The following is a 135,982-nucleotide window of genomic DNA, read 5'->3' on the forward strand; positions in this document are numbered from 1 at the left end:
GGAAGTTGAGATCTCTGTATCATAATAATATGTAGTGTAAAATGGGAGATACCGACCCTTTGGAGCCTGGAGCTGACAGTAGGAGCTGATGTGTGATTTACTACTAACTCCTGGCTAGCAATGACTCTGTTGGACAGGTGAACAGAGTTTACAGCAAGCAGAGACACATCCCAGCTAGCGCATAACGTTCAGAGAACTATGTGTTTCTTAACGCTTGGCGAGAGCATAGATGTCTTATGGTTATTTTGCATGCAACCTTCCCACAACGTTCTGGGAATAGTGCAGGATAGCTGCTTGGCTTTGGAACATTCTCAGCACATTTAAGGAACTTTAAGGAACTTCTTTAACAGAACGATTCCTAAAAGTTCAAACATGGTTACATTTAATTTCCATTTTGGTAATGTTGTAGATACGTTCTCCAACTGATTTGACATTGGCAATGTTCTTAAATAGTTCAGAGAACATTAAGAAGCAACGTTTTTCCGTGGGAATTTCAGTACTTCAGCATAACGTTTCCTAAAGGTTTTCTCATGGTTCTGTTTAAAGTCAAGTTTTCAAATTGTTTTCAGAGAACGTTCAAAAAACGTTCAGTTTTACCGGTCAAGAAACGTATGGCTTCGTTCCCACAACCAATGTGAAACCAATAGTGCTGAGCGATTAACCAAAATATTGGTTCTTCCTGCTCCTACTTATGCTCCTACTTATGTTTCCGATTTGGTCCTGCCGTACATACTTACACATACGCTACGGTCACAAGACGCAGGCCTCATAATTGTCCCTAGAATATAACCCAAAGTGGGTTGGGTTATATCCTGCCTGTTTGGCCCTGTCCGGGGCTATCATCGGATGGGGCCACAGTGTCTCCTGACCCCTCCTGTCTCAGCCTCCAGTATTTATGCTGCAGTAGTTTATGTGTCGGGGGGCTAGGGTCAGTCTGTTAAATCTGGAGTATTTCTCCTGTCTTATCCGGTGTCCTGTGTGAATTTAAGTATGCTCTCTCTAATTCTCTCTTTCTCTCTTTCTTTCTTTCTCTCTCTCGGAGGACCTGAGCCCTAGGACCATGCCTCAGGACTACCTGGCATGATGACTCCTTGTTGTCCCCAGTCCACCTGGCCGTGCTGCTGCTCCAGTTTCAACTGTTCTGCCTCCGGCTATGGAACCCTGAACTGTTCACTGTGATTAATATAATTTGACCATGCTGGTAATTTATGAACACTTGAACATCTTGGCCATGTTCTGTTATAATCTCCACCCGGCACAGCCAGAAGAGGACTGGCCCCCCCTCATAGCCTGGTTCCTCTCTAGGTTTCTTCCTAGGTTTTGGCCTTTCTAGGGAGTTTTTCCTAGCCACCGTGCTTCTACACCTGCATTGCTTGCCATTTGGGGTTTTAGGCTGGGTTTCTGTACAGCACTTTGATATATCAGCTGATGTAAGAAGGGCTATATAAATACATTTGATTTGATTTGATTTATTTAACCCACTGTTCCTAGGCCGTCATTGAAAATAAGAATTTGTTCTTAACTGACTTGCCTGGTTAAATAAAGGTAAAATAAAAAAAACATGCACATGCACACACACAACATTTACTTTGTCCCTCAAGACTTGCCTTCCCTCTGTCCTTAATGGCCCCACAGAAGCACAGACATCATTCTTTATGAAAGAGCTTCAGAAATTAAACAGGAGCTCTGTAATATAGCTTTATTGTACCCCTAACCTGAAACAATAGGTTTCCATGACGATCCTAAATGGATACGTACTGTATGTTCAGTTTGGAGGAGCAGAGGGTCATTCAGCCTGTCAGTCACAGCATCAGTGTGTGAATCATGACAGTCTAATGTCTTCTTAGAGGTTAGGAATGAAGAGAGTGGGACTTCTCTGGGTGGACACAGTTGAGAGAGAGGAAGGAAGGAAAGGAGTAATGAGGGCCTGAGGTATAGTGGGATGGACGGACATTGGAGTGGAGGGATGAGGGGCTGAGGTATAGTGGGATGGACGGACAGTGGGGTGGAGGGATGAGGGGCTGAGGTATAGTGGGATGGACGGACAGTGGAGTGGAGGGATGAGGGGCTGAGGTATAGTGGGATGGACGGACAGTGGGGTGGAGGGATGAGGGGCTGAGGTATAGTGGGATGGATGGGCAGTGGGGTGGAGGGATGAGAGGCTGAGGTATAGTGGGATGGACGGACAGTGGGGTGGAGGGATGGATGGAGGCAGCGCTAGCAGGGAGGACGGAAGACCGGTGGGAGAGATGAGGCAGTGGAAGGATGGAGGGATGGATAGATGGGTGGAGAGCTGGCAGGGGAGGAGGAACAAGGGGGTGGAGAGATAGAGGAATGGATGGAGGGTCCTGTCTCTCAAGGCCTCCACGCCTCACTGCCAGCAGTGTAAATCAGCAGGCGGCTCACGGTTGCAATGAGGTAGAAAATAAAACAATAACATAAAAGTGTCAGAGTGAAATAGAGGCTAAGAGAAGTCATTTATGATGAGTTTAAATTCTCCTTCCTCTGCAGTAGATCCACTGACCGGCTCGGATTGTCTACTGCACACGTCGTTGATCATCCCAGCGCCTCCACCAAGTCACAAATGACTCACATTACCCCACCTGCTGCTCATGTAACGCGTATGTAATGAGTATCCTAGATTCATGTCATTATCATTCATGGAATGTTTATTGTCCCAGAGCATGTTTTATACACAGGCTAGATGTGTATCCATATTTACCTGATATGGCGTGGTGAACCAGGTTCTCAGTACTGTTTATGAAACAGGAGGTTGAACTCACTCTAATAGAAGAACCAATGGTAAACAGGAGTTAAAAATGAGTATACCTGGGTTTATAGTATTTGTTCTTTCTGCACTTGATTGAGCTTGCCTGGCGCAATGGAACCAGTGGAAGACTCCCAAAGGTGCAAACCCTACCCATCTGGCACTCCAGGTAGGCTCAATCAAATGCTGTGGAAGAAAACAAATACTATTTGAACCCAGCTCTGCTCCCAAATCCCCAGTCTTCCATTCACTTGACCTGGGTTCAAGCTCTGACAAACAGAAAATAAATACACAGGGGATAATGGGGAAGAATAGGAGACACCTGGTGGGGGGCGGAGACAAGCACAAGACAGGTGAAACAGATCAGGGTGTGACACCTGGTGGGGGGCGGAGACAAGCACAAGACAGGTGAAACAGATCAGGGTGTGACACCTGGTGGGGGGCGGAGACAAGCACAAGACAGGTGAAACAGATCAGGGTGTGACACCTGGTGGGGGCGGAGACAAGCACAAGACAGGTGAAACAGATCAGGGTGTGACACCTGGTGGGGGCGGAGACAAGCACAAGACAGGTGAAACAGATCAGGGTGTGACACCTGGTGGGGGGCGGAGACAAGCACAAGACAGGTGAAACAGATCAGGGTGTGACACCTGGTGGGGGCGGAGACAAGCACAATACAGGTGAAACAGATCAGGGTGTGACACCTGGTGGGGGGCGGAGACAAGCACAAGACAGGTGAAACAGATCAGGGTGTGACACCTGGTGGGGGGCGGAGACAAGCACAAGACAGGTGAAACAGATCAGGGTGTGACACCTGGTGGGGGGCGGAGACAAGCACAAGACAGGTGAAACAGATCAGGGTGTGACACCTGGTGGGGGGCGGAGACAAGCACAATACAGGTGAAACAGATCAGGGTGTGACACCTGGTGGGGGGCGGAGACAAGCACAATACAGGTGAAACAGATCAGGGTGTGACACCTGGTGGGGGGCGGAGACAAGCACAAGACAGGTGAAACAGATCAGGGTGTGACAGCCTCTCTATGGGTCTGTCTGTCTGTCTGTCTGTCTGTCTGTCTGTCTGTCTGTCTGTCTGTCTGTCTGTCTGTCTGTCTGTCTGTCTGTCTGTCTGTCTGTCTGTCTGTCTGTCTGTCTGTCTGTCTGTCTGTCTGTCTGTCTGTCTGTCTATCTGCTGACCTTGTCTTGTGTGAGTCAGCTGTCTGCGTGTTGATCCTGTACTCTCCTGTACTGCTAACCCTCTAAATCAACACAAGGTTATCTTGACAACCAGGGTTTATACTGCTGAAACCACCCACAGGCTGCGTGCCAAATGGCACCCTATTCTCTATATAGTGCTCTGCTGTTGTGGTACAAAACGTAGTGTACTATGTAGGGCCAGAGGCCAGGGGCCTGTTGTCCAGTCGCAGTGTGACAGAGTTAAGCTCAGCCTTTCCACCGGTAATCTAAGCCTCATTCCTGCACTTCCTGTGATCCAGAGTCAGGGGCCCTGCGGCCGTCTCACAGCCAAGTTGTTATATCTTGACCAGGGCTGTCTCTGGACCTGTGACAATGAGCTAGACCCTTCACAGGTGGTGTTGGTGTCACAGCCCCAAGGCACGTCTTTGTGGGGGTAAACATTTAAGAGAGAGAGAGAGAGAGAGAGAGAGAGAGAGAGAGAGAGAGGTGGTCTTTGCAAGGGATTTACAAGTTGGCAGCTGTTAGGTTTAAGATGTGTGTGTGTGTGTGTGTGTGTGTGTGTGTGTGTGTGTGTGTGTGTGTGTGTGTGTGTGTGTGTGTGTGTGTGTGTGTGTGTGTGTGTGTGTGTGTGTGTGCGTTAGTGTGTGTGTGTGTGTGGTTCTAGTTTGAGTCAGCATCCCTCACGTCTCTCCTCCCCTGGTATACTGCCCAGCAGGGGGTCACCTCCCCTGGCATACTGCCCAGCAGGGGGCCACCTCCCCTGGTATACTGCCCAGCAGGGGGTCACCTCCCCTGGTATACTGCCCAGCAGGGGGTCACCTCCCCTGGTATACTCCCCAGCAGGGGGTCACCTCCCCTGGAATACTGCCCAGCAGGGGGTCACCTCTGGCTAAGTGGATGACTGACTGACTGGATCACTGGCTAACTGACTGACTGACTAACTGGATCACTGACTGACTGGATCACTGGCTAACTGGATCACTGACTGACTGGATCACTGGCTAACTGGATGACTGACTGACTGGATCACTGGCTGACTGGCTGGCTTACTAACTGACTGGCTGACTGGCTGGCTTACTAAGTGACTGGCTGACTGACTGCATCACTGGCTGGCTTACTAAGTGACTGGCTGACTGACTGCATCACTGGCTGACTGGCTGGCTTACTAAGTGACTGGAAAACTGACTGGATGACCGAGAGTAAACAGGCCTGGGGGGGAAGAGAGAGAGAGAGAGAGAGAGAGAGAGAGAGAGAGAGAGAGAGAGAGAGAGAGAGAGAGAGAGAGACCAGATCTTGTGGTTGTAAATAATGTGTGAGTGGACGTTGGGACGGCGCGGGGCAGAGCAGGGCCACAATGTGGGAGAGATGTTTATAGCAGGTGGACAAACACCTGTCACTTTGATGAGACTGATTTATCCTGGGAGACATGTCAGCACATAGCTCTCTCTCCCCCGGCCGACAGACAGACAGACAGACAGACAGACAGACAGACAGACAGACAGACAGACAGACAGACAGACAGACAGACAGACAGACAGACAGACAGACAGACAGACAGACAGACAGACAGACAGACAGACAGACAGACAGACAGACAGACAGACAGACAGACAGACAGACAGACAGGACAGGCTACTACTCTACAAGGCCCATCCAGCACATGACAACCCGTCTGTCACAGCCGATACAGTAAGGGAGAAAATCAGGAAAACCCAGTCGGAACATTCTCAGCAACAGGAGAACATATGCAGGAAATCCAGAATACTCAGACCAAGATTTTGGGAAAACCTGGCAATTTGGGAAAATTCATGGATTTTTTCAACCCTAGTTATGGATGAGACCATGGGTTTCTTCAGGCCAGAGGGGTGAGTGGAGATGGGATCAGGCCAGAGGGGTGAGTAAATATCAGGCCAGAGGGGTGAGTGGAGATGGGATCAGGGCACAGGGGTGAGTGGAGATGGGATCAGGGCAGAGGGGTGAGTGGAGATGGGATCAGGGCAGAGGGGTGAGTGGAGATGGGATCAGGCCAGAGGGGTGAGTGGAGATGTGATCAGGCCAGAGGGGTGAGTGGAGATGGGATCAGGCCAGAGGGGTGAGAGGAGATGGGATCAGGCCAGAGGGGTGAGTGGAGATGGGATCAGGCCAGAGGGGTGAGTGGAGATGGGATCAGGCCAGAGGGGTGAGTGGAGATGGGATCAGGGCACAGGGGTGAGTGGAGATGGGATCAGGCCAGAGGGGTGAGTGGAGATGGGATCAGGCCAGAGGGGTGAGTGGAGATGGGATCAGGCCAGAGGGGTGAGTGGAGATGGGATCAGGCCAGAGGGGTGAGTGGAGATGGGATCAGGGCACAGGGGTATTTTACAGGGTGTGTGGTGGAAGACTCTAGCGTGGTTGAACCAGACTGAATGCAGTGATCATCACTGAGTCAATGCAGCATTCCGTTTGGTATGATTTCAACCAGTTCATCTCCCCATAGAGATGTACTAGAGAGCTCATCTCCTATCTTTGCATGGCCTTCTTCTGTGACATTAATTGTGCCCTCTATCCAACTCAATGCGTCGCCCCCCCTTCCCCTCCTCCCTGTGATATACGACCTCCTCCCTAGATGCTGCCTGCAGCTCCCTCCCAGTCAACAGCCAATTAGCACGGGCTCGAGTGAACGCTGATAGCACCAGGGAGCGGTGGGTGCGGCCGCGTGGAAACGAACGACCCCTCTGCTCTCTCAGCGCCAGCGAGCCTCGGAGAATAGCTGAGGATTTACTACCCTGCCACTACCAACACCACCCATCTCACACACACACACACATCCCAGCCTGGCCCTGCAGATGGTAATGTACCACTGACTCACAGCACTGTATTCACATCCATTAGGCAGAACAGGAAAGAAATCTCTCTACATCTCTATGAGTTTATGTTGACTTTCTCCAATTGACAAATAGACTGTCTTTACATGTGGTAAAGTCATCTGTGCAGAAGTGACATCAGAAAGTGGATCCGTCTATGACAACATTTCCACTGTAGCGGTGCGTGTTCATCAGATAGCTAATGTAGGCCTACTCCAAAGGTATCATAGCAACAAGGCGTCCATTTTGGGTTTCAAATCAAAACATACTGTCACTAATATGAAACTATACTGTACATTCACCAAGTCATCTTCTGACAACTCAGCAGCCAGCAGAGGTAGGCGGCGTCCCAAATGAGACCCTATTCCCTATATAATGCATTACTTCTCTGTATGGCCCCTGGTTAAAAGCAGTGCATTATATAGGCAATAGGATGTCATTTGGGATGTGCCCCATTTGTCTTCCTCCTGAGCTGCATCTGGGGAAGTTGACCTCAATTAATACAGACTTCCATTTTAGAAAATGTCCGTGTCCAGGTTTAAAGGATTCAACGTGGGTATATACGGTCGAAGCTTTAATGGAACTCTGACAGAGGGCCAGTTAGAGAGAGAGGTATATAGAAGCTTTAATGGAACTCTGACAGAGGGCCAGTTAGAGAGAGAGGTATATAGAAGCTTTAATGGAACTCTGACAGAGGGCCAGTTAGAGAGAGAGGTATATAGAAGCTTTAATGGAACTCTGACAGAGGGCCAGTTAGAGAGAGAGGTATATAGAAGCTTTAATGGAACTCTGACAGAGGGCCAGTTAGAGAGAGAGGTATATAGAAGCTTTAATGGAACTCTGACAGAGGGCCAGTTAGAGAGAGAGGTATATAGAAGCTTTAATGGAACTCTGACAGAGGGCCAGTTAGAGAGAGAGGTATATAGAAGCTTTAATGGAACGCTGACAGAGGGCCATTTCCCTCAGTAAGCCTGCCCTGCCTGGGGATAGCAGCACATAAATAACACTCTGTTATTCCCCGACAGAAAGCCTCAATGACGCCGGGCGCTGATCTATGACTGAATAATCAGAGCAGAGGAAAAGAGGAAGGACCTGGCTGCTTTATGAAGACTACAGCTCCTCTCCAACGTGGTGTAGATCAAGTCTACCCCCAACCACAAGTACATCAAGTAGAGAGAACATGAAAGGGCTTCCCAATAGGGGGATTCATTGTGGGGCAGTGGCCAGGCTCTCTGGGTGGAACCAGTGTAGGGTTGTACAATTCTGGTAACGTTCTCCAAATTCCCAGGTTTTCCAGAAATCCAAGTCGAGAAGATTCCCGGAATCAACACGGAATGAACAGGACATTTAGAATCCTTCACCCAGGATGTCTGGAAAACCTGGGGATTTGGGGAAAGTTACCCACATTTTTCAAACTGAAACCTGGCTTGGAGGCCAAGGAGGATATTGTTTGTGATACAAGGATTAACACCAGGATGCTTCCAAAATCCTCTCTGAAATGGCGTCTTGCCAAAGACAGATTAAGGAATTCTCCAATCTTTGTTTTTCTTCTCTTTTGTCTTCTCTCTCTCCCCATCATTCCTCAGTGGATGAAACTGTATGTTCGGCTGGTAAAACTTACATTTTATGGTTGCAAGTATTAATTAGTGATATTCTGGTATCATTAGTGCATTTTAGTGCTCTGAAGATTAATATCAAGGTGGCATTTATCTATGAAACATTATATCTTGCTACATTGTGATAAAAGAGCCTGTATATTCTGGGTCTATGGCTGTCCAAAGCTGAGGTGTGCGTGAAGTCCACATCCATTAACAAAATACTTTATTAGCGTCATTAAAGGGAGAGGCAATATTTAGCCTAACTTGCATTTGGCAGCCTAACCTCATATCCTAGTCTACTGCATCTTAGAGAGCTGGGGCCCTGTGTGGCAAACCTCTCAGAGTAGGAGTGCTGATCTAGGATCAGGTCCACTCTGGCCATCTAATTGTGTTCATTGTGACCTAAAAGACAAAAAATGTTCCTAAATCAGCTTTGATGTCCTAGGGGGAAAAGCCAGGGGTTCACAGATGAGGAGATAACCTGCAATACGTCTGGAAATTGTTGTTATTATGATATGCCTGAAATGTCATGACTCAATGTGTAGAACCAAGCAGAGAATATCACAGCTCCATCATACAACCCATGTAATGCTTCCTGAATGTGATGTTAGCTCAGTGCAACTGATCTGATGGCTCTGTTATGACTGCAGAATGGTCCGGTTCAAATGTTCCCTCTGATTTCCAAATGAGACATATGAAAACACCAGCTCCACAGGGCACAGCAGAGCTCATAGTCCCCTCATGGCTCCGTTCCAAATGGAACCCTATTCACTATATAGTGCACTACGCATAGGGCTCGGGTCAAAAGTAGTGCACTACAATATATAGGGGAAATGGTGCCTTTTGGGACAAGGAGCCCTGGCTCTGCTCCAATATCCATTCTAGCATACTACTTAGAAGGAAGTGAAGCGATGTACTGGACATGCGTTCTAAGTGGTGGCCTCAGAATGTGTGGAAATGGAACATTTAGCTGCATATCTCTCTTGTAACTCCCTGTCTGTTGCACAGCCATATAACCACTCCTCCCTCTTCTCCTTCCTCTCCATATTCACTGTAATATATTCGATAACTAATTATGGTAATTCATGACATCTCCAATTAGCTGTGGGCTTTATCGCCCCGCGGTGCCGTAAAGATCTGGATTTATGTTTGGCTTGAATGTCACCCAGAGGACAGGCAGTGGACTGCTGCTACATCACTCCGTTGAACAAAACACAGACATTTTACTGGTGAGGAGAGAGGGAGGGGGGAGAGAAACAGAGAAAGAGAGAGAAAGAAAGAAATAAAGAGATAAAGAATGAAATAGTGAGTGGGAGAACAGAGGGAGCGAAGAGGTGGGTAGGGGGAGAAGGGTGAGAGCGAGATAGAGGGTAAGAAGAGAAAGAGAGAGGGTAAGAAGAAAGAGAGAGAGCGAGAGGGTAAGGACAGAGAGAGAGGGTAAGAAGAGAGAGGGTAAGAAGAGAGAGATAGAGCTAGAGGGTAAGAAGAGAGAGAAATGGAGTGTAAGAAGAGAGAGAGAGAGAGAGGAGAGATAGAGGGCAAGAAGAGAGAGTGAGAGGAGAGAAAGCCACTGTAGACTATTGAGATGCAGATAGAATAATATGCCTTCCACAACGCAGACTCAGGCCCAGAGGTCAGAGCCCAGATCCTGCCTGCCAAACAGCCCCTCAGAGGGCCATTACCCCCACTGCTGACGGTGGGTCGTCCTCGCCATTTCAATCAGGCACAGAGCAGGACTGCCCATCTGCCACACAGGGCTCGTCTGCAGGGCCCCAGTCTCTCAGGTATTATAAAACCAACACAGAACTTCCATGGCCGCTTTGTCTATCTCTTCCTCCCATGTTGTTTCTCTCCTCCTAACTTTATACAGTACAGGTTCACTCAGATCTCTCATCTTTTTAATCAAGCCTTCTCACTTCAACAAGCACAGACCTTTCTACGTCCCAAATGGCAGCCTATTCCCCATATAGTGCACTGTTTTTGACCAGAGCCTTATGGGTAGTGCACTATGTAGAGTAGGGGAATAGGGTGTTATTTGAGACAGATTTTTAATGAAGTCTATTCACTTCAACAGGCACAGACATTCCCCCGTATCAGCCGCAGCGTAGCGGGGCTGTTCCTTAATGATATGGTCCAGTAGCCTAAAGCAGGCCAACTTGGCTCATCAGGAAATTCATTATCCCACTTCTTACACATCTTGAGAAAATACAGACGATTTACCAGTGTGTGAAAAGGCTAAGAGTGGGTTTACACAGGCAGTCCAATTCAGATTGTTTTGGCCAATTATTCACAAAATATCTGATCCTGTTGGTAAAAAAATACAAATGATTGTCAAAAGATCAGAATTTGTCTGCCTGTATAAACGCAGCCTAAATGAATCAGGGGAATCCTAGGACTGGTTTCTCAGAGTAAACCTAATCAAAGACGGAAACGCTATTCCATGGAACATGCTTTTAGTCCAGGGTTGTTCTTAGTTTGAGTCTGGGAAACCAGACAGTTTGTTTCTCTAAATCAATTAAATGAATGTAATGAGGTAGAATACTGTTTATCTTACAGGCAAGCTCACTTTTATAACTATATACACACAAATAACAATACAATCCACATCAAATGCATGCCAGAGTGTAGTCCATAGAGATGATATTACAGTGAGTTGTAATTCATGGTAGTCTATGTGAAGGAACACAGGTTCTGACATCAGTGGGGAAAAGCTTAACCAGTTGAGCTGTTAGAATTACTGCAGACAGGGACTCTGATGCCACCTGGTGGTTGGTTTTTCATACTGCACAGCAGAATACACAGGGTAGAAGTGCCCCCCCCCAAGCACTGACCTTGGAACAGCTTGCTATCACCCAATCCTGAGCAGGTCATAAGGGGGTAAATGGGAAACTGACCTGAGAGAAGTGTCTAGTAGAGGCAATGTGATCCAACTGTGCATGGAATGGCATGCGAACAAAACAAACGAACAACCAGGAGCAGTATCAAGTATTTATGAAATATGCCTGACCACTAATATACACATGTATTTCTCAGCCAAAGACTCCATAAGCGATTCATTCTAGACAGATCACAATACAAAGACTCCATAAGCGATTCATTCTAGACAGTTCACAATACAAAGACTCCATAAGCGATTCATTCTAGACAGTTCACAATACAAAGACTCCATAAGCGATTCATTCTAACATTCACAATACAAAGACTCCATAAGCGATTCATTCTAGACAGTTCACAATACAAAGACTCCATAAGCGATTCATTCTAGACAGTTCACAATATAAAGACTCTGTATCAAAATGGAAAATGCAGCGATAATAAATGATAAACAAAAGCAGTTCATATTTTTCATTTTGCTACAGACAGTTGGCTTTGCTGCTGAGCTCAGCGTCCCCTTCAGATACGGTCCGTTTCCATGCATCTCACATGGAAGATGATTGAATTTAGATGCCCTGAAACAGAACACAAAAACACTACACATTAGTGTTGCTGGAATAGCCCAACAATGACTTCCCCCATGACTGAGTTGCATGATCAAATACCTACTCAGGCGGGTTTAAATGACATGACTGAGTTGCATGATAAAATACCTACTCAGGCGGGTTTAAATGACATGACTGAGTTGCATGATAAAATACCTACTCAGGCGGGTTTAAATGGCGTACAACTCCATGAGGTACTCTTTAGGAACGATGCCAACAGAGCCCTTCATCTCCCCAATCCACCAACCATAGTTCTGGTACTCCTGGTAGAGGAGAGAACAGAGACAACAGAGTAAACAGAGAGAGAAAGACAACAGAGAGAATAAAGAGTAAACCGAGAGCGAGAGGAGAGAAAACAGAGAGAGAGAAAACAGAGCAAAGTAGAGAGAACAGAGAGCATATTGTATCATTGAATACACTTCATTTGTTGTAAAAAAAAATGAAAACAGAGGAGATGCATCTTGAGCTAATACACGTTCTTAAGTCTCAGGCACGGTTACACACCACGCTGGAGAACCATCACCAGTCCACACAGATATGAGCCCAGTTAGGCAGCAGAGCAGCGTGTGGCTGATGCCCCATACAGCAGCAGCCTCTCTCCCACCCACTCTCTTCTTTTTTCTCAGTTCCTAGGAGCCTGACCTCACATGAAAGTCTTCCCTGGGGCTGACAGACACTGGGGCTGGAGGGCTGAGAGTTCAAAGACTATCACTCCCATGTAGGGCCCAGAGTTTCTCCTGGTCAGGGTGACACTCCTGGCCTGCTCACATAATACAGAGACTAGTGGATGTTAGTAACATGTCCATGTTGAGGACCTCAGGTCAGGCATGATGAAGGGCAGTCTGATGATAGAGGTGTATATGCTGCCACGTTAGCGCTGGTCCACGGCAATACTAGCCACATGTAACACCCTGGACCAGAGCTATACCAGCCATATGTAACACCCGGGACCAGAGCTATACCAGCCATATGTAACACCCTGGACCAGAGATATACCAGCCATATGTAACACCCTGGACCAGAGATATACCAGCCACATGTAACACCATGGACCAGAGCTATACCAGCCATATGTAACGCCATGGACCAGAGCTATACTGGCCATATGTAACGCCATGGACCAGAGCTATACCGGTCATATGTAACGCCATGGACCAGAGCTATACTGGCCATATGTAACACCCTGGACCAGAGCCATGCCAGACATATGTGACGCCATGGACCAGAGCTATACCAGCCATATGTAACACCCTGGACCAGAGCTATACCAGCCATATGTAACACCCTGGACCAGAGATATACCGGCCATATGTAACACCCTGGACCAGAGATATACCAGCCATATGTAACACTATGGACCAGTGTTTATGCCATTATGTGAATGTCACAATCGTCTTATTAATGTGTGACATGGAATTGACATTTGGTCCCAAGCCCCTGGGGGTGATACAGGGTTCTGTGTGTGTTGTAGAGGTCAGCCACACCTCAGTGTGGTGTGGACCAGGACCAGGACCAGCCCAGTGTTGTCTGCTGCTAGGTAAGTCATGGCTGCCTGAGTGAGTGTTGGGGGCTGGAAGCTGGGCCTCAGTCACTAATACACTGGAGGTATATGGGACTTATGAGGAAGGAGGGAGCACAGACCCCACACTGTGACAACATATGAGCACAAACACAAGCACACACACACACACACACACGTTTTGTGTGCAGCAGGTTACTTTAGGTTAGTTAGCCTGACAACACCCTCTAACAGTCTGGGGGGTCTGGTAGCTGTATTAGGGGTGGGGGCCCACTGTTCACTCAGGCTATTCCTGGTCTCTGGATAGTGGGAGGGTGTGTGTGTGCAGCCCTTCCTCCTCCTCCTGATGCAGCTGGTCTGTGTGAGCGTCCAGACAGGTTTTATGGTCATTCCCTCCCAGCAGACCACAACCCCCAACACCAAGGTTCCAGGTCAGCTAAAGGCTCTTTCAGTCTGCACACTGAGCCAATGAAAGGACAACTTGATTCCTGCTTCTCTTCAATACAGGGAAAGAAGCAGGATGTGGGCTGTTGTGTTTACATGTTTGTCTACTATGCACATTGGCATTGCACAGCATCTCTGATCATTCACCCTTTCAGGTACAATTAAAAACATTGGACATAGAATGATAACAGATGAATAAAAAATAAAAATCATTAAACAGTAATAAACTGAGCTGCTCTTCCTCCCGGGGAAGGACTGCCCGTTCCATGATCTCGCCATCACGGTTGACAACTCCCTTGTGTCCTCCTCCTAGAGTGCTAAGAGCCTTGGCGTGGCCCTGGACAACACCCTGTCGTTCTCCACTAACATCAAGGCGGTGACCCGATCCTGTAGGTTCATGCTCTACAACATTCGCAGAGTACGACCCTGCCTCACACAGGAAGCGGCGCAGGTCCTAATCCAGGCACTTGTCATCTCCCGTCTGGATTATTGCAACTCGCTGTTGGCTGGGCTCCCTGCCTGTGCCATTAAACCCCTACAACTCATCCAGAACGCCGCAGCCCGTCTGGTGTTCAACCTTCCCAAGTTCTCTCACGTCACCCCGCTCCTCCGCTCTCTCCACTGGCTTCCAGTTGAAGCTCGCATCCGCTACAAGACCATGGTGCTTGCCTACGGAGCTGTGAGGGGAACGGCACCTCCGTACCTTCAGGCTCTGATCAGGCCCTACACCCAAACAAGGGCACTCCGTTCATCCACCTCTGGCCTGCTCGCCTCCCTACCTCTGAGGAAGCACAGTTCCCGCTCAGCCCAGTCAAAACTGTTCGCTGCTCTGGCACCCCAATGGTGGAACAAGCTCCCTCACGACGCCAGGACAGCGGGGTCAATCACCACCTTCCGGAGACACCTGAAACCCCACCTCTTCAAGGAATACCTGGGATAGGATAAAGTAATCCTTCTAACCCCCCCCTTAAAAGATTTAGATGCACTATTGTAAAGTGGTTGTTCCACTGGATATTATAAGGTGAATGCACCAATTTGTAAGTCGCTCTGGATAAGAGCGTCTGCTAAATGACTTAAATGTAAATGTAAAGAAAGGCGGTCAGTCATTTTCAGAAACTGAAGCTGACAGTTCTTATTTCAACCACTAGATGGCAGGCTTGATCATGAATAACAGCACTCTTGTTGAGTCTCAGTAGAAAATCTGTATATTTCTTCCAGCCCTTCAGACTGAACACGAGGAGCTTCCCCATTGACCACTACATTGTATTCTCCACACAAGAGACTGATGTGAAACACTGCAGAGTTCAATTATTTTGGCCAGTGACGCTCCGCAAATACATCCGTCATTAAATCACTAAGAAAGTCAATGGGTGATGGAGGTATAGACGATGTACAGTGGGTTACACAGCCTTCAATTACAACATATTGGAGAGATTATTTAAATGGCTGATTACACATCAACAATGTAACAATGTTTAATCCATTCATGGATTCATATTTTAGGCCAGTCCACACAGTCGCTCTTTAATTCCCCACACCTGGTACACCAACACCCCTCCTACATCTCACCAGCTGACAAGCCTGGGAAACTGGGCTCTCACCACACGACCTCGCCTGGTCTGAATGGAGTGGAGGACGTTTCCTGAGAACACACATCCCCATTAAGGCCATGCCTGGCTAGGTGAGAGGGACACCTAGCCAAGAACACTAAAAACCTTTCCATTGTGACACAACTAATCCCCATCACACAGAGGCCAGAGAGAGAGAGGCTGCATCCTTTAAGGCACCTTATTCCCTACGTAGTACACTGCTTGTCACCAAGCCCTATAGGTCAGTAGTGTCCTATGGGTCCTGGTCAAAAGTAGTGCACTATCTAGGGAATAAGGTGCCATTTGGGACACATGCAGAGAGAGGACTCAGATCCAGGCCATCCTCAGCCTGCCTTTCACCAGTTCAGGCTTCGGGCCAGCCGCTGCCAGTAAGGATATGAAATGTCTACTCCTCAGAGGGCCCAGGAATATCTGACCTATTTAGGTGGTCTGTCTGGTGCAGCCATTCATAGAGACCTGTAGAAATAGCAGAGAATCTAGTAACACTTGGCATAAGAGGGCATACCAGCTGTCTTGTAAGGAGAAGATAACTAGGTAATATAAATGTTTTAACTCTCATGTTAATGCTTATCACCTGCTTAGGATTGTTTGATCACTATTTCCTATGTCAGGGAACAGGTCAAGCCATTGTGGAAAATATTCATTATTAAATACGTGCATCATGTGAGTCTCCTCTGTATATAGCTCTTCACAACGAGCAGGACCCGCGCCGGGCAGGACCCGCGCCCGGGCAGGACCCGCGCCGGGCAGGACCCGCGCCCGGGCAGGAGCCCGCGGGCAGGACCCGCGCCGGGCAGGAGCCGCGCCGGGCAGCCTTAAGCCTGTGAAAAGGAGATCATCCTAAACCTCTAGGGACTACTGATGGTCCCTGTCTGGAGGTGAGAGTGAGGAGGGTTGGTTCCTCCAGCCCAGACCTACCTTACTGAGGATGTAGATGGAGTCTCCCCGTTTGAAGGACAGTTCATCTGGTTGATCTCCTGTACAGTCCCATATCCCCTGATAGTAGTTCTGGTAGTCTGTGGTCTTATTCACTAGATAGACAGAGAGAGATTATAGGAGAGAGATGGCTCACTCAAAATGTTCCCCAGTCTCTACAGTACATGGGTGGTTATTGTGATGTCATGGTGTGTAACCTCTATGGGCTAGGTGGGACGCAAGCGTCCCACCCGTGGTGCACTCCATCAACAGCAGGTGCATTTCAAGAGCGGCAAATTTGAATCCAAATAAATGTCAAAATTCAAATTTTTCAAACATACAACTATTTTACACCCTTTGAAAGATAAACATCTCCTTAATCTAACCACGTTTTACGATTTCAAAAAGGTTTTACGGCGAAAGCATAAATTTAGAGTATGTTAGGACAGTACATTTACAAGAGTTGTGTGTAATGTTATACCAATTCAAAGACAGGCGTCACCAAACCATAAAATCAGCTAAAATTATGCACTAACCTTTTACAATCTCCAACAGATGACACTCCTAGGACATTGTGTTAGACAATGCATGCATTTTTAGTTCTATCAAGTTCATATTTATATCCAAAAACAGCGTTTTACTGTGGCGTTGATGTTCAGGAAATCGTTTCCCTCCAATAACCGGCATTCAAGTCAGCACCACAAATTAAATAATTAAAATTAGAAAACATTGGTAAAATATTATATTGTCATTTAAAGAATTATAGATTTACATCTCTTGAACGCAATCAACTTGCCAGATTTAAAAATAACCTTACTGGGAAAATCACACTTTGCAATAATCTGAGCACTGCGCCCAGAAAAATACGCGTTGCGATACAGACTAGCCGCCATGTTGGGGAGATCTAAAATCGAAAATACTATGTAAATAATCCATTACCTTTGATTCTCTTCATCAGATGTCACTTCCAGGTATCACAGGTCCATAACGAATGTAGTTTTGTTCAAAAAAGCTCATCATTTATGTCCAAAAATCTCCGTCTTGTTAGCACATGATCTAAGCCCGCCGGACTTCACTTCATGAACGAGGGGAAAAAAATATATTTACGTTCGTTCAAACATGTCAAACGTTGTATAGCATAAATCATTAGGGCCTTTTTAACCAGAACATGAATAATATTCAAGGTGGACGAATGCATTCTCTTTTATAACGTATTGGAACGAGGGTACCCAACATGAACTCGCGCGCCAGGTGTCTAATGGGCCATCATCGTTCCATGGCTCTTGTTCGGTCAGATCTCCCTCCAGAAGACTCAAAACACTTTGTAAAGGCTGGTGACATCTAGTGGAAGCAATAGGAAGTGCCAAAATATTCCTCAGCCCCTGTGTTTTTCAATGGCATATGCTTAAAGGTAATACAACACATCAGGTATCCACTTCCTGTCAGAAAATGTCTCAGGGTTTTGCCTGCCAAATGAGTTCTGTTATACTCACAGACACCATTCAAACAGTTTTAGAAACTTTAGGGTGTTTTCTATCCATATATAATAAGTATATGCATATTCTAGTTACTGGGTAGGATTAGTAACCAGATTAAATCGGGTACATTTTTTTATCCAGCCGTGCAAATACTGCCCCCTAGCCCTAACAGAGGTGGTAGAGAGCCAACAAGAGGTCTTCCTCTGACAGAACAATAGACTAGTCATCTCTCCCTCCCTGTCGCCCTCTCTGAGGTGGTAGAGAGCTAACAAGAGGTCTTCCTCTGACAGAACAATAGACTAGTCATCTCTCCCTCCCTGTCGCCCTCTCCTCCTTTATGTTCTGTGCCCAGATATCTGACTGATTACTTTCCCCATGTTAGAGATGTACACAATCCCAGCACCAGATCAGGTGTTGCTGATGTGTGCTTATACAGGTTCAGGAGTAATGCTGGGAAAGGTACTGTGTTGTGTACTGGAGCCTCAGAGTGGAATGTGTTGCCTCTGCCCATAAAAACCAGGTCCTCTCTGGGCAGCTTTAAAAATGACATTTGACAGCCCATTTGACTGTACCTTACGATACAACTGCAATGATAGATATTGTTCTTCTGTGTTTTATTATCTTCCTGTCATACGGTGTTCAACCTGTTGGATGTTGCCCATCTGATCTCAAGAGGACCACAGTGGAAATAAGTCCCAGACTCTGTGTTTTCCTCCATGATTTTACTCATGTGCATGTATGGATTTTCAAGATTTATGTGGGCTTGTTTTATTTCTTTTTTATGATCTAATGAATAAACTAAACTTGCTCTGTTTTCTCCTATGAAATGTACAGGGGATTGAGCCTCTGTAGCTTGTATACATGGTAACAACAGTCAGAGTGGAACATTTCTTGTGTGAGTGGTCAAACGTAGCTTTCAGTTTGTTTGTACTGACGTCATGCAAAGGCATGTGGTTTTCTGAAATGCAGAACTAGTAGGATCTAACTGAAATGTGTTTATTTCAAGAACAGTGTGCAACGCCTCTGAGTTGCTTTTTCACAGGGACTTCCTCTCCATGTCATCATGACTTCCCTTTCACAGTGTATCTCAGAAGGCCTTCTCTCTAAACTGGCATCCTCTTCTTGATTCTACAGTGATCTGAACCACTCTGAAGTCTGTGTTTGGTGAGGTTAAAGGATGAGAGGCAGGGGGTGCAGGCAGGTCTCTCTCCACCTACCTGTAGCTGTAGTGGGTGGGGTGGGTTTGCTGTGTGGCGTGGGGGGTTCCACCTTGGGCTTTGGAGGTGTGGGCAAGGGAGGAGTGGACATGTCCTCCTCTGTTGGGAGAGATAAAAAGAGAGAGATAAATCCTAATGAATGACATCACATGAACATGGGGGACCTGATCCTAGATCAGCTCTTCTACTCTGAGACTATGTAAATGGCCCCAGGACAGAGAGAGGGTGAGATGTGGGTCTGAATAACATGAGGAATGTAAATGGCCCCAGGACAGAGAGAGGGTGAGATGTGGGTCTGAATAACATGAGGAATGTAAATGGCCCCAGGACAGAGAGAGGGTCAGATGTGGGTCTGAATAACATGAGGAATGTAAATGGCCCCAGGACAGAGAGAGGGTCAGATGTGGGTCTGAATAACATGAGGAATGTAAATGGCCCCAGGACAGAGAGAGGGTCAGATGTGGATCTGAATAACATGAGGAATGTAAATGGCCCCAGGACAGAGAGAGGGTCAGATGTGGATCTGAATAACATGAGGAATGTAAATGGCCCCAGGACAGAGAGAGGGTCAGATATGGATCTGAATAACATGAGGAATGTAAATGGCCCCAGGACAGAGAGAGGGTCAGAAGTGGATCTGAATAACATGAGGAATGCAAAGCCCCAGCTAGTCAGCCACACCTGTTGTTTAACACGCTTGTAACATACAAGTCACACAAGCTGCAAGAGCAAGGTTGTGTCCCAAATGACACCCTATTCCCTTTATAGTGCACTACTTTTGACAGGGTGTGTGTGTGTACATACACACACACACAAAGTTTTAAGCGAAAATTGAAAAAAAGGGGCTAATGCTTAAGAGGTTTTAAGCAGCACAAGTTTTCAGCTGTGCTAACATAATTGCAAAAGGGTTTTCTAATGATCAATTAGCCTTTTAAATGATAAACTTGGATTAGCTAACACAACGTGCCATTGGAACACAGTAAACTGTTACTATGGTGTTGTGAGAGGGATTTAGTCTGGCTGAGGACTGTTACTATGGTGTTGTGAGAGGGATTTAACCTGGCTGAGGACTGTTACTATGGTGTTGTGAGAGGGATTTAGTCTGGCTGTGAACTGTTACTATGGTGTTGTGAGAGGGATTTAGTGTGGCTGTGAACTGTTACTATGGTGTTGTGAGAGGGATTTAGCCTGGCTGAGGACTGTTACTATGTTGTTGTGAGAGGGATTTAGCCTGGCTGAGGACTGTTACTATGGTGTTGTGAGAGGGATTTAGCCTGGCTGAGGACTGTTACTATGGTGTTGTGAGAGGGATTTACCCTGGCTGAGGACTGTTACTATGGTGTTGTGAGAGGGATTTACCCTGGCTGTGGACTGTTACTATGGTGTTGTGAGAGGGATTTACCCTGGCTGAGGACTGTTACTATGGTGTTGTGAGAGGGATTTACCCTGGCTGAGGACTGTTACTATGGTGTTGTGAGAGGGATTTACCCTGGCTGAGGACTGTTACTATGGTATTGTGAGAGGGATTTACCCTGGCTGAGGACTGTTACTATGGTGTTGTGAGAGGGATTTAGCCTGGCTGAGGACTGTTACTATGGTGTTGTGAGAGGGATTTACCCTGGCTGTGGACTGTTACTATGGTGTTGTGAGAGGGATTTACCCTGGCTGAGGACTGTTACTATGGTGTTGTGAGAAGGATTTACCCTGGCTGAGGACAGTTACTATGGTATTGTGAGAGGGATTTACCCTGGCTGAGGACTGTTACTATGGTGTTGTGAGAAGGATTTACCCTGGCTGAGGACAGTTACTATGGTATTGTGAGAGGGATTTACCCTGGCTGAGGACTGTTACTATGGTGTTGTGAGAAGGATTTACCCTGGCTGAGGACAGTTACTATGGTATTGTGAGAGGGATTTACCCTGGCTGAGGACTGTTACTATGGTGTTGTGAGAAGGATTTACCCTGGCTGAGGACAGAGGGAGCAGAGAGAGGAGAAATGTACAGTCAACATCACACCACCCTGCCTGGCTGAGTCCCAAATGGCCTGCTATTCCCTTTATGAGGCACTACTTTTTCATCAGGGTCCATTGGGCTCTGGTCAAGAGTAGTGCACTAGAAAGGGAAAAGGGTACTATTTGGGCCTCCTTACCTATCTATCCCCATAATAAGGATAGTAGTAATAATATTACAGAGCCAGAGCATAGAGGATGTGTGTCAAACAGGAAGCATCCAATCAAACAGTCCTCTAGTTGAACAGGATTCTTGGTTACATTCTCTGACAGAGTACACAGTGTGTGTGTCTGTGTGTGAGAAATGGCAGACCTGGGAGTTCTTCGTAGATGTCATCGTCAATAGGCTCCGCCTCGACAGCGCCAATGTCATCGTACGTCTCTTGATCCTCCTCGTCCAACGGAATGACCCCTGACATGTCTGCAAACACACACAGCCACACACAGCCACACACACACAGCCTCAGATTAAATAAGGGAATTAGTCTATACTGGTTACTATAAAATATTCATAAAAGACTTGACATGAAAAGTACATGGGATAAAATATGAGGTCTAATGGCGAGTATTACAAACCTCTCAACACAAAATCTATCTGCTCCACCCATTCCTCTGCCTCTTTCTGAGATGACGCACAGAACTGAGAGAGCGGGGGAGAGAGAGAGGAAATCGACAGTCAGTAGTTGCACCTAAATGAATTAACATAAACAAATAGCACTGTATTTATGCATTAGCTAAACTTTCCTCAAGGAAGGAAAAAAACTAGCTAAGAAAACTGAATATGTATGTGAGAAATACTTTAACAAAACTCTAAATGTGTGTGTTTTGCATCATCATTATGATGTGGTCAGTGGCACTTTGCTTCTTGAAAGTTCAATCTTTTGAAAAATTGACTGCTGACATGCAAAACATTTTGGGACTGTATCAAGAGTGGACTAATAAAAAATAAAATAAAATATATATAGTTTGAGTGGATTTTCCCTTTAAGGCGTAAATCATAGTTCACAGACACCAGATAGTCCGGCGTCCCATTGGGACATAGCTACGAGGCTCTGAGACCACCATCTGCGGGGAACGCACAGTCCGAACACCTCCCCACAATCCCCAACCAACGAGACTCCTGTACGCCTCCTATGTTCATTTCAATGTGTTGACAGTTGGAGAAATTGCTTGAGCTGAGAATTCAAAAAGTATGAAAGCCAAAGGTCCAATATTCTAGAACACTGCTGTGTGGACGTGTACACGTTTTGGACTATGATAGAAGTTTAAAGGGACGGTATACCAGACAGATAAATCTTAGTCTTGGACTAAAAAGCTATTTCAATGAGATTCTATATATTCTCCAGGACTAGGGTGAATCTGTGTCCGGGAAACCGTCCTATAACGGTTGCAGAAATGTTACATGGACAGACTGCAATGATTAGCGTATGGTATGCCCCAAAGTGTCATCAAGAGACTAGCTCTCTCACCTGATATACTCGCTTGTCAGAGGAAGAAATTTCAAAGCAGCAATCTTTCTTGGAATCTTTTCGCAGGGTGTTATTCATCTTGACACTGTAGCCATCAATTGCAAACTCGCCCTTCTGCTGCTTGTCTGTCAGAGGAGAGAGAGAAACACAACTACTACAACAACTCATGATTACTAGAGTAACATCACTGTTTGGCTAGAAATTCTATATATTCAATTCAAATTAAAAACTATGAAAAGATCAAATATACATTCCCAAACACAAACTACAGTTGTCTGGGAAGTCATGAATGTTCAATACCTTTCTCACTGCCGTAGTAGTAGAACATCTGGTTGAATACCTTTCTCACTACCGTAGTAGTAGAATATCTGGTTGAATACCTTTCTCACTACTGTAGTAGAAGAATATCTGGTTGAATACCTTTCTCACTACTGTAGTAGTAGTAGTAGTAGTATGTGTGGTTGAATACCTTTCTCACTACTGTAGTAGTAGTATGTGTGGTTGAATACCTTTCTCACTACTGTAGTAGTAGAATGTCTGGTTGAATACCTTTCTCACTACCGTAGTAGTAGTATGTGTGGTTGAATACCTTTCTCACTACTGTAGTAGTAGTAGTAGTATGTGTGGTTGAATACCTTTCTCGCTGCCATAGTAGTAGAATGTCAGGTTGAATACCTTTCTCACTACCGTAGTAGTAGTATGTGTGGTTGAATACCTTTCTCACTACCGTAGTAGAAGAATGTCTGGTTGAATACCTTTCTCACTGCCATAGTAGTAGAATATCTGGTTGAATACCTTTCTCACTACTGTAGTAGTAGTAGTAGTAGTATGTGTGGTTGAATACCTTTCTCACTACCGTAGTAGTAGAATATCTGGTTGAATACCTTTCTCACTACTGTAGTAGAAGAATATCTGGTTGAATACCTTTCTCACTACCATAGTATTAGAATGTCTGGTTCAATACTTTTCTCACTACCGTAGTAGTAGAATATCTGGTTGAATACCTTTCTCACTACCGTAGTAGTAGAATATCTGGTTGAATACCTTTCTCACTACTGTAGAAGAAGAATATCTGGTTGAATACCTTTCTCACTACTGTAGTAGTAGTAGTAGTAGTATGTGTGGTTGAATACCTTTCTCACTACTGTAGTAGTAGTAGTATGTGTGGTTGAATACCTTTCTCACTACTGTAGTAGTAGAATGTCTGGTTGAATACCTTTCTCACTGCCATAGTAGTAGAATATCTGGTTGAATACCTTTCTCACTACTGTAGTAGTAGTAGTAGTAGTATGTGTGGTTGAATACCTTTCTCACTACTGTAGTAGTAGAATGTCTGGTTGAATACCTTTCTCACTACCGTAGTAGTAGTATGTGTGGTTGAATACCTTTCTCACTACTGTAGTAGTAGTAGTAGTATGTGTGGTTGAATACCTTTCTCGCTGCCATAGTAGTAGAATGTCAGGTTGAATACCTTTCTCACTACCGTAGTAGTAGTATGTGTGGTTGAATACCTTTCTCACTACCGTAGTAGAAGAATGTCTGGTTGAATACCTTTCTCACTGCCATAGTAGTAGAATATCTGGTTGAATACCTTTCTCACTACTGTAGTAGTAGTAGTAGTAGTAGTATGTGTGGTTGAATACCTTTCTCACTACTGTAGTAGTAGAATGTCTGGTTGAATACCTTTCTCACTACCGTAGTAGTAGTATGTGTGGTTGAATACCTTTCTCGCTGCCATAGTAGTAGAATGTCTGGTTGAATACCTTTCTCACTACTGTAGTAGTAGTAGTATGTGTGGTTGAATACCTTTCTCACTGCCGTAGTAGTAGAATATCTGGTTGAATACCTTTCTCACTACTGTAGTAGAAGAATGTCTGGTTGAATACCTTTCTCACTGCCGTAGTAGAAGAATGTCTGGTTGAATACCTTTCTCACTGCCATAGTAGTAGAATATCTGGTTGAATACCTTTCTCACTACTGTAGTAGTAGTAGTAGTAGTATGTGTGGTTGAATACCTTTCTCACTACTGTAGTAGTAGTATGTGCGGTTGAATACCTTTCTCACTACTGTAGTAGTAGTAGTATGTGTGGTTGAATACCTTTCTCACTACTGTAGTAGTAGAATGTCTGGTTGAATACCTTTCTCACTACTGTAGTAGTAGTAGTATGTGTGGTTGAATACCTTTCTCACTACTGTAGTAGTAGTATGTGTGGTTGAATACCTTTCTTGCTGCCATAGTAGTAGAATGTCTGGTTGAATACTTTTCTCACTACCGTAGTAGTAGTAGTATGTGTGGTTGAATACCTTTCTCACTGCCTAAGTAGTAGTAGTATTTGTGGTTGAATACCTTTCTCACTGCTGTAGTAGTATTTGAATACCTTTCTCACTGCTGTAGTAGTATTATGTCTGGTTGAATACCTTTCTCACTACCGTAGTATGTGTGGTTGAATACCTTTCTCACTACTGTAGTAGTAGTAGTATGTGTGGTTGAATACCTTTCTCGCTGCCGTAGTAGTAGTATGTGTGGTTGAATACCTTTCTCACTGCCTATGTAGTAGTATTTGTGGTTGAATACCTTTCTCACTGCTGTAGTAGCATTATGTCTGGTTGAGTACCTTTCTCACTGCCATAGTATTAGAATGTCTGGTTGAATACCTTTCTCACTACCGTAGTAGTAGTAGTAGTAGTAGTAGTAGTAGTATGTGTGGTTGAATACCTTTCTCACTACCGTAGTAGTAGTAGTAGTAGTAGTATGTGTGGTTGAATACCTTTCTCACTGCCGTAGTAGTAAAATGTCTGGTTGCTCAAAGCGCACCATCTCTTCTGCCACTCTGTGCCAAAGAAGCTGTGATCTGTGGAAGACAATGGGAACATCAACATAGTCGTACAATCCACAATCTGGAGGCTCATAACAGTGTTGTTTCCCCAAAAGTCCCAGAGTATGTATAGTGTATGTTACTAAAGACACCAATGTCGTATATAAACAATACATACATATATATATATATATATAAATATATGCATGTCTATGGAAGAACCCCACCCTTCCTGCGTTTCTCCAGGTGTCCGGCCTTGAAGACAGACTGGAGGTCCTGAGCCGCCACGGCTAGAGACTGCTGAGCACCTATAGGCAGAGAGACAATGATGCAAGTTTATCAGCCTTCTAGCAACCTTCTGTACGTTCTCATCATTTACATCAATGACTATGGCTAACCTGATTGGACAACTGTTACTTTGGAAAAACCGGAAATAGTACAGTTTTGCTTTGTCTTTTCTTGCTCCCGAAAACCAAGACCTACTACACAGTCCCAGATTCTAATGAACCTCAGTGAAAATTCACCCTTACAATGTTCAAAAAGAGGGTAACACACATCTTTGCTTATTTGGTTTGTCATCAACTGGGTCGATATAGAAGTGAAGCATCTCTTAGTCCAGAAGGGAACAATATTTTGCAGCCAACTAGTGCAACTTCAATGCAAATGTTCAACTCTCTGTGTCAAAGTTGCTCCGAGTGAAAGAGGGGCCATAAAACTGGCAGCTGTTTAAAGGCCAATAAAACCCAGACCCCTTACCCTTTCACAAGGTTTATCTTGATACTCTATTAACCAAAACCAAATACACAAACACTGTGTAGGTTACTGTTATTGGAGAAAGACTACTGTATACATAGGCATGCATTTTCTTGTACTGTAGTAGAAATGTAAAGTGGTAACTCTAAACCTCTTGACTGCCACTCTGCGAGGTTCCAGGCTGTGAGTAATAAACTATGCTTTCTCTGTCATGAGGGGCCAACCCACAGCTGTGCCCTTCAAATGGCTTCCAAAGTCAGTTGCCAAGTTACAACTGGAATGTCAGCGGTCTCACAATCTCCTTCACTTCAGCTTCCTCTCTCGCTCACACACAGACTTGGTGAGAGAAAGAGATTAACACAAACACTACATGACCAAAAGTATGTGGACACGTGCTCGTCGAACAACTCATTCCAAAATCACAGGCATTAATATGGAGTTGGCCCCCCTTTGGCTGCTATACCAGCCTCCACTCTTCTGGAAAGGCTTTCCACTAGATGTTGGAACATTGCTGCAAGGACTTGAGGTCGGGCACTGATGTTGAACAATTAGGCCTGGCTCGCAGTCGGTGTTCCAATTCATCCCAAAGGTGTTCGATGAGCTTGAGGTCAGGGCTCTGTGCAAGCCAGCCAAGTTCTTCCACACAGATCTCGACAAACCATTTCTGTATGGACCTCGCTTTGTGCAGGGGGGCATTGTCATGCTGAAACAGGAAAGGGTCTTCCCCAAACTGTTGCTACAAAGTTGGAAAAGCACAGAAATGTCTAGAATGTCTCAACCAGCTTCATGAGGTAGTCACCTGGAATGCATTTCAACAAGTGCTCAGCATGTGTGTGAACTCCATCAAGTTTGTTGGGAAAGCATTCCAGGTGAAGCTGGTTAAGAGAATGCCATGAGTGTGCAAAGCTGTAATCAAGGCAAAGGGTGGCTACTTTGAAGAATCTCAAATATATTTAGATTTGTTTAACACTTTTTTGGTTACTACATGATTCAATAGGTGTTATTTCATAGTTTAGATGTCTTCACTATTATTCTATAATGTAGAAAATAGTAAAATAAAGAAAAACCCTTGAATGAGTAGCTGTGTCCAAACGTTTGACTGGTACAGTATGTATGTATGTAGATTGTATCAGAGTCTGGGTCCATTCCATTTCAATTCAATTCAGTCAATTCAGGACATAAACTGAAATTCTAGCTCATTCCAATGTTTTCTTACAGAGAACCATGAATTGGAATTTTAGTTATTTGAATCCAACTCTGGTCTACACCCTCGTGCTGACTCTGGTCTACACCCTCGTGCTGACCCTGGTCTACACCCTCGTGCTGACCCTGGTCTACACCCTCGTGCTGACCCTGGTCTACACCCTCGTGCTGACCCTGGTCTACACCCAAGTGTTGACCCTGGTCTACACCCAAGTGTTGACCCTGGTCTACACCCAAGTGTTTGTGACATACCTTCACAGGTCTCATCCTCCTTATCTGTGCGTTCTGAATGCAGTGACCATCCATCATTGTTGCTGTCCTCCACTTCATCCTCTTCTGAGTCCTCTGCATCTCCTGGTTCATAACGGTAGTTGTTGATGTATTACAGTAAGACCCATGCACATCCCAAATGGACACCTATTCTCTACAAAACACTGAAACTGGACAGTTGTATCATTCAAGTTCATTCATTCATTCAGGTCTTCATTCAAAGACTCAATCATGGACACTCTTACTGACAGTTGTGGCTGCTTTGTGTGATGTATTATTGTCTCTACCTTTTTGCCCTTTGTGCTTTTGTCTGTGCCCAATAATGTTTGTACCATGTTTTGTGCTACTACCATGTTGTGTTGCTACCATGCTGTATTGTCATGTGTTGCTGCCTTGCTATGTTGTCGTCTTAGGTCTATCCTTACGTAGTGTTGTCTCTCTTGTCGTGATGCATGTTTTGTACTATATTTATATGTTATTTATTTGTAATCCCAGCCCCATCCCCGCAGGAGGCCTTTTGGTAGGCCGTCATTGTAAATAAGAATTTGTTCTCAACTGACTTGCCTAGTTAAATAATGGTAAATAATAATATATAATGGTAAATAATAATAATACAATTAAAAAATAGAGCACTACATTTGACCAGGGCACATAGGGGGGTGGTATAATTTGTGGAACGTTCCAACAGGATTCTCTTCCAAAAACTTTGTAAATAACAAAGTTGCCAACAAACAACGCATATAAAGTTGTATAGAGGCAGAATAAGATACCTGGTAGGGAGTGGGCTATTTCATTAAGTTTTTCCCTCACCAGGTTTATTCCCGAAAAATGTCTGTCCTCACTCTGGTAGCCTATGGACAAACATTAAAAATAAGCTATGTGGTGAGTTGATGCCTATTCGGCAGCTAGTTAGCTAGGTGACTTGATCATGCTACTTTACATGCATTGTTTGTTGACAACCTTGTACTTTACAACGTTTTTGGAACGGATTCCTGTTGGAACGTTCCACAAAGTATACCCACCCGGAATAGGGTGCCTTTGTTTTTAACACATTAACATCAAGCACACTGAGTAAAAACATACGTTTCTCGTTGAACTCTTGAGGGTATCTGTAAGACATAAGAAGGAAGAAGGAAACGATAGATCACCATAACACAACTGAAAAACAGCTATAGACAGAGTTATATTATTGAACTAACGAGCTGTTGCAAAACCACAAAGTATTCATAATATATAAAAGGTTCTGCTGGAGTCTATACATACCCAGATTTGACCTCTTTGATCCGCTTTATGAAGGCTTCTCTTTTCTCCTTTGCCTTCTTACTCAAATTCTCTCCTTTCAGACCATCGAAGAGGAAATCTTCAAGATCTTAAATGGGGAAGAAATGTGTAGGCATCAAAGTTTGAGGTCATGTGATCAAAATAATCAACCAGAATGATGCAGCCCATTCTCAAATATTTAATAGAGTACTCAACTATACTCTAAATATTAAAAATAATTCCCGGTTTTTAGGATACATTTCTAACTTTTACACATGAAAAAAACGGTCCGTTTTTATCCAACCTTTACACATGAAAATAGTCCTTTTTTGTTTTGGTATAATTGCTTTGGAGCGATAACCAAACACTTCGGATGCAAACGTGTGTACAATAGGTTGCTTGCCTACTCATTTCAATACTGCCAACTAATACAGGAATCATATTAGTTACAACTCAAGGGTGCACCTGTTTGTTTGTGCCAATCGTCTCTACGGTGGGAAGACCTCTACCATCCATATTGCAGTGAAACAGACACGTACTTCCTCTTTTTCAAAACACTTAAAATGTTTTTGGAAAACTTTACGTTTGATAACGATAGGATAGAAATCCATTACACTAACAAGTCGATTAATAATATATATTATAAATACCTGAAATAAGCGTCGTTAACTCCTCCGGAATTGACCGCATAGCGTTACAAAGTAAAAAATCCAGCAAGGGTAGACTGAGAAACTCAGTTAATACGGAAGCTCTGGTGGGCTAAGAGATACGGAAGTTACAGTATAAATTCACTAATCAATACAATGACCACTGGCTACAGTGCAGTGACACTATTCAAATATAGCCACGGGCCGTGTCCTTCCTTTCTTGATCCACCTGCACCGCCATCGCGTTTAACCTGCCCACGCGGTACCTGCACCCAAATAGTACTTCATAGAATGCGTTTTTCACACTAAACAAAAATATAAACGCAGAGGGACACATCCGAGGTGAGGATTTACACATTTACTCCGGTGAACACCTGTGTCAAGGCTGGGGTCCGCCCCTATATATAGACCCCATGGCCGCGACACAGACGTTCTCTTTCATTTTCTCGACGGACGTCCGTATGGTTTAAGGTACAAACTTTCTGAAGTTCGCTTGGTAAGTGTAATATCTTGCGTGGAAGTATACTCACTGGCTGTTTGCAGCCTGGGGGGGCTCTGTTGAGTACTCCACTAGCTGTGCGCGGTTGATCTATATCTTCCGCCCGTGGTTTGTCGTGCTTTTAGAGTTACACTATGACTCTGTGTGCATCCATTAATATATTGGTGGCTCTTGCTGCCACAGACTGTATTTACCTCACACATATTGCTGACTGGCTTGTTCTGTGTGTGTTGTGAATTGCTTTAATTACCCTGCAGTTTTTTTTCCTTCTTTCCCTTGTAGAATGTAAGAGTATCGTGGTGGGCTTCCACTACTTTGAGACATTGACTTTGGAGTTCCTTAATGGCGTTACTCCATATGGTGCTGTTTTGTTTTCTGCTTGGATATTAAACTGGCTAGGTAATATTACAGTTGGCGTAAAAAACAAAACAACCCATAAATCAAATCCATTACCTGGTTGCAGTTTTTTTGTCTGCCTGTTTTTCCCACATGGGTCTTCCCCGTTTTCTGCAGAGGTACTGGGTAATTTATCCCTCCCCCGTTCCTATTCCTCCAAGCGGGTCAGGACATAGCTCTCCCAGGGCATCGGACCCCTGCTCCATGGCCTTGTTGGTTTGGCTGAGCTTATGGCTTCCCTTTGTGACAGGTGTGATGGTGACATCCCCTCTGGAGATCTGCATACCTTGTGTATGCACTGCCGGGTTCGAGCCACACGGAGAGGGCAGTGGAGTGCCCTACTGGATGCCTGTTTTGTGTGGTGTTCTCAGAACACCTGTGCCTGTTGTGATTGGAGGCCATGCGCGAGTGGGTCGGCCAGGCTCGGGCTCAGGCTGGGGACGAGCTCCCTTCCTCAGGAGTGGTGCGCCAGCGAACCGTTAGTCCCTCTACTAGGCCCAGTACCCCTCCCAGGAAGTGTGGCTGGAGCCAGGCAGAGCCCATCTGCTGCCAGTCCTGGACGGGGGCAGTCAGACCGCTGCGACCACCTTGAACGGAGGGCGCATGCCCTGCGTCAGGAGGTTGATAGCTTCGATGGCAACGACAGCTGTTCCCTGTTGGCCAGTGATAGGCTGTTCCTGGGGGACGATGCTGGCACTGTTCACCACCGAGGCTGACAGGCCATCAGAAGCCGGCAGTGGGGTTTCATTGCCGCCAGCGACTCGAAAGGCTATGAGGGGCCTACTCACTTAGGTAGCCACTGCACTGGACATCAAACTGGTGGACAGTGATTACTGCATCTGTCCCAATCGCTGCTGAGTTCTGCGAGGCCTTGCAGGAGAGCTGGGCACCTGCCATGGTCCTCCCGGACCGGGAGATTATAGGGCGGAACCCGCGACTGAAGCCAGGACCCCCCCCAGAGTCTTTGATGAGGACTTGAAAACCACATATGGGTCCCTCTGCTCTCTTGGCCGCGTTGGTAATGCTGCTGCAGGCCTACCTGCAGGAAGGCACAGAGGCGCTCCTCCGGGAAGTGATGGAGGTGTCTCGCCTGCTTTCCCTGCTCCAGAGGGATGTGGCCCACTCCCAACGGACGCAGGTGGTTACATCCCGGCTCCATCTCTGGCTGGCCCAATCCCGTCTGCCAGCTGCTCTCCCCATCACCCCAGGGCTGACTTTTGGCCCAGGGGTTAATGACATTCTGGAGCAGACCGATGAGATTCGTAGGGACCGGGAGACCCTGAGACGGTTCATGCCACCTCCTCAGGCTCCAGGTTCAAGGCAGACGGACCGTCGCCACCCACCTGAACTGAACAACGGTGGGGTCCCTTTCCTGCCCCATCGCCTCGTGCTGAGGGACGACAGCGGGCAAGGGCACAGTGTGCGGTGGAGCAACAACCTGTCAACCGTCACCGCCATAGGGACGTGCCTGGGGGACCCAGGTGCTCGGGGCGCCAGAGGAGAGGCAGGTCCCCTGACACCCTTCCCCGGCCGCCTCTCCCGGTCTCAAAGGGCAAGGTGGGAGGAGTGTGTGGAGTCCCCATGGGTGTTGTCTACAATGCTTCAGGGGTACCGACTCCAATTCCAGTTGCCGGCCCCCGTCCTTCAGGGGCCTTCATGTCACCACGGTGGCCGACCCCCTCCCCCCTCCCCGAAGACGAGAACCCTTTGGCTGGAGATCTCCTCACTCCTGGACAAAGGTGCCATCCGCAGGATCGAGACATCAGAACGGCTAGGTGGGTTCTACTCCACTTATTTTGTGGTCCCAAAAAGAGACGGAGGGTTTCGACCGATTCTGAACCTTCGCAACCTTAATGGGTACTTGAAAGTACTGAGGTTCCCGCTTGTGCCAGGCTGTGTCCAGGGACCAATGGTTTGTGACGCTGGACCTGAGGAATGCGAAATCATGGTTCTTCCCTTCAGCCTCTCCTTGGCACCCCGCACTTTCACAAAGTGCATGGATGCTGTCCTGGCACCTCTCACGTTCCGAGGATTGATGATCCTCAATTACCTGGATGATTGGCTGATTTGTACCCCGACCAGGACCCAGGTCCTGTCAGAGACATGCTCCTGTAAACAACAAGAAGAGTCATCTGACGCCCACCCAGAGGGTGGCCTTCATTGGCGTGTAACTGGACTCAGTCCTCATGACAGCACACTTGCCCACCAGAAGGGTTCAGGCGACCTTGCCTCGACCACTCTCGGCAGGGGCGGGTGGTATCCGCCCTAACCTGCCAACGCCTGTTGGGATTGCTGACGTCGGCCTCGTTGTTGATTCCCCTGGGCCTGCTCCATCTCCGGCCTCTTCAACGGTGGTTCAACTCCCACCGGCTGCAACCGGAGTGCCACAGTCACCACCAGCTGCGGGTGACGGCATAGTGCCTCAGGGCATTGTTGAGGTGGAGCTGTCACTCCTTTCTCTCAGGTGGGGTGGAGATGCTGATGATGTGCCACCAGGAGCTGGTCAGCACAGACGCCTCACAGATCAGCTGGGGGTGACCAAGGGCAGGTCGGCCAGTTGCTGTTGGCTACCCCCTTAAAGTGGCAGGCACATCAATACACTAGAGCTCCGAGCTGTACTGCTGGCCCTGCAGTCTTTCCTTCCACATCTGAAAGGAAGACATATCCTGGTGAGAATGAACAACACCACAGTGGTGGCTTACATCAATGTATTGAGGTCCTACCGCCTCCATTTTATGGAACGGGACCTCCTCTGGGGTCAGGGACATCAAGCGTCTCTACTTGCACGTACCTGACATCCTGAATGTGGGCCCGCCACTTTGGGACTGGAGTCTACCCCCCCCCACATTGCCCCCTGCGGTACTCCATGTCAGAGCCACCAGGGCCTCTGGGCTTGGATGCTCTGGCTCATGATTGGCCAGGGCTGGAGTTTTAAGCATTCCCCCCTTTTCCCCTGATCCAGGCTGTGCTGGACAGGACCAGGATGGCAGAGCATCGTCTGCTTCTGGTAGCCCCATAGTAGCCCAGATGACACTGGTCCAGCCTTCTCCTATCCCTGTTGTCTGGGACACCTTGGCAACTTCCCCTGAGACCGGACCTGCTGTCTGAGGCTGGGGGTACTCTGTGGCATCTGAGGCCGCACCTCCTTCGCACCAGTGTCCATGTTGGGACTACAGGATAATGAACACCATGCAGAGCACAAGGGCACCGGCTACAACCGCGGCATACCAGTTGCGCTGGTGGTTGTTCTGCTCTTGGTGCACTGGTATTGAGGTTGTGCCCGAGTCATGCGGGGTGCAGTATGGCCTCCAATACCTGCAGTCTCGCTTGGATGAGGGCTTGGCAGCCTCTACACTGAGAGGGTATTTGGCTGCTATATCTGCCTGCCATGTGGGGTGGATGGACAGGCCAGTGGGGCACCATCCCTTGGTCTCCAGGTTTATGAAGGGGATTCGTTGCCTGCGTCCAGCTAGGACCCGCTCAATGGCGAGCTGGGCTCTGGATGTGGTCTTGGCAGCATTGGCAAAGCCGCCTTTCGAACCATTGGAATCTGCCTTCCTGAAACACCTCTCTATGAAGGTGGCTTTCTTGGTAGCGATTACTTCCATGAAGAGGGTGCGTGAGCTCCATGCTCTTTCAATAAGTTCTGAGTGCTACCGAATGGACCGCCTCAACCCTTCATTCCTCCTGAAGGTTCTGTCAGACAGGCATGACAACAGCCCTTTTATCCTGACTGCTTATGACCCCCCATCAGTGGCGGGGGAGTCTGGGCCTCCCTCTGGCATGCTGTGCCCTGTGAATGTACTGGCTGCCTATGTAGAGCGGACACAGTCAGTGAGAACAACAAACCAGCTCTTTGTCTGCTATGGTGAGAGCGTCCTTGGGGCTGGGCTATCAAAGCAGAGGCTCTCTCACTGGATTGTGGACACGATTTACGATAGCATTCCTCTTGCACCTTTGCTAGGTACTATTGGGTAAATGTGGCACCTCCCTCTGTGGTTGGTTCAGCGGTCCTGGGCATCGCCTCCCCTTCCGGGGACTGTGCCGGGTCCCCCCCCCCCCCCTTCCACATTGACGGCCCCTGCATCTCGGTCCCGTGCTGGGACATCGCCGCTGGCTGGCCAGGTCCCTCTAGTACCGACTAAATCTGGTACGGGTATACCAATATATTGGAGTGATCCAATATAGTGAAACATAATGAAGGTTACGTATGTAACCATGGTTATGTGAGCTATATGGATCACTCCAATCCTCTACGGTGCTAGAGGTGCCTCCAAAAATGATGTGGAGAAGGTGTTGGGCTGTGGGGTCTATATATGGGGGGGGAGCTGTGACACAGGCGTAAGTCTGTAAATCCTCACCTCGGTTGTATCCCTCCGCCGCGGAGTGAGACCAATATATTGGAGTGATCCATATAGCTCACATAACCATGGTTACACACGTAACCTTCATTCCCATGTTTCATGAGCTGAAATGAAAGATCCCTGAAATGTTCCATATGCACAAAAAGCTTATTTCTCTAAAATGTTGTGCACACATTTGTTTACATCCCTGTTAATTACCATTTCTCCTTTGCCAAGATAATCCATCCACCTGACGTGTGGCATATCAAGAAGCTGATTTAAACAGCATGATCATTACACATATGCACCTTGTGCTCGGGACAATAAAAGGCCACTCTAAAATGTGCAGTTTTGTTACACAACACAATGCTACAGATGTCTCAGGTTTTGAGGGAGCGTGCAATTGGAATGCTGACTGCAGGAATGTTCACTAGAGCTGTTGCCAGAGAATGTAATGTTAATTTCTCTATCATAAACCGCCTCCAATGTCGTTTGACAGGATTTGGCAGTACGTCCAACCAGCCTCACAACCGCAGACCACGTGTAACCACGCCAACCCAGGACCTCCACATCCGGCTTCTTCACCTGCGGGATCGTCTGAGACCAGCTCCCTGGACAGCTGATCAAACTGTGGGTTTGCACAACCGGAGAATTTCTGCACAAACTGTCAGAATCCGTATCAGGGAAGCTAATCTGAATGCTCGTTGTCCTCACCAGGGTCTTGACCTGACTGCAGTTCGGCGTCCTGACTTCAGTGAGCAAATGCTCACCTTCGATGGCCACTGGCACGCTGGAGAAGTGTGCTCTTCACGAATGAATCCTGGTTTCAACTGTGCCGGGCAGATGGCAAACCGCGTGTATGGCTTCGTGTGGGCGAGCGTTTTGCTGATCTTGTTGTGAACAGAATGCCCCATGGTGCCGGTGCGGTTATGGTATGGGCAGGCATAAGCCACAGACAATGAAACGCGATTGCATTTTATCAATGGCAATTTGAATGCACAGAGGTGCTGTGAAAAGATCCTGAGGCCCGTTGCCGTGCCATTCATCCGCCGCCATCACTATGTTTCAGCATGATAATGCACGGCCTCATTTCTCAAGGATCTGTACACAATTCCTGGAAGCTGTAAATGTCCCAGTTCTTCTATGGCCTGCCTACTCACCAGACATGTCACCCATTGTAAATGTTTTTGATGCTCTGGATCAACGTGTACGACAGCGGGTTCTAGATCCCGCCAATATCCAGCAACTTCGCACAGCCATTGGAGAGGAGTGGGACAACATTCCACAATCAACAGCCTGTGAGATAGCAAAAGCTCAGGTTGCCCAGGCCGGCGGAGATACAATCTTCGGCAAAATCATTCGCAAGGAGATTCCTGCAAAAATATTATTTGAAGATATGTGTGAAGGAGATGTCGCCCTGCATCAGGCAAATGGTGGTCACACCAGATACTGACTGGTTTTCTGATCCTCACCCATACTTATTATTTAAGGTATCTGTGACCAACAGATGCATATCTGTATTCCCAGTCATGTGAAATCCATAGATTATGGCCTATTGAATTTTTCAATTGACTGATTTCCTTAAATGAACTGTAACTCGGTAACATCTTTGAACCTGTTCCATGTTGCATTTTATATTTTTGTTCAGTGTAGTTTAGTTGCCTCCTCTCTGGTTTATTTACGTGACCCTGTCACGCCACGGTTTTAAGAAACAATTATGTGAATTATGGTAGGCAACCTATAATTAACGTACAGATTATTTCTCTGTTCATATCTTAAATGTAATGTGGTATTTGTAGTTAACACAGATGGCAAATGTCAGTTTTATTGAATCAGACTTGATCTCTTCCAATCAGGAGCATAGGCCCTAGAGCTGCTCTGAGTGTGTTGCTGGACAACAGATCTGTGGCGGCAGATCGTACCACACATCAATGAATCCCACATATTACAGCTTCATAGATAATATCTCCCTCCCAAATGGCACCCTATTCCTTATATAGTGCACTACTTTTTACTGGGGCCCTATGGGTCCTTTGACTGGGGCCCAAAGTAGTGCACTATATAGGGAATAGGGTGCCATTTGGGACCAAGCCCATGTAGGTGTGATAAGAATTCCTTGGATGGATGCCTGGTTGGTGCCAATGTAAACTGTTATTATGCAAGCACGGAGCCCTCTCTAAGAAAACAACTTGTACTCCTGTTGTGTGTTTAGGGAAGAGTTCTGGGCATCATCAGTCAGTGTCAGTCTGTTGGGGAAGTTTGGGGCCAGGGCAGGGTTGGGTGTCATTCAACTACCAGACACTGCACTCAAACGTGGTTACTAAACCCACATGTTTTATGAGGGATCTCAGACTCAACTGGGTGTTAATTTCTCTGTCCTGTCCAAGTCTGTGTATAGCAAAATGTACTGTCCAATCAATTCCGTGTACAGTACTGTCTGTCATCCATTGTGAGTCAGTCTGGAGTTTGTGTGTGTGTTACGTCTCAACTTGCCCTATGTGGGAGACAGTTGGGGCATGATGATGATCTCTACAATACATGTTCAGGGAAGCATAGTACTCGTGTCCTCGTCTGTCTCTAAAACAGCCTATACTCCTGTATCTCCTGTACTGTAGCCTACAAGGCAGGGGTTATTGTCACCATTCTATGAAGCTTGTTTTATACATGTTTTTAACCTTGTGTCAAACAGTGCCACCCAATTGTTGTTCTAAGCCTTTGAGCTAGCCATAGCTTTCAGACAGTTTAGAAAGTGAGACAGGCAGTGATGACTAAACCTATCCACCTGTCACCCCACCTTTTTTGGCTGCTTCTGAAATGGCACCCTATTCCATATGTAGGGAACTACTTTTGACCAGAGCCCTAGGAAACCTCCCCTTTCCTTGGCTCAGGAGGAGCCAGGAGCAGTCAGACTCAGGATGGGTATGGGAAAGTGGCTGTCTCTGTCTCTGACCTCTGATGTCACCAGGACCTCTAGGGTTGCAAAGTTCCGTAACTTTCCCAAAAGGTTTTCCAGAAATTGTGGTTTTAGGATTTCTTGCATTTTCCTTTCTGATTACGGGAACCTACCAACCATGATTTCTGGAAAACCTGGGAACTTCTGGAAAGTTCCTGGAATTTTGTGACCCTACCAGTATACTCCTGAGATGAGTATACAATTCCTCTCCTGTCTGTCCTGCCTTCCATGGTAGTGTGAAACCATGTACTCAAGCATGAAACACAGGTGGAGTGCTTACTGAATGAATATAACTAGTCCTACTGGACGTGGGCCAGTATTCAGAATGAGAGCTGACTTAGGATCAGTTTCGCCTATTTGTTTTTTAACCTTTATTTAACTAGGCAAGTCGGTTAAAAACATATACTTATTTACAATGACGGCCTAACCCGAACAATGCTGGACCAATTGTGCGCCGCCCTATGGGACTCCCAATCACGGCCGGTTGTGATACAGCCTGTAATCGAACCAGGGCCTGTAGTGACGCCTCTAGCACTGAGATTCAGTGCCTGCTGCGCCACTCGGGAGCCCAAAATAATGAATGGAGAGGAGAATCTGATTAAGTCAGCACTCCTACTCTGAAACACTGTGAATACGGGCCCTGCTAAACAATAGAACTTAGTCTCATTACTCACCATTCACAATATCCTTTTTAATGTAAGAATGTACCAATATTCAAACATCCTCCTTTCCTGTTGACCTTTACCTGAGCAGCAGATAGGATCACACTGTTGACCCCCAGCTGACCTGCCAGGGGTTCCGTCCTGTGTGGTGAGGGAGATGAGAGGTGGCCTGACCTTTGACCTCTTCGGGGAGAGAGCTGGACGGTGTCGGATCTCCTCTCCCACAATGCACTACACTCGCTGCTCACTGTGTTTTTCATCTGGTTTCAGGTCCTGAATTAGGTCAGTTAACAATGTTTTACCTTCTGACATTGGTTGATTGGCACCAGAGAAGGAATGTACGTATGTGGGTTCGCATGTGTCAACAACAGCATTTTAGTGAAAAGACAATACTTAAATTTGGATGCAAAATGGAGGACAACAAGTATATGGCAGGGCTACGCCAGCTGGCAGACAGCTTCCAGGTAACCCTACATCAGCCCTGGGTTCATAGAGTATTTGTTTTTTTTCAAACACTTTGCCAGATGGGCAAGGTTTACACTTCTGGGACTATACCATTGGTTCCATTGAGCCAGAGAAGCACTTTGAAAGAAAAACAAATTCTACTTGAACCCAGGTCCATCTACAATGTTGTTACTACAGTTATTACTGTGCAGGTACATAGGCATGAGGGCAACTTGAAGGTAAAGTGCTACTGTGAGTTGGGGAGCACACAGTCAGGTCTTGATCCAAGCTCTGTTGATTGTTCCTCAGACTGACTTTCATTGGCCCTGCAGGGGCATTGGGCTGAGGTTTCAGAGGTGTTACATTTACAGTTTGTTTCAAGTCAAAAGCAAAGCTTGAAAGTGACCAACTGCCTCCTCGGCTTACAGGGATTAACCTACTCCGGTGGTGTTTTGAAACAGCTCAGGATTGTTTTACCATTTAACTTCAAATCTCTCCTGTCACAACTCACATAATGATAGTTCACCACCTGTGTCCCCCTTCAGTGTTGTGGACAAACTAATGATGGAGTTGTGGACAGACAGGACTGGGGTACAGTAGTACATCACAGTGGAGTTGACATGAGCTAAACTATGAATAATCACATGAGATATAGGTCCCTGGTAAAAAACTGTGGTACACTAGATACACTGTAAACTCTCTGGCATTTTTACCTCAAATACTTAGTAAGTTGTACTCAAAGTCAATGACTAGTCATTATTACTTAAAATATTGATGTGGTACTGACTCAACTAAATATTTGTAAGATATGATAACAAATTAACATTTTTACCAGCATACTCTACTGCAGCTGGATTTTTTGGAATAGTTTTTTATATTTGTGTTTTTGAATGTACATTTAGTAATTTGTGTATCATAACATTTACAAAAAAAATCTAAGATAAATCATTGTTTTCTAAACTAATCCAATCATTGGATTTTTGCACCCCTTACTGAAATTGTTGTTCCAGTTTAAATGGCTTAGGTTTCCTCCCACTGTTCTTAACCCTGGCAGTTATTATGAATGTAGGTTGCAAGTGAATACACATTTCAACTGTTGGATAGCCTAATGCTGGCTAGATTCCAATAGGAGTTACACATCACTTTGCAAGCCAGTATAATGTGATTTACAGTAAGGGTTGCAAAATTCTGGTGAATTTCCCAGGTTTCCAGAAATCCTGGTTGGTAGATTACTGGAAAAATGTAGGGAATTTTACAACCCTACTTGCAGGCCTGATGTGGCCTGTAAACTATGAGTTTCAGGCCACTGTATTAGGCCTTATTATATATGTAATGGTTCAATTATAATTTTCCCCTAAGAACACACTTGGTGAATGCCCCCGAACTGAAACTGAACGAATTCTACAACGATGTCTCTGTCACTAACAAATACAGTCATGGGTGGTAACTCTACAATTCAGTCGAAAAGGCGAGGCACACTGAGACATTACTGGAGGCGTGGCTTAATGGTGGCGTTAAATTTAAGTATACCTTACTCAAAATAAATGCATTTTTATTACTCATAGGAAGGTAGTACTGCTCACTTCAGCTATTTAAGTTTTTAGGTAATCGTTTCCTCAAAATGTTTGAGTAGACAGAATTTATCCGGTTTTACAGTGTAGGGAATAAGTTGCTATTTGGGAAAGGAATAATGCCCTTTTTGGGTGAGATTCAATGGATTCATAGACTACAATTTTCGATTTTACTCTCAATAATGCATATGTAGTTTAAAATGACCTACTACAGATTGTATGGCAGAAGGCTACAGGCTATTAGGCTACATTTATAGTCCATCCCCGACCAAATGTTTTCTCTTAACAACATTTTTCTTTCACATTTGTTCAATATAATCCTACATTAAAGAACGGAATTTATCGTAAATTTTGTTTTTTTTAAACAATTGATTTGCATACTATTGTTTGAAAGAGAGCTAATAACTAGCTTCGGACAGCATGCTGGCCGTTCGATGGTGTTGTGGTAGAAAATGGCGGTGGTCTGACGGTATCCCCCTCTCCGCAGGCCCACTGAAAGAAACACGCTCTAGTCTAGCGTAGCCTAGCACACTGCCATTGTTAGTGCGGCTGATGGTGTGATACAGGGCCTAATCATTGTGAAAGAAAATACAGTCTTTTGTACCCTTAATTGGATATCCCTATCTTATATTTTATTCACTAGGCCTATACCGATTTGTAGAGGAACTATCAGGTTTAGAGCATCCTGTCCATTGACATGGTCGACTAGGTTAGGATTACAGCATGTCGTATTGTAATCAACGAATTGTGTTAAAATATTCAACCAAAATAGTCTGACAAGTGATCATAATACGTTTCCATATATTAAATATAATCATAATAAACAGTGCCATGGATTTAATTTACCCGTTCAGCACGTGCACATTATTCATAGTCTATTTAGTATAATATTATAATATGTTAATTGCAAACATATAGCCTAGTCAATTAACAGATTGGGTTTAGTTTGGAAATAATAACCACGTTGTCGACACTAATTGTTTAGTTTCAATACTGTAAAAAATAAAGATTTAAAGAGGCAAAAGCATGAATCTCTTTCAACAGCGGGTTGAATTACGTAGTGTGAAGTAGTCGGCTATACTCCTCCCCCCCCTCCTCCCCAAGATGTAAGTTTTATAGGCTATAAAATGTAATTGTAGAACGTCAACAAAGTTACAGCTTTTGGCCGAGGACTCCCGGTATCCCCAATAGGAAGATTGTTTTTATTTGCGCATGTACTACGGCAATTAATCTCTTTAATGACGTCCTCAATCATAAACTACTGTGATTTATGGACTCAGAAACAATGTAATCTATGTCTCATTCAACAGCTCTAGTCCATAGCGTATGGTCAATTCAATCATCGCTACTTTCCAGGAAAAATATTCAAGAGCAAAACAAGATGCTTTTGGAAACTATTTATTGTAACTTCATTAGAAGTAGCCTATTATTACTGGAATTATTCTAAGTCTGTTATTTTCTTGTTTTGGGGTGAAATTATCTGTGGAAATTATCGCATTGTCGATTCAGTAGTTTATATTTGTGATTTCCGTTTATGAGATAAAATCTGCTCACTATTGTCCATTTAACACCACTTTATATATTTCAGGATGAAGAGTTTTGCCTGCCATTCTGAAGGAAAGATTTCATCATAAAAAGATCACTTGTTGCAATAATATTCTTTGTAAGTATATGTCTAAATTCTAAGAATATTGAGACAATTCTTTTCAGACCCATTGCATGCTAAATTAAAACAAAATTGTTTAAATAATGGAAACAAACGTTCAAGTGAATGGAAAATAGTAAAGGACATGATGATGAATATCTCTCGTAAATAAGTAAAATTTTATTCTAAGAAAATAGGCTATTTATAACATTATTGTACCGGAAAATGATACAAAAATGAAAAGATGTATATTATTCTTTGGAGGCATAATATTGGCATCATTTTAAAAAACTATTCAATTGATGATTTTGTTGTTTTGAAACTTACCTCATTGGAGCCATGTATTAATCAATCAAGCAATTACATCAAAATAAAAACGGAAGCCAGTTATTTGTAAGAACATGGAAGACAGGAAGCTCTTCCTAACTAAGATGTTTGAGTTGTTGTTTTCTCTTTTAGAATAGTTAGTAGCTCAAGTGTTGCAGGTCGATTGTTGTGAGCGTTTCTGAGAAAAAATCGAAACCTTCAGATGATAAACCCATTGGACTATCTATAGAATCTGACAAACTTGGAGAGAAGGAATCCGATGAGAAAACGTGAAAGTCCTGCAAAGAGACGTCGAGGGCCGGGGAATGGGCATTGTCCCCGCCAGATGCGTAGTCCGGGCCTATTGTTGACACGCATATAGGAACAGTGGGTGCCGTGTTAGGAAAATTTTTCAGATTTTTGTCATCGCTTTTTAAATGCGAAGCAGTTGAGCTTTGGGAATCTCCATTGTCATTGTGTGCATTCTGAGACTGTTGTTGTGAAGTTAAGGTATTCTGTTGAAAAGAGCAGCTTTCCCTCTCTAGAAGCGCGCCGGCGGGTAGGCCTACATTGTTACCAGCCTGGTCGAAGTCCTCCTCTCTCCCGTCCTCCAGACTGGTGAATGTCCCCTCGCCGTTCTGGTTCTCCTTGCAGTGGGTTTGTCTCTTGTGCTTCATCCTGCGGTTCTGGAACCAGACTTTCACCTGTCTCTCAGTTAAATTCAGTAAAGCAGCTATCTCCACCCGCCGGGGTCTGCACAGATACTTGTTGAAGTGAAACTCCTTCTCCAACTCCAATAGCTGGGTGTTGGTGTACGCTGTCCTCAACCTCCGAGATCCTCCGCCACCACTCTCTGCAATCTCTGGCGACCCTGAAACACATTGAAACACATTTGAAATGTTCAACCAATACAAAAAAGCAATTGATGATTGAATATAAATAAATAAATGACAGTTGGTAAAAAAGCATCAAGCGGTTCTACTGCGCCGCCCAGCAAATGGTTTGTGGGAGCACAGACACCGCGCTGAGACGATTTATGAGCCCGGAGCAGAATATGATGGGTCTGCGTGGACCAGGCCGACTGGCTTGAAGATTAATGAACATGCCAGCTGCCGGTCGGTCGGCCTGCAGTAAGAGTAATCTATCACTCTTCATTACTGTCACACATTAACATTCTTCCACTGCATCACCAGTCAGCAGCACACTGACCACTGAGAATGTTCAAATAATTACACTTTTGCTAATAGATATTCTGCAAGTCATGTGGGAGAATTGCCCCCAAAATAGAATGTTGAGACCAGACAGACCTTTGCATTTTGATAGGCTAATGGGCTACCTACCCAGACTGTAATTTCATTAAAATATAATAGAGGCTAATCAATCATGTCTTACCTTGGGGAGAGAAGTGAAGCGGCGCAGTGTCGGGAGATGTGGCAGTAGTCTGGTGGTTTTTCTTGGAGGCTTTCTTCTCCTTCATCCAAGGGTACTCCGGGGGTAGGGCTGCGGCTGGCTGAGGGCTACAGACTCCATTCAGATTCTGCTTTGACCGGCTGTGGCGTGGGTGGCTGCACGGGTTGAGGCTGGGAATGGTCTGCTCAAAAGGAGGAGGAATCAGTGTCGACTGTGAAAGCGTCGAGTTCTTGATTGATGAACTTTGAAATGCATCACCGACAGGGGTAAAAGATGTCAGGCACTCAGCAAGCGACGGCTGACTATTGATAAAACCGCTCTCTCGCTCAAAATCGTAATTCATCTCCTCTCTTCTTGTCTTGGAAAAGTCACCGGTCGTAATTTTGTGGGCGAGGAGAAAATTATGAAATTTCGTGACAAGTGTTTTTTTTCCAACAATGTTGCTGATTACGGCCGTATGGGGACAGCGATGCCATTAAACTATATTGCTTTCATGGAGACAACGTTGAAATTGGAACGTATTACTTGTCACATGATTACCTCTGCCCAATGACAATTTGGGGTTTAATCAAAAGAAGCCACTGTCCTCTGTGATTGATGGAGAAAGTCGGATAGGTAACGCCTAGTTCTGGGGGTACGGCCTAGTGTGCTTTATTTACACACAGTACTGTCCCCGAATGGAGGATAGTCCATTTAACAAGAGCGTGTGTGTGTGTGTGTGTGTGTGTGTGTGTTTCTCTCCTTTTGGATCCAACACCTCATTGTCCAGGGTTTATGTCTTAATGTAACCACAAAAGACGCAGTCATTATCAAAGTGAACTCGTTAATTAGAAAGTAATTCTGAGCAAGCCTGTGGCTCTGCAGAGTGGTGCACAGAGACAGCCGAGCAGACACCCAGTCTTCTCTCTCCTTTTCATTCTGAGAGCGAGAGAGCGAGCGAGAGAGAGAAAGAGAAATATTTTTGCACAGTCTGTAAAGTTTGTATTCTAAACGTAGGTCTTGATATTTCCAAGAATATGAATCTATAAGAATCTGAATACCTTTAAAGATGAGGACTTTCTTTAATACTCACCCACGTATTACTTGTTGTTCTCATGTCAGACTTTGTAAACAAATGTATAAAATATTTAACACATTATTTATACATTTCTTGCCTTCATGGAAAGCCATTAATTGAGCACAGATATATTAGAAATAAAGTGCTATTTGCATGTGGAACTATCACGGGAAGCATGAAATCCATGTCTGCATGTTTCTGGTGACCTACTCCTATTGTATGGAGATATTACAGTGTGGCACGTGGTTGTAAACTTGCATCATATTTCTGGAGACGCAGCTGCTTCAAATCCCCGTAATCCACCATCAATCTGCCAACGATGAATTGCATCAGAAATAGAAAAATGCATGTGGATGAGACGTGTATATAGGCCTACTGACACAGGAAGAGTAGCCTCTGACGAAATATTTAGAAGAAAAATAACATTGAGAATGTAATCCACAATGAGTGACGGTTTACGCACGGATTTTACGCCTCAAATGAGACATTTATTGGTGTTTGTTCAAGTTGAATGGTCCCAGATCCGTATTTAATACCTTATTTTCATCAGTATTACTGACACCTAAGAATTGGCCTATTGCACAATATATTAACAATTGGTTATAGTAGTACTCTGGATAGATGCCTTCCTATTCACCTCCCATAGAATCATCCCGATTTGAAGTAAAACAATAAGATCTATATTCTTTATTAATAATTAAAAAAAAATGTCATATTGTTTTCCTCCCTGTGTTGAACTTTGAAAAAGTGCTAGGCCCCGGGCTGTTTATTGCTTATATCCAGACAAAGAGCCTGGAAAGCCTGCACGTTATCAATCTTGCTCGCCAAAAGGTCTGACAGCTCCTTGCCCTAAGAACACATTTAAACCATCTAACTCTGCCTTAGATCATATGTGGCCGCCAGGAAGACTGCAACAACGTGCTACTTATGGGGGGAAACTACACAACTTGGACGTTTCTTTAATAGGAATCCATTTCCGAATATGGATGTTCTACATAGAGCAGACAATGATATCGACATACACTATAGGTGGGTTATCTTATCCTGCTATATTTTCTTAAATGGAAGGAAAATCTACAACATTTTCGTTTTCAAAAGAACAACGTTAGTGGGAAATAGCAGCAAAAGAGTGGATTGACTGAGATGGCGAGAAAGAATCGAACGGATTTGCTTTTACACGGCGTCTATTGTCTGCAGAGGTGAGTGGGTGTTGGCATTCTGCAAAAACCCCATTCAATCCCACGCCGTTTCTGTCTTTGGGCTGCCATAATATATATATATATAATATATATATATGATATCATCTTGTCATAACTTCTAAAAACATTCTCTTACTGTATTTCGTGTTTCAAATAACCTACAATATAGTTGTTTTGATATTTCATTGCAATAGAGGCTATCTTGCATTGCCTTCGGCGCTGACAGGCAGATCGTGTGTTATTCTATTCCAAAATGTCCGGGACGGACAACAAAATATATGAAAACACCTTTTAGTTCTCTGCATGCCGTGAGAGAAGCCCATAGGCTACACGAAAATGTGATTTATTTGTTATGATTAAAGTTGATATTTGTACATAGGCCTAATGCAGTATCACACTGTCATCAGAGAGACACATTATGGTAATCATTTCATCAGAAAAATATCATCCAAACAGATGCTCAGTATATTGACTGTTTATTCGAGAAAAACATTTTGTATATATTTAGTTTTAGAACAAAGACGTATATCTTATGGTAGGTCTAAACCATTCAAGCTTATTTGGATATCAGATGTTTTTTCAGATACGAGGTGTAGCCACAAAATAGGTCTAGCCCGTGTTAAAAATTGTGTGAGGAATACAGAGAATCTATCGAAAAATATTATTTTTAATTATGCTATCATCATTTATTTAGTTATATCAATAATATATGAACATATACATTATTTATTATTACAGATGCACTTTTACTAAACAAAAAATAGTTTACTTTTATCCTTTTCATTTCAATTTTACGGCTAGAATTATTGTTTGTGTGTCAACTTCAACCCGAGATATAGCTGCATAAATCAATGTGACATTTTTGGTTGAATGAAGCTTAACTTCATTGTGATATGTATCTGGCAGGGTAGTGGACAGGAGCTACATTAACCGTCTGTCCCCCAGTCAAGACAAGACACCTGGGAAGCATGGCAGGAAAAAAAGTGGACTAGAAGGGAACCTTTTTTTCTCTTCGAGGACTAACGTTACTTATCGGAGGAAAGTAAACGTTCTCAGATTGTTGTCAGAATACTTTAATATTCCACATGGAAATTGTTATCAACAGCAATACCAAGTAGTAGTAGAATAGCTGCACTAGGCCTATTCATTTTGGGATCAATATAATAGTGAGAATAACCAGACATTACAAATAGTGTTTTAATTGTAATTAAGGGTTAATAATCTTACTGATATTTGACATTTTTTACTTTCTTTTGAAGTTTTCTGTTTAAAAAATCAAGCATCCTGTTGTATAGCGGATTCGGTTCAAGTCAGTGAATTGTTAGATCGAAGACAGATGACATTGATTAAAGGTCAGTTAATAGTTTGATGTTTGCATTGTCTTATTTCTATTCCTGAATTTCCTGAGCACAATAAAACCTTCTCTCACATGGATGTTATGTTTTGTCTTATGAATGAATCATAATCAGTCGAGTCGAATTATTGTTGGACCAGTATGACAATGTAATCCATACCTGCATTAAGCCCTTTGGGGGGGAATAGCTATGGGACATTATTTTCATGGAACAGGAAGTGAACACATAACATATCGAGTATTCCTGAACAGACATGTTGCAGTGGGATAGGAGGGGAGTAGTAAGACATGATGGATAAGACTGGGTATCCATTAGAAACATGTGTAGGTCTGTATATGTGGGGAGGAGGATCATTCACAATGGCGATGGCAGTGAGTGGGACTAGAGAGATGACTATCCACCTACATATGGTCTTGTTCTGTAGATAAACCTCCCCCACACAGACACAGCTCAAAGGATGATATGAGTGTGTAGTTACATATCCGGACATATGAATTCCTGGTAAGTCATACTCCCTTCCTGTAGCTATAGGGTTTATACCTTATGAATATAGCCTATAGGTCTAGGACATTATGCTGCTATGTTGGTCCCGGATATGACGGTAGAAGATGGATTCTGCGGAGAGGAGTATGTCACTGAACCAAAGATGGTGAATAAATAAAGATGTCCCACTTTGCCGTTTATCATTGAAAAAAGTTGTCATTTCAATACCGCTTAACGGAGTGGTTCTCCCATAGGAACCAGTGCATTAGCAGATGGGTCTGTTCTGCTTAGTTCATTGACTACATGAACCAGAAAGAAATAGGGAGTGGGATGTCTTGCTTCCTCTCCCCTCTCTGAACATCAAGGGCGTCCAGGAATTGGGTCAGGAGACGACAAGGCCTTGTGCTGAATGATTTAACAACGTCATTTGTTTTCAAACGTGTTTTGTAGTTATGAGGTAATATTTAGGCCTTTTTCAAATCATGTTTAAAAAACCCACCTTTTTTTTAGCTTGGCCTTTAATCAGAGATGTTATTGTTTAAAGCATCCTTTTGTGTTTTATGCTTTTTTATTCATCTATTTTATTGCTTCTGGTTTGCTTTTAAATCTTTCATGCTTTACTGTAACATGTGATGAGATTTTAAATGCATTTTAAATAAAGTTTGATTGATTTGATTAAATACTTTCTTAATCATTATTTGATATTTAATGCATAAAGGTGTAAATAATAATAGGCTTTCATTATTTTCAGGACCAGTATATTATGTAATGTTACCACTTGCCTCTCCGGCATTATTTGAAACCATTTCCAAAAGAAAAGAAACGGACAAATATCATATGACCTTTGCATTAAAGTGGTGTATATTGTATCATATGACCTTTGCATTAAAGTGGTGTATATTGTATCATATGACCATTGCATTAAAGTGGTGTATATTGTATCATATGACCTTTGCATTAAAGTGGTGTATATTGTATCATATGACCTTTGCATTAAAGTGGTGTATATTGTATCATATGACCTTTGCATTAAAGTGGTGTATATTGTATCATATGACCTTTGCATTAAAGTGGTGTATATTGTATCATATGACCTTTGCATCACAAGGGTGTATATACTATAGGCCTAACTGTGTGTTCATGGGCTCTCAATAATATCACAAAGCAAACAGAAGAAAATAACTGTTCTTCTAATCAGTCCAAATATATATTTTCTGATTTGACAGGGCACTGCTGTACATGTTTTAATCAGAGTTGTAATTTATTGTGGTAATTATATGGTTTAATAATTAAAGGAATTTGGAATTGGATTTCTTTTGCAACTTTTCATTGCAAAAGAGTCCACATAACTATGTTTATATCCTATATTTTGGGTTCCCAGGTGGTGCAGCGGTCTAAGGCACTGCAGCGGTCTAACCCTACACTACACTATACTACTTTTGACCAGAGCCCTGTTTCCCCTACCGGCCCGGTCAACAGTAGCACACTATATATATGGAATAGAGTGCCATTTGGGACGTAACCCAGGTGTTCATCATCACCATGACAGCTCTGTGAACTTCTCTAGTGAATCCTCAATAATGGCCTCTGTCATTGGAGCTGACATGGGACTTGATGTATTGGGGGCCGGGAGGGGGTCGGGAGGGGGCACCGCAAACAACATCCAAGCAGCGCTCTGTTTGAGCTAGCATGGCTCTTCAAATGGTCGCTTCCACCAAATACACGTTGAAAGTTGTCTACCCCTGACATAGTCAACTGAATGGAATCTACATTTTACATGCTGGACCTTTAGCTCTCTCTGTCTCTGTCTCTGTCTCTGTCTCTCTCTCTCTCTGTCTCTCTCTCTCTCTGTCTCTCTCTCTGTTCTCTCTCTCTCTCTCTCTCTCTCTCTCTCTCTCTCTGTCTCTGTCTCTCTCTGTCTCTCTCTGTCTCTCTCTGTCTCTCTCTCTGTCTCTCTCTCTCTCTCTGTCTCTCTCTCTGTCTCTCTCTGTCTCTGTCTCTCTGTCTCTCTGTCTCTCTCTCTCTCTCTCTCTCTCTCTCTCTCTCTCAGAGTGATTTACGCTCAGTACATAAACAACCCAATAAAACTAGGGTGCTCTGTGCTCAAGAACCATTACAACAGTAGGCTAAGACGTTAACACAACATTGAACTCACTTTGGGAAGCCTGAACAACAACATGTTGAGAGATTATTGACACCCTTGATCAAGATAAGCAAAAAATATTAAATAAATACTGAGCTACGTTGTATGCTCCAAATCTTTGTAAATGTCTATTATTTTATACTAATATAATTGCTCAGAGAAAGAGATTGTGTTTAATAAGTAATACTTTTTTTCAACAAAAAAAATAGGAGTCAAAAAATATTGGCACCCTGTTTTCAATAGTCTGGCACCCTCCCCTTGCGAGGATAATGTCACCTTTTTCTAAAATGGTTTATTAGATTGGAGAACACATTGGGAGGGAACTTATCATTCCTCTGTACAGAATCTTTTCAGATCTTTGATATCCTTCGTCTGCACTAATGGGCTGCTCTCTTCAAGTCAAACCACATGTTTTTCAATGGAGTTGAAGATAAAAGACCAAAATTATATTTAGCAAAATGCTAATTTTGTGGTCAATTAAAATATTTTGATGTGTTTTGGGGGTTATTGTCTTGCTGGAAGATCCACTTTCAGCTGCATCTAAGTTTGCAGAGGCAACCAGGTTTTTGGCTAAAATATCCTGGTACTGGGCAAATTTCATGATGTCGTTGACCTCAACAAGGACACCAGCACCAGTGGAAGCAAAATAGCCCCATAACATAAACAATACTTTTCTGGATATTTTCATGTCATCCTGCAAATAAACATCTGGAATTTTCTAAACCGCATTGGTACTTGGGCTGGTGCCATGGTCCGATGACATGAAAATATCACTTTTTGGCCATGCACACCAGTGGTGGGTTTGGCGTTGAAAGAAGGACACATATTATGTAACAGTACTGCTTCCATCCCTCTACTCGCCCCAACCTGGGCTCAAACCAGGGACCTTCTGAACACATCAACATCTGCCTCCCACGATGAAGAACCGTTTCCCACCACTCCACAAAAGCCACGGCCCTGCAGAGCAAGGGAAACAACTACTTCAAGGTCTCAGAGTGAGTGACGTCACCAATTGAAACACTATTAGTGCTCACCCCACTAACCATTTCACACCGGTTACACTTAACCTCCTCCTTTTCTGCAGCAACCAGTGATCCGGGTCACGGCATCAATGTAACAGTATTGCTTCCGTCCCTCTCCTCGCCCCAACCTGGGCTTGAACCAGGGACCCTCTGAACACATCAACAACTGTCTCCCATGAAGCATCATTAGCTATCGCTCCACAAAAACCGTGGCCCTTGCAGAGCAAGGGGAACAGCTACTTCATGGTCTCAGAGCAAGTGACGTCACCGATTGAAACGCTATTAGCGCGCTAACTGGCCTCCCTGTGGCTCAGTTGGTAGAGCATGGTGTTTGCAACGCCAGGGTTGTGGGTTCGATTCCCACGGGGGGCCAGTACGAGAAAAAAGAAATGTATGAAATGAATTGAAATGTATGCATTTACTACTGTAAGTCGCTCTGGATAAGAGCGTCTGCTAAATGACTAAAATGTAAAAAATGTAACTAGCTAGCCATTTCACACCGGTTACACATATGCAGAAAAGTACCTAATACCTACTGTAAAATATGGTGGTGGATCTTTGATGTTATGCGGCTATTTTGCTTCCTCTGGTCCTGGGGCCCTTTAAGGTCAACACATCATGAACTTACAGTAGCAGGATATTTTAGCCAAAAACCTGGTTGTCTCTGCCAGGAGGCTGAAACTCCGCAAGTGGATCTTCCAGCAAGACAATAACCCCAAGCAAAAATTCCCCCCTGAAATAAATGGTTCATTCAGTGCCATTATCGACGCAAGGAGAGGGTTGCAGAGTATATTGACAACAGGGGTGCCTATAATTTTGACCCCTATCTTACAAAAATGAAAATAAATTACTTTACTCTTTCTCTGAGAAATTGTATTAGTATAAAATAATTTAATTTCCCCATGTTTTTGAGCATACAAAATAGCTCAACATTTGTTTTTGCTAATATTTATCAAGTGTGCCAATCATTTCGGAGGTGACTGTAACTGTTCATCAGAACAGGTGAGAGGGACAAATATAGTTCTAAGCATTATTCTGATGAGATGAGAGGGGTCAAGACAAATCACCTCAGCTGTGACATTGCAACAACATGTCCAAGGGAGCTAAGCAGACAGAAGGGTTGAGGGGAAGAGAGCCCACTACAGCAGAACAACTAGGGAATAGGCTATTTGGAGACAGTGGCTAGATTCCAAACAGATAAACTCTCCCCCTCGGCCCCTCCCTTCTGTCCTTGATGACCCTCCCCCCTCAGCACCTCCACTCTGTCCTTGATGGCCCTCCCCTCTGCCCCGTCAGCCCCTCCTCTCTGTCCTTGATGACCCTCCCCCCTCAGCACCTCCCCTCTGTCCTTGATGGCCCTCCCCCCTCAGCACCTCCCCTCTGTCCTTGATGGCCCTCCCTCCCTCACAGATAAACACAGAGACTGGATTGGTGCTAGAAACAGGCAGAGGACCTGCATTATCAAACAGCTCAAGCAGAGGACCTGCATTATCAAACAGCTCAAGCAGAGGACCTGCATTATCAAACAGCTCAAGCAGAGGACCTGCATTATCAAACAGCTCCAGCAGAGGACCTGCATTATCGAACAGCTCAAGCAGAGGACATGTATTATCCAACAGCTCAAGCAGGCCAAGCCGAGGACATGCATTATCAAACAGTTCAAGTGGAGGACCTGCATTATCAAACAGCAGGTAGAGGACCTGCATTATCAAACAGCTCAAGCAGAGGACCTGCATTATCAAACAGCTCAAGCAGAGGACCTGCATTATCAAACAGCTCAAGCAGAGGACATGCATTATCAAACAGCTCAAGCAGAGGACCTGCATTATCAAACAGCTAAAACAGCAGGCCAGGCAGAGGACCTGCATTATCAAACAGCTAAAGCAGGCCAAGCAGAGGACATGCATTATCAAACAGCTCAAGTGGAGGATCTGCATTATCAAACAGCAGGTAGATGACCTGCATTATCAAACAGCTCAAGCAGAGGACCTGCATTATCAAACAGCTCAAGCAGGCCAAGCAGAGGACTTGCATTATCAAACAGCTTAAGCAGAGGACTTGCACTATCAAACAGCTCAAGCAGGCCAAGCAGAGGACTTACATTATCAAACAGCTCAAGCAGGCCAAGCAGAGGATCTACATTATCAAACAGCTCAAGCAGGCCAAGTAGAGGACTTGCATTATCAAACAGCTCAAGCAGGCCAAGCAGAGGACCTGCACTATCAAACAACTGAAGCAGGCCAAGCAGAGGATCTACATTATCAAACAGCTCAAGCAGGCCAAGCAGAGGACCTGCACTATCAAACAACTGAAGCAGGCCAAGCAGAGGATCTACATTATCAAACAGCTCAAGCAGGCCAAGCAGAGGACCTGCACTATCAAACAACTGAAGCAGGCCAAGCAGAGGATCTACATTATCAAACAGCTCAAGCAGGCCAAGCAGAGGACCTGCACTATCAAACAACTGAAGCAGGCCAAGCAGAGGACTTGCATTATCAAACAGCATAAGCAGAGGACATGCATTATCAAACAGCTCAAGCAGAGGACTTGCATTATCAAACAGCTCAAGTAGGCCAAGCAGAGGATCTACATTATCAAACAGCTCAAGCAGGCCAAGCAGAGGACCTGCACTATCAAACAACTGAAGCAGGCCAAGCAGAGGACTTGCATTATCAAACAGCATAAGGAGAGGACATGCATTATCAAACAGCTCAAGCAGAGGACTTGCATTATCAAACAGCTCAAGTAGGCCAAGCAGAGGACCTGCATTATCAAACAGCTCAAGCAGGCCAAGCAGAGGACTTACATTATATCAAACAGCTCAAGCAGGCCAAGCAGAGGACCTGCATTATCAAACAGCTCAAGCAGGCCAAGTAGAGGACTTGCATTATCAAACAGCTCAAGTAGGCCAAGCAGAGGACCTGCATTATCAAACAGCTCAAGCAGGCCAAGCAGAGGACTTACATTATCAAACAGCTCAAGCAGAGGACCTGCATTATCAAACAGCTCAAGCAGGCCAAGCAGAGGACTTACATTATCAAACAGCTCAAGCAGGCCAAGAAGAGGACTTGCATTAGCAAACAGCTCAAGCAGAGGACGTGCATTATCAAACAGATCAAGCAGAGGACCTGCATTATCAAACAGATCAAGCAGAGGACCTGCATTATCAAACAGATCAAGCAGAGGACCTGCATTATCAAACAGATCAAGCAGAGGACCTGCATTATCAAACAGATCAAGCAGAGGACCTGCATTATCAAACAGATCAAGCAGAGGACCTGCATTATCAAACAGATCAAGCAGAGGACCTGCATGATGAAATACTGCATTATTGCTCTCTCTCACATGCTGAGAATGTGTTTCGTTTGAAATGGATTAATATGGGAAAATCTACCAATTAAAGCTTAACTACTCTTTCTTTTATTGGTTTGGTTTCATTGGTTTCATTTTGGTGATAAAATTGGTGATTTATTGGCGATATTCTATTTATTAACACACCAAAGATATACAATGAATGCCCATCCATAACATGTAATGGGGTAAAGATAATTCTGCTGAACAGCCATTTTGTCGATGCAGTATCTCTATGATAATTAACATGAAGTCACCTCTCAAACCTCTCTCTGTTGCTCTGTTTGTGTCACCTTGGTCTCCTGTTTCAAAGTGAAAATGGACAAAAAAAACGGACTTTCAACTGCATATAAGTAGCCCGACGTCTGTCCACATCTTGGACAGGCGTGTTATTCTCGTATTTCCTGCGTGCATTGAACTACACACTAGAATACATGGTCGTTCGTCCCTATTGAAGCAGCCCAGCTGCAGGACATTTCGATCTCTAACGTGACGTTGCTTCCACCTGCTGGTTATACGACGACAGCAACACAAAATGACCGCATAGGTCAGTAAGTAGTTAGATAATGCATAGGCCTTTTTGTGACTGAATTACCATAATGTTGTGTTTCAACACATTAAATATATAGTTTTTAAAAAATGATAAGTTCAAATTGTTTAAATTGCTTACGATTCCTATTGCAATAGGACAACAAAGGCGAGGATTTGAGATTAGTCATTGGTTGGAAACGGCAATAAAACGTCGGTGTCAGCCAGCCTTTTGTGCCGGAAAACAACAAATGGATGTCTGGGCGCTGAAACAGTGTAATTGTTGGTGAACAGTCATAAAGTAATTGAAATAGAAAAAGCAGACAGCATGGCTGAGCCCGCGTTTTATGGAGCAGCTTTCTGGATTAAGACCTTTGAAGACCCATCTGCGTCACAGCGCGGCTAAACAACACCATAGCAGGCCCTGTGTGTGTGTGTGTGTGTGTGTGTGTGTGTGTGTGTGTGTGTGTGTGTGTGTGTGTGTGTGTGTGTGTGTGTGTGTGTGTGTGTGTGTGTGTGTGTGTGTGTGTGTGTGTGTGTGTGTGTGTTTGTGTGTGTGTGTGTGTGTGTGTGTGTGTGTGTGTGTGTGTGTGTGTGTGTGTGTGTGTGTGTGTGTGTGTGTGTGTGTGTGTGTGTGTGTGTGACTGGAAACATAGGTGTTTTCGTGTGTTTGAATATATGTTTTTTGAACGACGTGGTTAACCATGGTTGTGTGTAATTACAACCATTAAAATGTTTACCCCTTTAAAAATAGCCTGTATGAAAAGCATATTATAGTGATATTCAGACGCGAGGACTTGCATGGTGTTGCTTCCTTTCCGCTCTCAGTCGCTTTGCACCCCATAAACAGTTAAAGCTGTGATTGTGGTTTATTGCTGCATGGCAACCAATATCGTGTGCCAGTGCACATTGGCCAATAGCAAATAGCATGGGGCTGGCTTGTCCAATGTCCAGCAATGTGTTTTATATGTACTGTATGTTGGGATTCAGAACTCATGGTCGTGCTATTAACAAGGCCTAAAGGAAAGGGAGAGAAGGGGCTGTTGAAATGGTGTGTGGTGGTACTAAGCCAACATGGACTACACGGGAAATGCCCGCTTTAAATCCACTAATCCCATATAGGCCTGTAGGATTTACATCTGTTCGCTTCTTTACTACCTGTTTGGATATAATTATGCTCATAGGCCTAGCCTACCTATACTCTCAACCTTTTACTAAATAAATAACATTTTCTGTAAATATTGAGTAGGGATGTGTTTAATGTTGTAATAAATAGGCCTATTCATCCTGTGATAGTTTATCATACACAGCATTTATATCAGGCATAGGCCTATACATGAAAAATATGGTTGCCTTTTGAAATGAAAATTCTAACTGAATAAGATGAAGTGCTGTAGCAACTATAGTTCTGTTTTGGATAGAAGGAAATAAATACAAATATCTTGTCCGATGTTGGACATTTATCAACAATTAGAATCTTAGTAACAATTCATTCTCTGATTTCCAAACAATAAATATGGATTGCGACGCACAAAATAATTTGACATTTTATTTGATATTTCATACAAACGACTCTTCATTTTAGAATCGAAATACTCTGACATTGAGGTATTTTGCGTGTGCACAGTGTTGCTCTAATTCCATAGACAAAACTGTTAAGGATTTTTATCCTAGCAATTAAAAAAAAATCTCACACCGACTAAACATGTTGCTTTCGGCAAAAAAAACTCGAAATAAATAAATAGTCTGACAGGTAGTTGAAACACATTCAGGTAGTCAACGCATAAACATTAATAGGCCAATAACAGACTAAACTCTGGGTGAAAAAAACACAACCAATTCATGAAACATTTCATGCAACGAACATTAGACAATGTCTAACATGTAATCTGTGTGCATTAATGAAATGATTTACCAATTACATCCAAGTTATTGAGATAACATCAAGGTACCAAACAGAACACTCTAGGAAGAAAACAGGCCGACAGATTTTACAACGACGACAACACAACAGTCCTACACAACACAACAGACTATAGATCAAGCAAAATGTGGATAGATTGGCAACTATTTTCTAGAAATATCTTCGTTTCCTGAAAGTCCACCAATTGTAAGTATTCACAGTTTATTCTACGGGTCTACAGGCCCGCACTGCTCGCATTTTAACATGTCTTTCGACGGTCCTTATTCCCTTTCTTCATCTTCATCCGGCGGTTCTGAAACCAGATTTTAATTTGTCTCTCAGTCAGATGAAGAACTCTTGCTACTTCGTATCTACGGTCTCGGGGGAGATACATGTTAAACAGAAACTCCTTCTCCAGTTCCAGAATCTGATGCTTAGAGTATGGACAGCGCTTTTTTCTGCTGGATTTTGCATGAAGCCAGTTGGAAGATGGGTCATCTGAAAGAGGGTTCGACAAAAGCGAGACAGAGCTCATGAGAAAGTGTTTTCCACAAGAGTCAGAATGGTATTACAAACTGTGGATGACGAACAACAGCAGCAGGTCTTGCTGAAATAGCCAACATGCAGTAGCTAATACAGTCAGCCGTTTATGTGCTCGTTTCGGCCTTCTGACCCTAAGGCCTAGTCTACTGCCCACAACAGTGGGAAATAGTTTTGTCTATCATAATCCAAACAGCAAAATCATGGTTTCTCACAGTAAAAACTAAGTCGAGGAGGGGACGACATTTTGCCGCTGTGAGGCAGCTGCTTTGGTCCAACATGTAGCAAATAGCAAAATCATATTATCTTTCACAGTAGGTTACAAACTAGATCGAGGAAGGAGGGGTTTTGCTACTGTCGGTCAGTGGTACTGCTTTGGCGCAATATGGATCCATTCGTTATCAAATAATGGATACAATAATTCGACGTAAACTCAACCTTTACAGCAGGCCTATATTATATCATAAATCATTTATTAACGTCAGCCTCTGACCTTATATTTCTAGATTCCTGCTTAATTCAACATGAATGAATTCCAAAGATCGAGACATATGAGATCATGATCACCATTACGCATGAAGCCAAATGAAAGATGCCGTGCTTACTTGTGTTGATCTCCCTCTTTTCCTCTACGGTTGATGTGCTGCTCTCTTCGTTGGGTTTGGAGAAAATGGCATCACACGCAATCGTATCCTTCTCTGCGCGGAACGGTCCGTTGTCAATGTCGGACACAAGAGGTGTGTGCGTTTCCAGCGTTGTGCAGTCCCCATTTCCTATCAGCGGCTCCGGTTTGATATCATAGTTCATATTTGACGATAATCCCGTTAAACATATCGACGTAGAAACCGGTTCCAACGCCCAGGAACGCATAAACATCCCATCGGTATCTCCTGTTGGACAATGGTGGTGTAAATAGGGCTGGTGTGTTATAGAGGCGCTGCTCGGGGGCTGATGAGCAGAAATGGGACTCCAAGACGCACTGAAAATAGAAGATTTCGTCTGCAAAGGGCAAGATTCCTGACCGCCATATTCAGTTAGCATCGGCTGGCTCGCCTGTTCCAGCCCTGGTCCGCTTGAGTATGTGTGTGCCATAATATCCCCTTGGTCGCGGGGAAGATGAGAGTCTGCATAGTAACTAAGCGTGCCTAATGTCGACATGACAACAAATACACAAAGCCAAAGGCAACTAAACTTCCACTGGAATATATTTAGAAAAACAGGATCATGATACTACTTCGCTGCACCAAGAACCACCACATTCGTTCAATAAATTGAACCTTGGCTGGGATTGGATTGGGTGCCGCAGACACGTGACCGTGGGACAGAACAATAAATAATAAATCAGTCTACTCAACGAGCTAAATGGTCACCATTTTCCTCCGTTATATTTTTAATAGCAAAGTCATATGCCTATATCATTTTATACCAGCAGTAAGGTTTATGATTTTGGTTTTGAAATGAGACTTTAACGTTGATATGTTTTATATATGTCTAGAAAGTGAGAGAGTATAGAATGTTTTTCTAGCCTCCTTAAAAAATAAAGGAATGCAGCAATGTAGTAAGGCGCTATATCTCCATTGTGACATATAGTCGTTACTACGCGCAGAATAAGAGCCATTTATTTCCATCTAAGAACTCTCACCACCGATCTAAAATGTGGAATTCTATAGAATGAATTTATTCAATAAATGATCCAGTATCTATCAACATAATTCAGTCCATTATTTCCTATAGGCCTATAAGGGCAAAAACTCCGAGGTTATTCCAAAGACTTGATAGCATTAGATTGGCGATATCGTTATATAGAACTTATTAAATAGGACTCTGAAAGAAAATACACGCAGCAATATTATTTGGCCAAATACATACCCACATTTAAACATAGTAGACCTGTGAGTTAATAGGCCCATGTACTATAGGTACGCTGATGTGAGTGTGTTGACATTTGCCATATTAATCATATTTGCCATGATATGCCATTTGATGTATTCATAGTAAAGTTACAAGCAAACCTATAGGTTACCATATCTGCTGTGGCGTACATCGTATTCATTGTTATTAGGCTTTTACATGTGTTATTCACCTGATATGCCGATTACCATCCGAGTAATGCTCTTCAAATGGCTTGAGATTATTCCATTTGGCTTCACTTAAATAAGGACAACAGAAACAGAAAATATTGTAGTGATACTGTCTCCATTGCTCTGGGATATGAACGTTTAAATGTAAAACATTATATATGTAGACCTATGTAGCCATATAGGATAAACACACCGAGGGCCTGTTTCCCGGACACAGATTGAACCATAGTCCTGAACTAAAAATAATGTTCAATAGAGAATCTCCAATGGAGAACTCCCATTGAAAGGGCTTTTCAGTCATACATTTTTTAAAATTATTTATTATAGTGTGTATTATTAATTCCAACGAATGAATTAGATCTTACTTACCAAATTATTGTCCAAAATCAATTCGAAAAAGTTAAGACCGAATCTAAAAATGCATACCTCACATAGGCTTTTATTTGATAGTAAGACCAGGACTATTATTTCTATTTAAGACTGCAAAACACAGGCATATACAACCATTTACACAATATGTGTACACAAGGAACAAGCTCTGTGTATTCTACCATCGAATTAGTGTTCAGAAATAAAAATACTTGTACATAGTAGCATCAACATATCCACGTGTCAATAGATTGTGGAGAAAGATCCCGTTGTGTTAGTGTGGAAAACCAGAACAGACCTTACTATTTATGGACCAATGAGTGAACACTAGGACTGTCTGCGCGGCGCTTTTAGCTATCAAAGTGGGGAGAGAGAAAAAACGTTAGGTGCTATAGCAGTCTGTTTTTATCACGGGGGCTATTTAGTTGTTTTTCTTTAGGTTACAACCTGGCTGTCTGGACTAAATATCGCCAATAAAATCCATCCTTTGTGTCCATTGTGTGGCGCAGCAGACGCATCCGGCACTTCGAATGCGTGCCACTGGGAACGCTGCAGCAGCGCACGAGGCATTGGCCAGACTGCAATGATCATAACCGAGGCCTTGCAGTCCTTCCTCTCCCTCAAGCCAACTCGCTATCTCTCCCTCTGAGACATACAGGCCGCGTCTATTGCTCGTCTTTTGTTGTTGTTTTGAATAGATATGGCGATATATGTGAGGAACAAAATGTTCCTTGCAGCCCTGATTTTTTTTGTTCGTTTTTTATTTTTGTTATATACATCAGACCCGGCGCCAGGATAAAGTGACTAAGGGGGCAGTTGAAATTGGGGAATGGACTACATTTGGGGGGTTCTTGCATTGGAATTATATTGAATTATGCTTATATCACGCTGTACCACAATAAACATAAAGTTAAAAAATGCAGAGACTCCGAGATTTTTTTAGTGCTTTTGAAGTCACCGATTGGCGCGATTGGCACTGTATGCATGCTTATAATAGCCTAAGGTCGACATGAGAGACAATACATTTCCGCAGACACATGACATAAATAAATGCATCGGATTTGTTATAGAATATTCTACACACGACTAGGCCACTCGGTAAATGTAGCCTTCTTCCTTCGGGGCACAGCTCTGTTGCCAGAGACAATTTGGAGTGTTCTGTGAAGCGCAGAGTTTTTACTGAGGCAATTAAGGCAGTTTCGTGTGGTGGGGGAAAATACAGCCTAACAACACGAAACTACCTGAACCCCTCAACAGCCCTCTTTCCTCCTAAAGAAATAGATATAGTCTACAAGCATTCATTCATTCCGTTCGCACAACTGGAACATATACCGTGGAAATCATAGGGATCCTATAATTCACTCTCATTCTATGCGTAATTGTAATTAGATGGTCAACATTCTAGCATTTCTCAATGTTCACACTTCTTTTACGCATAACACAACATTTGCACACCTGAAAAGATACAGTCCAAATGGTGTGTCTTATTGCGTGCATATTTCACAGCGCTCCACATGTCGACAGACTTAGTGTCCTTTCATAGATAGCATATGATGATGAACCAAACTACCGCCAGTAATGTCCTTGAGAAAATAATGTTGTTTTCCGGGTCATTTTGCCACCGGAAAACATAATGTTGTTTTCCGGGTCAATATCCAATACACCCTGCAGTAAACAAGATCTATCCCGATGGAGTGTCTTTGACCATAAAACTTCGCAATGGTCATTTCATTTGTATCTATTTAGCCAGGAGAGTCCACTCAGTAACACATGCCACTCTTTCCCAGGGAGTCCTAGACAACAAGGGTAGTGCTTGCATCATGTCTATGACTCAGGCAATGATTCCTATTGACATGAAGGGCATCAGCGTCACACAAGAGGAAACTGTTGTTTTTTTCTTTACTGTAAAACCAACCTGCAACTGAAAAATGGAAGCTCGTGGAATAAAGAGGGGGGCTATTCCTCTCGTGTGTATGAAAGATGACATTCTATACAGGAGAGATGATCTGTGGACTAAAGCATTCCAATGCAAGGTAAAAACGTGCCATGTTTTTATTCACTTACTTAGTGAGGCCAACAGACAACATATCAATTCATTTCACAGTATAGTCTCTCTATAGACAAAGCAATGACAATATGGGCAATATTATTAAAACGGTTTGGAGAATAAAAATATGAATACAAATATGAGAAGGCAAACTGTAAACAATATTTACAAGTCTCAGATAAGTTTCTTGTTTATAAATAAAACCCTTAACAAAATAGTTATTGTGTGATGCTTTTAGTATATATGGCTATAATACCAGCAAAATGTGCAGATATTAAATATCAAATCCATCGAGGGTCTTTAGCCATGACGTAACGTAGGCCTATATTGCTACAGGTTACAACATTTCCCCAAGAGCTATTCCAGCATGCACAGATGTCAAGGTGGCTATATACATTTATTATGTACCACGAATGCCGATATTGTGCAGCTCTGAAACACTTAAGTCGTTCCATATCTATATTAACTGTTGGTATATACATAAAGGGAGCAACCATATGTTATGACAGTATAAATACATAACCACGACAAACAAAACAGAGACGTATTCAGGTAAAATGTCCACAAAACGACATATCAATAAGTTAGCAATAGTAGCCCTAACCTACACGGTCATATTCACACGACAAGAGGTTCTCGAAGGAAGGCGCTCTGGCCATTGATGGAGGACGGAGTCAAATACTGCACGAATGTCTCACGAAAAACTGAAGTTGTTCGCTAGCTCCCGATAGCTCCTGTTTTCCCGACTCATTTTTTTCAGTTTCATTCTTCGGTTTTGGAACCAGATTTTGACTTGCCTGTCTGTCAGGTGGACGCTGCGGCTGATCTCCAGGCGACGCTCACGAGTCAAGTACATATTGAAGAGAAATTCTTTCTCTAGCTCAAGAGTCTGGTGCTTGGTGTAGGGGCAACGCTTTTTCCGGCCACTCTTCGCTGTCAGCCAGTTAGCTTTGGTTTCAGATGTTCCATCTCCTGTAGAAAGAAATTGAAAGAGAAATTAGTGCGGGCAACATATCTTTTTTTCATGCTACTGCACTGATGTAACTTTAAAATAATTGTTACCCAAATGTAATTATTGTACACAGAAATAATGCATTCCCCAATTCCATAACATGTTTGCATCTATAGACAAACACTGACGTAATACCTATCAAAATAAAAAGTGTTGTCTAAAATGATCTTTAAATAGCCATCCTGAGCCCATGAGTTTATTTGACAGTAATACGAAGTTAATGTAGACACACACACACACACACAATGCCCGTTGTATGCACATATTTTGTATATATCCAAAAACCTAAGCTATTACATCAACGTTGTGCTCAAGATTCACTTAATTATATTTCAATGTAATAATAGGCCTTTATTAAGACATAAAAGTAACTCATAGTCTTCTGAAATGATGGCTGCAGTTGATGGTTTATGGGGAAGACTGAGGACATCAACGCGTTGTATTAGACAGATGGACTGGACAGGATTGGCCTTGCTGCTCCTCGTCATAAAATAATATAAAAAAACTGGAGGAAATCCCAGCTCGTGGCCACTCTGTCAAACCCCACAAAGACATGCCTTTACCGCTGCGCATATAACCCACATATGGGGAAGTTTTCATGTCCACAATATAATCAGTAGGATATGCCTCTAAAAACCAAGGTTAACGCCAAGGCACAGCTACACTGACTCGGGGGCATTGACACTACACTCTCTCCATGTACACCCATCAAGATCCCATTGTCATAAACGTCATATTTTGGATTTAGAGCAGTACTCACCTTTAACGGGTTTGTCTGGACTTTCTGCACAGCTCTCGGTGGGTTCGGGGGAGGACAAACCATCTACGGTCGATGTCCGGGTGTCCTCATCCGGAGCACATGGCGGTGGTTCAGGCAGTGCTTCACTCTCCCTCCTGCCTGTATCCACCACCGGAGTAGGAGATGGCGGTGAGGGGTCGAAACGGGCCGGACGTTGTAGAGCGAAGTGATTATGCTGTGGGTTCCGCTGAACGTCTTGATAAACCTTTGAAGAGCTATATGTCTGAGACAGGCGGAAGTAACCGGGAACAGGCACGGTGCTGTTTGTAACCGGGCATGATCCCGGTGTTAACCGGGAATAGGAAATGTCTTCCCTCGTTGTTGACCCTTTAAGACACTTCTCTGATTCATACAGGCAATACGCATTCTCCTCTTTGATGCTCGGAGAGAATGAACAATGAGCAATTTGCTGGTGGTTGTTCGGTTGATCTACTCGACAAGATCTCGACGTCTCTAGCCACGTTTCCGTCCCTTGAATATGTGAATACGGGCCAGATGAGGGTACCATAGTTTGAGAATTGCTCTCGTTGCGTTTACTGAACCCCGAGAAAAAAGCGCGGTTGGGTAGTCCATAGGAGTACTCCGAGCCTGGTGGCATATACACGCCGTTACTTTGGTAGTATGAGGCACCGCTCTCGGTTCGTCCGTGGATTAAGGAGTCCACTAAGAACGAGTTTCCACTGTGGTTGTCAGAGCATGACATCGTTGGTGTATAATTTGACGGAGGATGAGGATAGCCCTTTCTGGCTGACATTTCTTGTGCAAAACATGCTGAATATAATTACAGATACTCACACTTCTCTGCACTTCAGCTGACAGCCAATTAAAACACAAGAAGAGAGACTCCTCCCATTGAAAGCACGTAATGCCAGTATGCTATATTCATTTTGTTTAGAGATTTAATATAATACATGAAAAGTAAAGGTAAGTGTTGTATTTAAAGGTATCAGTTCAACCTAAAATGGTGGCTAGATAGGATAGGTGATATGACATGGGCTGCATTACCTTTTACGATAATCTGTGTTGTAAACATTGACCTCATGCACCCTCTCACACACACACACACACACACACACACACACACACACACACACACACACACACACACACACACACACACACACACACACACACACACACACACACACACACACACACACACACACACGAGAGAGAGGGGAAGATATAATCATACACAAATAACTATTTACATGTGAAGGGACAGTGCAAATAACTGCAGATGTCTTCAGACCTTAAACAGTTTAGTGGAAAGCTCGTTACACTTTCCTCTCCAGGAAGCGTCAAAACATTGCACTGTTCAAGTTCACAGAACATTGTGACAAAATATCTATTTGACTATTAGTTAATGTCCCTTAGTTACAAGCGTGAATGTGAGCTATTTAGCTACCAATTACAGATGATTTTACATGCGTAAACAGTAATCAACAGCCTGGACATTATAAAGGCTAATAAGGCCTACATGAAGCCACAACAACATTCGTTTTCTACTTTGCTGCTGGTTAAGTCAGAAACAAAATAGGCTGTGGCAAAGATTGTTTACCTATCTTGTTAACATAATGGGAAATATAATCTGAAACAAATACGTTACAAACACGTTATTTATCAAAGACGTGCATTTGTTATGAAAAACCTTGTGCGTAATTGGTGCGTAATGCATTTTACAAGTGTACAACTCGGCACGTTTAGATGATTTTATACACCGGCAGAACCAATTTCTGTGGGATCCCATTTATTTCCTTCAGAATCCAATTGAAAACAATATCCTCAGACTCATATCCCCAAACTGATTAGAAATAGATTAGGCCTATGGAAATCCTAGCAATAGCTGAGTTGTGTGCTTCTAACCACAGCCTTTATAAATACCACTGCCTTTATTATTCCCCCATGCAGTTGGGAAAAAGCTCATCCTTGCTATGTTTGTTACTATAATTACCACGGTTATATTACGTTATTGTTCTGACACCAAAAACCCTATATGGTGCGACTTATTTGGGGTTTTATCTGATTTAGAAATTAATAAAAAAAAATGAATAGCCTAAGCCATTGATTTGAGTGGGTACTAGTCTCATGACGTGCGTAGAATAATTTCAACAGCCTATTTATTTACCTCTAGCCAGTGGTACTTTAAGTTATTATTAAGTTATTATCATACTTAAAATCATTTAATGCATGTCTCCTTATAGCGGCTAATAAAATCACATTAACAATGTTTCCTCTGTTCCAAGTTATTCTTGCAACGGGACAAAAAAATATGCCTGCGCCCCTCGTGCGTAATGTGGCACTTTACTACATCCGCTAACAGCGATTTTATTTTTCACTGGAGACTAAAAAGCCCTCCGGTAGGCTATGGGATACTCAGCTAGAATGTTCCCCTTCCCAACACACACACAAACCAAACACATTTTATAATCTAACGTTTCGTATGACTTAAATAAGAATCATTTGAATAGGTCCTGTTATTTTCCCAGAAAAACGCCATAGACATCTCTAGACAGGATAAGGCCTATGTTTAAAACAATTTTCCATTTAGAATACTGGTTATATTGAGATGTATACTGTGTAAAATAACCACAAGCTATTCTGTGCTGTGAAACGGTAGGCAGGCCTATTCACTCATCCTCTCCCACACGGAATACATTGGTTCTAATACATTGTGTCATCTAATATTATATTTCCAATAATGTGTATTTCAGCTATAAAACAGCTTTATATATTATTTTCTAGCAGGATAGAAAGGCTCCTTACAAAAACGCCTCACTTTATCCCATTTTACCAAGAAAAAATGGACCACACGCGTATTTGTTTTCCCATTTCGAGCATTTTGAAATATATTTCGATAAAAATAAGAGAATATGTAACAATTATACACACATAGGGATAATTACCTGAACAATGAAACCCTGTAATGTAATGAGTCTGTGAATCGTTGGATGTTTGATGCATGGGAAGTAGTCTCGGCCAGAGTTCCGTCCACATCCACGGCATTGATCCATGACATTGATCCGAGCAGCGCCTCCCAGTGGAACAAACAAACAACCACGTTCGAACTGCAGATTCCATCCGGAATATATTCCTGCCCGTGCACGCTGAGCTGCTGAGACAAATGAAGCAGGAAAAGTCCGCGAACACAAGCTTTCAATGCTCCCAGGCAGGCCGCCGTTGTTTTTAAAGCCCTTAGTCACAGTTAATAACCTTGGTCTCAGACGGTTTATTGCACTACACTCCAATTGTACAAATGCTCCAGTCGAAGGCGCGTTTTATGGCCAAGTTGCTGCAGCAACAGGGAGGATGTCCGTAAAGGCGGCATTCCGGCTAGCCTGACCGGACAGGATGCACCGCCCAAGACCATCACCCGGACTGGCTGCAGCCGGCCATCTACACCAGCTTAATGCTGCTATCCCTCTTAATTGGTGTTTTCACTAGCCCACTATTCATGAACGCCCATAGGCTTTGAACTATAAGACATTAACCGAAATATTGACAAACATTAGCCAACTTTACACATAGGCCTAATACACAATCAGTAGGTCTAATATCAACATTTGGCAATATAATAAAACAACAACTGATGAAGTTTATTTGAAATGTAGGCCTACCTTAAGTATTTAGCTTGATTTATTTCAAGTAGGCTATACATTCTCTTTTATAGGCCTAGTATTATTTTTGAAACAATAAACTTAAACGCGGGACATTTCAACTCCAGAAGGTGATTGTATATAAAAGTCGTCCGGTGATAGATGGTTTAGCATGGTACATAAAGTTGAATAAAATAACGTGCTAGTCAACCTTTTGGGTGGAACTTCCGTAATGGATATTTAACATTAATGGCAGAGGATCCCATTTCGGCCCATGGGGGCAATGTAAAGTCAAATACATCATACATCTGATATGACCCACGCAGCCAGGTTTTATGTCGAGAATCATACAAGCAGATATTTTCTCCAGACATATAGACCCATTCATCTAATTTAGAAAATAAACTAAGAAAACAAACGGAAAGGTCTCGACCTGTGACTCGTATGTCTCCAATAGGGTGTGTGAAATAGGCTAAGCCTATATAGGGCCTAATCATTCCAAAAACCATCGTAGGGTATTTACACCGAGGAACATTTGAATTGGCTCAAAAATGAAGACCAAGAACTAAAATGTCCCAGAAATAGGCCGTTTCAGACCAAGAACTAAAATGTCCCAGAAATAGGCCGTTTCAGACCAAGAACTAAAATGTCCCAGAAATAGGCCGTTTCGGCTGAATGTATTGGAGCAGCTTTTCTCTTACCAAAAACGCAGGAAAATAGCTGATATGTTCCGACATTGAGAACTTAAACAAAACGAACACTTTCAAGTATCAGGGTTGATTGAACAATTTTACAATATAACCTATGTATGTCGAATATTTCACGAGAACAAAAACAATGACAATCAATGCATAAATAACAGGCCTATTTTAAACTATAGCCTTGTCCTTCTGCGCGTGTGTAATGGCGACAACAAACAACCAACACAGTTTGGGATAAATCATGCCTTCTCGTCATGGAAAAGGTATGTCCCCTTTGTAGGCGTATATATAATAAATGTAAAGATACAGGTTGTTAAATACGGTACAGGGTTAAATGTCGAATTTGACATAAAATGGGCGCGCGTAAATCAAACGTTCGTGTAATTCATGCATTATGCATTGATGCCAATTAAATAATTTGTTCGAAAATGTGACTTTTACGCAAGTTAGGATTCGACCAAATATATGTTCTGTTTTGGTGGCACCACACTTTCGTAACAACAAATAGCAAGATCAAAAGATCAACAAGAAAATCACCTAAAATGAAAATAGGCCAATAGACCTAATAATAATAATAATAATAATAATAATACACTAGATATTACTCTCAACAAATTAAGTATGGTGGACAAATAAATCTACAAATGTCCGTCCATCACCGGAGGGGTGTAATCAGGAATTTGCAGACCAACGAACTTGAAATTAGCGATTGAGCTTCATGCATGCCTTGTCTGAGGGGAAGAAATCCATCAGCCAGTGTTACAGCATAGGGTTCGTGGTATAATACTGCAAACGGTCTCTGTTCAGTTTCTTCTCTTTCATCCTCCTGTTTTGAAACCAGATTTTAACTTGGCGGTCGGTGAGATTGAGCATCCTCGAAAGTTGAAGACGTTTCTCCTTGTTGATGTAAACACTGAAAAAGAACTCCCTCTCCAATTCTCTGATTTGGTATTTGGTGTATGGACATCTCTTCTTACGGGTTCTCTGTCCACCTGAAAGGAAGAATTGCAATTCAGATAGAAAGATCAAATAGGGAGCTGCTTTCGTTCTGTGAAAAATACATAAATGGTGTCAAAAGGGTAATAAACAAGGGTCTAAATAGACTGACAACAAAATAAGTTGTGGCTTTTGTAAAAAATATATATCATAAAAACTAAAACTGAAAGCCTAAAACTGGATAAATGTTTTTGGCCATGTTTTGCTTTTAATAAGCATGAAATCCCAACATTTCTATGCATATTTAGAGACATTATGCAACATAATCATGACATTTCTTAGAGTTCAGTAATGGAAATGAGGGGTGGTAAAAAGCAATAGCCCTAATAATAACACTTCTGGACAACATCAAACACCTCACAAAAGGAACATCATTAGAACAACGCAGTGGTAAACGCTTTCTAGTGCTGTGTATACTAGCCTAATGTATTCTACCGTGTATGCTGTGCTTTCTACACATTTTCTATGTAATGTGTATGTTTTTATAGATTTTATGGATCCCAGGACTCTCTGGAAAACACTGCCCACTGTGCAAAAACGGGTTGAATCAACGTTGTTTCCACGTCATTTCAACAACAAAAAAATCAATATGATGACGTTGAATCAACGTGGAAAAACTGATTGGATTTGCAAAAAGTCATCACCATAAGGGAATTCTTTTTCACCCAACTTCTAACCTAAATCCAATGACATGGTGAATTGTTTTGTTGCTTTCATGTTGAATTCACGTTAGTTGGCAACTCAACCAAATGTAAATCAAAACTAGACGTTGAACTGACGTCTGTGCACAGTGGGTGGCAATTGTTAGTGAGTGGACTATCCTCCTGGCTAAAAATATTAAAGAATGAATAACATTTTTTAAATTATTTACTTTCTCACTTTATACTATATCACTAAGATTATATTAATATAATAACAATATACCATTCAGGTTATAGGGGGAACCATGCAGCACATATTCAATACGTTCCTGAGTTATAATGTATAAAAATATAATTTTGCAATAAATCTATCAATTCATTAATTTCTCGTTGCAGTCGTTTGATACGTTATGAAAAGTAAGCCAAGCTATGCGTCTATAAACTGGAACAACTAATAGGCCTACAAAGAATGCTGGAATATTTTAAAATGGGAAATTCTGTCTTTCTCGGCCAATTTCAGTTCCAAGCACGTGATCTTGTCGTTTATAACAACGTTTTTGTTGGGGTAGATCTCCAGCCCCACAATAAACCTTATGCGCTTATAAAACAGCATATAAACGCCTTAACAGCAGCGCGTTAGATTGCAAACTTTCTCCCAGAACTGGTGCACGTCGTCTTTATACTCACCGCTGGCGCTATATTTCTCGTCATTGTTGCCGGAAGAAGACACGGGGCTGCAGCTCACCTCGCCCGGCGGTCCCTCCTCTGTATCCCGGCACTTGTCGGAGCCGGTCACCGGAACTGTAGGTTGTTTGGTGGCAGTTCTGTCCACGGAGTGTTCGCTTGTTGGTGTGGTGTCTGCGCTCCCTTGAGCAGTATCGAAAAACTGATCAAAGGATTGCGGTAACACTCCATTCCTACTCACACTGCCCTGGAGACTTGATGTAGGATTGGAGCTGCTGAAGTGATAGACATCACTGGAGTTATTTTTCGTGAATATTTCCCCCAAGGAGGTCGAGCTTGATAGACAGTCCCTATGCACCGTGTCCTCAGTGGGGTAGCAGTGTGACATACCGCCCCTATGGTGGTGCCATTTACTGGAGCTACCAATGCCATGATAGTCTCTGAAAGATACTTCTCTGACAGACGGAAGCTGTGGCAGAGTTGAGGATGGGTAGGAATATGTCATGGGACAAGAAGACTGACTCTGATGGGACAAAAAAGGAGGGAGGCTTGAGAAGTCTGTTCCCGAGACGTAATAGGTGCAGCTGCCGGGCAAATACATATTAGACCCAACTGGGACCCGCTCATCAAAATCCATAATGATTCGATCTTGCGTAGCCTGTAGCCTACTCTAATAGTCTACCAACCCTCCCTTCGCATCGTTCCTATGTGCTGCTAGGCTCCAGTCACTTTGAAGCAGATCCGTTGAGCAACAAATTCTAAGACGTGAAGCTGACGTGCAGTTTGTTCTCCATCCATTCCTCAGAGCGCCAGTCATGTGACCAGGGGCAGAACTGGACAGATACGTCTGTTCAACTGATGCGTGGCAATGAGTGAATGCGTTTCTTAATTAAAGTGTGTGATATGAAATAATTTTCCAAATGTATAAGTAACCATACCAAAAAATGTATTGATATGATTTCAAACACCTTTGAAGTCACGGTAAATCAAGGCCTTGTTGCAGCATGTGCCTTTCTTACTAAGTAAGAAAGTAACCTTTCTTACTAACGACAATCTTGGTGTTAATACTTTTTGAATATGATTTTCATGTGTTATATTCTCACATCTTTATCTCTGGAACATACATTGGTCAATATGGCGCATATGCTGTTGTATGGACACATAAAGGCATTGTAAAGTGTATGGGTAAAATACCATTTGTATGAAATATATACCAGAACAACCCAGAGCATTCTATTTGCCATAAAAGGCTCTGGATCAGTCTATTTCCACAACCACTATGCCTTTTCCACTAATGTATTACGCTAGTAGTAATATTAGCTTACAGCATGTGGGCTAAGGCTGCAAGAAGAATACAATTGTATTATACAGAAGCCCATCTCAATATAGCGCTATATCAATATATTTGTACTCATTTGCATTTCTATATATCAATATATTTGTACGCATTTCCATTTCTATCAGTATATAAATGGATAAGCTTTATGCAAATTCAGAATCCGTTTCCGTTTATATTTCCTATAAGGCCTAGCCGAAGTTAGAATTGTCACTTGTTGACCAAAACAATCTCTCGTGTCTCAATCTCAATCTCTTATGGCTAAACAATTTGGTGCAGGGCCGTAGCATAGCAAGACTAGCGTCAGATTGTAATACTATTGTGGGACACTCTGAAAATGAATATTGCGTCCAACATTCAAGGAAATGGGACATCTCTTGGATATTGTAATACACAAATAGCTTAAAGTGAAATAGGGTTAATAATAAACGAAACTATTGCACCTAGTGAGTGTACGATACATGAATGGAATGGCAGCATACGCGCGTAATGCATTCTCTTTCCTATCATCTGCATCAGTGGTCACGTTTTGCGCTGACATCAGTGTTTTAAAATGCAACAATAGAGTTCAGGGTATAGAGCACCAACCAACAAAATCAGCTCGAGTCAGACATGTTTTATTGCACTTTGCAGTTGGCTGTGTAGTTGCCATTGTCAGAACAGACATGTGGGGACTGCTGCGGCCGGCGTGCTCACCAGACGACTAGATGGCATTCATGAAGTTCAATGAAACGAGACTCAAAACAAGGCTCCAGGTGAGTACTTAGGCCTGTGAGTAAAATGGACACTGTCATGTCTTGGAATTGTTGGAATGCATGTAATTTGTAGGCTACGAAATATTAAATGATTAAATGGTTCGTTAAAGAATACAACTTTATGGCAAAAGCCTAATGGTTGTATTCTCTGTGAGCATGACATGAGTCCCTTAGGCTAATTATATATAGGTTCAAAAGTATTTTAAACCAAGTATGTCGTTTGTTGTATCCAATTCTTTAGATTGCAGTCAGTCTCGTTTTGTGTGCTGCAGAACTCAAGTTCGGGGGAGGAAAAGGGTCACCATTTGAGAGAAAGAGGCCACAAACACCCCTGCCCTGTGCCCCGGATGAAGTTCATTAGTTTATTACCGTGACAAATGTCTCAATGGTTCATTCGCTTTAACTGTTTGATAGGCCTATTGCAGGTTTTCCCAAACTCGGTATGAAACGCCTATAAATTCGAATTAAACGTTGTCAACAAATAAAATAGGATGCTAAACTTTACTTTTGAAAAATAAATGACATGAAAAATATAGCTATTTGATACGAGTTGTTTGTTTTACCTTTTTTGTTCAGATGTAACATGGCTGATCAACAAATGGGTGGTCACTTTCAAGATGAACACATATACTCCACCAAGCTCATCAACAAGGATATATGCCAAAGATATTGGTGAATTTCTCAAATGTTGCAGTGATTTGACATGTTTAGCTAAATTATGGTGTTTTCGATGACTTTTCCAATCTAGCAGAATGAAATAAGCCTATACCCATAGCCACGAAGGCAGTTTTTAAAATGGAATGGTCTCGTTAAGAACTCGTCAACATGTGAGAGGCAGGTGTTATAGAACAAGTGGTAACTTAGTTATGTATCTTACACGCTCCATTGCCATTGACTTTAAATAGAAAACATTTGTACTTTACCACTACTTGGGTGTGAGCCATTTTTCCACTGGCGCGCCCTCATATTTATGCCATTTAGATGTTGTTTTTCTGTATAGGCGCTATAGGCTTTACTGCCTTTAACGAGCATTTCTTCAGGCTGGGGGGAGTTTAGCCTATATCTCTACGACACAAGTGCCTTGCACTTGGATATGTGGAACATCACAGCTTAATGTCTCTCTATACTGCCTCTTTACAGTAGATGAGATGGGTGGCGGGAACATTACAGCTTTATGTCTGTCTCTATAATGCCTCTTTAGAAGAGACGGCTGACAGCAGGAGAAGCATAGCACAGAGGAGGAGAAAATAAACATCATAGACCTAATCTCATCTCTAAAGACATCATGATAAAAGAAGACGTACGCCAAGAGATGCTTATATGGAAGATGTACGGCAAGAAGTGCTTATGGAAACGAAAAGGGAGGAACCGAGTATGCTTTAGTTGGCGGTGCCATAAGAACCCTGGATGCATTGGATATGTTGTTGAACAAGCGGAAGTCCCATCACCATCCTCCTAAAAGTCTCGGATAGTTTAAGGACATACTGCAGTGAAGAGTCATGGAAGCAAGATTTAAAACACAGCTTTGTGTGTGGGACGAACCATTCAACATGTGAACCCCTTAGATATTATTTACTTGAGTTATAAGGTTAGATTCGTTGTAATAATGACGTCATATTTGTAATAACACCATTAACTACAATTCTTTCTTATTATAGACTATTATTATTATTATTATTACTACAGTTACTATTAGTAAATAGCAGTATAGTTCTTGCAGGCATACTTGTTATTTTATTACCATAACTAATTATAATGATAATGACTATACACTCAGGAAAAAAAGGCGGATTCTAGAACTTATGGGTTCTTCGGCTGTTCCCATAGGAGAACCCTTCAAATATAACTATTTTTTGTTCCAGGTAGAACCCCTTTGGGTTCCATGTAGAGTCCTTTCTATAGAGGGTTCTACCTGGAACCAAAAAGTGTTCTCCTATGGGGACAGCCGAAGAAGCCTTTTCGAACCATTTTTTCTAAGAGAGTATTGTGTAGCATTGCATTTGATCATTTGGTCGACTGGGGCCTACTTTGAGTAAAACGTCACATTTTAAAAACGGAAATGTGTCTGGACCCCGGAGCCATTTAATTGCATGGTGAAGCACCGTTAACAGTCATTACAATAGTTATGTTTTGGGGTTGGTGTTGGAAATTGGACAATAACTAATGTGCTGAATATTGTAATTGAATCCATTGAAAGTCCAGGCTGTAAGGCAACATGTTTAAGCAGGATTCTTTCTATGGGTACTGTACATGTCCAAGGCAAGCATACTGACGTTTACAACAGTTATTTAAACGAGTATGTATATTTCATTCAATTAAATTGATGTGTACGGACTTGCTCACTTTGAATGTCAAACTTCAATTGCATGATTTAGAAAAATATGAATATGAATAGAACAAGAGTATAACAAGAATGGATTGGAATTCCCATTGCCCCTTTTATTGAAATGATCTTTCTGGTTTTAGAAGATATCTGTATTCCATTGACTGTTCTTGCTATATGTATCTCATGCAGGGAACTGAACAGTCCTCTGCTGGTCTACTATAGACCACTACTATAGACCACTACTATAGACCACACCCAAGTGTACACCGCACTGGAATCACTGGAAGTGTTGCACTCAAATTAGCCTTTGGGTGGCAGCAAAAACAGTACAATCATGAATTGTATCCATTAGTGCACACCGTAGCAAAACGTTTTGCAATTGAAAACCTTCCACAATGAAAACGGGTGTTTTTTATTGGACAAGTTCAGGTTAGCCTCTCCCTTTTTCCAGTTTGTTTTCTTCTCTTTGGTTATCAGTGAATAGGACCCAGGTTATATATGTAAGACGCTCCAGTCCAGACTTGCAAAATCCAGCGCCATAATTTCCCTCGACACCGCACCTATAGTGGGACCTCTCCTTGGTGGGTACTCTCCTTGGTGGGACATACTGAGTAATGTGCGTGTAGCATAAAGGGACAGTTCAGTGATTTTACATATTTACACATTTGTTTCCTTACCTTGAAAGCAGTCTATGGACAAGTGACTGCAATCCACACTTTTAGAATGCTTTACATTTAATGCCCCAAAAAATCAACTCAATGTTCTAATTTAAAACCAAGTCATTGAGTAACAATCCATTTAAGAGATGATGTGGGCCCTTTTAAACGAGACGTGGATCCACGTCCTGGACACAGTTGTTCCTATTGGTTTAACCTATTGGTTTAACCTATTGGTTGAACCTGTTTTCTGGAACTACTATACCTATCCCATGTCATTTTTTAAATATATAGTTGACATCCACGTGATTAGTCCGTGTATTCTACATCATGGGGGTCTTCTGATAGATGGAATGTTGACTTTTAAGCACGCATCACGCACGCATCACGCACGCAACTACACAGTATTGTTATTTTTTTGCACACACATTTTGATATGTATGTATTACCATAGAGTTGTCTTTGCATTATGAATGTTTATACCATGGCATTGTTGAATACTCCTTTCTGATTGGCTTGAAGGGCATTCTAGAGCGTGCATTATTTCCCTATAATGCACGGTATATTTGGACGGTAGAATTGAATGACTATATTTGTACATGTTTTGTTTGAGCTGCTTTTGAAAGCAAAAGTCGAATTGAAAACAATATTGTTCAATTCTATTTTCACAATAGCACACTAGGACTGATGGTTTGGTTAGCTAAACTAGGAAGTCTGTTTGGTTACCACTGCAACTAACGTTACTGTAGCTATCTCGTTAACTTGCTAGCTACTTCAGTGGATGTTGAACACATTTATAGCGGCAAACTAACACATTTCTAGTGGCAAATGTGTTAAACTATAGCCATGGTATAAAAGGGATAATCAACTCGGTGCTCTGTGTTCTCTGGAAAATACTCGCTAGCACGTCGTGTAACACACTTTCCATGTCGTTCATTATTTCCATAGAAGCATAGCCCCTCGTTGATTATCCCTTATATAATGTATAGCTTGTATTTGGTTATTGTGATGTTGTCATGTGATGTTTTGCCTGATGAAGACCCTGTTCCGTGGAGACGCGTCCTCCTAGCCTGTCGATCTGCTCCTACCATACAGTATAAGGTATGTTTGTAAATAGTTCACAAAATAGTTAATTGCACGACACAGGCCTGCTTGTCATTTTCTGAGAATAATTTGACGCCAGTCGGTAAAGCTTCAGTTGGAACGTTTGATTGGTCCTCCATCCTTTCAGTCATAGTTAGTGCTGTATATATAATGACTATAAAAAAATACATTTATATTGCCCATCTTTTGATTTTAGGTATAATCTATTGATTAAAGGTATAATCTCTGATATTTAACTATTTATTTAATTATATATTTGTTTTTCTGGTCATTTTATCCATAGAACAGCTATACCCTTTTTCTGCTGAATTAATATGAAGTTTTAAATAGTCTAGCCACACTAATTCCCTTCGCATTTCTGAGCATGTCCAGTTTTCATAGCATTACATTGAAAGTTGTTATAGGCTGATCGGAGATAGGACATATTGAGTAGAATTTTAACGATTGAGCATTTGATCATATATCCACAATAGTGTCTGCCTTCCTTTAAAAGTGATTCAAAAAACGACGGGCGCATCGAAAACCCGTACATTTCTATATAGGCCCAGGTTGGAGATTCATTAAGGAATCTGTAACAAAACGTAATCAGATGACTAAATATCATGCACGCATTATTGCCAAATATTAGCCACATTTAAATCAGTGCATTAATTCCCATTTGGAGAAGAAAATAAATACCCACAAGGCAGTACTACCTATACGTTTCCACGACTGCAGTACATATTTAAAGTTCTCAATTGAGAAGACAAAAAAAGTGTGTTTCCCTTTGGAATGTGTTTCACTCTTTGTTTTCTAACACACAAATTGACAGTTTCGCTATTATTGCCATATTAAGGAAAAGCATATAAATATTACGTACATCAAGGTAAGCCTTTACATTTCCTATAGTACTCAATAGTGAATCGTTTCCATTCGGCAACATTACTCACATGAAGAAATCTTGGATAAAATATCATTCCATGTTTTTAACCTGCATGGGTTAGGCAATGGTCGGAGCCATATATCAATATATACTGAACAAAAATATAAACACAACATGCAACAATTTGAACGATGTTACTGAACTACAGTTCCCGAGTGGCGCAGCGGTCTAAGGCACTGCATCTCAGTACTAGAAGCGTCACTACAGACACCCTGGTTCGAATCCAGGCTGTATCACAACCGGCCGTTATTGGGAGTCCCATAGGGCAGCGCACAATTGGCCCAGCGTCGTCCGGGTTTGGCCGGTGTAGGCCGTCATTGTAAATAAGAATTTGTTCTTAACTGACCTGTCTAGTTAAATAATTCATAATAAGGCAATCAGTCAATAAATTCATTAGGCCCTAATCTATGGATTTCCCATAGCCAATCAGAATGACTTTTTCCCCACAAAAGGGAATTATTACAGACACAAAAACTCCCCAGTTTCATCAGATGTTCGGGTGGCTGGTCTAAGACGATGAAAACGCCTCATGTGGAGGTCCTGGGATGGGGTGACACATGGTCTGCAGTTGTGAGACCAGTTGGACATACTGCCAAATTTTCTAAAATGATGGAGGTGATTTATGGTAGAGAAATTAACATTGAATTCTCTGTCAAGAGTTCTGGTGGACATTCCTGCAGGCAGCATGTCAATTGCACGCTCCGTCAAAACTTGAGACATCTGTGGCGTGGCGTTGTGTAAGAAAACTGCATATTTAGAGTGGCCTTTTATGTCCCCAGCACAGTGTGCACCTGTGTAAAGATCATGCTGATTAATCAGCTTCTTGATATGCCACACCTGTCAGGATGCGTCATCTTGGTAAAGGAGAAATGCTCACTAACAGGGATGTAAACAAATTGGAGAAAAACATTTGAGAGATATAAGCTTTTAGTGTGTATGAAACATTTCTGAGATATTATATTTTAGCTCATGAAACATGGGACCAACACTTTACATGTTTCGTTTATATTTTCGTCCAGTTTGACCATGGTTAGGCCTACACCTGAACTCATCAAATGCAATGACGCAGATCCGGCAGCAGATGGCAACATTGTCATCTCATCATTATCAGTAAGGCATTTCTCATACAATAGCCTAATGGTATTATAAGGGCTTAATGTTGCAAGCCTCTACAACATTAAAATTATAAAATGGAAAGCTGTTTGACTCGTTTTATCAATGCTAATCATACGTCTAATCGGCTTGTAGCCTACCTAAATTCAAGAAATTAAATTAAAAAGTTAATAAAATGTCCCCGACAAACATTATTACAAAATAAATGCTCATTACTAGTCTGACTTTTAATTTGTCTGATAAAAAATATGAACAACGTAGTAATGGGGTTTCTCCAGCTTTTATTGGGAAGAGCTTATTGGCTATATGTTTGCAGTCAAAAACAGGGGAAACTTTAAATGCAACTGTTCATTCATTGCAATCAGATGTATTTACATTTGTTATAATAGAAAACGAAATACAGCATTTTCAAACAATGATGACTGCGCAGATAACTGTTGCGTAAAGCAGAGTTAAGATGATTATTCCTGTATGGGAGAAAAGACGTAGCCTACTCAGACAGAATAAAAACATCTAATCGTTTATAATTAACTGAATATTGACAGAATGCATAGGGTAAATGTAAAGCAATGTACTAATTAATAGCTCAATCATTATGTGATGAGAAATGTTTCAGCTTCTAAAATTATATTCGTAGGCATAAACGATTTACGGGTTGCGCGCTATAGCGCTCTCACCAACATTTCAATATCAATCAATTCAGGGAATGTATACTCAAATTCAACGAATAATCTCAAACCCTCAATATCAATGCTGCACAATTTTTTGAATCATTAATTCTTACTCTGATGGAGCTAAAATAGAACACAGATTTGAGTGTTTACGTTTCCAATTACAGGAGGCTATGTTCTTCTGAGTAGATATCATATTTTAGGCTATGAGTTATTTAGCGTATTGTATTTGTAGAAAATTGTAGAAAATTCTAAAAGCTATATGTCCGTCGAATAGAGTATGACACAGAATATATAAACAAGGAGGAAGTGATTTCCCCATTTCCTTCAAACACAGGACATCGAATGGTTTCAATTAATTACGACAAAAAAAAAAAAAAAGCCAAGTGGACCTCCAAAAACAGAGCCAACCCATGGCGAGCGAGAAGGAGACGCCTTATATTGTGTAATAAATTATAATATAGTTCATTTTCATTGAACAACCTTCAAGTCTCTTCTTTTTCTGTCTTTTTGTTTCAGTAGTTCCATATACAGCTAACTGGGACTCTTAAATTTGTTGACAACCTTCTTCTCTTTTACTCGCCTGTTCTGAAACCAGATAGTCACTTGTCGCTCTGTCAGGTTTGACTGATCAGATATCCTTCGTCGTTTGTCCTTTGTGATAAATTTATTGGCGGCATACTCCCTTTCCAGTTCTTTCAGCTGTACCTTGGTGTATGGCACGCGCTTCTTCCTCCCACGTCGAATAGAGCTGCCATCCCCTCCAGATACAGTGTCTGTGTGAAGAGCATAAACACATGCTTAATTAACCTAGAACCATCTGGAAAATTGCTAAAATCGTAGTATAGTTTCTAATACCGATGGGATCTGTCGTGTCTATCCACAATTCACATTACGGTGACAAGATGGATGACGGTTTCTTCTAACGAATTATTAATATGCAAATTGTAAACGGAAAAACAACGCAGGGCGAATGATAAACTGATGCTTTTGATAAACTGAGGTTTATAATGTGGAAATATGCATAAGCTTGTGAAAACATTTAAGAATATATAGCCTTAATTCCATACCTTGAATGGATGACTTCCATAGATGGTTTGACTGTGGCTGGTCCTTAGCGCAGTAAACCGGCCCATTCCATCCGTTGGTGATAGCCCATGGCTGATAAGGCTCCACTGGCAGAAGAGGCTCATGCCTGGGCTCGGTGGGTCCGCTGAGGGTGGGTACCACTGGGACGTCCAGATAGCTGGAGACAGGTTGGTAAGGGCTGGAGGAGTAGCCTTGGTAGAAAGCGAATTCCTTCGCCCTGGACCCTGGGAACTCCTCTCCTGAAACGGATGTGTTCATGTATTTGTCCCCATAGGCAGAGGAGGGTTGCGCGCAGGACTTGACGCTGCCGTGTGACATCCTACACGGGTAGTAGCTGCTGCCAAAATATCCATACGGCAAGGACGCATTTGATGAACTTTGGGCTGCGGAACAGGGGCTGCATTGTTTGACAGCTTCGCCCATGCCAGGTACTGGCACCTCGCTCGACGTGTAGGTAGTGCTTGGAGCCAGGGACGTCGGATGCGCCAACAAATTCCTGCACTGATTTGCTGCAAAATTGCCTCCTGTGAACCCCTCCATGTTTTTATTTATCTCATCCAAACCGTTATCATACAGAAACATGACTGGGTCAATCCAGCGCGAATGGAGAAGTAATGACGCTGTCATAGCATGCCCTACATCGAGACAACCTGCTCTTTTTAAAAAATCCCCACGACTGAAAAAAGAGATACGGAATCTGGGAGAGTAACCGATACTCACGCGCCTGTGTGGACCTAAAGATCGCAAGGTTATTGGGCAAAGCCAGGCACGTGATATGCAAAGGAGCTGATAAACGTCTAGACTGCAGATAATGCAGCTCCATGCCCAAAGTGTTTATACTCTAAAACAATATAGCATTTAGGAGGAAAAGGACTACACGTTTTAAACAAGATGAACAGTTCCGAGATATCATACAGATAACCATAGGCCTACACTCCATATAGTTGTTATTCATGAATCTATTGGAATCTGTCTGATGTCATTCTTGGTTTATAGCCTAGCATTTTGCTGAGGAAACATCACATGGATGGAGACTGACATTTAAATACTTTTTGTCAAAATGCTGATAAAAACAGTAGAATGGAGATGCGGTGGACGCAGATTTATCTATGCCGCCGTTACGCATTAACATTTATCAACAGTTATATGGCCAAGGCAGTTTGTACGAAATATGGGTTGATTTAAATTAAATAATTGATATTATTTTTTTACATTTTATTACACCGTGTATGGAAAATCATTTATTAAAACTACCTTCTAATTGACCAGAATGCGCTGAGCTTGGAAACAACATGCTGTTAGATAGTTTTTTTTATCCCCCCCATTTTTTTTTTATATATACACGAAGTAGCATACATTTTGTTTTGGGCTAATAGGAAAATATCAAGGAAGGTGAAACTACATTAAAATGCTTTGGTGGAGAAATATCAGTCATTCAAACCGTAAAGGAAATCAAGAATAGTCTGTGCGTAAAACTCACTGAAATGTAAACCATGCATGCCACGGCAATATTCTGAAATACACTGCTATTCTAGCTGCTGTTCAGTCTCTTATAGGCTTTATAACCTACCGACAGAAAGCAGCTAGCACACTATTTGGCAGCGAGCTCTTTTACACATGGGTTAGACTGCTGGAGGCCAAGGACAAGGTCAAGTTGAAAGTTAGTTGCAGTCCGTCTAGCCAGAGATGTTATTGTCATCCAACTACTGACCGTATGGCTTGAATTCCTTCAGGAGTCCTTCAGGAGAGGTGAGAAAACAAACAACTATATTGTTGAATAAACCCCTTGGTGATCTTTTGTCGATGTTTAAAGAAACCTCTGCGCTTATTCAGTAAAGGCCGTAGCATTTCATAGTGACTTGGGGGGGTATGTATTCATTTGTCCATGTGAGCTTTTGGCAAAGTAGTGAGGAAATGATGTAATTGCAGAAACATGCTGAACATAAACATGTAAGGGCATCCGACCGGTTTTCGTGTTTACCGACATGGCATTTATCCAGGGGTAATATCACCTGGGTAAAGACATAGGCCTGGCAACCTAGGAACTAAACCCATTCCATTCGCATTTCAGACGTGTAAAACATTAGCAGACAATAGGAAACTGTGGTTTCAAAGAGAAGTTCAACTGCACCATATTTTCAGCTCATTAAGAATGAGAGAAACATTCTGCTCTCCCATGTTTTGTTAGGCATGTGGTAAGAGGCTATCTCAGTTAGGCTACAGGCTACGAGAGGAACGAATTGAGCTAATCAATTCGAATCAATGACAAAGTAGCTGTTTGTGAAATGGCATTTTACTTGTGCACAAATATAAAATGTGAAAATTCGGCCTAGAAGAAAAAGAAAAACGGAGCTAGACTATATCTTATTTTAAGTTAGAATGAGCAAAAGACTATAGGTTACAACATCGCCACTGGCTTTGTCTGTGACAGAGAACGAACGACACATTGCACTGCATTTCTTCCATTAGACATAGTTGCGTGGAATATTTGAATAACAATGTATTCGAAATTTTACAAGCAAGAACACCAATACAATAGGCCGAGAAGGTGCCTTTTATGGATAAGGTAATTTGCAGGAGAAAATTTGCATTTGGTTGTGATACTGCACCAAAATGGCTTAACCCGTATTCTTCATAGCTATTCAACTGCCCACGTTTTCCCGGAATCACCGTTCCCAATATATATAGCCTGTCCATATATGTTTGAGGACACAAAGTAGACAATTGTGCTTATCTATTGAAATCTATTTCCACGGTTTCGGTCGATGCTGTTAGCAAGTTATTCTGGAGGGGATGAGGGATATACCATACCTATGCTTTAAGCATACTGCTATACTATACTGAAGTGTTTCATTCCAAACCTTGGGCGTATTGTCACCCAACCGAGTGGGCAGGAAATATCACAGCCTGCTAATGGCTGCTACATTCACAGTCAGAACTCCTTCCCTTCTCGTCGAATGGAGCCGAGTTCAATGAGGCTGGGCTGTCATGTTAAACCATATGTTAGGCCTATGTTATCCTATGTTCATGCGGCTATGAGAGAATTCAATGGTCGCAGTAGAGACATTAGCGGCCCTACCGCAGACATTGAAAAAGCGTCCTGTAGCTAGTCATAAATAAAGCAATGACGCGATGCTACTACCAACATCGAACATGGCCAGACCCCCAGTGCAGTGGTGGAGTGGGCCGGTGTGGGAAACGAGGGGATCTAGCCTATACTCCTATCTGCCATGATGGCCACACACTCAGGCTCTTCTTAGACAAATAATGGCTAGCCACACATTGGCTCTGGGCGGTGAATTTCGCGGTCAACAATATCGTCAGCTTTTCTGTGCGGGACCAGTTAGAGGATATGTTAATACGCCATGTCGTACGCACCTTATCGTTTCTTATTTGGTAAGCTACTTTAATATACTGGTAACATCAGCGTGGACATATAGCGCACACAGTAGAAAGAGGCGATACATTGGACCTATAGCGTTAACAAATAATATCTGGGTTATTGTGTAAATGCATTCATCACAAGGCGGATAGATCAAGAGAAGATGGTAATCGAGGGTCAATTAATTTTCAAAGACGCTTTTGACCCGCTGAAATATGAAAAAGGGTCCATAACCTCATAATCGAATGCTGTAGGCTATATAACTTTATAGAAATTCGAGAGGAAATCAACGATGTGCAAGTATCTACTACCACATATCTACAACACAAAATCTGTGTTCGTGTGTGTATAGTGCGTGTGTTATCCTGTGTGTGTGCGCGTCTCTTCGGTAGGGCTTCATAGGTGTATTTTTCGTTTCACAAAACAAAACACATAGGCTCAGATGATGGTAGAAGTAAATTAAGACCTTTTAATAATTAAAATTATTGTTGGGAAAAATATGATATATTTTGAAGACTTTGAATAATTTAGGAATAATAGTAGTAGCCTTGCACGAGCTTTGGCTTGTGCGAGACGGAACTGCTCATAAGACTGCTCATCTCCTGTTTCTGTAGCGCGAGACAGCTTGTACAAGTACACCCCCTGGACAGGATGCTAGTCTATCCCAGGGCCTTACCCCCCCAATCTATCTCCTTAACGCCGAGTGCCAAGCAGAGACCCATTGGGTCCCATTTTTACAGTCTTTGGTATGACTCGGCCCGGGATCGAACTCCCAACCTGCCAATCTCAGGGCCGACACTAACCACAAGCCCACTGAGGAATAAATAGGCCCACTAGAAAATAGGCCTAATACTAGATATACTGTTTCGCGAATGATATAGACCTTAACAACAACGCCGAATCAGTATACCTCATTTATGCATAGTTATTAGAACGTAGTTTTTTTTTCTTCAAATAAATTGATGGTCTATTTAAGAACTGAGTTCAGAATGTGACTAAAACGTGTAGATCAGTGGCTGGTGTAGATGGTAATGTACACGTTTTGTTCAATCCAATCAACCGGTTTGAACTGCATTTCTTAAATATGATTGTATTGTTTATTATTTGGCTGTGGCTCATTAAGGATTTCGCTTAATTGCAGCAACCCACTATTTAGATGTTAATTGGCCAATAGCCTACTAGCTATAATTTGTCTGAGTATGACCCTTTAGAAGTTATAGAAATAAAATGTTCGTTAAAGGTACATTTTGAAATAGAAACATTTCAGAAATAATAGGCTATACAAGCTTTTACAAAAATATTTTTAGTTAAGCCTAACACAAATGTGAATATCAAACAGTGACGTTCTATGCCAATTGAATAAATACAATTATTAAACTAATAACACAACTACTAACTTTAACATCATTATTAAACCATTAATCATAATTATTATTATATTTGACGTCCAAATTGACATTAATGTTGAAGTAGCGGTAATAGAGCTAAAAGAATCAGCGAATGACGCGTCCTGTCTGATGAGCGTTGCAGAATTAATTTAAATTAAACAATACAGGCTTCTGCTTACTGACTAGTGTGTGTAGCTCGTTCGATAATACAAATACAATGACGTGAAGATACACCTTACGCCGCGTGCCAATTTATAGGAGAGATAGTGAGATTATATTGAAAAATGCATGTATTCCTCAGAATCTTGTTTTATTCCACTGAACAAAATCTCTAGAAAGGAAGGTAATATCACATTAAAATCCTTTAGCCTATTTCGTTTTTAAAAAGACTGGATCACCTGCTTAGTTTATAAATAGCGTATGTAATATACTGTAATTTTCAATGAGTGGACAGCCATTATTCATCCCTGCTAGTCAGAATTTGTGCTGGCATGGGATTTAATTCACTAACAGCAACACACATAAAATAGTGCTGAATTATTTGTGGAGACAAACCTGGTAAATAATGACCTTGATGCCTAACACTTGGGAGCAAAATCCTTACATTTCCCTAAAAGTCAGTCGCTTCCATAACCTCTGTATGAAACAAAAAAAACACAAACTTCAGAATATACAGAGGTGGAAGAGGTGTCAGTGAGGTTGGCTGCTGGTCGGTAGAGTACAACCTACAGAGGTGGAAGAGGTGTCAGTGGGGTTGGCTGCTGGTCGGTAGACTACAACCTACAGAGGTGGAAGAGGTGTCAGTGGGGTTGGCTGCTGGTCGGTAGACTACAACCTACAGAGGTGGAAGAGGTGTCAGTGGGGTTGGCTGCTGGTCGGTAGACTACAACCTACAGAGGTGGAAGAGGTGTCAGTGGGGTTGGCTGCTGGTCGGTAGACTACAACCTACAGAGGTGGAAGAGGTGTCAGTGGGGTTGGCTGCTGGTCGGTAGACTACAACCTACAGAGGTGGAAGAGGTGTCAGTGGGGTTGGCTGCTGGTCGGTAGACTACAACCTACAGAGGTGGAAGAGGTGTCAGTGGGGTTGGCTGCTGGTCGGTAGACTACAACCTACAGAGGTGGAAGAGGTGTCAGTGGGGTTGGCTGCTGGTCGGTAGACTACAACCTACAGAGGTGGAAGAGGTGTCAGTGGGGTTGGCTGCTGGTCGGTAGACTACAACCTACAGAGGTGGAAGAGGTGTCAGTGGGGTTGGCTGCTGGTCGGTAGACTACAACCTACAGAGGTGGAAGAGGTGTCAGTGAGGTTGGCTGCTGGTCGGTAGACTACAACCTACAGAGGTGGAAGAGGTGTCAGTGAGGTTGGCTGCTGGTCGGTAGACTACAACCTACAGAGGTGGAAGAGGTGTCAGTGGGGTTGGCTGCTGGTCGGTAGACTACAACCTACAGAGGTGGAAGAGGTGTCAGTGGGGTTGGCTGCTGGTCGGTAGACTACAACCTACAGAGGTGGAAGAGGTGTCAGTGGGGTTGGCTGCTGGTCGGTAGACTACAACCTACAGAGGTGGAAGAGGTGTCAGTGGGGTTGGCTGCTGGTCGGTAGACTACAACCTACAGAGGTGGAAGAGGTGTCAGTGGGGTTGGCTGCTGGTCGGTAGACTACAACCTACAGAGGTGGAAGAGGTGTCAGTGGGGTTGGCTGCTGGTCGGTAGACTACAACCTACAGAGGTGGAAGAGGTGTCAGTGGGGTTGGCTGCTGGTCGGTAGACTACAACCTACAGAGGTGGAAGAGGTGTCAGTGGGGTTGGCTGCTGGTCGGTAGACTACAACCTACAGAGGTGGAAGAGGTGTCAGTGGGGTTGGCTGCTGGTCGGTAGACTACAACCTACAGAGGTGGAAGAGGTGTCAGTGGGGTTGGCTGCTGGTCGGTAGACTACAACCTACAGAGGTGGAAGAGGTGTCAGTGGGGTTGGCTGCTGGTCGGTAGACTACAACCTACAGAGGTGGAAGAGGTGTCAGTGGGGTTGGCTGCTGGTCGGTAGACTACAACCTACAGAGGTGGAAGAGGTGTCAGTGGGGTTGGCTGCTGGTCGGTAGACTACAACCTACAGAGGTGGAAGAGGTGTCAGTGGGGTTGGCTGCTGGTCGGTAGACTACAACCTACAGAGGTGGAAGAGGTGTCAGTGGGGTTGGCTGCTGGTCGGTAGAGTACAACCTACAGAGGTGGAAGAGGTGTCAGTGGGGTTGGCTGCTGGTCGGTAGACTACAACCTACAGAGGTGGAAGAGGTGTCAGTGGGGTTGGCTGCTGGTCGGTAGACTACAACCTACAGAGGTGGAAGAGGTGTCAGTGGGGTTGGCTGCTGGTCGGTAGAGTACAACCTACAGAGGTGGAAGAGGTGTCAGTGGGGTTGGCTGCTGGTCGGTAGAGTACAACCTACAGAGGTGGAAGAGGTGTCAGTGGGGTTGGCTGCTGGTCGGTAGACTACAACCTACAGAGGTGGAAGAGGTGTCAGTGGGGTTGGCTGCTGGTCGGTAGACTACAACCTACAGAGGTGGAAGAGGTGTCAGTGAGGTTGGCTGCTGGTCGGTAGACTACAACCTACAGAGGTGGAAGAGGTGTCAGTGAGGTTGGCTGCTGGTCGGTAGACTACAACCTACAGAGGTGGAAGAGGTGTCAGTGAGGTTGGCTGCTGGTCGGTAGACTACAACCTACAGAGGTGGAAGAGGTGTCAGTGAGGTTGGCTGCTGGTCGGTAGACTACAACCTACAGAGGTGGAAGAGGTGTCAGTGAGGTTGGCTGCTGGTCGGTAGACTACAACCTACAGAGGTGGAAGAGGTGTCAGTGGGGTTGGCTGCTGGTCGGTAGACTACAACCTACAGAGGTGGAAGAGGTGTCAGTGAGGTTGGCTGCTGGTCGGTAGACTACAACCTACAGAGGTGGAAGAGGTGTCAGTGAGGTTGGCTGCTGGTCGGTAGACTACAACCTACAGAGGTGGAAGAGTTGTCAGTGAGGTTGGCTGCTGGTCGGTAGACTACAACCTACAGAGGTGGAAGAGGTGTCAGTGAGGTTGGCTGCTGGTCGGTAGACTACAACCTACAGAGGTGGAAGAGGTGTCAGTGAGGTTGGCTGCTGGTCGGTAGACTACAACCTACAGAGGTGGAAGAGGACACACTCCTATTCAAGATCACACCATTTCAATTCCCTTTTCTCTAACTGCACTGCATTTGTAGTCACAGTAGATTGAATGCACATCTACCAATATTTTTTAAATAAGAGTAAAGTCCACGACACGTGCCAGTGACCCCCCCAAGATAAACAAGCAGTAGGCCTATGGGGTGAGGGTGCAACCAGCAACAGCATCCAATTTGCTCTGCCTCTTCCTGAGACAGGGTCCAATCTGAGATGAAACCACTATTCCTACTACCTGTGACCAGGGCCAATAGGGCTCTGGGGAATATGGTGCCATCTGGGACAGACACACTCTGTAGAACTCCCAGGCTCTGTAGCTAACCCAGAAACACCCAGAAGGACCTTTCACTTTGGCCTGTCTGGCCTGGTTGCTCTGCTCTATAGGATCTAGGACCAAAGTGGTGCTCTGTTTGTAATAGCTGCCAAGCAGATAACACAGCACTTAGTCTCCAGTGCTTAATGGACTTTTTATGGGCTAGTCTTGTGATCGTGTGACCTATGGCATCCTGGCCTCTGTGTCTCTTGGTAAACTAGATCAGAAACATGCCGCTCTCTCCTTTTGTCTTGGGAGAGCGAGAGAGAGTGAAAGAGAATCCTACAGTTTTTCTATTTCCATCAGAAAACACAGACCTCCTTGTTGACCATTTCACCCCTTAACTGAAGAGCCACTTCAATCTACAGAGTTTTACTGTATCCTGGAAGCACTTCCATTCTTGCTTCTATAAGTTCTGTTTTTCTGACACGCTTTGGAAGGCCTCTCCTACCTCAGGGTTAACGCAGTGTTATATTGGCAAACTTTATAGGAAACATCTACATTGAGTGTACAAAACATTATGAACACCTGCTCTTTCCATGACACACTGACCAGGTGAAGGCTATGATCAATTATTGATTACTTGTTAAATCCACTTCAAAGCAGTGTAGATTAAGAGGAGGCGACAGGTTAAAGAATCATTTTTAAGCTATGAGACAACTGACATGAATTGTGTATGAGTGCCATTCAGAGGGTGAATGGTCAAGACCAAAGATTTAAGTGCCTTTGAACAGGGTATGGTAGTACATGCCAGGTGCACTGCTTTGTGTCAAGAACTGCAACACTGCTGCGTTTTTCTACACCCAACAGTTTCCCATGTGTATCAAGAACAGTCAATCCAGCCAATCTGACACAACTTCGTAAAGCATTGGAGTCACGGGCCAGAATCCCTGTGGAACGCTGGACACCTTGTAGTCCATGCCTCAACGAATTGAGGCTGTTCTGAGAGAAAAAAGAGTGAGGCACCTCAGTATTAGGAAGCTGTTCATAATGTTTGGTATACTCAGTGTATAAGAACCACTATTGAATTCTATAGGCTTACTACACAACCACCTTCAGCCAGTCACGTGCACTCTGGCTCACTCCTCTCCGTCTGGTTGGCTGGTTGCATAAGGCAGCAATAGAGGCGCTCCACTTCTGGTCTTTGGCCATCTTCTCCTCTGTATGTACAGCACATTGCATGCTCATTTTGCTTGACCTATAGGAAGAAGCTATACTGTAACAGCCAGTCACAGTTCCTGTGCATGCAGAATTCACACGCGCTTATGTTAAATCAGGGCCAGGTGTATTATTTAGTTCACAATGTAGCAAAAACATTTAGCAACAAAAACAAGCATTTCTTACAGGATAAATTCTGGTAATGTCCTCCCCATTTCAGCCATTTGTTTTGGTTCCTAGTGAAGACACCCCAGTTTACACTCTTATTTCCCCAAAAGAAAAGCAGTCACCTACAGACATGAATGTAAGTATGTGGGACAGCTTAGTAAACACCTCAGACATCTTTGATAGAATACATATTTGTACCGTGATGCAAAACTTTAAAAAGTGCTTACCCTCTAACGAGGAGCTTAATAAAAATATAGAATGATGCAATTATCTAGATCAGTCTCATCAGGCACCTTGTCTTCCTCCTGCTAACAGACAGTACAGACACCGGTGCAAGGCTTTAGAGTTGTGGGTCAAAAAGCAATCCAATATCACTGGAAGGAAACATACATATAATCTCTCACCTTTTATTAAACAATAAAACACATACAAATAACACCGGAACATTCTATCCCTCCACATGTCAAGAGTAAATAAAACCACCACAGGAAGAGAAAAACAAATCAATGATCAGGATCAACACACGTGACGTTGCAGTGAGGTGAGTGGCGACTAGAACTAAGAATCATCTGAAGTCTCAGTGGTCTATTGTTGACGAGTGAGTGTGGTCGTTAACAAGTATAACGCGGGTCATTTCCTTGACAACGCTTGGGTCTGCTTTCCATGACGACGTGTGCTAAGGTAGCACCGATATCGTCATGGTGATAGCTGTAGTGGTTAGTCAGCCTACTGAGTGACAGTGACTTTGGAGAGCCTCCCCACACCTCAAAACATCCACTGTCTTCTAGCCTAGCCATCTAAAACATTAAAAGAAAGCTACTTTAACAAAAGGCAGGATCACAGAGGCAACACGACTCCCATCTTACAGACACAGTGTAGTCTAGTACTGTGCTGAGATGATCTGTCACATCACGGCTGGCTGTATTCTCTTGGCTTTGACCCAATACGCACATCTTGACAAGTCCTGGGGAGAGGGGGGGGGCAAACCGACACCCCAACTACATGGTAGTAGTCTTGTATGGAATAGACCCTGGTGAAGCTATGGATGGGGGGAGGTACTGTTCCCCCGCCCCTATTGGCCCTCCTTGTCCTCATCCTCCCGCAGGAACTGGAAGACAGAGGAGAAGTCTTTACCGGCGTAGCCCCGAGCACACATCATGCGGTATATCTGGTGGGCCAGGGAGCCCAGAGGGACAGGGGTCTTGGTGTTGGTGGCTGTAGTCTGGGCTAGCCCCAGGTCCTGAAGAGGAGAAACACTCATTAGCCCTCTGCCATCACCGCTTGTTGTACACAGTTAAAACATGTCAATCTCTTTCGAGTTACATGAAAGTTAATGTCTCTGTCAATAGTATTAACTAAAATAAAGTCACAGGAAATGGAAGAATCAGCTTCTGTGACACTCAAACATTTGTGTACTAAACGTCGAGAGAGAGAGGAGAGGGATGAAGTAAACGGGAGACCCACCTTGGCCATGAGTTGGGTCCCGAAGCCTCCCTGGTAGTTGTTTCCAGAGGGGACTCCCTCCATGACACCAGGTACAGGGTTGTAGGTGTCACTGGACCAGCAGCGGCCTGAACTCATGTTCAGGATCTTAGCCAGTAGCTTAGGGTCCAGACCTAGTCTGCCAGGGGCCAGGAAATCACAAGCATTAAAACAGAAACATTTTACAAGTTTAAGGTGGGTTACTGTTTACCGTGTGGCATTTCTCTGACTGCTGGTTAGTCATAACTACAAGTAAAGGACGAGTCAGAGACAACATGTAGACAGTTGAAAGAGTAGCAGCTTTATAAAAAACAAAAGGAGCTTTTCCATTGGATAGTTCCTTTGCGTGACTATAGTGGTAGTGTTACAGATCTGTACGATACTCACAGCATGGTTCTGTTCAACAAGCGTTAAGTGCAACAAGACATTTTGTTGGAGATGCGTTCTCTGCTGTGAATGCATTAGGAATACTCAACCGGATGCCAAGGTTCATGGTCTCCGAGGTCCCGATCATGCCAATCGCCAGCAGCATATTGTTGCAGATTTTGGCTGCCTGTAACAAACAGTCTCCTGGTTACATCCCATGTCGTTTTGGAATAATCCTCCCATAATGCTGCTAGTAGGAATGTAATGTGTGTATCCCCAATGGCACCCTATTCCCTAAAGTGTTTTACCTTTGACCAAGGCCTCGGGGACAGGTAGCCTAGCGGTTAAGAGCATTGGGTCAGTAACAAAAAGGTCGCTGGTTTGAATCCCTGCACCGACTTGGTGAAAAGGCACTTAACACTAATTTCTCCTGGGGGCCATTTGAGACAGGTCATGTAAATGTGTATGACTACCTGTCCAGTGCCGACGGCCCCACAGTACACCACGTTGGCTCCCATACAGGTCAGCAGCTCCTGGGCCGCAGTAAACTCCTCCTCTACTCCCCCCACCATGAAGGTCAGCTTCCCTGAGCTGGCAGCCCCCACACCTGGAGAAAAGGAGGGTGAGATGAACATCCTAAACTTGAGAATATCTGATGAAGTGGAAACGTTGTACATTTGGGTACATAGCGCGCGCCAGACAAGCACACTTCTAAAACATGGCGGTTTCATTACAATAGTATGTCAGTCACTGCTGTTGCTTCTCAAAACTGTTATGAGGTAATCACAGAAAGATTGATGCAAATCTACAGAGCACTTTACTAAACAACAGCTTGTTCCCTTGTCAAACACCCAACCTTCTCTCACCAAGTTTGGCTGAGAAAGTAATTCCACATAAAATCAACTGAAATGAAAAATGAGGCAAGCCCTAGGCTTGTGGATTATTTCCATAGCAATAGTTTCATACTCAGTCAAACATAAGGTTGTGGGGAAAGTAAAGGGAGCTAAACATATTTAGACAAAATGAAGTGGCAGCAAAAAGCTGGCTGAGAGAAAGAGATGTCTCAAATCCCATGACAAATGTAGGGTAACCAGTTAAAAAAAAAGAAAAGTGGGGAGATTTTCTTAAATGCATTAAAAACTTAAGCTACACAGCCCCAAAATGCGTAGATAAAAATGCAACCCTTTCATTTCTGTTGCCAAAGTTACAGGCCCTCGGTCTCTCTGCCATAATAATGAGCAGTGTGTGTGTGTGTGACAACTGCATCTCTGCCATCTCCCACAGCCTGGGAACCAATACACACAAATTACGGAGTCTCTAAGGACATGTATTACAGTGAATGTGTTTGTTGGTGGCTACGTAGCTAGAGTTCTGTGGTCAAACGTTTTCATTCCAGTCAGCACAGTAGTCTTTCATGATAAACATTTCCCAAGGCTTTACATACAAGTCTAATTGATTTCAATTAAAATGTATAAGAAAACAATAGTATTTTTCTGTGTCGTAATGACTGGATTTGGGACTAGGTTATTGTATGATGACTACGCTGACAGCAGGGGAGCGTTCCAAAATAGAACCCTACCCCCCTATATTGTGCACTACTTTTAACTAGCTCCCTGTGGGCTCTGGTCAACAGTAGTGCACTATATAGGGAACAGGGGCCCATTTGGGCTGCATCCCAGGTTGTGTGGCTTTCCTATTATTGCTCCAGAAAACAAGGCATTCCTTCCAACAGTGAGTCTGCTGCCAAACCTCTCTGACGCACTGTGGGCTCTGGCTGGAAGAGGCAACACATGAAGGACAGAGAACCAGAGGTCTCTCAAAAGCACAGGGAAACAGCCTGATTATAGACCATCTCACTAAATAATACTACAAAGTAAGTCTGGGTTGGAGAAGGTATTCTGGATATGTCCATACTGGGCTACAGCAAAGCTCCTTGCTGGATTCAGAACAAGCAGAGCTGGAAGTTCTAAACATGATGTGTGGTCTCCCCGGGGGTTTGGTTTGGTGTGGTCTCCCGGGGTTTGGTTTGGTCTCCCGGGGTTTGGTTTCTCCGGGGTTTGGTTTGGCGTGGTCTCCCGGGGTTTGGTTTGGCGTGGTCTCCCGGGTTTGGTCCGGGGTTTGGCGTGGTCTCCCGGGGTTTGGTGGTCTCCCGGGTTTGTGGTCTCCCGGGTTTGGTGTCCCCGGGTTTGGTGGTCTCCCGGGGTTTGGTGTGGTCTCCCGGGGTTTGGTGTGGTCTCCCGGGGTTTGGTGGTCTCCCGGGTTTGTGGTCTCCCGGGGTTTGGTGTGGTCTCCCGGGGTTTGGTGTGGTCTCCCGGGGTTTGGTGTGGTCTCCCGGGTTTGGTGTCTCCCGGGTTTGGTGGTCTCCCGGGGTTTGGTGTGGTCTCCCGGGTTTGTGGTCTCCCGGGGTTTGGTGTGGTCTCTCCGGGGGTTTGGTGCGGTCTCCGGGGGTTTGGTGCGGTCTCCGGGGGTTTGGTGCGGTCTCTCCGGGGGTTTGGTGCGGTCTCCGGGGGTTTGGTGCGGTCTCCGGGGGGTTGGTGCGGTCTCCGGGGGGTTGGTGCGGTCTCCTGATCAAAGGCTCAAGTCTTGGTTACAGTACCATCATCTGGGTAACAATGACACCAGTCTCATCACATTCCCCTGTGCTCTATTACGACCATGCAACTCCTTTTGTCTCCCCCACCACACACACGAGAGGTTTCAGTTTTCTGACCACAGATTACATGTTCAACCACAGGCATTCCAGCACAGTATCAAGGTAGTAACATGCTGCAATACTTGACTCTAACCAAACACACACCTCTGTGACCTGCAGCCACCCAAGTTCAACGTGGGAAGCTGGACAGCCTTAATCCAAGAGCACTGCCACAGGAAGGATGCGTATAAATCATTACTAATCTTTAGGGCCTGATGGTAAAATATGCCAACATCAACTCAAAGTGGCTTTCCTCAAGTTAAAAGGCTGAGTTCAAACAAACAGTGTATGAGTTTCCCCTGAAGACTGTGATAGTGTTTTACAGCTTGGAGCCTTTCTGAAGGCCAGTAGGGCTCTTCCTCCTCCTCCTCATGACCCAGGCTGTCAGGTAGGTCCTCCTCCTCATGACCCAGGCTGTCAGGTAGGTCCTCCTCCTCATGACCCAGGCTGTCAGGTAGGTCCTCCTCCTCATGACCCAGGCTGTCAGGTAGGTCCTCCTCCTCATGACCCAGGCTGTCAGGTAGGTCCTCCTCCTCATGACCCAGGCTGTCAGGTAGGTCCTCCTCCTCATGACCCAGGCTGTCAGGTAGGTCCTCCTCCTCCTCATGACCCAGGCTGTCAGGTAGGTCCTCCTCCTCCTATGACCCAGGCTGTCAGGTAGGTCCTCCCTCATGACCCAGGCTGTCAGGTAGGTCCTCCTCATGACCCAGGCTGTCAGGTAGGTCCTCCTCCTCATGACCCAGGCTGTCAGGTAGGTCCTCCTCCTCATGACCCAGGCTGTCAGGTAGGTCCTCCTCCTCATGACCCAGGCTGTCAGGTAGGTCCTCCTCCTCATGACCCAGGCTGTCAGGTAGGTCCTCCTCCTCCTCCTCCTCATGACCCAGGCTGTCAGGTAGGTCCTCCTCCTCCTCCTCCTCATGACCCAGGCTGTCAGGTAGGTCCTCCTCCTCCTCCTCATGACCCAGGCTGTCAGGTAGGTCCTCCTCCTCCTCTATGACCCAGGCTGTCAGGTAGGTCCTCCTCCTCATGACCCAGGCTGTCAGGTAGGTCCTCCTCCTCATGACCCAGGCTGTCAGGTAGGTCCTCCTCCTCATGACCCAGGCTGTCAGGTAGGTCCTCCTCCTCATGACCCAGGCTGTCAGGTAGGTCCTCCTCCTCATGACCCAGGCTGTCAGGTAGGTCCTCCTCCTCATGACCCAGGCTGTCAGGTAGGTCCTCCTCCTCATGACCCAGGCTGTCAGGTAGGTCCTCCTCCTCATGACCCAGGCTGTCAGGTAGGTCCTCCTCCTCCATGACCCAGGCTGTCAGGTAGGTCCTCCTCCTCTCCTATGACCCAGGCTGTCAGGTAGGTCCTCCTCCTCCTCCTCATGACCCAGGCTGTCAGGTAGGTCCTCCTCCTCCTCCTCATGACCCAGGCTGTCAGGTAGGTCCTCCTCCTCCTCCTCATGACCCAGGCTGTCAGGTAGGTCCTCCTCCTCCTCATGACCCAGGCTGTCAGGTAGGTCCTCCTCCTCCTCATGACCCAGGCTGTCAGGTAGGTCCTCCTCCTCCTCATGACCCAGGCTGTCAGGTAGGTCCTCCTCCTCCTCATGACCCAGGCTGTCAGGTAGGTCCTCCTCCTCCTCATGACCCAGGCTGTCAGGTAGGTCCTCCTCCTCCTCATGACCCAGGCTGTCAGGTAGGTCCTCCTCCTCCTCATGACCCAGGCTGTCAGGTAGGTCCTCCTCCTCCTCATGACCCAGGCTGTCAGGTAGGTCCTCCTCCTCCTCATGACCCAGGCTGTCAGGTAGGTCCTCCTCCTCCTCATGACCCAGGCTGTCAGGTAGGTCCTCCTCCTCCTCATGACCCAGGCTGTCAGGTAGGTCCTCCTCCTCATGACCCAGGCTGTCAGGTAGGTCCTCCTCCTCTATGACCCAGGCTGTCAGGTAGGTCCTCCTCCTCCTATGACCCAGGCTGTCAGGTAGGTCCTCCTCCTCTCTCCTATGACCCAGGCTGTCAGGTAGGTCCTCCTCCTCTCCTCATGACCCAGGCTGTCAGGTAGGTCCTCCTCCTCCTCCTATGACCCAGGCTGTCAGGTAGGTCCTCCTCCTCCTATGACCCAGGCTGTCAGGTAGGTCCTCCTCCTCCTCCTATGACCCAGGCTGTCAGGTAGGTCCTCCTCCTCCTCCTCATGACCCAGGCTGTCAGGTAGGTCCTCCTCCTCCTCATGACCCAGGCTGTCAGGTAGGTCCTCCTCCTCTCATGACCCAGGCTGTCAGTAGGTCCTCCTCCTCCTCCTCATGACCCAGGCTGTCAGGTAGGTCCTCCTCCTCCTCCTCATGACCCAGGCTGTCAGGTAGGTCCTCCTCCTCCTCCTCATGACCCAGGCTGTCAGGTAGGTCCTCCTCCTCCTCCTCATGACCCAGGCTGTCAGGTAGGTCCTCCTCCTCCTCCTCATGACCCAGGCTGTCAGGTAGGTCCTCCTCCTCCTCTATGACCCAGGCTGTCAGGTAGGTCCTCCTCCTCCTCATGACCCAGGCTGTCAGGTAGGTCCTCCTCCTCCATGACCCAGGCTGTCAGGTAGGTCCTCCTCCTCATGACCCAGGCTGTCAGGTAGGTCCTCCTCCTCATGACCCAGGCTGTCAGGTAGGTCCTCCTCCTCATGACCCAGGCTGTCAGGTAGGTCCTCCTCCTCATGACCCAGGCTGTCAGGTAGGTAAGGTACTTTCTATAACCCAGACTGAACCATCTATATGAGAAGCAGAGACTGAATGGATTCACAATTTTGTCACATGAAAGGAAATGATCCCGTGTCGGCCATTTTAACCTGAACCAAGGCCCACATGGGAGTCTGCTGTCCTGGGTATTCACCAGGTTGTCAGGAGAAATACAAAATCAGTCTTCCTCCCAGTGGAATTCACAGAGCTACACGTGTGGCAACAGAGACATGAGTACACATATGATCATGACGGAGATGGTTCTCTTTATATAACTTGGTCAATTGGTTTGCAGTAAAAAGATGTGTAATTGTTGCGAAGTTGTGCTATGAGAGAGAGATGCACTGGTAGTAGACTTTAAAAACCACGTTTTCAGAAAAGGGGGGGCACAAATAAAGAGCTTTTCGAGCTGCTGGGATCTGAGAACGGAGCATTTGTGTGGAAGGGTCATCGGGTCAAACTCCAGATGCTGGGTTCTGAAATAATCCACATCATGGGCCACAAATGTGCTAGAGAGCTCCATCTACTAAATCTGGTCCATTTCAACAATTAGGGAGTGGAGAGGCTGGTCCTCTCAGATTGCAGCAGAGACCCCCAAGGAAATTCTGCATCCCAAATTGCACTCTATTCCTATGGGCCCGGGTCAAAAGAAGTGCACTATATTTATCTACATATGTTTTGTTATTTAATTAGGCAAGTCAGTTAAGAACAAATACTTATTTACAATGACGGCCTACCTAGACGACGCTGGGCCAATTGTGCACCGCGTTATGGGACTCCCAATCACGGCCGGATGTGATACAGCCTGGATTCGAACCAGGGACTGTAGTGATGACTTTTGCACTGAGAAGCAGTGCCTTAGACTGCTGAGCCATTTGGAACAAAGCCTGTATTAGTCCTTACCTCCTGACACAGGCGCGTCCATAAAAACTGCCCCCATCTTCTCCGCGGCCACGGCCATCTCCTTGGAAACGGCTGGGTCGATGGTGCTGGAGTCAATGAGTAGCGAGCCTTTCTTAACCTTCCTGTAGAACAGTAAAGTACCCACCTTATTGTTTAAAACAACAGTCTGAAGGGTTTCTGTTAAAGACAGATAGCTAAGTGACTTGGACTTGAATCTTGTATTAGGACTCTGGTCAAAAGTAGTGCACTATAAAGGGAACAGAGAGCCATTTGGGACATAGCCAGTGAGTAATCGAGAGCAAGGGATCTTACTTGAGGATACCGTTGGGCCCAGTGTAAACCTCGATGACGTTGGGACTGGAGGGCAGCATGGTGACGATGCGGTCTGTCTGGTCTGCCACCTCCGCAGGGTTATCCACAATCTGACAAAACAGGGCTTTATTCATTAGGGCACGCCGTAGCAAAATGTTTCAAATACAAAAACTAGTGTTTCCTATTGGACAAGTTCAGGTAGTCCCTCCCTGTTTTAGTCTGTTGGTGCCTAATGAATAAGCTACACCCCAGGCAAGCACAACCATTAGGATTCAATTAAGAAGTAGATCGGCAATGACGAGAGTAAAATCTTATGATGGACTCAGTTTGCTTGGACACTCATTTAAGTGGTTCCATCCATCTACAATAGATTATTTTTAGTCCTGGTATTTTGTTTGTGTTTTGAGCCCCTACCAGCTGACATCACATCAGAGAGCTATGGCATGCCATCAGCCGGTGCATTTCCCCCAATGCGCTGCCATTAGCAAACAAGCAAGTTTTTTTTGTCCCACCTGGGCACCCAACTCTTGCAGTTCTTTGCAGGACTCAGGGAAGACGTCAGTGGCGATGACGGGGTATCCGTGCTTCAGTAAGTTCTTGGCCATGGGTTTTCCCATGTTCCCCAGGCCGATGAAACCCACCTGGGTCTTAGAGGCCATGGACCTGCTGGAGACTGGGAGGTACAAGGGTGTATTCATCAGTGCAAACCGGTGCAATCTGTAGCGAAACATTCCAAAAGAAAACTAGTGTTTCTTATTGGACAAGTTCAGGTAGGCCTAGGTCCCTCCCTTTTTGGTTCCTAATCCACCCCAGGAACAACTTGTAATGAGAATAGACTACTACCAGAAGCCTTTTGTTATCCTTTCAGCCAAGCTGAGACAGCTCTAAAGCTTTTCTGTGTAGGCCTTCACTAACAAAAATAAATTGTCAGAATGTGAAAAACTATAGTCTCTTGCAAAATGCTGTTAAAAGGCTCCCTAGTCCATTGAAACAGCCAGGACACTTCTAATCTAGGCCTTGCCGTTCTGGTTTAATGAAATCCAAACATAACCCAGCCCTATCAATAGTTACCCAAGACCTGTATACTACATCGAAGTGGGTAATGGCAGAGGCAAGCTTGATAAAACTAAATACGACCAAGGAAAGTTGGCCATACATTTCTACATTGATTCCAGACATTCATTTTTTTCTGAGAATGAATTTAATTTCAAATCCTAAACCATTTGATATGAAAACCCACTGCAGCCCTTGTAGTGCCAAAGTCAAGCAAATGCTAACACGATAATTGCATATCAAAGAAGTAAACAGGTAGTGAACTCATTCACCATTTCCTATAAAAACACAAGTATGAAGGCTGAAAGTAGAGATGTATTGGCCAAAGGGCATCTTATAAATAAACTGTGGTGTGTAAATGTGTGAGAGAAAGGGGGGGGCAGTCATCCAGGCTACAGGTCTCTCACATGGCTGGCTCTCCCAGCCAATCTATAGTGGCTTCAGTGGAAAGACACCTGACCTGCCACTGTTGGACTGACGCCGCGTTCACTTCCTAGTTGGAACTAGGAAACTCAGAAATGTACGACTCGCTAACTGATTTTAGTCATACACGTGCAACGAATCAGCAAGTTGTAAATGTCAGAGTTCCGACTAGCATTTGAACGCGGCACAAGGCTACTACCACACACACAAACTGCAGCACACAAAACCCCATGGCTGCGTCTCAATAATATCTACTTCCTCCTGAACTGTGTCCTCCCACAAATGGAAAGGCATTAGAATGGTGTAGGCATGGGCTAGAGGGAGTTTCCATGTACCAGTGCCAGTCAATTCCATGAAGGGACGTGAACAAGAGCATACGCCGAGAGATTGTTGGGAAGCAACCCCGGTCTTGTGTGGTAGACCTACTGCCATTGCAATGAAGGTCACTGGCCCTTAATCATGACTCAGTTCCATTACACATCAGAGTCATTGGAGAAAGTAGTCTTCTGTATGGGGGAGTTTTGTTAAGCGCCCAGACGCTCAGTCTGAATATTAACACATCGCTTGCGGTATGGTTTTGGAAGCATAAATGTTATTTCATATCAACGAGAATATATATATATATTTTTTTTTATGGATACATTTATACACACCTTTATAAAGGTTAGTGTTCCAACATAGCCATATCTCCATGTTACAGCCCTTTTGAACAGAAAACAGACAGAAGACAGGCGACCACCTACGCTAATTAGCTATCTAGCATTCTCCGAACACCTGTGTGCCAGCGTATCTGTGCAAACCTGCTACAGCAAGAGCAACTTTTTATATTTAGGATTCTGTCTCGCTGATGTAAGGGCCATGCTTCAAAAGCCGCGATTATTGTTTTGCAAGCGATAATTATTAACGTTTCTAAACGTGAAAACACAGCGTCGGGATTGTAGTTGACACAAGCCAGTCGTGGGCGAAGCTAACCACTGAAAACTGTAGGGAGAATGCCGCCTAGAGTTTGAGAGCTACGAGGTCACGTTTTTCACAAGGCTGGGTTATCAAGGTAAGAGTTGAACTACCTTGAGGACAGTAGGTTGGGTTATCAAGGTAAGAGTTGAACTACCTTGAGGACAGTAGGCTGGGTTATCATGGTAAGGGTTGAGCTACCGGCGAGGACAGTGGGTTGGGTTATCATGGTAAGAGTTGAGCTACCGGCGAGGACAGTAAGCTGGGTTATCAAGGTAAGAGTTGAGCTACCGGCGAGGACAGTGGGTTGGGTTATCATGGTAAGAGTTTAGCTACCGGCTTGGACAGTGGGTTGGGTTATCATGGTAAGAGTTTAGCTACCTTGAGGACAGTAGGCTGGGTTATCATGGTAAGAGTTGAACTACCGGCGAGGACAGTGGGTTGGGTTATCAAGGTAAGAGTTGTGCTACCGGCGAGGACAGTGGGTTGGGTTATCAAGGTAAGAGTTGAGCTACCGGCGAGGACAGTGGGTTGGGTTATCATGGTAAGAGTTTAGCTACCGGCTTGGACAGTGGGTTGGGTTATCAAGGTAAGAGTTGTGCTACCTTGAGGACAGTAGGTTGGGTTATCAAGGTAAGAGTTGAGCTACCTTGAGGACAGTAGGGGCACAGCACTGGTATGAGAAGAGATGTAATACAGACATGCAGCAGAACAGACTAGCTATGGCTGGGCTACATCTCAATGACCTGAACTGGCCTCACTCACCCTCTTTGCCTTTCCTTCCATTGTGCATGAGAGCTGGTTGATAAGCTGAAGCAGTGGTTCCCAACCTGGGGGTATTAGGACCCCTGGGGGTACTTGGTCTATTGGTAAAAGACATCCCGGGGGAGGAAAATACAGTTGTACAGTAACTGGAAAAGGTTGGGAACCACTGAGCTACAAGCTATTACTAGAATCACGGAAGAGTCTATAACAAACACGTGTACAGTACAGCATACATCTACAGAAGGCGTGACATTATAATTGACAATATTTGTGCAAACAATCACCCTATTCAATACAGAACTCGCTTGGCTAATGACTGACTTGCTGACAAGAGCTGTGGGATTTGACTTGACCCTCAACTTGTTACTTGTGCGAGATGCACACTGACACACCTTTGATAAGAACATTTGCTGGTGTTGGCTGTCGGTCGTCTTGATAAACAACAAATGTTTTGATCAACCAACGTCCCATGACTTTAGCTAGCTAGCCATTTCAGCAAACTAACGCTAGTAGAAGTGAGCGAGCCACAATAGCCAATGCTAATCAACTTTTGTTCAACGTTGATTTTGCACACAGCGGTGCCTTTTGTGTCATAGACGGGAATGGTCATCAAACAGGTCCTCAACATTGATGGTAGACATATTTTTGTTATATTTTTAAACTCCTTACCCAAAGTAAAGTCAACATGTTTGATGCTCCTTCCCCATAAGGTCCGAGACCCCCTTAAAACAGCGGCCATGCTTCTTTCCTTTCTGACGACGAATTCAGCGTGACATAATTAGGTGGGTTGTAATGGCACGTTTTCTGTCCAATCGCAAAGCCGTTTACCCGGGTTTATATGCGATGAGAAAGAGTGGGGGCGGGACATCTGAACTGCATGAACTTGAAGGACATGGCTGATTTCATACATCTAGCACTGAAATGCACAATCAGAAGTTAATAATACAATTTCAATGGTCTGCTCAGGCGGTGGAAACGCGTTTTCAATAGCTCAACCCAAAAGAAACCTAACGTTATCAGCAAATACAAGCATTTCGCCACACCCGCAATGACATCTGCTAAACATCTGCTAAACGCGTGTATGTGACTAATAAAAATGTGATTTGAAATAACCTATATAATAACGGCATAGGGGGCATACTGTACTGTATGTATCATAATACGACGGTCATGTTACATACAGGCTTTGGCAGTCAGGGTTTCCCTAAATATGTCAAGCCCCCCCTAACTATATCAAGTCTGATCGAGTAAATTTATATTATAGAAGAACAGTATCTGGGGTAGCGGAATATTATGGGGAGGAGTATCTGATGTTGGAACATTTTGCTATATTATGGAACATTATCTTATGGGAGGAATTTGAAGAACATCCGATGGGGATGGGGAATAGTAGGTTATTTAAGCAATAAGGCCCGAGGGGGTGTGGTATATGGCCAATATACCACGGCTAAGGGCTGTTCTTATGCAAGATGCAAAGCAGGTGCCTAATTGCTATTTATTATAATCTGGTTACCAACGTCATTAGAGCAGTAAAAATACAAGTTTTGTCATACCCCTGGTATAAGGTCTGTTATAAACATGGTTCTAGCCCTGAAGGCTGATTGCCTGACAGCTGTCGGCTCCCGAGTGGCGCAGCGGTCTAAGGCACTCCCTGGTTCGAATCCAGGCTGTATCACATCCGGCCGTGATTGGGAGTCCCATAGGGTGGCGCACAATTGGCCCCGCGTCGTCTGGGTTTGGCCGGGGTAGGCTGTCTTTGTAAATAAGAACCTGTTCTTACCTGACCAGTTAAATAAAGGTTACATTTAAAAATTTATATCAAATAGCTCGAATCCTCGAGCTGACAAGGTACAAATCTGTCGTTCTGCCCCTGAACAAGGCAGTTAACCCACTGTTCCTAGGCCGTCATTGTAAATAAGAAAATGTTCTTAACTGACTTGCCTAGTTGAATAAAGGTTTTTTAAAATGGCCCAAATATATTGACATCTACCAGTTTGAAGGGTCCTACTCAAATTTCAGAGTTTCATTCCTGTAACCGAAAGTGAGTTAAATATCTATTCATTGTGCCATTCATTATTTTTCAGATCGTTAGCTACACGTTGTTAACAATTTGTTACATTGTAACAAGTTTGGAATTCCCACATGACAAATAACGGTATTTTTCCGGAAGTGATGTCGCTTATGTTGTTATTCTATTCCAGGAAGAGAGGACGGGCATTGCGTTTAACATCGAGCAACTGCGTCAATAACAGTTTTGACGAATATCTTTGGTTTTCCTCTACTCTTCAGCATGGCAAATGGGTATGTTATCATCTTATGTGCTCTTGTCGATAAAAAATAACAACTATTGAAAAATGTATTCGTCTTGCCCTGGTAACTTGATATGCTAGCTAACGAACTAACTGGCTAGCTAACTAGCCAAACCAAAGGGTCCCTGACAAAGCCAGGGCAGCAAACAGATAACTAGCTAGCTAGGTGGGTGGACGGACAACTCGCGCTATCTTGGGAGGACATAGTACAAGGTTGGCTGAAGTATTTGCCCCTTATCACGTTTTCGAGAATAGTCTTTCATCTCTGTTAAAGCTAGCTAGATAGCCTAGCTAGCTTGTTCCTATAGCTAGCTATGTATATTTAAGGAGTTAGCTAGCAATATGTTAGATTACTAGCCTAAACAAGCAGTTTACAGCAGGATGCTAGTTTAACTACACGATTTAGCTAGGCCTTTTTCTTTGTTTTGCCACATGGCTATATTTATGTCTGGCAGCCATATGATACTTGCCCAGTTAATTCTAATTCCATTACATTAACTAACGTCAGCTAGCCCTAAAGTTACATCATTGTGTGATTCATTTGGCTCTAACACACTCACTGACACACGCACTGGGTTGTCAACAGTTCAGATAAAGATGCTATCAACCTGTAAAACCAAACTAGGTAGGTTCATGTCACTCATCACAATCCATATAATAAATGTATAATTTCAGTATAACAGTTATTTTTTTTTAGGTCACATACATTTGGCATGTCGGACAATGCTCTGCTATTGTCTGGTAATGATGAATTGAATAATTTTGGAAATGTTTTAGTACGAGCCTGTTTTTAGACAATAAGAGAATAAGTGGTGTGTGTTATTGGTGTGTTTTGTCTAGATTACAACCCCTGGCCTGTGTTTTCTTTCTCTATTTACCAATGTTGTCTTAGATACTTCTCATGTGTACCATTTTCCTGAACACGTCACTGTGACTGAACAGAGGGACTGGAAATTCCTGCTCATCTTGTCTGGTCTTTAGGTTTCTTTATGTAGTGTTGTGGTGTCTCTCTTGTCATGATGGGTGTTTTTTTTCTCCAATACATTTTTATCCCAGTCTCAGTCCCCAAATGAGGTGTTTTGGCTCTTGGTAGGCCATCATTGTAAATTAGAATTTGTTCTTAAGTGACTTGCCTAGTTAAATAAATGCGTTTTATAAGACTTTTAGCTAGACTTCAGTGATATAACTTTTATCTGTTGAGAATGAGATTGTGGACAGCATTTTTGCACAAGTCCTTTGACTGTTAACTTCTTTCTCGTTGCAACAGTGTGGAATGTAGAATCTCTTATCTTGTTTCAGGGAAAATGCTGACAGATGTTGTGGCCAGAGGAATTCATCAGCACATTTAGGCGACAGTTTAGGCCAGGCTAAATCTATACCCTTCATAGTTCACCATATGAGGAATAGCATTTGGACATGAAACGTTCTCTCACTGTGGTCGCTGATCAAGTCCTTTGTCTAAATATACAAACAACCTTTAGTTTGGTTCTTTCCTCAGAGGTCTCAGCGGATGAAACAACTGGAGGCCGTATCTGGATTACTAAATAAGAACAGTCTGAATGAGATGGTATCCTTGCTGCTTTGTGTGAACCAACCACACTGCAAAGCCAAACACAGGAAGAACACCGTCCTAACCAATTTGATTTGCATTTTTAGATAAGACCTTTGTTGTTGGTACATTTAGATTACATTTGACATTTTAGTGACTAAGCAGACACTCTTATCCAGATCGACTTATGATGTTGGTATGTTAAACATTCTGCTTGTTCAGTCATTGACTTCATAGTTTTGTGAAGAACTGGGGAACAGACCGTAACAGACCAACCCTTGTCAACTCTAGTCAGGGATGATGAGCGTGTCATAGTCATGCACACCACGGCAACAACAGTAGTCATGCACACCACGGCAACAACAGTAGTCATATTCACCGCGGCAACAACAGTAGTCGTATTCACCGCGGCAACAACAGTAGTCGTATTCACCGCGGCAACAACAGTAGTCGTATTCACCGCGGCAACAACAGTAGTCGTATTCACCGCGGCAACAACAGTAGTCGTATTCACCGCGGCAACAACAGTGGTCGCGCACGCCACGGCAACAACTACATGGACAAGATTGATGACGGCATTTCTGGTCCGGGATGAGCTTATCAGACAGCTACTAGAGATGAATATCTTTATGACAGACTAATGAGCCGTAACTGAATGTACCGGACTAATAGGCCCACTGTCATCTGCCCTTCTGGAGACTGAGCTTTGTTTAGAAATATTAAGACACTCCAGCTTTAAAAGAAGACATACGGTTGAAACGTCTCAGCTTTAAAAAAATAACTTTAAAAAAACAACACCATGAATTGAAAACCTTGTTGCAGTTATTTGTAGAAGATGCTGTCACCTTTCACCTCTTCCCATGCAGCCTGTGCTGAGTGACCCATGCCTCTCTGTTGTCCTCCTCCTCTTCCCATGCAGCCTGTGCTGAGTGACCGATGGCTCTCTTCCTGGACGGGACATCAGTAGGCAGTGCCATGGACACGTCAAACTTTGCACACGTCATCTTCCAGAACGTGGGGAAGAGCTACCTGCCCCACGCCGCTCTAGAGTGTCACTACACTCTCACCCAGTTCATCAAACCACACCAGAAGGACTGGGTTGGCATATTCAAGGTGAGTCCGTCCTCTCTCCTTCTCTCCCATGCGTCTCTTTTAAGGTGGACTCAGTAATATAGCGTACATCACGCAGGGTTACTTTCAGCTTACAGAAATCAAACACAATTCCAAATCTGCCATTATTTAGCTCTTCCCAATTAGTCTGAGTGCCATTGTGTTTATGCTATCATGCCAACACCTTATCACGCGAAACATTTTCCCACAGCGATGGAGTTGGCAAGAGCATAAAAGATCTGGGACCAGGCTAGTTCCCAATGTGTTCCATAGTGTTAGTCTGGTCAGATATGGTCATCGTGTTATCGTTGAAGCCTGTAAGCAGGAAGTACCCCTGGCCACACTGTGTAGAATAATAATGTCATGTTGCTGATTCATCTGCCCATAACAGGTCAATTCTATTATAAAGGACCAAGGGCATCTGTCTTCCAGACTTGATTACATTTCTAGAGTGGAACCTGGACACCTACTGACCTATAATTGCTATCTGGCCCAATCCACTCACTGTGAGCAAGCATATTAGAATTGTTGTGTGTCCCTAATAGTTACCTATCCCCTTTTATAGGGCACTACTTTTGGTCAGGTTCCATATGGCTCTGGTAAACAATAGTGCACTATATAGGGTGCCATTTAGTACTTAACTGAACTCTCAAGACTCCTGGTTTATCTGAGAGAGGTTTTGCTTTACTCATGTAAAAAAAAAAAGTTGAGTGTTTTTTAAAGGGGGGGGGGGGTTGTCCTGCTCTGCAGACTGGCGTGTCCCAGATGGATCTGGTTATAGGAGCACATTAAATCCAATGCACTGGCAGGTATTGATTTGAGCCTCCTCTGTAGTGAAAGATGGCGGGCAGAGTGGAGCTGGGGCGAGGGCTTCCTCCAGCAGTAGACTAGCAGCAGGAATGCTACTATAAAGGAGATGTGGAACTGATGAGAGGTGGTCTGTATGTCTGGGCTCACATCTCATCAGATCAAAGCAGCAGTCTGTTTCTGTTTTCTCTCTATGTGGGCTGGATTGAATGCAGTTCAATGAACACACACACGATTGCTTCTGTTTCTCTGTAGTTTTATGGCACTGCAGAATTTGTTTTTTTTATCAGAGCGTATGGCAGAAGCCTTCAGTAAAAAGTGACTTTCAGTGTCATATAATTATATCTAATTGAACGGATAAAATGATTAAGTTTGAGTTTAAACCATAACCATAAACTGGCTCCATAAAAGCAGAACACAAGTTTATTTTAAACATGAACCTGCTGTTTAATCTTCTGTGTGAAGTGTAGCATGGTAGAGAAGAGGCCAAGCTCCAGTCAGTCTTGTTGTTATATTGGGGCTGAGACTGACCCAAATGGCACCCTGTTCCCTATATAGGGCACTATGTAGGGGATAGTGTCATTTGGGACGCCACGTCCGACACAAGGGGAGGATCAAGGAACATCTGGGAATTTGTTTGAAATATTGGAGTCGGGGATTTGATTGGAGTGTTGTCTGATGGCGATGTCATACCACAGCACCTAACTGCAGCAGTGGTGCAAGTTCTCCCAAACCCCAAACACGCTAATTCACCAAGGTGGAAAAAGCAGAGCAGTGTGGAACATAAATCGTGTAAATGTTCCCGGGCGTGTTGACAGACAGGAGGCTGGGGTGCCAAGCTGAGCTCCAGGCAGCACTCACAGGAGGACAGATACCTGGACCATGACTCATTCTCTCACTGTGGGAAGGGAAGAACACTGCTGCTACCTAACTTGAGGACCAAACTGAAGTGAAGAGGAAATCCAGCAACTCTTGGAGGACAGTGGAAGTAGATAAAAATGCTCATTTTATTTTTAAAACCCTGATTAAGGCCTCATACCAAAACACAGATTATTATTATTATCAATTTCTACTTCACTCACTGTCCCCAGAGCTGTGCTGTGTGGTGCTGCTTCACGGCTGGGTCCAATACATCAGCCTGTAAGGTGCTATCGCCCCCTAGTGACTTGGAGCTGCTATCGCCTCATAACGGATGAACTCCGATAAACATTTTGTCTTCATCTTTCAGCCTGAATTGGTTTCCTATCCTTGTCTTTTTCTCTTCATCTGCGCTGATCTGATAAGTCATGATAGGGTAGAACAATAGGGTGTTAAAACTATACTGGGTGTGTAGGGTGGCAGGTTTCCTAGTGGTTAGAGCGCTGGGCCACTAACTGAAAGGGTGCTTTTCCATGGTTTAACCTAGTTTATCAGAACCTAGGCTATCCAAACCAATAGTCGTGTACAACAAATGTCATAATAGGGCGGTACCACTCGCCAAGACAAACAAAACATTTCATCCAACCATTTATTTAGCAGCAGCAGCAGCAGAGCAGTGGGGGACTGCCTGTTCTTTCTGCCTATGGCTCTTTGATGTTGGAACGGTTACTTTGAGTTGTGCTCTGAGTGCACACACACACAAACCGTGATAGAGGAGTGCCGGGACAGGCAAACACAGCCTTTATAATTATCCTCTCGTAGAGCACAGCCCCGCTGCCTGATTCATGATCCACTTGTCCTACCTGTTTGATTGATACAGTGGGATAGTCCTGTCTAGGGGGTGTTCTTACATCGTGTCGCCCCATGCTACAGAAACAGGAGATGGGCTCCTGCCTCGGACTAGGCTATATGCTAACAAACATGGCAAACAAGAACTCCAACTGTTGCAGCAGCTTACTATGCTAGCTACTACTCCGTAACCTGCAGGGTTCTATGCTAGCTACTAACCTGCTAGCTACTAGCTCCTAACCTGCTACTAAGCTACTAGCTCCTAACCGGCAGCTTACTATGCTAGCTACTAGTCCCTAACCTGCAGCTTACTATGCTAGCTACTAGCTCCTAACCTGCAGCTTACTATGCTAGCTACTAGTCCCTAGCCTACAGCTTACTATGCTAGCTACTAGTCCCTAACCTGCAGCTTACTATGCTAGCTACTATCTCCTAACCTGCAGCGTACTATGCTAGCTACTTGTCCCTAACCTGCAGCTTACTATGCTAGCTACTTGTCCCTAACCTGCAGCTTACTATGCTAGCTACTTGTCCCTAACCTGCAGCTTACTATGCTAGCTACTAGTCCCTAACCTGCAGCGTACTATGCTAGCTACTAGTCCCTAACCTGCAGCGTACTATGCTAGCTACTAGTCCCTAACCTGCAGCTTACTATGCTAGCTACTAGTCCCTAGCCTACAGCTTACTATGCTAGCTACTAGTCCCTAACCTGCAGCTTACTATGCTAGCTACTAGTCCCTAACCTGCAGCTTACTATGCTAGCTACTAGTCCCTAACCTGCAGCGTACTGTGCTAGCTACTAGTCCCTAACCTGCAGCGTACTGTGCTAGCTACTAGTCCCTAACCTGCAGCGTACTATGCTAGCTACTAGTCCCTAACCTGCACCTTGCTGAAGAACAGTGGGCTGGCATTACGTGGTGGGTTTTATGGGAAGTATTTTAAGCATGTTGGCATAATGTTTTTTGTTAAGAATGTGTTTTGCATGTTTAAAGGGTATAATTAGCTTAGCTCTTGGATCAGCTAAATGGCTTTGGTCTGTTTTGGGAACTCTAGATTCTCACTTTGTGCACGCTATTGTTATACTAACCTATCACGCCAATAGACCTATTGGATTAAATCTACGTTTCCAGCATGATTAGACCATGTATGCACACTGTATCCACTCCTCTCCTGGTTGTAAATGTGGCTGCTTACAGGGCAGACTAGGCCCTCTGGTCCATGTGAAAGGTGCTTTAGTCCAGTCCTCAGAGTCTCTTCAGCCCCTGACTCTCACCACTAATGAGTGTTACTGCCGTAAAGCCTACTGCTACTAGCCTTCCTTCATTCTGTAATGACAGTCACTAACTATGTGCCTGCTTTAATAACTTCCTGTTCTTTACGGCTGGAAGTGGGAACGCCCCCCCCCCCCGGGGACAACTACCCAGGGGACTCTCAACAACACTGGCATCATTGTAGCGTAGCACAGGAGCATCTGTAACACACACACACACACACACACACACACACACACACACACACACACACACTACAGCAATGATGCGGTAGTGGGGAAAAACAAGTTGGTCAGACGGATGTAAGGAGTGAGACATACTGTCAAGTGGTAACCGTGCTGCTTCACGCTGACCATATGTAAACAAACTGTAAGAGAATTTGTGATGGGGAGAGATTTGGTTTTTGCTTACATAAAGTCTCATTGGTTAGATTAAAGTTTTGGTGTTGTCTGTATCATAGTTGGACCGACCAGGCTTGTTTTGGTGTCGTGTATATCGTAGTTGGACCGACCAGGCTTGTTTTGGTGTTGTGTATATCGTAGTTGGACCGACCAGGCTTGTTTTGGTGTTGTGTATATCGTAGTTGGACCGACCAGGATTGTTTTGGTGTTGTCTGTATCGTAGTTGGACCGACCAGGCTTGTTTTGGTGTTGTGTATATCGTAGTTGGACCGACCAGGCTTGTTTTGGTGTTGTGTATATCGTAGTTGGACCGACCAGGCTTGTTTTGGTGTTGTGTATATCGTAGTTGGACCGACCAGGCTTGTTTTGGTGTTGTGTATATCGTAGTTGGACCGACCAGGCTTGTTTTGGTGTTGTGTATATCGTAGTTGGACCGACCAGGCTTGTTTTGGTGTTGTCTGTATCGTAGTTGGACCGACCAGGCTTGTTTTGGTGTCGTGTATATCGTACTGAGCCTGTAGCCTAGACCTGGAACCCCAGGCCAGCACTGAGCCTGTAGCCTAGACCTGGAACCCCAGGCCAGCACTGAGCCTGTAGCCTAGACCTGGAACACCAGGCCAGCACTGAGCCTGTAGCCTAGACCTGGAACCCCAGGCCAGCACTGAGCCTGTAGCCTAGACCTGGAACCCCAGGCCAGCACTGAGCCTGTAGCCTAGACCTGGAACCCCAGGCCAGCACTGAGCCTGTAGCGTAGACCTGGAACCCCAGGCCAGCACTGAGCCTGTAGCCTAGACCTGGAACCCCAGGCCAGCACTGAGCCTGTAGCCTAGACCTGGAACACCAGGCCAGCACTGAGCCTGTAGCCTAGACCTGGAACCCCAGGCCAGCACTGAGCCTGTAGCCTAGACCTGGAACCCCAGGCCAGCACTGAGCCTGTAGCCTAGACCTGGAACCCCAGGCCAGCACTGAGCCTGTAGCCTAGACCTGGAACCCCAGGCCAGCACTGAGCCTGTAGCCTAGACCTGGAACCCCAGGCCAGCACTGAGCCTGTAGCCTAGACCTGGAACCCCAGGCCAGCACTGAGCCTGTAGCCTAGACCTGGAACCCCAGGCCAGCACTGAGCCTGTAGCCTAGACCTGGAACACCAGGCCAGCACTGAGCCTGTAGCCTAGACCTGGAACCCCAGGCCAGCACTGAGCCTGTAGCCTAGACCTGGAACCCCAGGCCAGCACTGAGCCTGTAGCCTAGACCTGGAACCCCAGGCCAGCACTGAGCCTGTAGCCTAGACCTGGAACCCCAGGCCAGCACTGAGCCTGTAGCCTAGACCTGGAACCCCAGGCCAGCACTGAGCCTGTAGCCTAGACCTGGAACCCCAGGCCAGCACTGTGATCCTGATTTCGTTTGACAGTTTTATGACCCTGGGCTGACATTCTGGATATATTTTCTGTACTCCCCCTCACCAGCCATCAGTTAACACATAAAATTCATATAATTACATCTTGGTTTCCATTTTGATGTATAACATTTTCACCTATTTTCCCCTTCCTGTTTGAGGTGAGCTGTTGCCGCTGTTCCGCGGCGGAGCATGTTGACGAGGCCGGGCCTCATTATAGGCCATACACGACACGTGGCACGCAGGAATATAGGAATGTTGAAACCATCCCCCTTTTCACGTCTAAAACCTTCGCATAACCTTCGCATAACCTTCGCATAACCTAGCCTAAGTGGTGTTTCCGTTTTTATATTGCAAAAGGTTTTCGTGGTTGTGGCCCATATCGACACCATATAGGACCATTCCTCTAGATTGTGGTAGCTCCATATTGGCTAATAAAAAGCATGAGCTGGCGTACAACCAGAGAAATGATTTAGTGTAGAGGTGCTGACTAACGGCGAATAAACTGTAAGCTATAAAAACACATAGTCACACACTCTATATAAACTCAGTCATTTATTGGTTAAAACAGCAACGTTTCGACATTGCTGTGTCTTCTTCAGAGTGGCTACAATGCCACTGTGTCATGTGTAGGCAGGATACTGTTTCACAGCTTTGGGTGGTTTCTCTGTCCGCTAACTCGCTCAATTATTACTGTTATTACCTCCCAAATGGTACCCTGTTCCCTATGTAGTGCACTATGTAGTGTGATGTAGTGCACTAGGTAGTGAATATGGTGCCATTTTGGGCACAAACTGTGTGTGATGTGGTGCATTGTGTCCCCCCCCCCACTCCTCTGTGTTGCAGGTTGGATGGAGCACAGCGAGGGACTATTACACATTCTTGTGGTGTCCTGTTCCTGAGGACCACACCGAGGGCACTGCCATCCACAGAGCTGTGGTGTTTCAAGGTGGGATTTGGGACCACTGACTGCGCCGTGGTTTTATACAACTTCAACACTTTTTTTTAACCGCATGTCAAGAGGCCTGGCCCCTCAGAGAGCTGTTAAGACTTTTATACCAACACAGTAAAATATGAAACTCTACCCATTTTAATGGGATTTCTTGTTTGGTGTTAACAAGATCGTTTTCATTGTGTTCAATGCGTTCTTTATTAATAGATAGACTAGGACTGGGGACCAGAAAAGGGATCTGATTGCTAAAGGTTGAAACTGAGATCCTGAGCATTTGTTTTATGTTTTAAATCACAATGGATATGATTATGTAGATGGAGGGGACCTGATCCTAGTTCAGCTCTCCTACTCTGAGAGGCTTGACGTTTACATTTGAGTCATTAAGCAGACGCTCTTATTCAGAGAGACTTACAGGAGCAATTAGAGTTAGGCGCCTTGCTCAAGGGCATAGCAACAGATTTTCACCTTGTTGTCTCTGGGATTCGAACCAGCAACTTTTCTGTTACTGGTCCAACAGTCTTAACTGCTAGGCTACCTGCTACCTGATATGACCATAGATACTTAGGCCCCGTCCAGAATGACCCCCTAGCCCTAGACTGTTTGTATGTTGGTTGTTGTGTTCCTCCCTCAGGATACTACGTACCCAACGATGATGGGGAGTTCTACCAGTTCTGCTATGTGACCCACAAGGGGGAGATCCGAGGGGCCAGCACGCCCTTCCTGTTCCGGGCTCAGAGCCCCTCAGAGGACGAGCTGCTGACTGTGGAGGATGAGTGCAACTCGGACATCCTGGTGGTGACCACCAGGACCGGATACCTGGAGGTACGTCAGAGAGAGAGAACCAGGCTCTGCAACGATACACACACACACACACAAGCGCACCTGCATGAATACACACACCTCAATGCTTTCTCTTTGTCTCTGCAGCAAAAGATGGAGGAGGCCCACAGAGAGAAGGAGGAGCTGGTTCAGACCATGAGCCTCCTGCAGAATGAGAAGGAGCAGCTGGAGGAGGAGAAGGGGAGACTGCATAAAGAGTGTGAGCAGGAGAAAGAGAAGTTTGCCCAACTGAGACGAGAAACCCAGGTGAGAACAACTCCTGGCAGGTAGAGCAAAACGCAGCAAAACCCTTTGATGCGGACAACAATGAGAGTTCTTACTGGTCAAGTTCAGTTTGTACCCCACTCATTTCCAAAGCATTTTTTGCCCTGTGCTGTGTCCACTGAACACGACCCTGGTGGCAGTTGTCCTGAAATGTCTCCCTCTAGCCTGTCTCTCAGTATCCCCCAGTGTGAGACACACACACACACACATTGTTCCACCTCTAACCATTATAAATAAATGAAGAAGTTGACAGTAATGATCTTGAGTGTGATCACTGTTCAACACCAGGTATTTAATACTTTGACATGTATCTTTAAAACATTGTGTTAATGATAACTCATAGAACTATTCCGTTCCATAAAGTTGCTGGTTTTGAAAATGGCTTTGAGATGAAAACATAATTACACATTTGGTGGCTGTTAATTTTACGACAACACTTTTTATATGTTTTTTTTATGTGCTGCGAAAAAATGATTCCAAAATTCGGCTCATAAACTTACAGTAGAAACAAATTGAAATCTGCTGCAATGCCTTTTGGAGCAGTCGTTGTGCAGGCCTGTACTTACGACAAAGCTTCCCTTCCAGCCTCAAACAACAATAACACGCCAGATTCAAATGGATGATTTGTGGCCAGATGATTTTACATCTCAAAAGTAGTATTTATTTTTTTCCTCCTCCGCTCACAGCCAAACAGTTAGTATTGGATTTACAGGGTGTGTGTGTGTGTGTGTGTGTGTGTGTGTGTGTGTGTGTGTGTGTGTGTGTGTGTGTGTGTGTGTGTGTGTGTGTGTGTGAGATTTGAATCCATAAAGGCCTGGCAGTGTCTCAGTGTTTGACACAGACGGGACTGGCTGGGAAATGGCTGGGATTTCCTCCAGTAGCCGCCTGTCTGTCACAGCACTGAGGGTTTGTTCTTGTTGTGCTTTAGAGACAGGAAGTGATTCAATTGAAGACGTTGCAGATATATGTCCTGTATAGACCTGACATGGTTCCCTATTCTAATCTACATGACAGAGAAGCATGTCTGTTCTGTGTCACGTATTTCTATCTGAACGTTAGGAATGACAAACCAACAACATTCTTCAGGGAAACTAGTCGATGATAGAAGAGAACCTCACTGTCTCTTAGGTTCTCACAACTTGTCTCCTGCTCTCTGGTTTGCCGGGTAAAAAGGGACACAAAACATACATTTTTAAGGTTACAAGTACTAACTCCCTCCCTCTCTCTCTGTCCCCAGGAGGTGCAGGTGTCGTGCCAGGCCCTGCAGGAGGAGAGAGAAGAGGTGAAAAGGAGGCTGGAGGAGGCCACAGCCAGGGTCCTGCAGTTGGAGGATGACCTGATAAGAGTCACCCAGAAGGGCCTGCAGAAAGAGACGGAGCTGGACAGCCTGAAGGACCGAGTGAAGAAGCTGACTCTGGAGAAGGACGGCCTGGAGTCACACCTGAAGGATGAGAAGGATGAGAAGGAGCTCTACAAGGTCTCACACACACACACACACACACACACACACACACACACACACACACACACACACACACACACACACACACACAGCTACATTGCACACACTGCTTGTGTACTATGAGTCATTTGACTAGCTGTGAAGGATCATACCTTGGGTTGCAAGATTCCAGTACTTTCCCAAAATTCCCAGGTTTTCCATAAATCCTGCTCGGACGATTCCAGATTTCCTGCAACCGGGATTTATGAAAAACCTGGGAATTTGGGGAAAATGACTGGAATCCTACCAGAGATGTCTTTTAGACTATAGTCAACATGCAACTCAGATAATCTGACCACTTCTCTCAATCCTGATAATCTGACCACATCTCTCAATCCTGATAATCTGACCACTTCTCTCAATCCTGATAATCTGACCACATCTCTCAGTCCAGATAATCTGACCACTTCTCTCAGTCCAGATAATCTGACCACTTCTCTCTGTCCAGATAATCTGACCACTTCTCTCAGTCCAGATAATCTGACCACTTCTCTCAGTCCAGATAATCTGACCACTTCTCTCAGTCCAGATAATCTGACCACTTCTCTCAGTCCAGATAATCTGACCACTTCTCTCTGTCCAGATAATCTGACCACTTCTCTCTGTCCAGATAATCTGACCACTTCTCTCAGTCCAGATAATCTGACCACTTCTCTCAGTCCAGATAATCTGACCACTTCTCTCAGTCCAGATAATCTGACCACTTCTCTCTGTCCAGATAATCTGACCACTTCTCTCAGTCCAGATAATCCCATGAGTGAATGTAGCTGCTGTTTCCCTGCTCAGTGGGATCCCACAGTGTTCTGTCTGAACAGGGTATGGTCTGTTCCAGCCCTGTTGTTTCTGGGGAGTTTAGTAGTGGTGGTGGTGACTGGTGTGTACAGCTCAGGAACTAGGAGTGGAACACACACACACACACGCTGTCGCCACGGCAGCACTAGTGAAAGCTGCACCTCATTTAGTGTCCCAATTGGCGCCCTATTCACTTTATAGTGCACAACTTTTGACCAGAGCCCTATGACCCCTGGTCAAAAGTAGTGCACTACATAGTGAATAGGGGGCCATTTTGGTGGCGTCACACAGAGTGGGACTACAGGGTAGTTTAACGAGCCCACCTCAATCTCTGTGTTGTAATTAAGGTTATGCTGCATTTATTTTAGGAGATGGAAACGCTGCTGGCTACATGTTGATGAAGGATGCTGATTAATGTAGCACAGAGGGGTGTCTCTGGAACACCAGGCGGAAACATAGCTACCCTTTTTAATGATTCCTTTTGTATACGAACCCCCTACATTGTCACATGTTTGGATCCTTTCTGATTGTAATGTGATTTGCTATTTTAAATATTTGTTTGCGGTTCTAGATCCACCTGAAGAAGCGTGAGCTGGAGAACACCAAGCTGAGTGCAGAGCTGCAGATGCTGAAAGCTGTGGATGTAAACAAGGAGAACACCATTGCTCAGTTCAAAGAGGAGGTGGGACGCCTCCGCTCCTGCCTCACTGAGAAGGAGAAACAACACAAGGAGGTCCTGGCCCAGGCCTCCCCCTTGGTAAGAATCATGATCTTATCATGGCAGCCTCCCAGATCCCTACTTGGGACCAGTGCACTATATAGGTGGTAGGGAATATGGACCGCACACATACAAGAGACTAGAGGCAACACCGTCAAAGCCGCAGAGCAGCGCCCATGGAGCCGTCCTTGCTCAAATGCACAACGGCAGTGGGCAGACTTGGGATTCGAACTCACAACAAATGTTAATTCCGAGTATATGATTTGTTCATGCCTACCTGTGTGTATGTGAGAGAGAGAGATGTGTATGTACTGACCTTTATACCTGTACATGTATTGACCTTTCACCTCTGGTGTCCCTGTGCAGAGTGAGCTGAAGGCCATGAAGGAACAGCTTCGTCAGAAGGAAGAGCAGCTTCAGGCCAAACAGCAGCAGGCCTCCATGTTGTCTGCTGAGCTGAGGGACGCGTCCAGCGCCCGCGACCGCACCATGGCTGACCTGTACCGCATGAGGCTGGAGACAGACGCCCTGCAGCAGGGGAAGCAGGAGGCCCTGGCCCAGTGTAGCCGTCTGGAGCGCCTGGTGAAACAGATGAAGGATGACGCCCAGCAGGAGGCGGTAAGGAGGACGATTGATTTCAATGCATTTGGCTGCGTTCCAAATGGCTCCCTATTCAGTGCTCTTCTTTTGACCAGGTGCCATAGGGCTGTTTGAATTTGGGATGTATACTTAGTTTGCACTCAATTTTGCTTGGAGATTGAACTTTTGGGCCGATTCCATTGGTCCCGTTATACTGGATCAAACTAAATCAAGTGCAGCTGATATATTTGACCGACTAGTGTCCTGTCCAGGAGGTGTACTGGTACATCAACCTGCCTCACTACAGTAACAGGAGATAGACTAGTGTCCTGTCCAGGAGGTGTACTGGTACATCAACCTGCCTCACTACAGTAACAGGAGATAGACTAGTGTCCTGTCCAGGAGGTGTACTGGTACATCAAGCTGTCTCACTACAGAAACAGGAGATAGACTAGTGTCCTGTCCAGGAGGTGTACTGGTACATCAAGCTGTCTCACTACAGAAACAGGAGATAGACTAGTGTCCTGTCCAGGAAGTGTACTAGTACATCAACCTGCCTCACTAAAAATAACTGGTGACTAAGCTCCTGTTCTGTATTGGACAAGGTTTACTTGCTCCAATATTTGACAGGTCTGATGTTAACATGAAGTGGCCATCTCTGTCCTCACTGTCCCTCTGTGTGTTGTGTTGTAGGAGCAGCAGGCTAAGTCTGAGGTGTGCAGGGTGGAGGATGAGGCAGGGGCTGACCCAGCCACCGTGGCTGAGCTGCAGAGAGAGGTGGAGGATGAGGCAGCGGCTGACCCAGCCACCGTGGCTGAGCTGCAGAGAGAGGTGGAGGACCTGAAGCTCCGGCTGCACATGGCTGCAGAACACTATAAGGAGAAGTACAAGGAGTGTCAGAGACTGCAGAGACAGGTGGTCAAGCTCTCTGAACAACCGGGGGTGAGTGAGAGACACACACACACACACACACACACACACACACTCATCAACATGTGTCTTCATATTGTTTGTGTCTAGGAGCTGAGGAAGAACCCAGCAGCTGAGGCCATGGCCGTCCCTCTGTCTGTCAGTCCAGACATCTCTGTTCCAGGTACACACACATTCCCCTCACATATTACTACCAGTGACAAACCCTGAATTAAAACATGTCCTCCTTTGTTGTAAACCTGTCAGGTCTGGTTTACATGCTAAATGTTTGATTTAAAATCAATTGAATAGAGTTGAATTAGGGGTCAAAATAACACTTCCATCAGACAAGATGTGCATTTGATCCCAGAGGATAAGACTTGGAAGGGTTAACTAAAACACTTTCTAGGTCCTTGATGTTAAACCTATTGATGGGTCAGTAACGGTCTGTCCTGTGTGTCCCCAGGGAGTCCAGGTTCTGCTGACCCCATGCTGGAGGCCATCATCCAGGAGAAACTCAAAGGTTTCAGCAGAGAGGCATCCGACAGGAGCGACAAGTACAGGAAATGCAAACAAATGCTGAGTGTAAGAACTCTTCTTGGCTTCCTGTCTGGTGTGTTCCTCATCATATTGTCACCAGTTCTTGCATAGTCGATCAGAGCAACCACTCAATCTAAAAATATATAAATCATAAAGTGTAGAAAGAGAATACTGTTTCCCCAAAGGTGATACCGTGACAGTTTCTCCTCACTTCCAAGAGGTTCTGGTTTGAATAGGAACAGTCGGTGACCAGAGTGTTGTTGTCTCTCTAGGAGGAGGAGCATAGATACATGTTGTGACCAGAGTGTTGTCTCTCTAGGAGAAGGAGCGTAGCTACATGTTGTGACCAGAGTGTTGTTGTCTCTCTAGGAGAAGGAGAGTAGCTACATGTTGTGACCAGAGTGTTGTTCTCTCTAGGAGGAGAAGGAGAGTAGCTACATGTTGTGACCAGAGTGTTGTTCTCTCTAGGAGAAGGAGAGTAGCTACATGTTGTGACCAGAGTGTTGTTCTCTCTAGGAGGAGAAGGAGCGTAGCTACATGTTGTGACCAGAGTGTTGTTGTCTCTCTAGGAGGAGAAGGAGCGTAGATACATGTTGTGACCAGAGTGTTGTTGTCTCTAGGAGAAGGAGAGTAGATACATGTTGTGACCAGAGTGTTGTTCTCTCTAGGAGGAGAAGGAGCGTAGCTACATGTTGTGACCAGAGTGTTGTTCTCTCTAGGAGGAGAAGGAGCGTAGATACATGTTGTGACCAGAGTGTTGTTTCTCTAGGAGAAGGAGAGTAGATACATGTTGTGACCAGAGTGTTGTCTCTCTAGGAGAAGGAGCGTAGCTACATGTTGTGACCAGAGTGTTGTTGTCTCTCTAGGAGAAGGAGAGTAGCTACATGTTGTGACCAGAGTGTTGTTTTCTCTCTAGGAGAAGGAGCGTAGCTACATGTTGTGACCAGAGTGTTGTTCTCTCTAGGAGGAGAAGGAGCATAGCTACATGTTGTGACCAGAGTGTTGTTCTCTCTAGGAGGAGAAGGAGTGTAGCTACATGTTGTGACCAGAGTGTTGTTGTCTCTAGGAGGAGAAGGAGCGTAGATACATGTTGTGACCAGAGTGTTGTCTCTAGGAGGAGAAGGAGCGTAGCTACATGTTGTGACCAGAGTGTTGTCTCTCTAGGAGAAGGAGTGTAGCTACATGTTATGACCAGAGTGTTTTCTCTCTAGGAGGAGAAGGAGTGTAGCTACATGTTATGACCAGAGTGTTGTCTCTCTAGGAGAAGGAGCGTAGATACATGTTGTGACCAGAGTGTTTTCTCTCTAGGAGAGAAGGAGAGTAGCTACATGTTATGACCAGAGTGTTGTCTCTCTAGGAGAAGGAGCGTAGATACATGTTGTGACCAGAGTGTTTTGTCTCTCTAGGAGAAGGAGTGTAGCTACATGTTATGACCAGAGTGTTGTCTCTCTAGGAGAAGGAGCGTAGATACATGTTGTGACCAGAGTGTTGTTGTCTCTAGGAGGAGAATGAGTGTAGCTACATGTTATGACCAGAGTGTTGTTCTCTCTAGGAGGAGAAGGAGAGTAGCTACATGTTGTGACCAGAGTGTTGTTTTCTCTCCAGGAGGAGAAGGAGTGTAGCTACATGTTATGACCAGAGTGTTGTCTCTCTAGGAGAAGGAGCATAGATACATGTTGTGACCAGAGTGTTGTTGTCTCTCTAGGAGGAGAAGGAGCGTAGCTACATGTTGTGACCAGAGTGTTGTTGTCTCTCTAGGAGGAGAAGGAGCGTAGATACATGTTGTGACCAGAGTGTTGTTCTCTCTAGGAGAAGGAGCGTAGATACATGTTGTGACCAGAGTGTTGTTCTCTCTAGGAGGAGAAGGAGCGTAGCTACATGTTGTGACCAGAGTGTTGTTCTCTCTAGGAGGAGAAGGAGCGTAGCTGCATGTTTGCTGATGAGCTGGCCAAGATGGAGGTGAAGCTGAAGGAGCAGCTGAAGACCAACGACAGCCTGAAGCTGCAGCTGGCAGCCGAGGAGGACCGCTATAAGGTACATTGTAGAGCAGTACTACAGACAGGTCTGAGATCAGCTGAGGAAGGCCACTATCAGGTACAGGGTATATTCTGTAGATACCAGTTTAGGAGGATTACTACCTGGTACATTGTAGACTATGTAGAGCAGTACACAGATCTGAGATCAACCAAGGAGGATCATATAAGGTCAGTTGAGCTTCTGTTTCCTCAAACCCAAAACTGACAGGTCTGGGACCAGGCTAGGAGAATCACTTCCAGGTCAGTGTAGAGCAGGGTTACTGTCACGAGAATTTTGCTATCTCAATGATTGAACTCAACTATCACTCAAGCTTTGACCAATTCCCAGAGGTTGTAAGGATCTGGTTAATGAAGAATTAGACAAAGTCTCAGGTTCTGCAATAGATCAATACTTTATTCAGAGAGCGCTCTGTCTTCTAAATGAGAACACCATCTTTTTATAGCACACACACAAATAAACTCACATCAGTAGAAACTCCACCTCTCTTTAGGTGGGCTGTATTTTTCCAAAGTTCACATACATTGTTTATCACCCTTCTGCAACATGTTTCATCATCTTCTGCAAGCCTAGCCATTTCTAACAGTTTTTCTCCTCCCTAGGGTGGGGAGGCCTCTTTCCAGTTATTAGTTTCACCGTTATCACAAGTCGACAGTTCAGTTGTCCTTGAATGTCTGAACTATACCCAGCTCATATTGCGAAATAGTAACACAATTGCCTAGTCACACACATTATTGGATTATGACTCTTAACACATTTCATACAATTATATGGTTTCAGGGTGGAATACTTTAGTCATTATCTTAAACATAGAAATTATTCTATCAGTTACAGACAGGTCTGGGACCAGGCTAGGATAATCACTACCAGGTCAGTGTAGAGCAGGACTCTCCTACTCCAGTCCTGGAGAGCTAGATAGTTCAAGTGATGAGAAGCCTGGTACCAGATCAGAATGTTTTATCCAACCTCCTCTCCCTATCATTGTCATGCCATGATAAAGCCTGGTCCCAGATCTGGATGTGATAGTGATGTAGCCATCTCCTCTGACTTATCATAGTCATGCCAAAGCGCACACAGGTCTGGGACCAGGCTAGAATCAGAGCAGATAAATAGTTCTCACTCCAGTTGAAGGCCAACTCCAGGGACAGTTGTGTTGATGGGCAGAGCCCGTTCAGAGGAAGGCTTTATTACTGTTTATGTGAGTTCTGGAGACCGCCAGGTCCGGACTCTGAAGTTGTCTCAAATGGGACCCTATCCTTATATAGTGCACTAGACCAGGGCCCGTAGGGGCTTTGAACAACAGTAGTGCACTATATAGAGAATAGTGTGCCGTTTGGGACACACCCACGGAGATGGCCAGGGACAGGGTTGGACTCTGTGGACTCCTGTTGCCTGACTAATGCATGAGTTGGCTTTGTTCAGCTCAGCGCGGGTATGTTCAGTGTCTCTGTGGAATTCAAACGGCATGTTCTGGTCTGAAGTCCTTCCTGGTGTAAATCTACTGTCTGAACAGTAACTGTTAAGGCCTTTTTATAGCTGCTATCAATTCATTGTTCGTCAGTAGAGGTTAAAACTCCATGAAGGAAAAATGAGTTCTGCTTTCAAGTGTACTTTTTGACAAAGGAGCTATGAGTCTGATCAAATCATTTTCTCAACACACATAATCTTAAATTGATGTCTCCTGACTGTCTCCTGACTGTCTCCTCCATGTCTCCTCCATGTCTCCTCCATGTCTCCTCCATGTCTCCTCCATGTCTCCTGACTGTCTCCTCCATGTCTCCTCCATGTCTCCTCCATGTCTCCTGACTGTCTCCTCCATGTCTCCTCCATGTCTCCTGACTGTCTCCTCCATGTCTCCTCCATGTCTCCTGACTGTCTCCTCCATGTCTCCTGACTGTCTCCTCCATGTCTCCTGACTGTCTCCTCCATGTCTCCTGACTGTCTCCCTCCTACAGAGTCAGGTGGCTGAGAAGGGGCGTGCGCTGAAAGAACTGAAGGACACTCTGGCCGCTCTGATGAAGGACAAGGAGAGACTTGAGGAGGTTAGTATAGTTGGGGAAGTTAGTAAGTATAGCAACACTACACTATAGCTTTAATTTTCCTCCATTATAGACTTCTCTCTGAACTAAAAACACCCCAAAAGAGCAGCAATTTTCCCATATCCTAATCTGGCTGGGGTTTAACACATCTCTAATTGGTGAAGTAAAGCAAAGTGACTTCTTATTTTCCATTCAATTACTCTGGACCACAGAGAAGTCCACATTGGGCCCGGAAAACTGCTGAAGGTTAGCTCGCTCGCGTACGCATTCGTCACTAAGAGCAACAAAACGACCCAATTTGAGGTTGAGACTGTCAATTAAATTGGCGTCTGGTTCAAACTTCCAGTAAAACACAAACCTTCCATTGCCTTTGAAAATGAGAGGATATTCTTTTTTTAATGAATGACTAATTAAACTGTTTGTGAGGGAGAGAAAGAGAGAGAGACGGGGGGGGGGAGAGAGAGAGAGACGGGGGGAGAGAGAGAGCGAGAGGGAGGGAGGGGCCGGGGGGGAGGGACCGAAGTGGGGAGGGACCGAGGGGGGGACTGAGCGGAGGGAGGGGGAGGGACCGGAGTGGAGGGAGCGAGGGATGGAGAGAGGGAGCGAGGGATGGAGCGCTAGGGATGGAGAGAAGGAGCGAGGAATGGGGAGCGAGGAATGGGGAGCGCGAGGGATGGAGAGAGGGAGCGAGGGATGGAGAGAGGGAGCGAGGGATGGAGCGCAAGGGATGGAGAGAGGGAGCGAGGGATGGAGCGCAAGGGATGGAGCGCGAGGGATGGAGCACGGGGGATGGAGAGAGGGAGCGGGAGCGTGAGCGACAGAGGGAGCGAGAGACCGATGGAGGGAGAGGGAGGGAGGGATGGAGAGGGAGCGAGAGATGGAGCGAGAGAGGGAGTGAGAGAGGGCGAGAGAGGGAGCGGGAGCGAGGGATGAAGGGAGCGAGGGATGGAGCGCGAGGGATGGAGCGCGAGGGATGGGGCGCGAGGGATGGAGCGCGAGGGATGGAGCGAGAGATGGAGCGAGAGATGGAGAGAGAGGGAGCGAGGGATGGAGAGAGAGGGAGCGAGGGATGGAGAGAGAGGGAGCGAGGGATGGAGAGAGAGGGAGCGAGGGATGGAGAGAGAGGGAGCGAGGGATGGAGAGGGGGAGCGAGGGATGGAGCGAGAGGGATGGAGAGAGAGGGAGCGAGGGATGGAGAGAGAGGGAGCGAGGGATGGAGAGAGAGGGAGCGAGGGATGGAGAGAGAGGGAGCGAGGGATGGAGAGAGAGGGAGCGAGGGATGGAGAGGGGGAGCGAGGGATGGAGCGAGAGGGATGGAGAGGGATGGAGCTCGAGGGATCGAGGGAGGGACCGAGGGATCAAGGGAGGGACCGAGGGATCGAGGGAGGGATCGAGGGAGGGACCGAGGGATCGAGGGAGGGACCGAGGGAGGGACCGAGGGAGGGACCGAGGGAGGGACCGAGGGGAGGGAGGGAGGGACCGAGGGAGGGAGGGACCGAGAGACCGATGGAGAGAGAGGGAGGGACCGAGCGGAGGGAGGGAGGGAGGGACCGAGCGGAGGGATGGAGGGAGCGAGAGACGGAGGGAGGGAGGGAGGGAGGGAGGGAGGGACCGCGAACATAGTTCTAGGAGCTGCTGTGAGGTGGTTGTGGCCAGTATTGACTCTCCTGGAGAGGAAGGACATAGAAATGTAGCTGAAGTTAGATCTGTAGCTGGCTAACATGCTGAGTCACACTGAGCGTTGCAAAATAAATGTACACATACATGTTATTCAATCATTGCACCCACACTGCTCGCATGCGCCAAGGAGTGTCTGCGTTGCCAAGCACTAAAATAGAAGTCAGTTCTATTTGTGACGCTGAACGCGATGGAAGTCCTGCCTCTCCCATCTTCTCATTGGTTTATAGAAGCATATATCCATTTGCCATCTCTTCATTGGTTATACCCACATGGGTGATTGAAAGATGAACTGAGGTCGGTCGGTCGGTCAGTTGTGGTAATACACCTTATTATGAAAGTTAGATGCCAATCGCCATGTAAGGTCCAAAGATGAAAAAGGAGGAGGAGAGATGACTAGAAACTATTCGGTTGATTGTTTTATGTGTGGATTAATTGTCGGAGTAGAGGACCTTGTGCATTTCAGGTAAAATAACAACTCAATGTTTATATCCCAGGACAAATTAGCTAGCAACTGCAAGCTAGCTAGCTAAATTGGCATGAATATTTAATGTTTTTCGACCTGTCCCCAAATGAATATAATTGGTTCAGAGTTTTGATATTTCAACCTGGGTGTGGTGATCGCGCGCGTCCGGTCTGGGCATGGTGTCTGTGTTTTCTTCTCAGGACCAGCTGCACTTGGAGTGACGTTTCAGGCGTGGTACTTCTTAGCATCAAAAGATCATATTTACAATATATGAATACATTTCCTCCGCAAGGTAGCACACTTCTGTTAGAGAAAATACAAGATCAGTTATTTTAAAAGATTCTCTTTCCAATCCTAAATATATAATAATGTAATAGTGTCTGTTGTCTTGTCTGTCCCCACCAGGATCTCCAGAAGAGTGCTGGTGCTGGTAGGAAGACGGAGGCTGTAGTGTCAGAGGAGATGAGAATTCAGTCTGTGTTCCTGCAGTATCCCCTGCCCTACCCCCAGGATGCCCCCACTCCACTGCTGGTCCCCCAGAGCCCCACACAGCTGCACTTTGGGAACCCCTACTCCACCTCAGTCGCAAGAGGTTGGTCCCCCCTCCCCCACTAACCCTACTCCACCTCAGTCACATTTCAGTTTAATATGAGAGGTTGGTCCCCCCCCCCTTACTAACCCTACTCCACCTCAGTCACATTTCAGTTTAATATGAGAGGTTGTCCCCCCCTTACTAACCCTACTCCACCTGAGTCACATTTCAGTTTAATATGAGAGGTTGGTCCCCCCCTTACTAACCCTACTCCACCTCAGTCACATTTCAGTTTAATATGAGAGGTTGGTCCCCCCCCTTACTAACCCTACTCCACCTCAGTCACATTTCAGTTTAATATGAGAGGTTGGTGGCTCCCGTGTCGTCCCTTACATACATATCTATTCCCCTTCTAACTCAATTCACATTCATTCAATTGCTATACATTTCATGTGTAATTTATTGTACCTTGTACCTGGAAAATTATTCAATATGCTTACATAGGATATAGAAATGCCGGTAACTTTCCCAGGTTTTCCAGCAATCCGGGTTGAAGGATTCCTGGATTTCCTGATTCTGAGAATCATCCAACTGGGAATTCAGGAAAACCTGGGAATTTTGAGAAAGCGGAATTCTTCACCCCTAATATGCTTCCATTCCTTTTGACCCTCTCTTCCCCATCACTGTAGACGGAGCGGACGGGGAGTTCTCTGATGATCTGCTGCCCCGCCTTCCCCCTGTGGGCCCCCCCTCCTGGGATAGTAACGTGGTCTGCATCCAGCCAGCACGCAACCTCAGCCGGCCCGACGGCCTGGAGGACCCAGAGGAGCAGCAGAACAACAACAACAATGTGAGTTAGCTCGTCGGAGAACAACAACGGTAGTTAGCTAGTCGGAGAACAACAACAGCAGTTAACTAGTCTGAAAACAACAACGGTAGTTAGCTAGTCTGAAAACAACAACGGTAGTTAGCTAGTCGGAGAACAACAACAGCAGTTAACCAGTCTGAAAACAACAACGGCAGTTAGCTAGTCGGAGAACAACAACGGTAGTTAGCTAGTCGGAGAACAACAACGGTAGTTAGCTAGTCGGAGAACAACAACGGTAGTTAGCTAGTCGGAGAACAACAACGGTAGTTAGCTCGTCGGAGAACAACAACGGTAGTTAGCTAGTCGGAGAACAACAACGGTAGTTAGCTAGTCGGAGAACAACAACGGTAGTTAGCTAGTCGGAGAACAACAACGGTAGTTAGCTAGTCGGAGAACAACAACGGTAGTTAGCTAGTCTGAAAACAACAACGGTAGTTAGCTAGTCTGAAAACAACAACGGTAGTTAGCTAGTCTGAAAACAACAACGGTAGTTAGCTAGTCTGAAAACAACAACGGTAGTTAGCTAGTCGGAGAACAACAACGGTAGTTAGCTAGTCGGAGAACAACAACGGTAGTTAGCTAGTCGGAGAACAACAACGGTAGTTAGCTAGTCGGAGAACAACAACGGTAGTTAGCTAGTCGGAGAACAACAACGGTAGTTAGCTAGTCTGAAAACAACAACGGTAGTTAGCTAGTCTGAAAACAACAACGGTAGTTAGCTAGTCTGAAAACAACAACGGTAGTTAGCTAGTCTGAAAACAACAACGGTAGTTAGCTAGTCTGAAAACAACAACGGTAGTTAGCTAGTCTGAAAACAACAACGGTAGTTAGCTAGTCTGAAAACAACAACGGTAGTTAGCTAGTCTGAAAACAACAACGGTAGTTAGCTAGTCTGAAAACAACAACGGTAGTTAGCTAGTCTGAAAACAACAACGGTAGTTAGCTAGTCTGAAAACAACAACGGTAATTAGCTAGTCTGAAAACAACAACGGTAATTAGCTAGTCTGAAAACAACAACGGTAGTTAGCTAGTCTGAGAACAACAACGGTAGTTAGCTAGTCTGAAAACAACAACGGTAGTTAGCTAGTCTGAAAACAACAACGCGAATTAGCTAGTCTGAGAACATCAACGGTAGTTAGCTAGTCTGAGAACAACAACGGTAGTTAGCTAGTCTGCCTTAAAGATAGACCAGAGGAGGCTGGTGATGGGAGGACGGCTCCTAGTAATAACTGGAGTTGAGTAAAGTGTACATTATGAAAGCATGTTTGATTTGATACTGTTACCTTCATTCCAGCCGTTAGAGCTGTCCTCCGATTTAAGTGACACCAGCCTCCACTGAGGTTCACTCAGTGATATATTGCATCATACACAGTGGGAGGATTATTTCTGCTACAACAGTTGTGTGTGATAGATAGATAGTATTTCTTAAGTAGTTTTCTACCCTCCATCACAGGGCAATACCAATGAACAGCCTGCAGCAGCTACTGAACCCCACAGCCCATTCTTAAATGATGGACAGACTCCCCTTGGCTTCGAGTCCAGGTAACACACACACACACACACTGAAGGCCTGAGCGCCCCAAAATGCATTGAAGTTGGTCTCTCACCCCAGCACAGCAGCTTCCCAGCTCCAACCTGTGTAAAGTCTTTGTTCTGTAATGTAGGTGTTAACATGAGTGGCCCAGCTAGTGGCCCACCCACGTAGAGTAGACCCCCTGACAGATGGTCTTTATTAGCCTGTTAGCTGTCCTGCGCTGCTCCCTCTGCCAACATCATCACTTGGCTGCTCATTAACACAACACTCTCTCCATACCTTTTCTCCCTGTTGCTCTCTCAATACCTTTCCTCCCTGTTGCTCTCTCAATACCTTTCCTCCCTGTTGCTCTCTCCATACCTTTCCTCCCTGTTGCTCTCTCCATACCTTTTCTCCCTGTTGCTCTCCATACCTTTCCTCCCTGTTGCTCTCTCCATACCTTTCCTCCCTGTTGCTCTCTCCATACCTTTTCTCCCTGTTGCTCTCTCAATACCTTTCCTCCCTGTTGCTCTCTCAATACCTTTCCTCCCTGTTGCTCTCTCCATACCTTTCCTCCCTGTTGCTCTCTCCATACCTTTTCTCCCTGTTGCTCTCTCAATACCTTTCCTCCCTGTTGCTCTCAATACCTTTCCTCCCTGTTGCTCTCTCCATACCTTTCCTCCCTGTTGCTCTCTCCATACCTTTCCTCCCTGTTGCTCTCTCCATACCTTTCCTCCCTGTTTCTCTCTCAATACCTTTCCTCCCTGTTGCTCTCTCAATACCTTTCCTCCCTGTTGCTCTCTCAATACCTTCTCTCTCTGTTGCTCTCAATACCTTCTCACCCTGTTGCTCTCTCAATACCTTCTCTCTCTGTTGCTCTCTCAATACCTTTCCTCCCTGTTGCTCTCTCCATACCTTTCCTCCCTGTTGCTCTCTCAATACCTTTCCTCCCTGTTGCTCTCTCAATACCTTCTCTCTCTGTTGCTCTCAATACCTTCTCACCCTGTTGCTCTCTCAATACCTTCTCTCTCTGTTGCTCTCTCAATACCTTCTCTCTCTGTTGCTCTCTCCATACCTTTCCTCCCTGTTGCTCTCTCCATACCTTCCCTCCCTGTTGCTCTCTCCATATCTTTGCTCTCTCCATATCTCTCCTCCCTGTTGCTCTCTCAATACCTTTTCCTCCCTGTTGCTCTCTCAATACCTTTCCTCCCTGTTGCTCTCTCAATACCTTTCCTCCCTGTTGCTCTCTCAATACCTCCTCCCTGTTGCTCTCTCAATACCTTCTCTCTGTTGCTCTCTCAATACCTTCTCTCTGTTGCTCTCTCCATACCTTCCCTCCCTGTTGCTCTCTCAATACCTTATTTGTTGCTCTCTCCATACCTTTCCTCCCTGTTGCTCTCCATACTTTTCCTCCCTGTTGCTCTCAATACCTTCCCTCCCTGTTGCTCTCAATACCTTCCCTCCCTGTTGCTCTCTCAATACCTTCCCTCCCTGTTGCTCTCTCAATACCTTTCCTCCCTGTTGCTCTCTCAATACCTTTCCTCCCTGTTGCTCTCTCAATACCTTTCCTCCCTGTTGCTCTCTCAATACCTTCTCTCTGTTGCTCTCTCCATACCTTCCCTCCCTGTTGCTCTCTCAATACCTTTTTTTCTTCCTCCCTGTTGCTCTCTCAATACCTTTCCTCCCTGTTGCTCTCTCAATACCTTTCCTCCCTGTTGCTCTCTCAATACCTTCTCTCTCTGTTGCTCTCTCCATACCTGCTCTCTCAATACCTTTCCTCCCTGTTGCTCTCTCAATACCTTTCCTCCCTGTTGCTCTCTCAATACCTTTCCTCCCTGTTGCTCTCTCAATACCTTCTCTCTGTTGCTCTCTCCATACCTTCCCTCCCTGTTGCTCTCCATACCTTTCCTCCCTGTTGCTCTCAATACCTTTCCTCCCTGTTGCTCTCTCAATACCTTTCCTCCCTGTTGCTCTCTCAATACCTTTCCTCCCTGTTGCTCTCTCAATACCTTTCCTCCCTGTTGCTCTCTCAATACCTCCTCCCTGTTGCTCTCTCAATACCTTCTCTCTCTGTTGCTCTCTCCATACCTGCTCTCTCAATACCTTTCCTCCCTGTTGCTCTCTCCATACCTTCTCTCTCTGTTGCTCTCTCCATACCTGCTCTCTCAATACCTTTCCTCCCTGTTGCTCTCTCCATACCTTCTCTCTGTTGCTCTCTCCATTCTCTGTTGCTCTCTCCATACCTTCTCTCTCTGTTGCTCTCTCCATACCTTCTCTCTGTTGCTCTCTCCATACCTTCTCTCTCTGTTGCTCTCTCAATACCTTCTCTCTCTCCCTAACCTTGCTTTGTTTCTTTCCCCATCTCTTCCTTCTCCTTCCTCACTCCATTCTCTCTGTCTCTCCTCTGTGCAGTGTGAACGTCCACATGCGCTGTCCACTGTGTGAGTTGATCTTCCCTCCCAACTACGACCAGAGAAAGTTTGTGGAGCATGTAGAGAGCCACTGGAAGGTGTGCCCCATGTGCAGCGAGCAGTTCCCCCCTCGACTGCGACCAGAAGATCTTTGAGAACCACGTGCTCACCCACTTTGACTCCGCCAACATGCTCAACTTTGACTAAAAACCTCATCCACTACACCCTTCATGTTCTGTCAGTCGCCACTGAAATGAAACTGCCTTGCTCTTTTCCCCTGCCACATGTAACAGGTGTGACGATCTCATTCTGATTCACTTTTAGGACCGGTGACGTTTTGATTAGCATATTTTATTAACTAGGGAAAAGGTCTTCATATTCGGCAGTTGGTTCATGTGCTCTGATTTGATGTATAATTCAGACCAGGGCTATATATCTGTTTGAATCAGTCTTTAATAATAGCTTCTTTAACAGGAAGTGTCCCATTTATTTGTTATTCCTCTGATTCTATTAGTGAGATATGAGCGATATGTTATGGCTGTGCTCATCTCTGACCACTTGATCAGTCCCAGACACTACTATGTGAAGTCAGGGAAAGTAAGCTACGTCAAGCATTTTACCAAAACATACATTTGAACTGTTCCAACCAAAATGCTTTCCCCTGAGCTTCATAGTAAAATTCAGGTATTCATTATGTTTAGAAAGCAGCTGCCTCGGTGCACTATATGCAGACAGACGGGACAAATCCTTCTAAACCTGATTATTATATTATCTTTAAATCATCTATTTTAGAATCTTTTAAGAGCCAATGGCGTTAAGCTTTTTCAGTATGTGTATGTCTGGTTAGAAAGAGCTGTTATATTTTAGTGTCAGTTGATTCTCATGGTTTAGTTCTTCACTGGTTTGGTTGTCTGAATAAAGAAGTCATGTTTCACCTATCGCTACTGATTAACATGCATGCCAGGATTCTGTTAGATCAGAACCTATTCTTTATCATTTGCTGTAAGTTATTTCACGATTATAGAAAACCTTTGATTTCTTTGAGTCCCATGTAATGAAATCTGAATTAATAAAGTCTGTTTGGAATAATCTAGCCACTTCAATGCCTTGTACACATACATACTCAGTCAGGGCTCCTTTGTAAAGCAGACCTGCGTCTCAATGTTACTCCCTGTTTTATGTGTAATGGTGCATAAATGTCCAGAAACAGAGGCAGTTGTAATGTTTTCAAATGTAATCACAGCTAGTTTTGTACATCACCGTCAGTTACAAAACAACCTCTGCTGTTGCCTTCGTTTATAGGGGCGGCAGGTAGCCTAGTGGTTAGAGCGTTGGGCCAGTAACGAGCAGGTAGCCTAGTGGTTTAGAGCGTTGGGCCAGTAAACAGCAGGTAGCCTAGTGGTTTAGAGCGTTGGGCCAGTAACCAGCAGGTAGCCTAGTGGTTTAGAGCGTTGGGCCAGTAACCAGCAGGTAGCCTAGTGGTTTAGAGCGTTGGGCCAGTAACCAGCAGGTAGCCTAGTGGTTTAGAGCGTTGGGCCAGTAACCAGCAGGTAGCCTAGTGGTTTAGAGCGTTGGGTCAGTAACCAGCAGGTAGCCTAGTGGTTTAGAGCGTTGGGCCAGTAACCAGCAGGTAGCCTAGTGGTTTAGAGCGTTGGGCCAGTAACCAGCAGGTAGCCTAGTGGTTTAGAGCGTTGGGCCAGTAACCAGCAGGTAGCCTAGTGGTTTAGAGCGTTGGGCCAGTAACCAGCAGGTAGCCTAGTGGTTTAGAGCGTTGGGCCAGTAACCAGCAGGTAGCCTAGTGGTTTAGAGCGTTGGGCCAGTAACCAGCAGGTAGCCTAGTGGTTTAGAGCGTTGGGCCAGTAACCAGCAGGTAGCCTAGTGGTTTAGCGCGTTGGGCCAGTAACCAGCAGGTAGCCTAGTGGTTTAGAGCGTTGGGCCAGTAACCAGCAGGTAGCCTAGTGGTTTAGCGCGTTGGGCCAGTAACCAGCAGGTAGCCTAGTGGTTTAGAGCGTTGGGCCAGTAACCAGCAGGTAGCCTAGTGGTTTAGAGCGTTGGGCCAGTAACCAGCAGGTAGCCTAGTGGTTTAGAGCGTTGGGCCAGTAACCAGCAGGTAGCCTAGTGGTTTAGAGCGTTGGGCCAGTAACCAGCAGGTAGCCTAGTGGTTTAGAGCGTTGGGCCAGTAACCAGCAGGTAGCCTAGTGGTTTAGAGCGTTGGGCCAGTAACCAGCAGGTAGCCTAGTGGTTTAGAGCGTTGGGCCAGTAACCAGCAGGTAGCCTAGTGGTTTAGAGCGTTGGGCCAGTAACCAGCAGGTAGCCTAGTGGTTTAGAGCGTTGGGCCAGTAACCAGCAGGTAGCCTAGTGGTTTAGAGCGTTGGGCCAGTAACCAGCAGGTAGCCTAGTGGTTTAGAGCGTTGGGCCAGTAACCAGCAGGTAGCCTAGTGGTTTAGAGCGTTGGGCCAGTAACCAGCAGGTAGCCTAGTGGTTTAGAGCGTTGGGCCAGTAACCAGCAGGTAGCCTAGTGGTTTAGAGCGTTGGGCCAGTAACCAGCAGGTAGCCTAGTGGTTTAGCGCGTTGGGCCAGTAACCAGCAGGTAGCCTAGTGGTTTAGCGCGTTGGGCCAGTAACCAGCAGGTAGCCTAGTGGTTTAGCGCGTTGGGCCAGGAACCAGCAGGTAGCCTAGTGGTTTAGCGCGTTGGGCCAGGAACCAGCAGGTAGCCTAGTGGTTTAGAGCGTTGGGCCAGTAACCAGCAGGTAGCCTAGTGGTTTAGAGCGTTGGGCCAGTAACCAGCAGGTAGCCTAGTGGTTTAGAGCGTTGGGCCAGTAACCAGCAGGTAGCCTAGTGGTTTAGAGCGTTGGGCCAGTAACCAGCAGGTAGCCTAGTGGTTTAGAGCGTTGGGCCAGTAACCAGCAGGTAGCCTAGTGGTTTAGAGCGTTGGGCCAGTAACCAGCAGGTAGCCTAGTGGTTTAGAGCGTTGGGCCAGTAACCAGCAGGTAGCCTAGTGGTTTAGAGCGTTGGGCCAGTAACCAGCAGGTAGCCTAGTGGTTTAGAGCGTTGGGCCAGTAACCAGCAGGTAGCCTAGTGGTTTAGAGCGTTGGGCCAGTAACCAGCAGGTAGCCTAGTGGTTTAGAGCGTTGGGCCAGTAACCAGCAGGTAGCCTAGTGGTTTAGAGCGTTGGGCCAGTAACCAGCAGGTAGCCTAGTGGTTTAGAGCGTTGGGCCAGTAACCAGCAGGTAGCCTAGTGGTTTAGAGCGTTGGGCCAGTAACCAGCAGGTAGCCTAGTGGTTTAGAGCGTTGGGCCAGTAACCAGCAGGTAGCCTAGTGGTTTAGAGCGTTGGGCCAGTAACCAGCAGGTAGCCTAGTGGTTTAGAGCGTTGGGCCAGTAACCAGCAGGTAGCCTAGTGGTTTAGAGCGTTGGGCCAGTAACCAGCAGGTAGCCTTGTGGTTTAGAGCGTTGGGCCAGTAACCAGCAGGTAGCCTAGTGGTTTAGAGCGTTGGGCCAGTAACCAGCAGGTAGCCTAGTGGTTTAGAGCGTTGGGCCAGTAACCAGCAGGTAGCCTAGTGGTTTAGAGCGTTGGGCCAGTAACCAGCAGGTAGCCTTGTGGTTTAGAGCGTTGGGCCAGTAACCAGCAGGTAGCCTTGTGGTTTAGAGCGTTGGGCCAGTAACCAGCAGGTAGCCTAGTGGTTTAGAGCGTTGGGCCAGTAACCAGCAGGTAGCCTAGTGGTTTAGAGCGTTGGGCCAGTAACCAGCAGGTAGCCTAGTGGTTTAGAGCGTTGGGCCAGTAACCAGCAGGTAGCCTAGTGGTTTAGAGCGTTGGGCCAGTAACCAGCAGGTAGCCTAGTGGTTTAGAGCGTTGGGCCAGTAACCAGCAGGTAGCCTAGTGGTTTAGAGCGTTGGGCCAGTAACCAGCAGGTAGCCTAGTGGTTAGAGCGTTGGGCCAGTAACCAAAAGGTTGCTAGATGGAATCCTCGAGCTGACAAGGTAAAAATCTGTCGTTCTGCCTCTGAACAAGGCAGTTAACCCACTGTTCCCTGATAGGCAGTCATTGTAAATAAGAAATTGTTCTAAACGGACTTGCCTAGTTAAATAAATAAATACACACACACAGTAAGGGTCATTCTCCAGAAACATATGAAAATATAATTTAATGCACTTGAGACAATACATTTACTATACACAATATCAAATACTTCCCTCCATATATACTGTCAATGACCATCTATATAATGTGTTCCAAATGGCACCCTATTCCCTATTTAATGCACTACTTTTGACCAGAGCCCTATAGAGGGAATAGGCTACCATTTGGGACGCACCCCTTAAAGTGTAGTTCCATAACGACATTGATTTCCATGCAGTGATGTTTTGATGGGTTGTTGATTAGCTCCTTGCTCTCTCTGATCACCAGTATGACACTACATTAAGAGGCTAGATGGACAAAAGAGGAGAAATAGACCAGAATTGAGATCTGGCCATTTTTATTTTGACAAGAATGTCTACTCTAGCTCAAGTTAGCCATTCCTGAAGAGTCACTATGAAGCTATACACAGATACTTACTGGATTGGAACTCTATATTGTGGTCTACAATTCAAGGCAAACCAGATTCATAATCTCACCCCAGGAAACACCGGAGATCTGAAAAAATTAAACTCCTTGGAAAAGTTGAGTACTTCCGGTCTGGCTCTCTCTAGTTCCTGTGACTGCTACATGTCAGGTTGGTGTGTGCAGCAGCAGAGAGTTATTGGCAACAAAAACCATCCTAATTCTGTTGGCAACTGGTTACTACAAAGTGCTTAAATGCTTCACACGGCTTTGGCGAAGAAGATAACTGCTCAGCACCCTAGAATGGAAGGGTTCTGGATAACTGGGAACTGCTGTGACACCAAATCCCAAGATTCCAGTGAACAGCATAACAGCTGATTCTAAAATACTATGTGTTTCCCAAATGGCTCCCTATATAGTGCACTACTTTTGTTTGACCAGGGCTCTAGTCAAAAGTAGTGCACTATATAGGGAATAGGGTGCCGTTTGGGACGCATCCTATCAGAACACACGGGCAGGATTGTGGTGCTGAAATGCTGGTGGTGAATTGCCACCTGAGAGTCAGTTCTAAAACACAAAACAAGTTTTGAGTGATAATCCTAGCAAAGTGAATCATAAAACTACACTTTCAGAACAGAACATGGCAAGAAAAATAAGAGCATACTATTTTACCTGATTATGAAAGTTTATACATCCTTCAGGAATATATCGTCAGCTTTCACAAACATTCAGATTTTCTTGCCTCCATTTTGTGATGGTGATGCTTGCTTTCTCCCCTTGCCTCACCACTCTCATGCCCCTTCTTTTCAAACACAGCA

At 44.7% G+C, this 135,982-nt stretch overlaps 8 protein-coding genes, 3 long non-coding RNA genes and 1 other non-coding gene across 12 annotated transcripts; 4 read left to right on the forward strand and 8 right to left on the reverse strand.

The window, feature by feature from the left end:
- Positions 1-11,380: 11,380 nt before the first annotated feature.
- On the reverse strand, positions 11,381-29,604 carry skap2 (src kinase associated phosphoprotein 2). The gene is given in 14 exon segments (NM_001146414.1): positions 11,381-11,560; positions 11,682-11,852; positions 12,043-12,145; positions 16,374-16,486; positions 19,066-19,164; positions 21,388-21,495; positions 21,651-21,714; positions 22,544-22,668; positions 25,312-25,395; positions 25,587-25,667; positions 27,568-27,669; positions 28,669-28,694; positions 28,849-28,954; positions 29,496-29,604. Coding segments are annotated over 12 exon segments (1,041 nt in total). The 5' UTR covers positions 29,536-29,604; the 3' UTR covers positions 11,381-11,560; positions 11,682-11,852; positions 12,043-12,052.
- Positions 29,605-42,363: 12,759 nt separating this feature from the next.
- hoxa2b (homeo box A2b) lies at positions 42,364-44,202 on the reverse strand. The gene is given in 2 exon segments (NM_001130856.1): positions 42,364-43,182; positions 43,704-44,202. Coding segments are annotated over 2 exon segments (1,074 nt in total). The 5' UTR covers positions 44,065-44,202; the 3' UTR covers positions 42,364-42,469.
- Positions 44,203-44,563: 361 nt separating this feature from the next.
- On the forward strand, positions 44,564-48,950 carry LOC123727811 (uncharacterized). The gene is made up of 2 exons (XR_006759736.1): positions 44,564-45,977; positions 46,884-48,950. It is a non-coding gene; the product is annotated as an uncharacterized lncRNA (long non-coding RNA).
- Positions 48,951-51,277: 2,327 nt separating this feature from the next.
- trnaa-ugc (transfer RNA alanine (anticodon UGC)) lies at positions 51,278-51,352 on the forward strand. The gene has a single exon. It is a non-coding gene; the product is annotated as a tRNA-Ala (tRNA).
- A 5,580-nt stretch (positions 51,353-56,932) lies between these two features.
- Positions 56,933-58,504, reverse strand: hoxa9b (homeo box A9b). The gene is made up of 2 exons (NM_001139572.1): positions 57,908-58,504; positions 56,933-57,260 (listed from the first exon to the last, which is right to left on the reverse strand). Exons 1-2 carry the CDS (start codon positions 58,458-58,460, stop codon positions 57,022-57,024), a joined length of 792 nt encoding a protein of 263 aa, NP_001133044.1. The 5' UTR covers positions 58,461-58,504; the 3' UTR covers positions 56,933-57,021.
- Positions 58,505-62,426: 3,922 nt separating this feature from the next.
- On the reverse strand, positions 62,427-64,313 carry hoxa10b (homeobox A10b). Its single transcript, NM_001139571.1, is given in 2 exon segments — positions 62,427-62,771; positions 63,572-64,313. Coding segments are annotated over 2 exon segments (1,020 nt in total). The 3' UTR covers positions 62,427-62,493.
- Positions 64,314-68,595: 4,282 nt separating this feature from the next.
- Positions 68,596-70,994, reverse strand: hoxa11b (homeo box A11b). The gene is given in 2 exon segments (NM_001141672.1): positions 68,596-68,899; positions 70,232-70,994. Coding segments are annotated over 2 exon segments (867 nt in total). The 5' UTR covers positions 70,866-70,994; the 3' UTR covers positions 68,596-68,666.
- A 14-nt stretch (positions 70,995-71,008) lies between these two features.
- On the forward strand, positions 71,009-74,658 carry LOC123727810 (uncharacterized). Its single transcript, XR_006759733.1, has 2 exons — positions 71,009-72,319; positions 72,561-74,658. It is a non-coding gene; the product is annotated as an uncharacterized lncRNA (long non-coding RNA).
- A 4,853-nt stretch (positions 74,659-79,511) lies between these two features.
- On the reverse strand, positions 79,512-80,913 carry hoxa13b (homeo box A13b). Its single transcript, NM_001139570.1, is given in 2 exon segments — positions 79,512-79,887; positions 80,182-80,913. Coding segments are annotated over 2 exon segments (888 nt in total). The 5' UTR covers positions 80,828-80,913; the 3' UTR covers positions 79,512-79,645.
- A 9,275-nt stretch (positions 80,914-90,188) lies between these two features.
- Positions 90,189-102,270, reverse strand: LOC106596912 (3-hydroxyisobutyrate dehydrogenase, mitochondrial). The gene is made up of 8 exons (XM_045697176.1): positions 102,111-102,270; positions 98,759-98,919; positions 98,247-98,356; positions 97,935-98,056; positions 92,117-92,250; positions 91,754-91,830; positions 91,260-91,416; positions 90,189-91,035 (listed from the first exon to the last, which is right to left on the reverse strand). Exons 1-8 carry the CDS (start codon positions 102,178-102,180, stop codon positions 90,868-90,870), a joined length of 999 nt encoding a protein of 332 aa, XP_045553132.1. The 5' UTR covers positions 102,181-102,270; the 3' UTR covers positions 90,189-90,867.
- Positions 102,271-103,629: 1,359 nt separating this feature from the next.
- Positions 103,630-131,712, forward strand: LOC106594183 (tax1-binding protein 1 homolog B). Its single transcript, XM_045697178.1, is given in 18 exon segments — positions 103,630-103,742; positions 106,219-106,412; positions 112,835-112,937; positions 113,572-113,762; positions 113,868-114,026; positions 115,282-115,521; positions 116,909-117,094; positions 117,422-117,673; positions 118,328-118,576; positions 118,655-118,727; positions 119,010-119,128; positions 120,992-121,117; positions 123,073-123,159; positions 125,705-125,891; positions 126,521-126,681; positions 128,153-128,241; positions 130,625-130,748; positions 130,750-131,712. Coding segments are annotated over 17 exon segments (2,604 nt in total). The 5' UTR covers positions 103,630-103,742; positions 106,219-106,235; the 3' UTR covers positions 130,831-131,712.
- LOC123727812 (uncharacterized) lies at positions 129,441-130,394 on the reverse strand. Its single transcript, XR_006759738.1, has 3 exons — positions 130,385-130,394; positions 129,889-130,248; positions 129,441-129,667 (listed from the first exon to the last, which is right to left on the reverse strand). It is a non-coding gene; the product is annotated as an uncharacterized lncRNA (long non-coding RNA).
- Positions 131,713-135,982: the final 4,270 nt, after the last annotated feature.

Source organism: Salmo salar, chromosome ssa02 (genome assembly GCF_905237065.1).
Source record: "Salmo salar chromosome ssa02, Ssal_v3.1, whole genome shotgun sequence".
Lineage (NCBI taxonomy): Eukaryota > Metazoa > Chordata > Actinopteri > Salmoniformes > Salmonidae > Salmo > Salmo salar.

Excerpts from the sequence above, each read along its gene's own strand:
- hoxa9b (NM_001139572.1), bottom strand. The coding sequence starts at position 58,460 with ATGTCGACATTAGGCACGCTTAGTTACTATGCAGACTCTCATCTTCCC. Across the intron at positions 57,261-57,907 it reads AAAGAGGGAGATCAACACAA|ATGACCCATCTTCCAACTGG; the intron begins GTAAGCACGGCA and ends ACCCTCTTTCAG.
- LOC106596912 (XM_045697176.1), bottom strand. The coding sequence starts at position 102,180 with ATGGCCGCTGTTTTAAGGGGGTCTCGGACCTTATGGGGAAGGAGCATC. Across the intron at positions 98,357-98,758 it reads TGCAAGAGTTGGGTGCCCAG|ATTGTGGATAACCCTGCGGA; the intron begins GTGGGACAAAAA and ends CTGTTTTGTCAG. Across the intron at positions 92,251-97,934 it reads GGACGCGCCTGTGTCAGGAG|GTGTGGGGGCTGCCAGCTCA; the intron begins GTAAGGACTAAT and ends CCTTTTCTCCAG.